Genomic DNA, 125,464 nt, shown 5'->3' on the forward strand with positions numbered 1-125,464 from the left:
TATGAGTTCTGTCTCTCTCTGTAGGCTGTAGGTTTCTTGAGGACAGCAATCCTACTGAAGTCCTAAATCAATGCATAGGTTTTGGGTCATTGATGATGATGACTGTAGTGGGCTGAATGTGGCTCCAAAGATACATTTGTCCTAATTACTAGGATGTGAGAATATTACATTACATAGCAAAGGATATATGTGATTAAAGATCTTGAGAAGAGAGGCTCATCCCAGAATATCCAGGTGGGCCCTAAATGCCTATTGTGTATTTCTTATTGTGTCCAGTTGGTTTGGAAACCATGATGTAATGTTTCCTTTATATAAATACAATAAATGTAAATAACCTCATATAATAGTAAAATAATTAGGAAGAAGTTCATTTTCAGTATTTTTATTCTTTTTAAAATAATTAATATAATTTAATTTTTATTCATTTGTAATTTATTGATTTTATAATTTGTATTCATATAATTTAATTTTTAATAGTTGCTGAGTTTAACAACTGGCTTATTAGTTTCTTAAAAATTTAACAAGATTCTCTCTCATGAGCTGATATAAGCTAATTCCAGCTCATTTAGATTCATGCATATAAAGAGCATTCAACAAAGCCTTGCATACACAAATGGCATGTATTAGCTAATTACTACTGCTACTACTATTAATTACTTTGACTGGTGAGCTCTACAAAGGCTGAAAGTAGACATATTCCCTTATTATCCTAGCACTAACACTGAGCTAGGGCCACCCTGTTTTGTGCCCAGGGAAGGTTAATTACTGTTTGAAGAGACTCAAATTTAAGGGCATGGTCACCCAAGAACAGCACAGATTTGGTAGCAAAGTGAAGGAAATGTTAGCTACTCCATCTCTATCAGAGTGCTTGATGTGTTCAGATCATTTTAAGAGCCAATTGTTAGGAATAAAGAGAGGGCCCAGAGAGGGGGACAGGCAAGGGGAATCTAGCTTAAGGTGCATCATTTTGGGGAATCTAGAGTAAGAACCATCAGCTTGTGAGAGGAAGTGTTGAAGGTTCGTCTCTTTATTCCTATCTGCTGTTCTTACTGGTATCTGTGCTCCCTATTGTCTTTAGTTGGTGACCTTTTGTTTTCTGATCACCACTTCCATCCCTGATTTAAAATTGAGTAATATTTAAGAAGCAACTGGAGATCAGGAATTGACAAAATCACCATGAAAGCATACCAAAGGCAACTGACTTTAAAAAAGTACTTGACAGGTAATTCACACATGGGCCCCCTAGATGTTGGATGTTACTTAAATGTCTCAAAAATAAAATCATTATAAGGATCCATTTATCCTTTTGTTTAATTCCATAAATTGTAAACTTATACCTAAGTTTGCAGAAATTGAGGTGTTTTCTAATGCTCCTATGTGTAAGTAAAGCTAGAATAAAAACAGATCAATTCATTTAGGGGTAAGATAAATAAATTATGTAAAAACAACTGATTTACTTTATACCAGAAATTCTTTATCTTATAAGTGACAAGTTTCACTCATCCTTGAATTAGCTTCAAAGAGACAGTGTAAATTCTGGAGAGAAAAAAAGAGTGCGTTAAAGACCCAACTTTAAGGACTTCAAACTACTTATCTAGGAGTGTGCTTCCCAAAGCATGCTGCATAGAATTTTATTTCTGGGAAATGCTTCAGGAATGAAATTTCCTAAATTATTCTTTTTAAAATTATTTATTTGTATTCATATAATTTAATTTTTAATAATTGCCGAGTTTAACAACTGGCTTATTAGTTTCCTAAAAATTAAACAAGATTCTCTCTCACGAGCTGATATAAATTAACTCCAGCTCACTTAAATTCATGCATATAAACAGCATTCAAATAAATTCAGGGTGAACAGTCTCTTTGATGAAGTAAGTTTGAGGGTGCTGCAGACCAGTCCCCTCTGACAGATGATGGCACACAGTCACACAGTAAAGGCTCTGAGGAGTGCTGCTGTAAAGACATCCCTCAACTTAGTATAATTCCTCATCTTCTAGACATATTTGACCCCAGAATCCTGTTTTCACCTAACTCCTATTAATATTCTGAGCAACCAGTGTTTCTAGGACACAATTTTGGAATCTTCACACTAGGGCTGTTACTGCTTCTAAGTGGTTTTGTGATCTTCAGCAAACCCTAGCCCTCAGTTTCTCTGTAGATTTGCTGAATCCTTTCACAGAGATGCTGTGAATCGAAATTTCCACAGAGAGTTTCTCTAAAAAGTTTCAAAAACTACTTTTGTGCTGGGCTAACATTCCTTAGCAGAAAGCCAATTTATGAGTTCTCCTATTACTCCATTCTGCAGAGACTCTCAATAAGGCACATCTGCGGAATGTTGACCTTGGCTTGACACACACTTAAAAGCGTTGGTGGACACTTTCACCCTGATGGTCTGTTTCAAAGGTCATTTTCTTTTTCTTCCTCTTTATCTTCTTCTTCTTTTTTTTTTTTTTTTTTTGAGATGTAGTCTTTCTGTCACCCATGCTGGAGTGCAATGGCACGATCTCAGCTCACTGCAACTTTTGCCTCCTGGGTTTAAGCGATTCTCCTGCCTCAGCCTCCTGAGTAGCTGGGGTTATAGGCACATGCCACCATGCCCAGCTAATTTTTGTACTTGTAGTAGAGACAGGGTTTCACCATGTTGGTCAGGTTGGTCTTGAACTCCTGACCTTGTGATCTGCCCACCTTGGCCTCCCAAAGTGCTGGGATTACAGACGTGAGCCACTGTGCCTGACCCTTCTTTTTCTTCTAAAGGCACAATTGCTGCAGTAATTTTCTGTAGTACATCCTTAGTTGCATCAATATGGGTTGTCGTGGCATAACCTGTGTTCACATCCTTATTTCAAGATTGGCTTAAATGTGGAGCCAGGTGACTGTAGCCTTAAGGCCCACCTCAGTTCATTACCCTGAAGCACCTCTTCAGCCTGGTTTTGGATTAGAAACGAGGTAGTACGGAATCCAAATAAACAAGCCAGGGCAGAATATTCAAGTGACAGAAAAGCAAAAACTTATTCTTTACAACTCCAGTAAAATACTTAGGTTTAGCTCATGTGACACAGCCAAGGATTCATTTTTCGACAAGGTGCCCAGTAGACTTGGTGCCATGGGTGACTTTGCTTCTGCAGGGGATGCCTTTGTTCTTTCCTCAAGCGTGTTATGTTTTAGGCTCAAATGCAAACTCTGAGCAAATGGTCATCTTCACAGAGTAAAAAAAAAAATCGCAGATTTGCTTTTTAATTTTGGGTGTTTTCTTGAAATGAGGCAAGACTAATTTAGGCCTTTGGGACATTTGTTTTGGGGGTTTTTGAAGACTGTCATATGGCTTCTCATTGAATTAAGCTTCCATGTTTGGGGATGAATTTATTTTTTGTCACAAGGCTTAAGATCCCAACTCAGCCAGGTTTCTGTGTGTTTCTTCTAATAAAGAGCAGAAACTATAAGTTGGAATATCCCCAAATTATCTTTTGGGTTAAAATAGCTTGTTCACAGAATTCTGAAAAATATCTTTCCCTTGTGAGCTATAAACTTAAAGCTACAAACTCCTTTCCTAAGCAGGAACTGATGTTCAAACAATTTGACTGGACTAAAACATAAAGCAAATAAATACTTGTCCCCCCACTTTGTCCTCTACTCTCTTCCCTAATTTTGTGTTTGCAATATTAGTTCAGAAGAAATTCGGTAAATGGTCACTGACATAACCAGTTTGTTGGCTAATAACTATTTCGTTCTCAAGGCCTGAGTTCTTACAGTCAGCTATGGGGCTGAAGCCAAGAGAAAGGCAAGGGAAGAGGCCAGTGCCTAAGGAGAGGAGGATGTTTTCTATTTTACCCAAACTTCTCATGCATGGACCTAAGAACTTGCTCCTGGGCAGGGCCAGCTTCATGGTGTGGGAACTGTGCAGTTGCACAGAGCTCTGCTTTGAGAAGGGCCTCATGTTTGTTGCATGCTCTGTTGTCACCATCTTGAAAATTTTAATACTTTTTGAACAAAGAGCTCTACATTTTCATTTTTACTCTGGGTCCCTCAAATTATGTAGCGTGTTCTTCTCCTGGGTTATAGGTGGCTTGGGCCCTCTGCTTTCTTCTCACTCTTCTCTCCCAGTCATGCCCCTGAGCCAGGCTCAGGACCATGCTCAGTGCTGGACTCGCCATTGTCATGTCCTCTGGAGCAGGAAGCTGAGTACTCACCTTACAGGGAGTCAACTTTTAGTAATCCTTCTGTGGATTTTGTGGATTATTTGTCATCTCAGTAGGTTTTTTTGTTTGTTTGTTTGTTTTTGGCCATCCCATGGACCTCTAGTTGGTTTGGACTTTCAAGAAAAGTCAGGTAATTTCAACAGTTGTGCAAGCTGAACATGAGGAGGGAGGCAAATACGTTGCCCAGGAAAAATCCCACAATGCCAAAGCTCAATGAAAATTACATTTCGTTTGTAATTTTATACTCATCAATGATAAACCAGTAAACAGGTACAAAACCAATTTACATTTAGAGTTTACATTAGAATTCTAAAAAATCTTACTGAGCACCTGAATACTTTGGTTTATGATGTCTGTTTCCTGTATATGGTTTCTATTTTTTATGTTGAACCATATGGAGGCTCATTTATTCAATGTGCTTATTAAATTTTTATATTTGCACTACTTGTATAAGCTAAGAATTACTGCCACAAAACTCCTTTCTTTATATAGTCATGTGTGTCTTTTTTTTCTTTTCTTTCTTCCTTTTTTATTGCCTTAGGAAATTCTTTCGAAATGGCAATATTTCTTCTTTACCCAATTTAAACATTGCTCACCTTGCCATATCCGCTTCTTCTCTGCTACCTTGGTAGAAATGCTCTTATGAAACTGTACTTTATAGTGAAGATTTGTGCCTTCTTGAAGAATATGAAAAGAAATAGTCCTCTCTGCTATTACTCTGTCCATAATACTGAGAGCATTGTGTATTACATGACACTCTGACTTCTTTATGAGAACCATAGAAGACATTTCTGTACTCTGAGATCTGGCTTAAGGGCTACGTTATCTGGGGCCATCACAAGCATATAAATCTAAAATTGTGCCAAAGAGAATAAAATGGCAGATACCAGAGACTGGGAAAGGTGGGTGAGGGGAGAGGGGGAGTGAAGAGAGGTTGGTTATGGGTACAAACGTACAGTTAGATAGAAGAAATAAATTCCAATGCTTGACAGCAGACTAGGGTGACTATACTTAGCAACAATATTACGTATATTTCAAAACAACTAGAAGAGAAGACTTGAAATGGTACCAACACATAAAAATAATAAATAATCCAATTACCCTGACTTGATCATTACACATTCTTTCCATGTAACAAACACTCACATGTGCCCCATAAATATGTAAATTTTGTGTCTATCTATCTATCACTCTATCTAGCGATCTAGCTAGCTATATCTCAATATAGCAATAAGAGCAGAAAGAATTTTAGGCCTGGAGACATATAGTCTGGAATAGTGGATGAGAAGCTGAACACTGTCAGCATTTTCTTTCTCACCTCTTTTTTCACGCAGTTCCTCTATAAATAAATTTGAAAGAAATATTTTAAAGATTATCAGCCTGAAGAGATGCCAAAAAAGTAGCATTCCCACAGACCTACACCTCTTGATCTAGCCCAAATAGAAGTACCTCATGTAGTCTAACTTCTCCTGGCAACTAGTTTGTTTTCATATTTATGGTCTTTGGGCCTCCTAACCAACCATGGTTTCCTCTTTGAGGAATGAGGTTAGGACAAAAGGTGCATATGAGCTTCTGCACACTTGTGAGAGATAAGTGTATGGTCCACCTCTCACAAGTGTGCAGGAACTCATGTATGCCTTTTATTCAATCCTCCTTCTTCCACCAATTTTATTGTCTACACTATTTCCTTTTGCCTCATTTTTCCTACTTACTTTATCTTGCCAATGGTATACATCTGCCTTACCTCCTTACGACTTTAACTTTTAAATTCTTGTTTAGAGGTGTTTTGTGCAGATACTATCCTCCTTTTCCTCCTTCATCTTCTTCTTCCTTCCCATCCACCTTCTGTTGTATGGTAACTTTACAACAGAAACAACGATTTCATGTCCCATAAAGTCACAATTATTGGCCTTTCTATTTGTATTTTTTCTATTCCCTTTAACATTTCTGGCTTTTATAATGCATATATTAGTACAGTTTCCATGTTAATAAATAGTGGTCGTATATAGGACTATGTGCTCAAAAATGTCTAATGAAATGTGCAATTCAAATGGTTCAGAGATGACCAACCAAGATTATTGCAGTTGGTCCCTTTGTTTCAGACTAACTTCCCTACCACTCTATTATTCATCTGTTAGTTAATACAACTAAAGTGCTTAGAACAAAGTAAGTACTATATACCTTAGCTATGATTATTATCCTATTGCCAAACTTGACTTTCTGCCACCATCCTAATCTTCATTATCACAGATTGGGATTTTTACTTACTTAATAGTTTTAGATAAATGAGTTGTTCCCATAGTGGGATCCCAATGTTGGTTCCCTGGCTCCTGGCCTGCTTTGCCAAGTCTATGTGATCACAGGCTGACAGGCCAGGTTCTCCCAGTTAGAAGAGAGGATGCTGTGGTCCTATACTGCATCAAAAGATGCATTCCCTCAGCCAAAGCCTTTCCCTTGATCCCTTCCAGTCATCAAGTCACCTCTCTACATCACACAACTGATCATGCCACACCCTACTGGAAGAAAATCTGTAGACATTAGACTATCTATGAAATTAAGTCCACATTCCCTTGGGAGAATCAGAATAACATATGCTGGAAAGCTGCTCTCTAGGATTTGTGGAGCTTTGTGTTCTATTGTGTCTGCTGAGAAAAAGGAAGGAGGGAGAGCAGCATAGTGTTACGCTTTGGAGTCAGACGTCACAGATTCAAACCCCGTCCCTGTCACGTGAGATCTTACCATCTCCAAGCCTCAGTTTCTGATCTGTAAAATGGCATAATGATACCTGCCTCATAGAATTGTAAGATAACCCATGTACTATACTTCGGAACTGATAGGGCTGTTTGTTTGTTTGTTTTTTGCTAGGCTCCCTCAAATCATGGTACCAATAGGTTTTTAATACAGGGTAGCACTTTTCATTTGTAACATTCTGACCCTTGAGAAAGTCTTCCACTAAAGGGATATTTAACACATTCTACTTAGTGAGAATGTGAGATATTCTTGAAAGAAATAACAAGCTGAGACCTGACATAAATAGTGTTGCAGGTGGTGACAACAGAGAGCAGTATGGCATGGTTGGAGTAGTCAGAGAACTGGGAGGGAGGGCTGACACTGAAGAGCTAAGGCAGGGGCAGACAATGGAATAGCTTTGTTTTTTTATGATACTGGAAATATTAACTACCACTAAATTGCAACCAACTTTATTTTCATAAGATAGCATGTGCAAAGATCACCTCCATACAACACTCAGAAAACTAAAGCAGCACCTTTATTTTATACGTACAAACAGTATAAAATGTTTATTAGGTAAGAGTTGTGTTTTGTTTACAATATATTATATTGCTTCAAGCCAATGCAAAAAGTTCATACATTATATTCCCTATTTCATTGTGTTTAGAATATATTATACTGTTTAAATGCCACTACCACAGTGTAATTTTTTTTTAATACTGAATCTCTGGAATAATGGTAAGGTCAAAGTATATTGTATTGAGAGTTTAAAAATTAAGAGCAATTTCTAAAAGTGTGACAAATATCTAAATATCTGACAATAAAATCTGAAATGCTGTAACTTCAGCATTATTAACTGCTCCATCCAAATTCTTGTGACTTACGCATTTTTGCCCAATTTAACCTTTCTAATGTTCCCCTGCCCCCAGACACCATAAATGCATTGTAATTTTGAAAATATCTGCCAACTATGCACTGAAAATTTTAACCTGATCAATTGACATAATATAAAATCTGTCCCAAAGCACTGAAACAAGAAAATCTATACCATCATGCTACAGACGTACTTAGAAAACTTAAAAGGAAGAGTAAATATCAGCTCAGTGATTTATAATGAAGCTAATAAAATTCAGGCCAGTATTCTTAAGTGTAATGAACATTATTTGAACATTCAACACATGAAAGGTTAACAAAGGCTATGAACTTGGTGTAACTTAAAACGTTTCAGATGTGGGAGTTCACCAGATGTAATTGGATTCAGGTGGATCCCGCCGCTCCTCGGCCTTTTTAAGTGAAGGCGTGTGCTGCCTGAGCTGGGCGCCTGCTGGCCTCAGGGCATGTATGAGGCTGGCTCCGTACCCTGCAAAATTATTCACAGCTTAAAAAGAAAGAAACTACAAATCGGGCTCTTCAGATTCATTATTAACTATTCAAATGAAGTCCATTTTTGCCTTTTCAATCCAGAATGAAAAACTGCAATGACCACAAAAAGCTACCTGAATGAAGAGATCTCTGTTAAGAGCAACCCATTTTACTAACTCCATGAAACCAGGTTTCCATTGGATTTCTCATTCCCTATGTATTCTGGCCATGCAGAAACTCTTGATGCAAAATCTGGGTGAATGTGACTGAATGGAAGCATAGTCTCCATCCAAGGGCTGGTAAGGATCTAGCATTGAAATTCTGAATGCAGCTGCGGATTTGGTCGTTGATCCTTTTCACTGCACTGCAAACCTAACCTAGCTGATACTGATCCAGTTCAATATGACAACCCTACTCTTCATAAAGATCACATGATTGGGTGTGGCTATTGCACTTATAGGACAGGAATTCTATAAAAATTAAGGACTTCCATTATATGTGTTAGGGAAAAGGTTAAGATTTGAACTGACTCTTCCTTATCAATGGAGATTTGTGTTTTGGTCAAGGTGGACATCCATCTGTTTCCAGATGGGTTGTAAATGGAATGTGCTAAGTTACACAACTTCAGACCTCCCTTCTTCCTACTTAGGGTGATGCTCAGGGGCAGTGACTCATTTCTCATTTCCTAAAACTGATCCAAGGCAGCAAATTACATTGTAAAAGTCTGCCTCCATCTTCTTGTGTGTCAGAGTTAAATTCAGCATTTATTTCTTCCTTGTGTTTTTAAATGCAAACATGCCATTAAGCAGCTACTGAGAACAGAATACTTTGTTCCTGAATGTGTTCCTTTGAATTGTCAGTATGTAGTTTAGTAGCTCGTGGAGTGGTCAAAACTTGAGCCAGCAATGAGCTGGAGTAAATCTCCACCATGCTGCTTGGCCTGTGACCCATGAAGCCCAAACCTTCCTGTTGGCGAGGGTGAGCCTATGCGGGGACGTCTGTCTCCAGTATCCTCCTCCCCACCATCATGCCTCGGTCCCTGGACCTCCCAACGTGTCATCCCACTGGGAGTATGTTCTTAGCAGAACTCTATGCCTCAGAGCTTCCTTGTCACCTCCCTCTAGTCAAAATAAACCCCCTTCTTTCAGCTCAATTATTTTAGTTAATGTACAAAATGGCTGGGTGACCTCTCCTGGAAAACACATTTGCATTTGAATCAAGCACCAGATCATCTTCTTGGCACGCAATGCTTGGATTTGAAGGAGGCACACTGATGGCAGAAGCTTTCAGCAGCATAATCTCCAAGTGGGGGTGCTATCTGGGGGCTGGCAGACCTGTTAGGAGGGATCATCTACCACATGAGGGCCCCTAACTTGCCTTCCCTTTGGAAGAATGGCTGGGTGCATCAGAAGTAACAGTGTCCTTGTGCTCCCCTCTTCATCACTTGTGGGTATCACTGGGATCTGGATGTGAGTCTTAGAAGACCTTTGTAACTAAGTCCTTGGATGTGTGGTCTGGACTAGGCTTGAGGATTTTTGAAAGTTATTTTGATTCTGAGACAAGCCTCAGGGTTTGTCTCCAGTTGAGGGTGGCATAAGGGCTTCAGTTTACTCTTTTCCAAAATGGCACTAGAAATATTGAGTCTCCTATAGGTCTTTTAGTCCAAAGAAGATCTCCTTATCAGTATGTCCTAGCAGGGATACCATTCAACCATTCCCACTGTGTGAGAAGCGATTTTCCAGAGGAGCTGCACTGCTTATTAAACTGTGTCCACCTGAAGGCAATTTAATCAACCATCCAGTTAATTCAGTGGGTAAAAAAGCATCAAATCAGTGGCTTAGTGTAGTGATATGGTTTGGCTGTGTCCCCACCCAAATCTCATCTTGAATTGTAATCCCCATAATCCCCGTGTGTCAAGGGAGACACCAGGTGGAGGTAATTGAATCATGGGGCTGGTTCCCCTATGCTGTTCTGATAGTGAGTGAGTTCTCACGAGATCTGACAGTTTTATAAGTGTTCGGCAAGCTTCTTCTATGGTCATTCTCTCTCCTTCCACCTTATGAAGAAGGTACCTGCCTCCCTTTGCCTTCTGCCACGATTGTAAGTTTCGTGAGGCCTCCCTAGCCATATGGAAGTGTGAGTCAAACCTTTTTCCTTTATACATTACTCAGTCTCCAGAAGTTGTTTATAGCAGTGTGAGAACAGACTAATACATATAACCTAGACCAGATACCAACCTAGCTTAAAGTAAACACATGTATAACTACATATACACTTATTATAGATACATTAAACTAATACAATATGAACATTGTAAAATATAAGCAAAACTTAGAAATTAGAAAGACTACCATAAGTATATTAAATGTATATTTATATATAAATATAAATCAAATTTAAAATATAAAAAATATTTAAAAAGTAGTATATTCTTTTAGCACCCCAATGGATAATTTCCACACTCACTGGGTTGCATGTACCAACCTTTGGAGACTATTGATCTAGGAAAACATCTGATATGTGAGTGATTTGTTCAATTTGTATCCATTACTTTGGAGACATAATATGGTAGACACAACCTGGAATTTTGTGAATTTGCTTTTTTTTTTTTTTTTTTTTTAGAGACAGGGTCTTGCTATGTTGCCCAGGCTGATCTCAAACTCCTGGATTCAAGAAATCCTCTTGCCTCAGCCTCCCAAGTAGCTTGGACTACAGGCATGTGCCACCACTCCCAGCTTGGAATCATGTTTTTGAAGAGTATGGTGTGTGACTAAAGTCTTCCTTTTTTCAAACTAAAGTCGACAGTGGGCCCATGCTTAGGAGACTGAGTTCTAGCTGCCAGAAATGCTGAAACTGTGTTGTTTTGTTAATTTGCTAATTGACTGTCCCGCCCACTCCACAAGGCAGGGCCTTTTCTGGTGTGTCCCCAGTGCTTGGATTCATGCTTAGCACAGGAGAGACTACAATCAATACTGAATGAATTTAGCAAGTTTCATTGTGTGTCTAAAATAGTCCAGCTGTTTATCTACATAGCTAGCTCATTTTTGGTAGTAAATTTTGAAAAAATGCAACTCCATTATAACATCTCTCCCATAGACAGCTTTATAAACCTTTTCTTTCCCTCAAAAGAACTCATTTACTTACTATTACCAATACGATTTAAGTATTTTAAGAAGCAAAATGCTTCATGTTTTATAATGATACTTGACAAATCATGAATTATAAAATCAGAGGTAAGGAGATACTGATTCTACATTTGATTTAAAATCTTAATTTCATGTGTCATTTCTTTCATAGTTAACATACTGTATTACCCCAAATCAACCTGTATTACTAATTTAGCCTAGAAAATATTTGTGATATTTTACAGATGTGATCTTTTACAAAGATGCATTACTCTTTACACACTAAAGCTTAGACTCTAAAGTTTAAAGAGGTGGAGAAGTGTGGGGGAGAAGAGGCAGAGAAAAAGCTGCTTTTAATGAAATGGAAAGCAAGACTGAGTTATAGGTTGACTGTTAGCCTTTGAAGCCAAGAAACAGAAGTGAAAAGGCTGGCTCTTCTTCTGGTCTCCCACTCACTTTTATTTTTATTTTTTTTCCTTGTTTACAACTTTTTATTTCTCCCACTCACTTTTATTGCAGTGTCTTCCATGCCAACCTTCTTGACATTGGCATTTGTTGGGTTCATGGCAGGTTCCATGTGCACCACAGCCAGGCTCGCAGACAGCTAGAATCAAAGGAAATAAAAAGAGTATTTCCTGAGCTTTCCTTTTTCAACAGAATTACATAGTTGCTTTCCTTGCAATTCTTTAGAATGTGTTAGTTTTGGCTTCATCCTCTAATTTTTTTTTCCTAAGTCAGTCTCCAGTCATAAGTTGGTTTTGGACTTTTTGTAAAGTCCTGCAAATGATCTTTAAGCATGATATTTTTCATTCGCAAATGACATTCAGTAGGATTTTGAAACTGCTGGAGCATGGAAGTTTATTTTCCTTAAGAAAACACCTGGCTGGGCATGGTGGCTCATGCCTGTAATCCCAACACTTTGGGAGGCTGAGGCAGGTGGATCACGAGGTCAGGAGTTCAAGACCAGCCTGGCCAAGGTGGTGAAACCCCATCTGTACTAAAAAAAATACGAAGATTGGCCGGATGCGGTGGCAGGCACCTATAGTCCCAGCTACTCGGGAGGCTGAGGCAGGAGAATCGCTTAAACCTGGGGGGCGGAGGTTTCAGTGGGCCTAGATCGTGCCACTGCACTCCAGCCTGGGCGACAGAGTGAGACTCCGTCTCAAAAAACAAAACAAAACAAAACCAAACCAAGAAACCATCTTGTAGTTAAAACATTCAGTTGCATGTGTGAGTATCCATTTTTTTGCATGCACAGATTTCATACCATGCCTCTCGTCTACATAAGGAAGCATATATGTCAGTGAAGAAAGGTTAACTGTGATGCCCAGGCAACATGCACTAGGCACAGAAGTATGTAGCGAGAGACTCCTGCTAGTTTAACGACCCAGTAGCCCAGATTGGCAATGTGTATGGGGTACTTACGCTTTGAACAGAGGTCTCCCTGGTAACCTTTGGAACACTTACATTTGCTTTTACCAATGCATTTACCTCCGTTTCGACAGGGTTGTGGGCATTTGCCTGAAAAAGAGAAGAATGCAGCTAAACAAGGAACCTGGTGCTTCGTTCAGAGGTAATTACATTTTTCAAAGGAATTACAAGGCTTTGAGAGGATAAATGCTTTTAAATGGCAATTTTAATTTATTTCAGATCTACTCTGGCTTTTATTTTGTTTGAGTTTTGTTTTTGGAACAGACAGGATAATATTTTTAACTTATGCTTTTGGATTATAAATGTGTTGCCAAAATGCTGCATTTATATTCTTTTTTTTTTTTTTTTTTTTTTAAAGTAAAGACGGGTTTCATTCTGTTGGCCAGGCTAGTCTTGATCTCCGGACCTCAAGTGATCCGCCCGCCTTGGCCTCTCAAAGTGCTGGGATTACAAGTATGAGCCACCACACCCAGCCCAATTACTTTTTAATAAACAGAATAATCTTTTAACTGACTCACAAATACTTGCTAAGATATACTTTACTAAAAGTTATGACGTAAATAACCCTTTAAATAATCTTTTCACTGGGTATTGATTTTTGTGTTTTGGTTCTTTTTGAGATGGAATCTTGCTATTTTGCCCAGGCTGAAGTGCAGTGGCAGGATCTCGGCTCACTGCATCCTCCACCTCCCAGGTTCAAGTGATTCTCCTGCCTCATCCTCCAGGGTTGCTGGGAATACAGACATGTGCCACCATGCCCAGCTAATTTTTGTATTTTTAGTAGACACAGGGTTTCACCTTCTTGGCCAAGCTGGTCTCGAACTCCTGACCTCAAGTGATCCTCCCACCTCAACCTCCCAAAATGCTGGGATTACAGGCATGAGCCACTGTGCCTGGCCAAGTTTTGATTTTTGAATGTCACTTTTTCTGAAAGTAAGTCTGTACCTGTACCTGATGACAGTCTTAGCCTAGGATTCCCCAGAAAGCAGGACCTGCATGCAGCTAGTTTATTTGGGGAAGTGATTGTAGGAAACAGGAATGGGGGAATGGGAGGGTGAGATAGAAGGAAGGAAAGGCAACACAAAAGTGTGTTTGTGGGTGGAAAGCAGGAGTATGGGGCTGCTAAGTCGAGGTGCAGTGGCAATGGCTGGCGTGCAAGGCTGGCCAAGAGGCTGTGATATGTGACACAAAAGGTGCCCAATATCACAACAATGCATTTTCCTGGAATGCCCTAGGTCCATAATGATACTTCATAATTTCTTTTATCTCTTTGCCCAGCGAGTATTACGAATGCTTTTCACAGATCTTTGAATCACAGAATTTTAGAGCTGGAGTAAGGCCCTAGGTGTAAAAATCATGTAATAAATTTCTCACTTCTTTCTCCAGACGCTATTTATTATCCCTCTGCAATCTAGAATTTGCTATCCTAAGTCCTAGTTTTTGAAGAAGTGGAAGATAAGGTACTTTTTACCTAGAGCTGAAACCACATCCTATGCCTGGCATAAGATGTTTTGAAGACAGCGAGTAGCCCGTAGATTTTGGTAGTGGAGGAGTTTGGATTGCTTTTGTTGTTCTTTTTCTTTTCTTTTTATTCACTTTAGCAGAACACTCATTACAAAGGCTTCTAGGTACATAAGGAGAAGTAATGAAAATTTATCCTAAACCAACCCGCCTTTCACTCTCTAAGCCCTTCTTTTTATTGCCGAAGAAAGCTGTGAAAGAAGTCAACCCCCATATATTTTACTGACAAGTACTATTCTTGACAAACAAGAAGTAAATTCTTTATGAAAATCATTCTACTGAAAACACTTTATCTTTTTATTTACCTAAAAGGACTTTCTTCATATATAAGTAGACCAAAGCAGTATTTAGTCATTGTGGAGACAATATAGACATAACAATATTGGGATGTTAGGGTCTCTCACAAACCTGGAATGCCGTTAGACATTGAGGTTTTTCTGCATAGAGGTGTTCCAGAAACAGGTATTAAAACAAACTTAATAACAGAATATCAGCTCTTCATTGATCAAAAGAGGGTCCTTTTTTTTTGCCAGGTTTGAATACAAGAATACCATTTACTGTTTAGTTAAGATCTCAACTCTCACCCAAAAGAAGGAATATCTAACTCCAAATTTCCATCTGCATCAAATAAATACCTGACCCCAACATATACACAAAATTGGGTCATATCACAGTACTCTGCAATGCACCAGGTTTTTTCAAGTGAGCAAGGTATAGGATGATAATTATATGGCAGAAAAGAGAGAGTACTCATATGTGAACTACTTGGTGAGCCCGAATTTTCTCCTCCTCTATGAGGGGTGAAGTTGGTAACTGGGATAATGCAGAAAATGACTGGTGGAGATAATCCTTTCATCGACTTCACAAAGTTTTTTGTTTTCATGGCAACAGGGAAGTGAGGACCCTTAGATTCACCGCAGTCAGGAAGGAGGACGTTCTCTCCTGGCTATTACACAACAGAAATGTGACTGCAGGAGACGTTAGACATTCGAAAGCTATTACTAGTTTAAAGACTATAGGAGCCAAAATTCATGAAGATCTGATAGTTTTAAAATTCATAATCCTGGAAATATCTTTAATATGAACTTCTTCTTCCTGAAAATAGTTTGCAACCAAATTCTACCCATTAAATAGTGGAAAACTGAGTCAGCTTGAGAGATGGCACATTTTTACTTAAAGAGACTAAGCCGTGGCTAGGCATGGTGGCTCTCGCCTGTAATCCCAGCACTTTGGAAGGCTGAGGCAAGCAGATCACTGGAGGCCAGGAGTTCAAGACCAGCCTGGCCAATATGGTGAAATCCTGTCTCTACTAAAAATGTAAAAAAATTAGCCAAGCGTGGTGGTGGGCACCTGTAATCTCAGCTACTCGGGAGGCGGTGGCAGAAGAATCGCTTGAACCTGGAAGGCAGAGGTTGCAGAGAGCCAAGATGGCGCCACTGCACTCCAGCCTGGGTGACAGAGCTAGACTCCATCTCAAAAAAAGAAAAAAAAAAAAAAATAGACTAAGCCCTGCCTAAAGACAAACAGATTTGACTAAGTTTCAGCTGGTGGCATTTTTACTATAACCAATGGATGAGTCCTTGTAAGAAGAATGAAATAAGAATACATTGACAAAATAAAGACATTACATTTCTTCTACCTATGCAATTGTAGGATAACTTAAATTATCAGTTTAATGAAGTGACAGTTTAATGAAGAAAACAGATAAAAGGGTTTTTAAGTGCCAACAATTGTCATCTCTGGGTTTTAGAATTATAGGTGATTTTTAATTGTTTTCTCCAATATTCTAAAATTTTTAAACAGAGAACATTTTATATTGAGAACTTTTATAAGAAGAACCCACTCGGTTATTTTTAAAATCCTTTTCTAATAATCCTTGCATTAGAAAAAATTATAAATAATTTGGGTAGTCTTTTTAACTGAAGGTTCATTAAAGATTCTTGGGAAATCCATGAGTCTTACATAACAAGATGAATGTACACAGCATCCATCCAGATACCTCTAACCATAGTTTTGTTAACCTACAAGCATATCTCACAATCAACTCGGAATAAAGTTTGAGATGGTATCATTCTTTTTTACTTTTTTTTTTTTTTTTTGAGATGGAGTTTTGCTCTTGTCTCCTAGGCTGGAGTGCAGTGGCTCAACCTTGGCTCACTGCAACCTGTGCCTCCAGGGTTCAAGCAATTCTTTTGCCTCCGCCTCCTGAGTAGCTAAGACTACGGGTGTCTGCCACCACGCCTGGCTAATTTTTGTGTTTTTAGTAGAGATGGGGGTTTGCCATGTTGGCCAGGCTGGTCTCTAACTCTGACCTCAGGTGATCCGCCTGCTTCAGCCTCTCAAAGTGCTGGGATTATAGGCGTGAGCCACTGCAGCCAGGTGAGATGGCATCATTCTTGATAGAGGTCAGGAGAAATGAAAATAAAGATGACATCGGAATATACATTTCATTTAAAAAAACAAAAAACAAACAGCCAGCAGTGAGTGCTGGTGAGGATGTGGAGAAACTGGAACCCTCATACGCTGCTGGTGGGAATGTAAAATGATGCAACTGCTTTGGAAAACAGTCTGGTAGTTCTCAAAAAAGTTGTTACCACGTGACCCAGCAATTCCACCCCCAGGTAAATATTCCAAAGAAATGGAAACGTCCACACAAACATCTCGCACACAGATTTTCATAGCTGTATTATTCGTAATATCCCCAAAGTGGAAACAACCCAAATGTCCAACAGCTGATAAATAAACAAAATGTGGTAAATCCATAAAATGTAATATTATTTGGCAATAGAAAGGAATAATGCAATGATACATGCTACACCATGGGTAACCACTGAAAACATTAGAATGAACCCAGGTAAAAGAAGCCACACAAGAAATGCCATATCTTATATGATTCCATTTATGTGAAATTAAGAATAAGCAAGTCTAGAGACAGAAAGTAGCTTAGTGGTTGCCAGGGTCTAGAGGGAAAGGGGAAGGGGAGGTGACTGCTAATAGGTACAGACTTTCTTTTGGGGATGATAACATGTTCTGGAATTTGATAGAGGCGATGGCTACACAATCTTGTGAATAACCCAAATGGTACATTTTAAAATGTTGAGTTTTAAGTGATTGTGACTTATATCTTAATTAAAAATAAGAATACATAATTCAACGATACTTTTTTGTTTCTGTACCTTTGGAGGCACTTTTCAACTCAAGAACCATTGCCATATTTTCCTGGTAATGTAGTTCCCGTGACAGAAACAGGAAACTTCGCAAAGGTTTTGGATAAAACTTGAAGTAGGGTCAATCAGGAGCTTTCAAAGACCCACATTTTTTGATGCAGTAAAACAAAAAACCAAGAATACAAAACATTGTCTCTGCCAACAGAAGATTCGTAAACCTAAGAACATGAAAGGGCATATTTACATGAAGGAAAATGAGCCTATGAACAAAGATTCATAACCATGAACCAAGTAAGTGTGCAGAGTCTGAACTAAGTACAGGGTAAAATTGAGGGGAGTTAGTTCAGAGATATCTTTATCCGGGAAGGGTAATTAATAAGAATAGAAACCACACCCAGACAATTAATTACATGTTCTATGGAAACTTTAGAGGTATTTCATTTGAACCCTATAAAAATGGTTACTTCATCCACTACTCATTAAAGTACAAAAACCCACAAATAAATTAGAGGTTGAAAGTTCAAACAGGAACTTAGTCTTATTCAACTTTCAATCTACAATACACTACTATATACACTACTGTATACACTGTTCGGCTGTACCAAACAGTGGTGTTTTACAGATACAGCTGGAAATGAAACACAGACCAAGTTTCCCTCAACCAACATATCAAGAAAGGCAGGGACACAGGACACTTAGTGGACAGGCTGACCTTCCTTTTGCTCTTTCTTGAGCATGTGCTTTGGTGCTATCTGTTCTTCTGGATTGTAAGGCAATCTAGGAGGGAGTTATTTCTGAGTTAAAGAGAGAGGCTACATGACTTGCTGAGAGCTACATGGCTGGTCAATGGCAGAGCCTGGACAAGCAGTTGGAATATTGATTCTGAAAACAATGATAAGCTACCACATTTCAACCCTTTTTTAACTTTTGTGTATTGAAGTATGACAAACATATAGTAAAGGCATAATGTGTACCAATATTAAGTTTACAGTTCAGATATTTTTATTTACATAAACAGATGTGTGGCACTTCACCAATCAAGATACTTAGCTTTCCATAAAGTTCCTTTTGCTCCAACTGTAATTCTCGTTTCTACTGTCATCCATTAGTTTCACCTATTCTTGAACTTCAAAAAGATGGGATCATGCAATAGGTAATTTTTTGTGTCTGGTTACTTTCACTTAGTATCTGTGTGGTTCATTCATGTTGCTGTTTGTGCTATTATTTCATTCTTTTTTTTATTGCTATGCGCCTCTTTTTTCTCCTTTTTCTTGAGTCTACCTTTTTCTCTTAGATGGGTTCTTAGGCTTAGTCTAGGATATCTGGCAGTGAGCGGCAGGGGAAACAGGTAGGTAGGTAAACAGATCCCAGCTGTCCCAGAGCTCTGATCTACATTTCCAGTCTGAAGCTATGGGTTCCACATAATGAGGAGGGGACAAAATGACTAACAGAAAACAATGCAACTGCTGAATAATCCAAACCCAGACATAACCGAGTCAGAGAGCATTTCTTCTGAGTCCTCTGAGGTGAGCTGTGTCACTCTTTGCCCCACCTTCAGCCAAAATGCATGGCAGCTGAATCTAGCAAAAAGAAACCACTGGCCTAAGACCTTAGACAAGTTATTCATTCTCTCTGGGCTTCCGACTCCTCCTTGATAAAATGAAGGGATTATATGGGGTTTCTAAGGTCCCCTCAAGTCAAAAGAAGGCAGAAAGTCAATACTCACTTATTTCACACTGCTCTCCCTCTAGTCCTGGAGGGCAAATACATTTTCCAGGGTAGAAACAGGTCCCTCCATTAAAGCAGGTGGTTGAGCAGTTTGCTGTTAGAATGAGTAACAGGGGTGTTGCATTAGACAGTAGGTTAAATCTAACACAAATTTCACTTAAAGTGAAGTGCTATTTTTTAGGCATCTGCTACTTGCCCATTTCCTGACTGAATAAAATAAGCTGCTTTACAAATAACAAAAGTTGTAACCAATTGCTTGCCTATGTGCAGACTCCAGAACATAATAGGAGACCACACACATCATATACTACCCACCAGTAGGAGTTTCCATCTCAGTGAATAAAGGCACAGTAAAAAAAGTTAGCTTTTTAATTTTCTTATACATAGCTATGCCCTTAAAAGGAGAAGAATGGTATAAACCTAAGGATTTTTTTTTTGTAAACATCAGTTTGGAGGATAAAGGAAGAGTAAAAAGGAAAAGACTTACTTTGGAATAGATAAAAGAGAAGTCATAAATATCAGGACCTGACAAATAAAAAAGCAACTTTCTTTCAGGACAAGATGAACAGATATTTATCTTAATGAGATTGTTTTTTAAAAAATATACTTTTATGACTTCTGGAGAAAAGAGTAACCATATTCAGAAAAAGACTGGGCCCGGGTGAGATCCCATAGGTAGGAGGAGTGTGGCCACACCAGGGACCAGAGGATGATGAAGTTGGCTGTATCATAGTGGGAGCCCAATAACCAGATTATCCAGGTAGTAATCACATTTCGTGATTCATCCTAAACCCTCTCTCACAGTGTCAGTTTCTGGAATTTCACTGCTCACTAGCACCTAAAATAGAGGCAGGATGGAGAAATGGAGAGAGGAGGAGAGGAAATATCTAAAAATAGACAAGTTGGCTCATTCTATAAAGGAAATTAAAATGAGAGCTTGGATTTTTAGCAATTCCAGTTATATGACCTATTTGTTCTTGTCCCATATAAAATTGGCCAAAATTGGCTATAGATGAACAAAAGCTAAAGTAAGCTTCCAGTAGGAAAATCAGAAAAGAAATCCAAAAGTTCTAAGTGTATGCTTTCTTTGTGGGGAAAAAAAAAGTCCACAAAGTAAAATGTTCTATGAGTATCATGCTTCTTAAATGATAAATTGTGTTTAAAATCACAAAGATCTCCCAGTTTAAGGAAGTGCTGTACTCACTTTGGCAAATTAAAACTCTTTTTTTTTTTTTATTTGTTTGTTTTTTAAAAGAGACAGGGTCTTGCTCTGTCTCCCAGGCTGGAGTGCAGTGGCACAATCATAGCTCACTGCAGCCTTAAACCCCTGGGCTTAAGGGATCTTCCCGCCAAAGCCTCCCAGATGGCTGGGAGTAAAGGTGTACACTACCATGCCTGGTTAAGTTTTGAATTTTTTTTATACAGATGGAGTCTTGCTACATTGTTCACACAGGTCACAAAAAAATCAAGCCTCTTAATGTGGAAGGGAGCTGTAGCATTTTGGTATAGGATTTAGGATTTAGGAGAACCAGCTCTTGGGGCCTCCTCTTTGCTGGAGGATTGCTAAGGCTGGACAGTTGTTTTTGTAAGTGTGTCCTGTCTCCTCACTTCCGTTTCTCTGGGATATAGAAGGGAATGATGAGATCAGTGCCCTGGAAAACTTTGGGATCAGTACCCACTTGGCCCATGCCCCATGGGTACTGCCCAATTACCGATGTGTAGAATGCAATGAACCTGGTAGCTTCATAGAAAGTTGTAGAATTTGGCAAAGTTGGTTACATAATTTGGCCACACTCTTAGTACTTGTATGCTATTGTATTGTCATGAGCAAGCTTCTCTACATTTCTGTTGTGCAATGATTCTTGATTAGAAAAACAAGCAGCTAGAGACACGAAGTATCTTTCTCTAGGGCTGAGGCCCCACTGGCCAATGCTTATCCTTAGGTCCTAAAGGCTGTGATGTCCCAAGGGCCAATGAAAGTTATTCTTTAATATTTGTTCAAATACATAGTGCTGATGTCTATTTCCATAGTAGTAATTAAATCATTTTTCAGAGCCTCCACATATTCCCTCCTGGAGAATAAAAGCATCTTTTTGTTGAGGTAGAAAAAGATTTTTTTTAATATTCCCAGATCTCCAGTGAGACCAAGTGGAATTTCAACAGACTTTATAAAAGAATAAAAAAATTACTGGAGTCTGATGAGTAGGAAAATCTTTCATTTGAAAGATAAAATATTATAAAATATAGTATGTACTGGAATATAGATAGATATATTACTTTAATAGTGACCATGTGGTGTTTGTGACACCACAGCACTAGAAAAACACTGCAATTGACACTCCATTATGCAAACCACACCAACAATGGCCATGCCTACATAAGAAGGTCTCACAAATGGTCTCTTATGAATACATGAGTTCTTCAACTAAATCTCTGGAGGATTTGCTTTATTTATTAATAGTTTTGAGGCAATAAGAGTTTCATTCTCCTCTAGAATGCCCAGTTTTAAAATAGCAGAGATACTGAATGCTAAATTTAGACAAAAAGATTCACAATAATGAATTTTACTCACTGGCTGTTAATTCTTATTAGAGTAATTAGTGCTTAATCTTTATGAAAACACATTTAAAAAATGATTTTTAATCCAATACTATAGTTTTAAAAGACCACTTTAAAAAAGGCAGAAATGCTTTCACATATTATCTCAATATAGTTATAATATATAGCTCAGGGGTGAGGGACAGGAGGGTCAATGGCTTAATTCCAAGTATAGAGATAGAAAAAGCATGGTCCACAGAGAGATCAAGTTGGCTGCCCAGGTTCAGAGTCACTCGTGGAAGAACCGAGGGCTGAATTAGGTAGCCTGGGCGGCGACATGGTACAGTGCAGGATATGAATTTGGGTCAACCTACTCAAGTTCCATAAACCTCACTTTGCTTATCTAGGAATGAGATGGATAATACTTTACATATCTCAAAATATGTTCAGAGTAAAATCACATAACCGTATGAAAGTACTTTGTACATCATAAAAGAGTAAACAACCAGAAGTTATTCTGACTCATACTGAAGGCTCTTTCCTTTAGCTTTCCTTTAAAAACAACAACAACAACAAAAAACTGCTCATGGCAATCTTACTTGGTACTGAGTGATCACTAAAGAGACACTTTTCAAGGATAAAATTTATTATTCTATCTTAACTCATATGTTTATTGACAAAAAATGCTCTATTCATACAATTAGCATTTTTAACACAAAGATAACTTTATTAAATATACAAATTTCACAGCATAGTCTTTATTTTTTTTCCACTTAAAAGATGTGAACTGGGCAAAATAAACAAGTCTCTTGTAAAGAGTATGAATCGTTCAGCAATTTTAGGGCCAAGTTTGAATCCATTTACTAAGAGTAAAATCTGGCTGTGCTGCTGCAATGTTAAGGAAGAATGCGATCTCCTGGGATGTGATTTGTGAGCAGAGTATTGAATCGGGAGTCAGTAAACTTCTAGGTTAGGCAGTGTAGAGCAGGTTGTTTAATTTTAGCCTTAGAAGCTCACCCACAAAACCAATTTAGGACATACTAAAATTCCATGTGGCACAGACCAGCTAATTGTTCACAAAAATTTGCACTCCTGTCACATAATATGAGATGTCAGTGGGAGACAGCTGTCCAGCCAGGGGCAACATTTCTTCTTCCTGAAACCAGGTAGGACCATGAGGCTAATTCATACCTATGGAATAGGTGTGGAAGTTTTGTGGGTAACTTCTGCGCCAGGGCTTTTAAATTTTTTAATTAATTAATTAATTTTTAGCAGTGCTTACTTCAATTCTTCTCTGCCTATTGGCTGGATCTAGAGAGTTCCAAAGCTCTAGGCAGGACCATAGATAGATGGTGCCTGGGCTCCTGAGTCACTGCATGGAGAAGAGCTGCCCTGCCCACTGACCAGGCAAAATGCACTGGAGCATTCTGTGAATGAAAATAAACTTTTGCTATTATGCTACACTAAAATTGGGATTTCAGTTACTATAGCAGCCATCTTTACCCTAAGCCATACACTCTCAGAGCTGTTATGAAGAGTGAGGATATATAAAGTAACTTATTCTAATCATTTTAAAAGTAAAAATAACTTTCTTCTTAAAAAGAAACTGTTACCTTTGTCACAGTTCACTCCATAGAATCCAGGTGGGCAGATGCAGAAACCAGGAGTCACACAAAGTCCACCATTCATACATCGTGGGGTACAAAGGGCTGATAGGAAGAGAGAACCCTGATTAAGGCCAAACGGTATTTTGGAGCAGGACCATTTTGAAATGTCAATAATACAACAGGTCTACATTTTCAAGCTTTGTGGTTGACTCTAAAATGATTACTCTTCAGAGATACAAGTTTGCTATATTACTATTATTTTTGTGGTATAAATTAGGCTATTTTTCAATTTCTCAGCCAATTTCTTAGAGATGACTTTTGGATTGGTTCCGTTTGAATACTTGAATAAATTTTCCCCAGAATCATTTTGACTAAGATGTGGTCTTCTTAAAACTGTTAAATATTTTCACTTTGCCCCATTTCCTTAATCTTCTAATTCCAACATAAATGCAAAGAAGAAAAATATGAAAATATTCTTCTTTCTTACTTATTTTAAAATTATTTTTTAACGATCTCTCACAGGATATTCTTATTTCTTGAAGATGAAAAATATTTTGCTTACTCTAGTCAGATAAGCTCTTGGTATTTAAACATCTTATGATTAATATTCATTTCCTTCCTTATATCTTTTTTCATACATTTTTTAAAATTAATTTCCCTGAAATTGATGTACTTATTACACAAATTCTTTTCGTCCACTTTTTTGCCTTATCATAACTTCATGACTCAGATATACTCTTAGTTGTGAATCAAGCTACTTTTATTTGGAACAATTTCAGATCAGTGGTGATACTAGCTTTTAAAACCCAACCTAAGAGGAGGAAAAAAAACCCTCAAAATTTTCATAAGATTATGCCAAAGTACAGTGGCTGTATTTGTGAAGCGGGACGAGTTGGGGGAGATGGCCAGGAATGGCCACAGAAAGTGAAGGCATTGTGCCAAAATTTTCTGCCCCGGTGACCAGGAAAATAATTTCAGGTGTTAAAAATCCACATGGGGCTCCTGCATGACATCCATGTTCATTAGGAAGGGAGCAAGGGAAATCGGCTCCATGTCTTACCTTTCTCACAGTGAGGTCCGTGGAACCCATCAGGACACTCGCAGATGCGTCTTTCATTACAAAAGCCTCCATTTCGGCACCCACCTGGGCACTCAGCTTCAGCAGAGAGAAACAAAGCTTATATGGACACCCTTGAAATCATGTTGGGTGAATCACAGCCAGCGTGAGACAGTAGTGTTCATTTCTGTTTTAGCCCACCAATTAATCATAATTGATCAAATACCAGTACTTCCAACTCATTCTCTTGATATCACTTGGATTTCACTAAATCTGCTGCAGAGTAAGATTTTGCCTCCCTTATTTCCAACAGTAGGGGGTTCTTGGAAGAAGGTAAGGCAAATTTTATTCTGCCTTCATCTCCTCCTATGGATCTACTGTACCTTGTTAAATTCACACTGCAATTGAATGAATGGTATTGCCTTTCCCCTTTCAGAGGGTAAGATGACTTATGGGTACATCTTTAGAGCACTGAAATGCTCCAGAGCTTAAATTCTGAGCTAGAAAAGCTTGTATGGGGATGTGAAAGGAGCTGGGCCTTTATAGTTAAATGGGCATCTGGGGTGTGGTGGGGAGGTACTGAGTGAGGCCTTGACCTGGTAGGGATCACTGGCATGAGGTGGCACTCTGTCCTCCGTGGATGTTCATTAGAGGTTATATTAGTGTTGCCTTTGGGACAAGTGGGAATGCTGGTAATGATGACCCACCTAGCCATGAGCAAACAGAGCAAGAAAGGGGGAAATTCATGACCATGGGTGAGATACACTGGGACTCCCAACGACTGTGTTGGAGAAGTGGAGAAGGAGGAAGAAAAGGTGTTTTGAAAAGGTTCCTATTCCTAATATTAAAAGTGGGGTCAAGGTCAGAGAAAGTCTATCTTAGTACTGTTGCTAAATCTTGTGCTTATCATCTCCTCCTTCCGTTGCTGTAGTTATAGAGCCATCATCCAAAAAACCATGTATGTATGTGTATGTATGTGTGTGTGTGTGTGTGTGTGTGTGTGTGTATAGATATAAATATTTGGCCCAAATCACACTTAAGCCCTTACAACATGTCTTCTCTTGAATCACCATCGGTGCTTACCTTGTTGACATGTTTTAAAGAAGATAGCATTTTGAGGTGTCTGGAGAATGGTGTTGCCTTCAGAATTCATAACAATCACATTCACTTCAAATGCTGCCACCCCATCCTGTTTTCCAAGACATGGGAAACCAACTTGAACAACTAAAAGAAAAAAAGAGAAAGTGTGGAGAAATAGTTAATCTAGTTGATTCTAGTTTTACAGAAATCTTGGGAAGAGAGTCAAAGGACAAAGCAAAAATGTTCACATGTTGTGGATTTCCTTGTATCTCCACTGGAGTAGGAACTGTATTTTGAGCATCTGGGCTCCACAGAAGTTGAGCATCATATCAGGTGAAGAAAGAGTGAATGACTCTAATTTTTACCTCATTAATATGGAATTGGGGCTATTCTGTTCATAGTCTGGACTTGTACTATCTTAAATATTTTCCCTGGAAATTAAAGATGGAAAGAAGAATCATGAAGTGGTTAATTATGTATACGTCAGTGTAGCATGGGAAGAACAAAAAGACAAACAAAAATTAATAAAAAGCGGTTGATTCGGGGAAGAAACTTTGTGGCATCTTCATCAGCCTCCATATAATCCAAAAAGGGCTAGAAATCAGCATTTCATAATCCCTTAAATAAAGCCTGATGAGCAATACCCCACTGGTTTATGTTTACTATGTGTATGTGAAAGTGACAAAATATCTTCTTTGAAAATATTTTACGACTCAGACTAGAGTTCAATCATTGGACTGAGTTAATGAAGTCAATATTTTCTCAGGCTGTTTGTTAATAAGAAGTGTCCATATCTCAGGCATCTAGAAGAGAGTTTGATGTGATGAAATAATCTCATGAATAGGGTTATATCTAATGCTTTATGTTCTTAAAGAGAAACTTCTCTTTCTTGTGAGTCTAATGATCACTCGGCCTGTGCAAGTGTTGACAATGAAGTCACAAAGCAGGGATTGGGAACTGAAGACATTGCTGTACAAAGAGGGAAGGAGGACACCCATTGTGGGATACCCACAAGTCACTGGGTGAAAATGGGGCAAATCAGATGTGATCATTTGCTGAGAAGCTGATTATGTATATTTCCAACACCCACTGGGTTATTATAACATATCCACTGGGTAAGACTGATGTAGCAGATCCACTAGACTCTTGTTCTTCCTTGTGAATATAAAGAAATATTGCTAATGGGTATACATGTGATTTTTTGCTTCATTTTATTTCTGCATGGCAGGTTATGGTTTCTGCCAAGCTTGTGCAAACTGTATCAAGCTAAGACAAATCTTTTCCTTTTAGAGTGTCTATAAACTTGCTCCCTAGGTTTATAGGAATAAATGAGCTGGAAACTGGACTGCCCTTTTCTGTAAACCATTGCACACAAGCTGGTCATACAATTTCTTAATGTGCTTTTGGCAACCCAAAACTCCTCTTACAGCTCTGGCATTGTCAGTGTTCATTGCTATGCCATACTCAAAATTACATGGACTCCCATTTCCAGCTCCCCTGAAACTTGAGATTTTAACATTGCAAATCATTATGATGAAAAGGAAACACATATATTTTAACAGAAATAAAAAGAAAAAACAAAAAAATTGTGTCTAAAGTTCTAAAGTAAAATTGTCCCTATTGAAAACCTTGGCTTAATGAAATCTCATATATAAAAATGCCAATTTACAAAGCATTTATGAATGGAGATTTCTATTTCAGAAAGAAGCAAAGGAATTGACAAGTAATTTCTTTAAATTTTTTGTACTTATACTTTGTTCATTATAAAACTTTACTCTTCTTATGACTCTTTTACATGGACAGGTAGGCCAATAATTGCTTTGAGGCATAAAAAGATGGAAAAACTTAAACGGATACTCAAAGATAGAACTTTTAGAATCTTCCTCACTGCACGCCATCAGCCAAAATTATTTTCCAGGTGTATCTTTTTTCTGAACCACATTCAGCCTCTCCTTTGCAGCCCACCTGATTCTTTTAAAAAGGCCCTTCAGTTTTATTTTGGCTTCCAGAATCTTGGTATGGAAGAGAAGATGCTTATCAGTAAACACATCTTCATTTCTGCTTGCCAGCATTATCAAATTTCAAAACATATCTTGGATGTTAAATATCAAAAACTGTCTTATTAAGTTTGTAGGAAATTTAGTTAAGAACAATTATTAGTTCTTCCACATCTTCAGATGTGCTGAAAGACCGTCTACAAATCCAGTTAAATTATGACTACGTGTTCACAAGCTCTGGTTGTCAGTTGTCAGGGGATGCTTCTAGAGGGCTTGGAGTGCTCACATAAAAGTGTGTGGTTTGCAGCCGGGTGCGGTGGCTCACTCCTGTAATCCCAGCACTTTGGGAGGCCGAGGCAGGCGCATCACTTGAGATCAGGAGTTGGAGACCAGCCTGGCCAACATGGTGAAACCCGTGTCTACTAAAAGTAAAAAAATTAGCCGGTGTGTTGGCATATATCCATAATCCCAGCTACTTGGGAGGCTGAGGCATGAGAATCACTTGAATTCAGGAGACAGAGGTTGCAGTGAGCCAAGATAGAGCCACTGCAGTCCAGCCTGGGCAACAGAGCAAGACTCCATCAAAAAAAAAGGAAAGAAAGAAAAGTGTGTGGTTTGCTAACATAATCTTTAAGTCAATTAAAGTAAGGACATGTTCACAGAGTTCCTAGGCCTGTGGTGATGCTAGAAGATACGGCTTTCCACCATTGCAGGGAACAAAAGTGAGGTTGCAAAATCTAATGATAGTTTTAAAATAGAAAAACTGCAAGCAATTTTGGCAGATAACTAAAGATGTAGTATCTTCATTTTCTTAGTAAACCAAAAGAAATGATATCCCTAAAAATTATTTTACTAAAGTTATATTCAATTACTGTTATAACTGATATGAAATATTTTCCTTCTTATATTTTTTAAAGACCTAATATACTCTAGGCTTGCAATTTTTGCTAATTTTATTTGTGCATAATAACTCTAGCCCTTAAATTCAGCTTCAAGTTAAAAGTGAACACATTAAAAATCCCATCAGCCCAGGTATATAAGTTTTACCTGCACATTTCTACCTCTTTGGAAATAGAAGGCATGTAAGCACAGTTATGACCTGAACCCTACTGCAGAATGATTTGTAAAGAACTAGGAAATAAAGTTTAGAAATTAGGAGGTACCTAGCTTATAATTTCAATGAATTATTATTTTTTTCACTGAGGACATCTTGAGCCAGATCAACAATTAATTTTTAATGTAAAAGGAGAATTACAGAAAGATGTGGTAAACCATACCATTACACTTGCCCACTCTTCAATTTTAAAACACAAAGTAAAAATTTTATTTCCTCTTGTGCAAACCCCACTTTTCTTCCTTTCTGTTTATATAAACTTTACCTATAAGACCATGTAGGTAATAATATTTATAATTAAACACCTTTTAAAAGTTTTCAAAGAATTTTGCTTTAAAAAACCAAAATCTGACTTTAGTTAGCTGCATCTCCAGTAATTGCCTTTTGTCAACCCTGTGCTCTGCGCAAACTATTTCTCTCAGTTCCCCAAATGTGTGGTGCATGTCCACAATTTCCTTACTGCACACCCAGGTGCTTGGAATGTTCTTTCTTGTGTTTTCTGTCCTACTGTCCTCCCACTCAACTTTCAAGGCCAAAATTAAATAGTGCTTGCTTTCTTTAGCCTTTCCTAACACCCTTTGCCTATATAATTACATTTATATATTTTGCAAACACCTATATATATTATTTCATTGTGGTGTAATGATTTAATTATGGTTTGCATCCTTTGCTAAGAATGAGAATTCTTAAAGGCAAGAACTATATCTTGTTTTTGTAATCTCAGCATCTAGCATATTGTCTGTCACAAACTAGGTACCAACAGATGTGATGTATGTTATGGTAGACACAACCATATACCTTGTGTGCACAGGCACACACTTGCACTTCCACACATGCACATACCTGCACATATACACAGAGACAGAAATTCACCATAGATGGTGGGAGATGTAGAGAATAAAATACTAGCAACATGCACTCAGAGATGCACCAAGAAAAAGAGACATCAAAGGCAGAAAAAGGAGAGACTCTTTGCTTCTGAGGAATAACAGGAATGTGAAAGTCATGTATTTTTGCAACAATAGGCATATGAGTAAAGAGCCACTGTTCCCAAACGCTAGATGAAGTTAGGCCGGATATGAATTCCAGTGCAGAACAGGATGTATAATCTAAACGAGGTGAATTAAAACAACTCAGAAAAACTAAAGCAGATTGAATATAACTCACAGCATTGAAGTACAGACTGATATGCAATTGATTGCACATCAACTAACTCTTCTACAGAAGAAAGCAGCAAATTTGTTCTGATTGCACACTGCTCCCACACACAGATGGGCATGGTGCTCAGATAGCCTCAGCCTCCAGTCAGTTGAGTCTCTGTCCTTATAACAAGGCAAGAGATGAGAAAGGCAGGCAAGAGCCCATCCTCCACACCACATGATCGTGAACCGCTACATCACTAGAAATATCCAACATAAATATTCATCAGTCCTTCAAGCTGCCCTGCCAGCCATTCATTCTCTTACCAAATACTTAGCACAAACTCTGGGCTTCACATTCTGCTAAGAACTGAGGTCACCTATAAGAAGATGGTCTCTCCAGCATGAGCACCCATTTAACAGTGTAGACATTGGATTCCTAAAAGTCCTAGTTGAGAAACACCACTGCTCTGTTGGTTTCATGGTCAGAAAAAGAGAGTGTTCAAAGAGGCAAAGTCTTGGCTTCATGAAACTGTTTTTTGTTATACAACTCAGTAATTTTACTGAACCACCCTGAAGTTTGTATTTCCTGTTTTTGTTCTCTTCTGATGCCAGAAGGCAGGCACTTCATAACTGTTAAAGATCAAGAGTTTTCTTTTTTCATGCAATGTTTAGGCATATAGGAGTCTGTAGGATAAAAGAACAGTTTAGCAGCTTGGGGGTATAAAATAGCCTTGTAGAATAATGAATGCTACCTGGATGCTTAAGAGCAAAGACACACTGATTTGGTTACTTTTTAATAATGCAAGGTACCTTCACTTCTACTGGAGGGACTGAGCTAATGAGGCTAATGAGTAACTGCCCTGCAATAGTCTAAGGTTCCCATAAACTTCTTGCACCTGCATTTCTACAAACAAATCCTACATCTGCTTCTAAAAGACTGTGTGTGGGGTGGGGTGAGGGAGTTGTATATGCAAAGGATGTGTGTGTGTGCAAGTCTGTGTGCACACATGGGCATAAGTGTACCTATCACCTGGTTCCCAAAGAAGGCTTGTTGTTTTTAGTTTCAGGTTGACCAAAGTGTCACCCACTTTTTCCTCTACATTTATTATTTATAAAGAACCTAAATTATTAGAAAATGATGTTCTATCTAAACATGATCTATTAAAATATCCTCACATCATATGTTCAAAATCTTATGTGTCAATTTCCTAAGAAGTAGAATTTCAGTAAGATTTTTTTTTTTTTGAACTAGACACAAAAAGTGAAAAAAGCACTTAGGATACAAGCATTAAATTAGAAATTCAAAGACGCAAGATTTACCAGAAGCTGAGCAGGTAGGTATAACTGGTAATTAATTAATGTATTTTTAATGGACTATGATGAGCTTATATTCCTTTATTAATCAGAAAAAAAGAAAAATATAAAATAGAAATTGAGAGATGTTATGTACTTATTTTATTCTGACTGCTTCCAAAACAAAACAAAACAAAAAGAGCAAAAAATATGATCAAGAAGAATTTTATAGAAAATTATCTTTAGCCAGGTGCTGGCTCATGCCTGTAATCCCAACACTTCGGGAGGCCGAGGCAGGCAGATCACTTGAGGTCAGGAGTTTGAGACCTGCCTGGTCAACATGGTGAAACTGCATCTCTACTAAAAATACAAAAATCAGCCACGCATGGTGGCATGCTCCTGTAATCCCAGCTACTCAGGAGGCTGAGGCGAAGAATCACTTTAACTCAGGAGGTGGAGGTTGCAGTGAGCTGAGACCCGCACCACTGCACTCAAGCCTGGGTGACAGAGGGACACTCTGTCTCAAAAAAAAAAAAAAAAAAAAGAAAAGAAAAAGAAAATTATTTTCAACTAAAAAGAAACATTATGTGACATGGCATGAGATTGCGTGATGACCATATTCCAAGAATTTGGTGGCTGGAGTGTCTTTCTCTTCTCCACAAGGTAATAAAGCCCTACCAATGCCATCTGAGTGGAATCAGCGTATCCACATCTCTGGAATAGATGCTCACGTCCTGGGGGCTACACATCTCAGGTGAATAAATCTTCACCCAGAACCCAAACACATCTAAGTCAGAAACAGATCCTCTAGGGGGGCTGTTGGTCACACCTGCAGCACTGTGATGATCAAAGAGAAACTGAAGTTATACTCCTCCTGTCTACACCCACGATGACACTTAGGTCGGGAAATAAGAGAAACTCTGTGTTTATTTAGTCTCCCACTCTTATGGCACTGGAATGCAACAAGGCAGATCCACTGGAAGTGGTAGATAACCGTAATCTGAAAATGCCCTTCGTAAAAGTATCTGATCTCCTGATTACTTTAGAGACTTAAATTATCTCCGAAGGGGATTTTTATTTGACATCTGACAAAATTTATTTTCATGTTCCTCTAGAAGAATAAGACTAAATTTTTTTAAAAAGAGAGTATGCCATCGATGATTTTAAAACACTATAAAGCTACCACTATCACAATAGTAAAATAAAGAGTAATCTCTAAACACACCCTATGTGTAGAAAAACTTAATGTGAAATAAACAGCATATCTTGAATCAATTCAACTCTCATGTAAAAAAGTTAATGATTCAAAAATAATTCAGGTTAGAGCCTTATTTCATAATATTCCAAAAATAAATTTTTATAAAATGCTAGATGCATATGAAAGTTATAACTTAACTGCTCTCTGGAATAGGAATTAGTATCAAAACACAAATGCAGTGGAAAAAATTGCAAAGGAAAAGATAGGTTTGACCACATAGGATTTTAAAGCCTCTGCATATTCTCCCCCAAAATAAAATAAAATATAAATGTTAAATTGAAAAAAATGCAATAAGTGGTAAATATACCTAATATACAACAAGCTTTGCAGATCAGTAGGAAGAACACTATTATCTCAATATAAAAATGAGCATGGTACACATTTTTCGTGGTCTAATAGATACAAGAAAATATTTTCTACCTTAATAGGAATAAAAAATACCAAAAGAAGACTGTGATGAATGACTTTTTACTTTTTCTTTCTTTTATCTTTTTTGAGACTGACTTTTTTCTTTTTTGCTCTGTTGCCTTGGCTGGAGTGCAGTGGTGCAATCATAGCTCACTGCAGCCTCCACCTCCCCAGCTCAAACAACCCTCCTGCCTCAGCCTCCTGAGCATCTGGGACTATGGGCATGTGCGATCACACCTGGCTAATTTTTTTTATTTTTTGTAGAGACAGTCTCGCTATGTTGCCCAGGCCGGTCTTGAACTCCTGGGCACAAGGAATCCTCCCCCCTCAGCCCCCCAAAATGTTGGGATTATAGGTGTGAGTCACCACACCTGGCCTGACTTTTCACTATTTGAGCCACTAAAGTAGTTAATGTGATTAATAACCTATGTTGATGGGATTACAGTAAGCCAAGCATTCTCCCTATTGCTTAACCAGGGTAAAAATGGGTATGATAACCTTTACAGAAAGTAATTTGGCATTTTGGCAATTTGTTTTAAGAATCTTTAAAAAGCTCATAGTTCCTATCATTTGACACAATAATTCAACTTTTAGGAATCGATTTTAACAAAATAATGAGATAAGCACCAAGATTTTGGTATGCACATTAATCCAACAATTACTTTCTGAATACCTGTTCTGTGCTGGGCCCTGGGGTGGAGCCACAGTGAACAAAAAAACAGGGCTCCTATGTGCGTGGAAGTTACCATTCATTAGTTTAAAAAAATGTTGTGATATTGCTATATTCAAACTCTAAAAACAACATCATTAACAAATAAGGGAATGTGTATGCAAATTATGGTATATCCATAAAATAGAATATTGTAAGAGCATTAAAAACAACTTTTGAAAAAATCCATCATGACATAGGAAATGGTTATGTTAAGAGGTTAAAAGCAAAAAATAAATCATGATGCAAAACCAAATATATATTATCGCAAATATGTAAAAATTCAGAGAAAAAAGATGAGAAGGAAATACATTAGGATGTTAAGTGATCTCTGTATATTTCTAAAAGTCAGAAATCCCGGGCTCTAGTCTCGACCCTACTGCTTATTACTATCCTAATATTTGACTTTGGGCAAGTCAGTCAAATCTCCTAAGTCTTAATTTTTTAATTTAGAAAATAGAGCTGCAATTCTGGATTTGACTCACTCCCAGCATTCAGATTAGATAATGCAAGAGTGAGTCTGTTGTAAGCTGAAAAGCTTGAAACAAATATCACATACTATTATTTTCTTAGCAAAGAAGGATGATGAAACGTTGAACCCCTTTCTCTCACTTTTCCATGTCTCTTCTCTCCTTCAAATTCTAATTTAATACAATGCTAACTTTTGGGGAATTTTCTTGACTTATCCCATTTGCCCCCCAATCACTTACTTTGTATCCTTGCCACATTTTTGTGTATCTCATTAATCCATACATTGGTCAAATATATCTCACCAGATGTGTTTCTTTCTCTTTTTTTTTCTTTAAAAAGTCTTGAATCATTTATGAACTTAGTGTGGGCTGGGCTGGGGCTATTCTGAATCTTTAGAAAATTAAATAACCATCATTTCTTCACTCCCATCTTAATCCTTTGCCCAAAGAGTAACAATTGAACTGTCCTAAAATCAACAGATCTCTTCAGGAAAACATTTCATAACCTCTCTGATGTAGGACATTTGCATCTTAAATATTCTCATCATCATTACATTTTAAGTGTAAACCTTTCCTCAGGCAAAGACCACCCACCTGATGCCTTGTGAGGCACTGTTCCCAGCAGAGGGACATTGACGGTTGGATCTGCCATGATGCCTTTATCCAGGGAGCGCAAGGACAGGAATTCGTAGAAGTATTCTGCCTACAACCAAAGGCACTGACAATTAGCAACATGGAAACCACAGAGAGGGAGAAGGCACCACCGAATTCATCGTCCATCTGATGGGGCAGAGATCATTTTCATTACAGGAACTCTGGAGCACACAGCATCCAAGATACTGGGTAGGCACAACTCACCCTTCTGTGTTAGACTCTGGAGAGAAGTGATCCCTAAAAACATTAAAAACAGCCACGATAGTTAATCTGTTTTTGTTTGTTTGTTTTTTGAGACAGAGTCTTGCTCTGTTGCCCAGGCTGGAGTGCAGTGGTGCAATAGCTCACTGCAACCTCTGCCTCCCAGGTTCAAGCGATTCTCCTGCCTCAGCCTCCTGAGTAGCTGGGATTACAGGCATGCACCACCACGCCCTGCTAATTTTTGTATTTTTAGTAGAGACAGGGTTTCACCATGTTGCCAGGGTCTGTCTTGAACTTCTGACCTCAAGTCATCTGCCTGCCTTGGCCTCCCAAAGTGCTGGGATTACAGGCTTTAGCTACTATGCCCACCCAGTAATCTTTTAACTTAAATGATATTAATTGCTGTCTTTTTAAAAGATTGAGAAAAAAAAATTCTCTTAGGGAAATAGGTGATGTCAAACCAGTCATTGACTGGAATCCATCTCAGCTATTTTAGTCATTCTTTAATACTCCTAATTCTAAATTCTGAAGTGAGTCTTTTGATCAGAATTTGGAGAGTTGTAATGAAGTCCCAAATTCCATGATCTTGCTGTTAACATTTATTTTTTACTCTCCTTCCCTTTGAAAGGTTTATATTTAATGCCTCAATTTAATTGTAGAGAGAAAAGCCAAAAGATGCAAAAACCACCATCACAATAAGACAAGCCATAAACCTTTGCATTGTAAACATTTTCATTTACCCACTAAGTCTAGTTGAGAAAATGATTCCTGCTACTCAAATGGCCATGAATACTGAAAGTAATGATGCATAATCTCACTATAGAGCTTTAATGCTTAATGGATTCCCAACTGGATTATTAAAAGGGTTTGTGAAGGCCAAGCACGGTGGCTTACACCTGTAATCCCAGCACTTTGGGAGGCTGAGGCGGGTGGATCCCTTGAGGTCAGGAGTTCGAGACCAGCCTGGCCAACATGGTGAAACCCCGTCTCTACTAAAAATACAAATCTTAGCTGGGCATGGTGGTGGGTGCCTGTAGTCCCACCTACTTGGGAGGCTGAGGCAGGAGAATTGCTTGAACCCAGGAGGTGGAGGCTGCAGTGAGCCAAGATAGCACCATTGCACTCCAGCCTGGGCAACAGAGCAAGACTCCATCTCAAAAAAAAAAAAAAAAAAAAAAAAAAAAAGTGAAAGAGAGGCATTACTAGAGATGCTATAGACATTTAAGCAAGAAAAGGGAATATTGCCATCAACGTTACACCAATAAATTCAATGACTTTGATAAAATGAACTCCTTGAGAAACACAAATGAACAAATCTGACAAGAAATAGAAAGTTTGAATAGCCTTATGTCTGTTAAGGAAATTATATTCAAAATTGTAAAACCCTCCTCCAAAAAAAATTCCAGGGTCAAATGGCTTCCCTGGTGAATTCTCACAAACATTAAGGAAGAAATAATGCCAACATTACAGAAATTTATAAGCATTGGAGATTGTTATTATTATCATCAATACTGTTTTCAAAAGTCTCCTCCCTCAGTTATCAGCTTCTAGCTTGAACCTGGGAGGCAGAGGTTGTCATGAGCTGAGAACATGCCACTGCACTCCAGCCTGGGTGACAGAGTGAGACTCTGTCTCAAAAAAAAAAAAAAGCGGGAGGAGAGTTGTGATGATAACAATATGTTCTTGCTTAGAAATAAAGAACAATCAATAAATAGCACCAGTGCTAACATGAGAGTTAGGCAAGTTGAGTGGTTCTGCAGTTACCTGTAGAGACATCCAGAATTACATTAATTTAATGTAATGAATTAAATTAATTAATTAATTAATTTTTTGCATTCTATCCATTCAGTTCCACACCCAGAACTACATTAATTCAAGGTAATTAATTAAAGATATTAATTAATTTTTGCATTCTATCCATTAATTAATTAAATTACGTTAACATGGGCTAGAAGGAGGTTAAAAAAGAATATGACCCTACAAGCAATATAAAATTTATTTTACAACATGAAAGATATTAAGAGATACATGGTAGACATTCAAACAATTTGCTGCTTTAACTCACAGTATCACATGCAGCAGGCATTAAGGACTTCACATGAGGATAATAATGCCAAGGGGTAGTCTCAGATGCTGTGGGAACTTGTCTATACTTGAAATTAATTGAGAAACACTTCCTGGTTTCACTAAGCCAAAAGGAGAACCTTCATGGACCAAATTCCCACTGCATCCCCTCCGGTGAGTTGTGCTCAAGGTTCCAAAAGACCACTGTGAACAGTTCCCTGGGTGGGTAACAACATTGTTTAAATTAATTTATAAAATTGATTCACTAGGATGGCCCTGAGGATAAACGGTCATAAGGCAGGTAATTCTTACCCTGTTTAAGGGAAGGCAGAGGTTTATAAGAAGTCTGATGAAAGGAGTGTTGTCAGGAAAGGTAATTCAATTTGGAATGAATTCCTTTGAAAGAGAGAACAGTATTTCTGTCCCTGCAGGAAAACCAATGACTATTAAAAGTGGATTTGTTTTCATGAATCCAGGTGTTTTAAATGACTTCTAACCACCTGCACTTCCCTCTACATTTTACTAGATAATATATATCATTTAACATATTGTTCTGAAACGTATTTTATTTGGCACTATGAAAGGATTTAGTGATAGATGCCCTTATAATGAATAACATTTGAATTATGTCTATTACTAAGTAAGTAACAACAATCACACAATAAACTTGGGTGTAAGGCACCCTATGTGCCAAAATATTCTAAAGACTTTATTAACAGTACATATAATGATGGAAAAGAACTGAATGGATAGAATGCAAAAACTTTGAAATTAAAAGGTCAAATACCATATAAGTTATCATTTGCTACCCCATAATTATATCTTTGAGCTTTGTCACATTATAAATTAAATATACCTTTCTATGTGTGATATATTTAAAAATTACATTTGTAAAACTACAATAATTTTAACAAATACAATTTAATTTAAAAAATAAACTTTTAGTTAATAAGAAAATCTAGACACCAAGATTAAAACAATGATTGTGTAGAATTGATGGTGATTTTTTTCCTTTTCTCTCTTTTTCAGATTTTCTATATGTGAATTTATATCTTTTCTTGAAATAAGTGCATTTATTTTTTTTTAAAAAAAGCATTAATCATGTACCCTCCTTTCAGTTCTGTGGCTGATGATTCTTTTTCCATAATTCTCTGATCATAGATAAAATATTCTTCTTGAACATCTATTTAATGTGGCTGTGTTTATACAACATTTTTATTTAAATCTCTTGCATGTCTCCTTGAAGTCCAGCAATTCGCATAAAATAGCTTCTGAACGTCTGTTACAAAAAGTTTTGATGATGTTCAAAGAATATGGAACTGAAAAAATTCCATTCGGAGGCCAGAAACATAACTTCACAGAGCCTTCAGGTATGACCACAGAAGGTAGGCTGAGAAGCATGGAATCTGTTATACTTAGCATCAGAGAGTTGATGATGAGCAGTGGCACGACTGCTCCACATGATGCAGCTAGGCTTAATAGATTTCTCTGGACACCCAATACTCTGATCTAATCAATAACACACTTTACACAAAAGTGTCTCTTTTATTTCTTTGAGAATCAGTAAACGTTTGTCTTATTCTAATAAGACTGTATCATAAGGCAGGAACTGGTTTCTTTCTTGGATCTTATCAGCAAAAGGCAGTTACCAGAGTAAATCGTTTTCTTTCTTGCTGAAGATGATAACTAACGGTAAATGAATCTCTGAAACGTAATTTCCTGGATACTTGGTATATTTCTTTTAAAAAGATTTTGTCTGTGGTTTTCATTGCCTCTTTAAAAATTCTAACTTCACACTGGGAAGTTTTAAGATAAAAAAACAAAAAAAGAAAAGAAGCAAAAAGAAAAATTTTAACTTGAAAATCATTTAGAAATTAACTAACCTTTTATCTCTGATGTTGACACTAACTTCTTTCAAAGTTTTACTTTGCCATTGTAAAGAAATCTAAAACCATCAATACTGTAAAAATATTTCTACAAATATAGTATTATGAACTACAGAGTAAATATATCCTTCATTTAACCTAAGGGCTTAAATTAAAAGCCACAGGAAATGACTGATGAACAATATATTTATGCCATACTCTAACTTCTAGACAGGACTTTCTGTTTTTACTTTATTTATAATAAATATTCTTAGACCCAACTCTCTCCATTGGAAAAACTTATTCGAGAGCAAATAAAATCTAAATTCTATGCCAAAGAGAACAGATAACTAGCTTTAAAGTTTGAGAACAATTTCCACAAATTGTAGATTTATTATTTAGATAAAAGGAACTCAGAGCATAAACAGTAATAGAGAAATGGTATACTGGAGAGCCTAAAACCTCTATTAGGAAAAAGTACATTTTGTTCTATTTAATGACACTAGAGGAAACTCAGGTAAAGGCAAACAGAGTAATTATTTGGGAAACACATGAAAAGGTTGCTTTGTATTCAAACAAAGAATGGGTCTATTCAGGAGAATAATTCACTGGCCTGGTTTGCCATGCAGTAAATTTTCTTTTCATGGAGAAGCATAAAAGACACCCAAATATTATCAAGAGAGGAGTGCTGGAGGTCATTTAACTTGCTTCCAATGGACTTGGCTGAATATTAGGATTGTTCCTTCCAGATGAGATGAAGACATCATTTAAACAGCAAAATGGGACAACTCATAAGGCCTTTGTTCTGACACTCCTTTTGGGGTAGACATAGAGAAAGGAAGCAGAGAATTGCATTAACCATTGAGTGGAATGAAGAGAATCCAGTATTTCTCTTCTACCTTTGAAGTTCTATGTTTATGGTGTGTACTTAATCTAATAAGCACAATAATTGCAGGAACTTCTGAGTTAAGAATCAAAGATCTTTCACAAAACCAAGGACTTCAAACCTCTTTTAACCCATATATCATGATGCTGACCTAAGTGCTCATGGAAGAACATTAAAACAATAAAGTTATCATCTTTGTTCTAAAGAAGGTTTCAGGCATTTATAGATACAAAACACACAAAAGCCATAAGGTTTGAAAATTTTCATATAATTTTTGTTGAATGTTTGTTATACTGCAGTTACTGTTTATTTAATTGTCACAACAGCCTATTATTGTTACAGCATACAAGTGAATTCAGATTCGCAGATTCACTGTGAATTCAGATAGCAGATTCACTGGGTATGAGAGGTACTAAAGACATATAAAATAGATCCTACGCTGTATGTGAAGGGCCAGAAAAAATCTAAAATAAGCAAGAAAGGAAAATAGTTCAATGTTAAAGACCCAAACAAAACGAATAAGCATGCCCAATGATTAAAATAATCTGAATATCTAGAGCAAAAATTGCCAGATCTCACATTCTTCCTCAGAATTCTTCTTGTTACCTCTGCAAAATTTCATCCTTCAAACTCAAAGCTCATTATCGTTAGACTCTGTGACACTCTTCTGATTCTCATATCACTTCTTGATTTTCCTGTGTTTCCTCATTAACTCTCCTCTCAGCTCATAATCATATGAAATCACTAAGACTCTTTTTATATTGTCATGAAACTCAGGTATTTTCATAGATTGAACCATTTCCCTGTAGACAGCGGTGCTCAACATGAACCATTCACATCCTTCTTCCAAAGCGCAGACTCTTCTTGCCGTCTGCCTCATGCCCATGCTCATGTTCATGGAGCCTGGTTCATTATCTTCCAAAATCAGCTTCCCCACTTGATTTCTCTTTTCTTTTCTTTTCTTTCCTTTCCTCTTTTCCCTATCCCTTTTCCTTTTCCTTTTCCTTTCCTTTCCTTTCCTCTCCTCTTTTCTCTTTTCTTTTCTTTTTTTTGCACCTCACTCTTGCCCAGGCTGGGATGCAGTAGCACGATCATGGCTCACTGTAGCCTCAACCTCCTGGGCTGAAGCCATCCTCCCATCTCACCCCTCCAAGTAGCTGGAATTACAGGCATGATCCACTGTGCCTAGACCCACTTAATTTCTTTTTAGCTGCCAACAGTCTTGTTATTGTTTCAACTAACAAAGATACTGAATCTCAGGGTTATTGCTGTTTCTTACCTCTATCTCATGTCCCCGCAGAAAGACACCAAAATCTTATCCTTTCTTCTTTTATATCTTATGATTCTGTACCTTCCTTTCAACCCCACCACTTCCACCTGAATCCAGCATTTATTTCCTCATATTGGCATTTTTATAACATTCTTTGAAATATTCTTTTTGCCTTTCTCTTTAAAAGTGGCCAATACATCAAATTAAACCACCACTTTTGCCATGTTACAATCCTTTCCTGTCCCTGCTTATGGCTGGGATAAGGCCTTCAGCCTGTTAGGTGTCTCCACAGCCTGGTTCCTTTATCTTTTTATCTCTCACTACTCCCCAACAGGCATCATCTTCTGGAGCTCACTGGCCCGAGGTGATACCATAGCCATGCCTATATTCCAGTGATTTAACCTCTACTGACCTTCAATAGGACTTAAACCAGCTTGGCCCTTAAACATCTACCACTATGTATTATTATTTAACTTTTCATATGTTTATATCTTGTATTCTTATCTAAATGTTGGATTCCTTGTGGCTAAGAATGGGACTACATATTTTTTCCAATGGTCTACTGGAGACTCACTCAGCATTGTGCACAGCAAGGCATTTGAAAAATATTTGCTGAATAAGTGAATGAATGACCTACTGAGAAGCATCCAGAAGTGTAAACCCGGTGCGTTCCAGAACACATTGTTGTGGTAAAACGGCATTAGCCTCTGATTCTAGTGACAGGCAGCAGCTTTTCTGTTTGGCAATTGCTAAGTTACTTTTATGGGCTAAAAACTTCTCTCTTACTTTTCTGTGTGGTCAGTCATTGCAGCCCACAATTGAGAATACAGAACACTTTTGAAAAAAAGAACAATCAAACACTGACATTTGTTATCTACCCGATCTGTGTGTAGTTTATAATTGTTTTATGCTTGTTCTGGCACAAACCTTTGGCAATGAGGCTCCCAGAAAGAATGTAAAGAGATAATGTAAATGAGGTCCTGTTCTGACACAAGACTTTGCCCGAGGCTCTTCTGGTTTATATTTCCCTCTTGGGTTTCCAGTCACTTTGCCTTCTACAAATTACAGGATGTAATTGTGCTATCACTGGGAAACTGTGAAATACAGATTGAGTATCCCTTATCCAAAATGCTTGGGACCAGAAGTGTTTTGGATTTTAGATTTTTTTCAAATTTTGGAATATTTGAATATATATAATAAGATATTTTGGGGATGGGATGCAAGTCTAAACACAAAATTCATCCATGTTTCATATACACCTTATAGGCTGAAGGTAGTTGTATATAATATTTTAAATAATTTTGTGATTAGTCACATGAAGTCAGGTGTGGAATTTTCCACTTGTGGTGTCATGTTGGCCATTAAAAGTTTCAGATTTTGGAGCATTTCAGATTTTGGATTAGGAATGCTCAACCTATATCAACAATGACTATTTTTCCCTGCCTCCTTTTGAAACTAGCTCTTAGAAGAACTTGTTTCAAAAGGAAAAGGGAAAGCACCTTCTCATGTAGAGTAGCTATTTATTTTACTGATCATGGCTTAAACAGGCAATGGAAGAAACATTGCCTGAAGAGAAAATCTCAATTAGCCAACTTCTTCTGTTCTAGTCATTGTTTTTATACACACTAGACTAGACCACAGCCAGTGGGCTGGACTGAGGGAGTGAGGTTATTGGAATATAATGGTGATATTAAAACTTGAAGTTCAAATAAACACATCCAGGACTATGAGAGTTTTGTAAACTAAAACTGGCAGGAGATCACAGTTTGGCTTCACATGAATCTGAAATTTCTAAGACATTTTCCATTTTTTCCTCCTAGGGTTTGGAATCACCACTGTTCATGCAAACCAGAAACAGACCTGGCTATCTGACAAATCATTGGCTAGTCACTCTCTTTCAAGATGTCTAAAGATAGAGAAGCAACAGCGGGCTATATTGCTATTTTGTATTAAATAAAACCGACAGTGAAGGTTTTTTATTTTATTTTTTGAGGAAGGGGTGACAGAAAAGTAGAAAAGCAAAGCATTGGGAAATGGAAAACACTTTGTTCAGCTCATCTAAAAATTGAAAAAAATAAGGTATTGGTATACATATAAAGTAGTCTTTAAACCAAATTTAGCCCTGTTCAGCACACTGCTTTCACTGGTTTGCCAAAATTTATAATGGAAAGGGTGGTGTAGGCAGCAGTGGGGCTTCTGAAAACTTCTGTTCCCCTTGAGCTTCCAGGACAAGTGCCTCCTCCTCACAGTAAGCCTGCTCCAACTCAAGCAGTACCAAAGTCCTGGGTCGATGCCAACCTAAAAATTGGGTATGGGGAGGAAGGAAGCATTAGGCAACTATGGTGAGGTAAGATAAAGGACTGAGGAAAGAAAATGTCATTACAAGTGGTGTGGTTGACACTGTGGGGACCAGGGTCAGTCTAAACAGGAGGTGTGGAAAAAGAAACAGCGTGGAGAAACTTGAGAGCACAATGACACATTTCTGTTAGATGCTAAGGCAAGATGATGATTCCAGAGCACGGAGGTGCCCAGAAGCAGCAGTGTGTGTTCAGGTACTTGGGAGAAGAAGGGAGAGGGAGACAGTTCTGGAAAGGGAAAAGGAATCTCTTTCCTAGTTTTTCTTTTTTTTTTTTTTTTTTAATCTCATCTCAAGGATTACATTTGAGTATTTCTTTTCTTAAAGCTTCAGAAGCAGTCATTGAGTATTCATCTGTATGAAGGGAAATGATAATTGTACTAAGAACTATTTCTTTACTAATAATTTTTTTTAAACCTGAGCAATTGGCTGGGCATGATGGCTCACACCTGTAATCCCAGCACTTTGGGAGGCCGAGGCAGTGGATCATGAGGTCAGGAGTTCGAGACCAGCTTGCCCAACATAGTGAAACCCCATCTCTACTAAAACTAATAATGAAAAAAAAATAGCTGGGCATGGTGGTGCACACCTGTAATCCCAGCTACTCTGGAGGCTGAGGCAGGAGAACTGCTTAAACCTGGGAGGCAGAGGTTGCTGTGAGCCAAGATCGTGCCACTGCACTCCAGCCTGGGTGACAGAGTGAGAGTCCATCTCGGGGGAAAAAATAAAACAAAACAAAAAAAATCCTGAGCAATTACCCTCACACCTTATGCAGTACATTTGTTCTTCATCAATATCTCATTCCCTTGTTCTCTCCTTCATACATTTCACATGGTGGTATATTTCAGCAAATCAAAATTTTTAAGACAGAATGATATTTACAAAGTGTACATAAAAACTTGAGTAGCACATATTAGTAACTCAAAGAGGCAAAATTAATGTTCCATTTCTTTCACAGTTCTTTAAAATGCATAGTTACCTCCAGGGGTGTATATTTATTTCATTCTATTAATAAAAAGTAAATGTCAAAATTTTAAACTTGAAATATAAGAAGATATATTCAGTGATGACTTCCAAAATATTTTAAATTAGATCATATTTTTCTTAGTTTAGCTCTAGGTAGTTTTCTTAAATTCTTTAGTATTTTTTCATTGAATCCACATGGACAGTATTAACTTATTTTTTGATTAAAAAAAAAGGAGGAAAGAAAACACAGACTTTCCCCCTTAGCTTAATGTTTTGAAAAAATGCATTAGATACTTTTTTAAAGGTTATGAGAAGTGCCTTAATTTGACATTTTTGTTCAAGTAATTGCAATTGCATATTTCAGAATACTATATTACAAGGTATCTTCTAATGAGCAGTTTGTTCCGTTCCTACCTAAGAGTCAAACAGGAAAAAAAAAAAAAAAAAAAAAAGTCTGTAACCTCTTGGTTACAGATTTTCAAAGTCCAAAACTACTCTTACCAAGGAAGATTTTAAGAACAGTCATGTATTCGATAAGTTTTATTTTACACTTTAGAAAAAGTCATTGCCTAGAAGATATAACATACTTGGCTCTTTTAATTTTTTTCTAAGCTCTTCTAGTCATTTGCTATTTAAAAGTTGTTACTCATACGTGCATTATTCATTCTGTTTAAGAAAAAGAGAAACTAAGGCAGAATTGAAAATTTCCTGAGGAGCACTGATGATGACAAGCCATAATCTGAGGACTAACTAAATCTATATGGCCAACTTCAATTGTCCTCCCAATCCCCAAGAAATTCTTGTAAACATCATTAGTCTCTCCCTTCTTGTACACACGACAGTTTCATAGTTTCCCCCAGGTATGGTGTCCCATTCCTGCTATCTTCTCTCAACTGATGTCAATATCCACAAAGAAAACAGAGATTACTATATACGAATCCTTTCAACATCCCCCCCATCTGTCTACAAATAGTCTAATATCCAATCCTGGTTCCTTTCCATATCCTCTGAGACTGGCCCCATCATTTATGCCATCTGTGCACATGTAAGTATACTAATGTGATGAAAAGATTAAAAACTCTGTCTCTACCATCATTATCATGCTTTTAAAAGAGTCTATAACCATGGCCTCAGTTTTCTTGCCCATCAGTCTTTACTACAGGATGGTTTTTGCCCCAGTCACTATTAAAATTTCTCATAAAAGGTTACTGATGATTTCCAAGTTGCTAAGTCCAATGAGCCCTTTCCCATCTCTATCTCTATTATCTTCTATGAAATTTTTTAATGACAATTAACTTCTCCTTCTCTTCTTTTTTGATGTATACATAGCAACTCTCTCTGAGTTTTCCTTCTCCAATCACTTTCTCTAGTCATCTTCACATGCTCTTCTCTCTATAATTGCACCTCAAAAAAAAAAAAAAAAGAGTTCTGAATGTGGGTCTATGTATCCTTAGAGAACGCATAGCTTCGATGTTCATATGCATATGAATATTTTTCTGGGGGGGAGCAGATTCTAGCTTTCATCACATTCTCAAAAGAATCTATGACTCAAAAAAGTTAAGAACCATTGTCTTAAATGTTGATGTTCCCAGGAAACAACTACTAGTCTGCTCTTCTGGCTTATGCTCTCTTTTTGGGGATATCTTATCTATTTCTATGACTTCAAATTACACCTACATTTCATTAGCCTCCAAGATTTTTATCTCCAGTTTTCACCCTTCTCCTAATCTCTAGATTCATATTGACAACTGTCTACCAGATATCTCCCTTTGGACTTAACATTGGAAAGATAATGGACAAACTCATTATCTTCCCAATGAGGCTGTTCATTTGTATTCCTTAAGAAAGCATAATATACTTATTACCGAAGACATAAACTTGGCAGTTTTTCTTAGACTCCAAACTTCTTTCTTACCAACTACCTCCACAAATTCTCATTGATTTCTCAGCTTGATTCCCATCTTTTCCTTCCTAATATTACGACCAAAATTCAGACATTTCTCCCTCATGCTCCTAACCTACCTCCCTGGTAACTCATGCCCTACAGATTTATTCCCTCAATCGGCACCATCATCCAATTTTTCTTCTTAAATGCCAACTGGAATATATCACTGCTTCTACTTAACACCCTTAATGGTTTCTATTACAATGAAGACTTTGGCTAGCTACAACTTTCTCTCTAGCTCTGCCCACCAGCCTCTTCTCCCACATCCTGCCTCACAGGTCTTTGATCTGGCCATAGCAAGCTTCAAGTTAACTGAGCCACCAGCCTCTGTCACGAATCTTATTTCATACTCTATGCCTGGAGTATCCACTCCCTGCACTTGCCCACCAAGCAAACTTTGACTTACCTCTCCAAGCTTGGATGAAATGTCATCTCTTCGGTAAAACTGCCCTTGCTACAGATGCTTCTTTCCTGTCCCCTTTTCCTCATCTTTATACTATTGTACTTACAGTAAAAATCTATTTTCTTGTCTCTTCCCCCGGCCCCTACCCCAGTTAAATTCTCCTCATTGGAAGGGATTTTTTCTCTTCTTATTTGAATCCTCAGTGACTAATCTATTTTTTGTGGCTGAAAAACTGTTTCTAAAAAATGAATGCAAACTTTGAGTTAAGTTAGTATAGTCTAAAAAAATAGGTAAGTCACCTTTTACCACGTCCATTCAAGGCACGAAATTTCTGACTTTCAATGAAACAGAAGCTCAAGTATACTTGCAAAGCCTTGGCTGAGAGAGGTAGACATTTGGGTCCCAGTCAACAGTCAGCGGGAAATGGGAAAAGGGGCCAACAAGGGAGACTAAGCTGGTCCAGAGCTGGCTGTTGAAGGGAGAGAGCCAACAGTCCAAATAACAATGGCCACGAGGCTGGGGAGAATGTGGGTGAAATCTGGACTAGAGTGAGACCAGCTTGGCTTGAATTCTAACTCTACTATTTACTAGCTGGCCTTGGGTACAGGCTTAGCCTTACATTCATTCAACACATATGTATGGAGTGTGCCAGGCATAAGGCATTGTGTGTGCCTGAGATGCCAAGCTGAGTCAAAACAGACCTAGTATTTGTCCTTAGGGAGCTTGCAGGCTGGAAGGGAGCTGATCAATAATCAAGTAAGTAAAAAATTAAGACTGTGATAAAGGGCTTCAGAGAAGTACATGGGGTTCTTTGAGAATGTGTACTTTGGCTTAACATGGGGGTCAGGAACAGCTTGCTTGAGAAAGGATGGCAGAACTGAGATCTGCTCAGTGAGCAGAGGTTAAACAGGTGAAGGAGGGGCAGCTTTTTAAGCAGAGGAAAGATCAGTTGCGTAAGCTGTGGGAGGACTCTGGCAAGCTTGAGGAACCCAAGGAAGCCAGTGTCTACTTTGCAGTGCTGTTGTGAGGATCAAATAATGCATGTAAAGTAGGTGCAAATGTTGGCACATTGTAAGCATTCAACAAATGCTAGTTACTATACACAGGATCAATATAAAGTCCTTTATTGGTCCAGTGTAGTAGCAGGAGTCCCTTGACAGTAGCAGTACCCATAGAAGAAAAGCAGCTTGGAGATTCCTGGGTGATGGGAGCTGGAGGGGTGTGATCAAGGGAGGGTCTCTGTAATGCATTGTGGGTATAGGGAGTAAGGTTCAGAATGAAAGCAGGGGCTGTGAAAATAGTCCAAAACAACCTTCCTTTTCTAGTTCAAGTTAGCACATATAGGCAAAATTGGAATTATCTTATTTAACTTTAAAATAAATTAGAAATGTCTTATCAAACTATTAATTTGCAGGAAATTTAAAGGATAGAGGAATAAGTTAAACTACACCACAAAGATGTAATCAGTAAAATCCAGACTATGGAAAACTCTATAGGGCAAAAACCTAGTTTCTTTCATAAAAATTTGAAGGAATGAAAAAAAGAAAGACATAGAGAGGAAATCTCCATGTATTTTCCAGTATTATGCAAGACAAGTGTTTTATATATTATATATATATTCCATATATAATATATATTATACATTATATATATTATTCCCAGTATTATACAAGGAAATCTCCATGTATTTCCCAGTATTATACAAGGCGAAACTACAGAAGAAGTCTTATTCCCTATCTTTGAGAATCTCTGATAATAATACTATTTGCCTGAACTTAGCTAATAAGAGTATCTGCTTCTGTTTAAATTAAATTCAATATTGTATCCTATATAACCAATTTCCTGTATTACAGTTTGAATAAAAAGAAATCACAGACTAGGTAAAATGGTATTGTGATTAAATTCTACTGTGTTTATATTTCCAAAAGCAAGTTTGATTTTCATAGCTCTTGCCTTTTACCCTAGGAATCCATTTCAACCAATAGCTCTGATCAAAGGTTTAAAAGTAAATTAATTCTAATTAATTAAGAACAAAATCTTTCCCAAATTGAGATACACACAAAAGAGCAAATCATTATGTCTGGCTGATCTTTCTGTGTTCATGCCTTCTTTCATTCATTCACCCAGTAAATATTTACTGAGTAGTTTCCATGTGCCAGGTTCTGTAGTAGGCACTAGGGATGCAGCAGTCAGCAAAAGAAGTAAAAACTCTTGGCCCTCATGGAGCCTACTTCTGATGTGATAAAGAAGAGGAGACACATAATTTTTAAATAAATATTTAAATGAACATATAATATATCAAGTAATGACAGGCACTATGTGGAAGACTTCAGTGGAGAAAGATGGTAGAGAATAAAATGTGGAACATATATACCATGGAATACTATGCAGCCATAAAAAAGAATGAGTTCATGTCCTTTGCAGCGACATGGATGAAGTTGGAAACCATCATTCTTAGCAAACTAACACAGGAACAGGAAACCAAACATCACATGTTCTCACTTATAAGTGGGAGCTGAACAAGAACACATGGACATAGGGAGGGGAACATCACACACTGGGGCTTGTCGGAGGGTGGGGGGCTAGGGGAAGGATAGCATTAGAGAATCCTAATGTAGATGATGGGTTGACGGGTGCAGCAAACCACCATGGCATGTGTATACCTATGTAACAAACCTGCAAGTTCTGCACATATATATATATATGTTATATATATATGTTATATATGATATATATGTTATATATGATATATATGTTATATATGTTATATATGTTATGTATGATATATGTTATATATATGTTATGTATGATATATGTTATATATGTTATATATGATATATATGTTATATATGTTATATATGTTATATATGATATATATGTTATATATGTTATATATGATATATATGTTATATATGATATATGTTATATATGTTATATATGTTATATATATGTTATATATAACATATATATACATGCATGGTAGGGGATTGCTGTTTCTGAGAGGACAGACTCGGAAGACTGTTGGGCTGGGATGTTTTACTAGAGACTGGAATAAAGTGAGAGAGCAAGCTATGCAGATATCTGGGGGAAGAGCAGAGGGAATGCTTAGTGCCAAGTCTTTCGGGTGGCAGTGTACCTGGCACATTCATAAAAATAGCGAAGAGGCCAGTGTTGCTGTATCAGAGTGGATGGGTACTATGGTTATGAGCATGCAGCTCAAGGGGAAACAATGCCTTAACCCAAGCAAAGCTGTCTGGAGATCCCAGAGGAGGAACCCGAGAAAGCGCCCATAATAACAAGATCAGTTTTAAACATCCCCTGGGGCCAGAGGAAACTCTGTAGGTGACATCAACTCCTGTCTGCCTCTTACCTCTGATCTCTCTTGTCCATGACACCTCTCCTGGAGGAGCTAGACCCTACTGAGAAGGGTCAACCATGTTGCAATCAACCAAGCTGCAGCTAAGGGAAAGGAGAATCCTAACTTTAAATAAAGGTCATAATTTTAACTACCACACAGAAGAGGAGATTTTAATTACTGGCACGAGAATAATCTTAGCACTAAAGTAATCAGAGGACATTTTATTATGTCAGGCTGACTACAGAAATCTCAGGATCTGCCTGAGCATCCATCCAAAGACCTAGAGAGAAAGTAGCCTAGTGGTAGGTTTGCAGGAGCCGCTGTGAGAAAGAGTAAAGATCGCTCTGTGTGATTACACATGATGGCATTTTGCTTCTTTGGTGCAATAATTTATGTAAGGATGTTAAGAGTAAAAGAGTGGCAGCAGATCTGCCATTTGTAATGTTAGCCAAACTCACAGTCTGTTTTTTTGTTTGTTTGTTTTTTGCCTGCTTAACACATGCCAGAATATTAGGACACACCTGAGCCCTCCTTCATTACTTTTTACTTATATTAAGTTACACCTTAGCTTTTTAATTTCTAAGAATTATTTTCTGCAAATTTTGAGTACTTGTAATTCCTGTTCCTAGATGTATACCTATTTAATGGTAATCACTCCCTTCTGAAAGCACAGCAAATGACAATATGTTACAGTCAAAATAAATGGTTATAAAACAAATGAGAGCAGACACTATAGTTAGTCAAGCTGATTCATTAAAAAAATACATACACACACACAGACACATTAAACTTGAATCAACTGTCATCTTTTAGTGATGACTGTTGATCTGATGTGATGAGAGAAAGTTCCCGCACGTGGATAGGTGGTTCGGCTCCTGGATGGTCTGGAACATCGTTAACTCATACAGACTGATTCTGGCCCCGGTTCAAACTTCTAAGCCTTTGTTCTTGAGGCTCAGAGGATGGCTTTGAAGTTCAGGATAAAGCTCTTCTAACACACCATTACCAAAGAATAACCTTTTGATTATGATCTCATGAAAGTATAATCAATAACTTACATAAGTTAAAACCATGGCAAACAGTGACGGTTCTGTAATTGGACCTTTATGAATTCCATATGTTACAATCTTGGCATTCGCTAACAGTCCTGCATAATACACATATCTCTTCCCCAAACATAGCCGCTGAACTTTCTTAAAAGGCTATGAAACTTTTCACAGCTACTGTCAGACTTGAACTCTTCAAACCCCTAAGCGTGGGTGTAGTACCTAAAGGGCAGGATTTTTGGAAAGCCTGAAAGGACAAATATTTCTCCCAGATCCAATAAGCACTCATTTGCGGAAAGCAATTTAATCAAAGACAGTAACTTTTTACTTAATTGCATGGCTTGTGTGCTTTGAAAAATATATCAGGGGGAAAAAAGACTTTTCCGACAAATCATTGTTAAAATATAAGTGAAAATATATTCATTTAGAAAGACAAGCTCTCGTGTGAAGATCTCAAATGCCTGGGAAGCCATTATGTCATTAACCACATTATCTAGGGTTTATATTTGTTTTCTCTTTCTCATTAAATGAAATTGCATTATTAGCAAATTAGAAATGTGGGTGTTTAGTGTAGCTTGATTGCCTTCACTTTGGGAGGAAGGGAAGTAAGCATGAAAAAAACAAAACCAACAGAATTTTCTGATATATCTAAGGGGGCAACAAAGAAGTCTGAATTGAAGGAGCACTTAATGACAGAATAAAAGATATCCAAGGAAAGATTAGTCCCATCTTTTTGTACTAAACGTGAGATCTTTAAAGAGAGATGAGTATATAAAGCCAAATGCAGTAAATAGAGGGCACACATCAAAGGAGTTATTTTTGTGTCTTGGCTTCTTCTTTCCCAATAACTATTACTAACTTCCCTCCCACTCCCCACTCCATCGTCACCTTAGTCAGTTTTGTTACCTGTTATCATGGATTCTCCTCCTCCTCCTCCTCCTCCTCCTTCTTCTTTTTTATTTTTTGACAAGGTCTCTCTCTGTCACCTGGGCTAAAGTGCAGTGGTGAAATTTGACTCACTGCAGCCTCCATCTCCTGGGCTCAAGCCATCCTCCCACCTCAACCTCTGCAGTAGCTGGGACTACATGTGCATGCCACCACATCAGACTAATTTTTGTATTTATTTATGTATTTATGTATTTATTTATTTATTTATTTATTGTAGAGGCAGGGTCTTACTATGTTGCCCAAGCTGGTCTTGAACTCCTGGGCTCAAGCAATCCTCCTGCCTCGGGCCCCCCAAAGTACCAGGATTACAGGTGTGAGACACTAGTGCCGAGCTTGAATTTTTCTTTATTTTGGAACATATTTGAAAGTTGCCAAAGCCACTTCTGAGCAAATTTGTATGTCTCTAGATTCTCTAGTTCAAAATAGCACTCTCAAGCAATCCTTGTAGCTCTACTGCTACTACAGAGAACTTTTCCTCTTGTAAATATGTTAGTATCTTTCAAATTAGAAACACTCGCAATACATTCATTGTACTCATTTGCATTAAAAATATGATATTTGGCCCCATATCTCCTCTATTTGATTATAATTCCTAGAGGCAGAGATGATAACTATTTATCAGTCTATTTTCAATAGTCTGGTTTATTTTGTAAAGGTAATTTCAAATGTCTTGCACACAAAAAAAGGATGATCAAAGAAGACCAGTAACACCAAAGGGGAGAGAGATCAGGTTTTTGAATATCTTCAGTTTGACTATCTTTAAAGAAAATATCAGTGAGCTTGTTAGGGCCCCAGTTGTAATAGAAGAAAATAGGTTTCATAAAGAAGAAAAGAAAAGAAAAGAAACAGATCGTGCTCACTTTGGCAGCACATATACTAAAATTGAAATGACACAGAGAAGGTTAGCATGGCCCCTGTGCAAGGATGACATGCAAATTCATGAAGCATCCATATTTTTCAAAACTTAATTCAAGATGGATTACATACTTAAATGTAAAACCCAAAACCATAAAAACCCTAGAAGAAAACCTAAGCAATACCATTCAGGATATAGGTATGGGCAAAGACTTCATGACTAAAACACCAAAAGCAATTTCAACAAAAGCCAAAATTGACAAGTGGGATCTAAATAAACTAAAGAGCTTCTGCACAGCAAAAGAATCTATCATCAGAATGAACAAGCGACCTACAGATTGGGAGAAAATTTTTGCAATCTACCTATCTGACAAAGGTCCAATATCCAGAATCTACAAGGAACTTAAACAAATTTACAAGAAACAAACAACCCCATCAAAAAGTGGGCAAAGGATATGAACAGACTCTTCTCAAAAGAAGACATTTATTTGGCCAATAAATATATAAAAATAAGCTCATTATCACTGGTCATTAGAGAAATGCAAACCAAAACCACAATGAGATACCATCTCATGCCAGTTAGAATGGCAATCATTAAAAAGTCTAGAAACAACAGATGCTGGCGAGGATGTGGAGAAATAGGAATGCTTTTACACTGTTGGTGGGAGTGTAAATTAGTTCAACCATTGTGGAAAGACAGTGTGGCAATTTCTCAAGGATCTAGAACCAGAAATACCATTTGACCCAGCAATCCCATTACTGGGTATATACCCAAAGTATAATAAATCATTCTATTATAAAGACACATGCACACATATGTTTATTGCAGCACTATGTACAATAGCAAAGACTTGTAACCAACTTAAATGCCCATCAGTGATAGACTGGATAAAGAAAATGTGGCACATGTACACCATAGAATGCTATGCAGCCATAAAAAAGAATGAGATCATGTCCTTTGCAGGGACATGGATGAAGCTGGAAGACATCATTCTTAGCAAACTAACACAGGAACAGAAACTCAAACACCGCATGTTCTCATTCATAAGTGGGAGTTGAAGAATGAGAACACATGGACATACGGAGGGGAACAACACACACTGGGGCCTGTCAGGGGTGGAGGGCAAGGGGAGGGAGAACATTAGGAGACACCTAATACACGTGGGGCTTAAAACCTAGATGAGAGGTTGACAGGTGCAGCAAACCACCATGGCACATGTATACCTATGTAAGAAACCTGCACATTCTGCACATGTATCCCGGAACTTAAAAAAAAAGAAAAAAGAAACAGATCAATAGAAAAAAATTCGATGTATCCAAATCAGCAAGGCTGATGTAATGTGATACATGATTTGTGTGGATGTATGGAAACTAAGAGCTCTGAAAACTGGGCCTCTTTTATTCACCTTAAAAAAAAAAAAAAAGAACAGCTGTGAGAATTACACACCAGTCAGTATCAATATTTGTTTTCATGGCTTTATTAATAGCTAGATGAACAACCTAGACATCAACATAGAGTCACAAGATGCAAGCCGTGCCATATTAAATTGATGTCTTTGCTCAAAAGAGAGGACAAGAAACAAGAGATATCTACCTCCATTTCAAAATTGATATTGATTCCTTCCTACATGGCATAGTTATAAAATGGGAAATCTAGCCTCTACCATTCTAGGGGATGGCTAAACTATAGATTTAAGAGCCACACCCAAAGCAGAAACCTATGTCAGCCTGGTGGACACACTGGGTGGTATTTTATTCAGGTTAGTCTCAGAAACCAATCTATTAGATATTCTTGTTAGTGACTTTGACAAACACAAATATGAAGATGCTCAAGTTGCCCACTTCTTTTTCCTACTTTTCTCACTCCCAGGTCTTATCATTTATTCATACTAGTCTATGTTTCTTTTCCTGATCCCTCCAAAATCACTTTGTTTCAAAAAATCAAGTCTTTCCTCAACATTTATTTCTAAATTATCTGCTGACCAGAGAGTAAATCTTTCCACAGAACTCTTTCTGTTGCCATTTTTATAATCACCTTAGCATTGTCTTTTATGTATTTGTGTCTTTGGTGTCTTCCCTTAATTTTCTTTGATTGTATCATATCACTTTGTGTGATATGATTAGAGGAAATTAAAATTCAAAATGTTCTATTATCATAGAGGAAAAACATGTTTACTAAACGGAAGAAGTGAGGAACAGAGGAATTGTAATTCTAGGATTGGCAGATTCTGGTGAAAAAGAACTCATCTCCAAGAATGAGCCAAAGTTATAAAACAAATTAAGAGAAGGACAATAGCACATCAGGGTTAGTACATGTTGTGCTAGCATAATGTCTTTCCTGCTCCATAGGCAGTGGATAAAATAAGTCAATTTATGAACACAGACTTTTAGAAATAGGTTAACATAGGGTCAGGCCAATTTTTCAAAGTCATGTAAAAATAGCACTATTTTTAAACATATATATTATCTGACTGTTAAACACTTTTCAACTCTGTTTGAAAAATCTGTATCTGTAGTTCCTTTTGATGCTCTTGGAATGTCCATAATAAGGAATCTCAGAGAGCTTTGTAAACAGGCCAGTCTTCACAAAGCCCTTCTAAGGGAAAATAGCAGATCACAACACATACCACTTTAGAGCTGGAAAAATTCTAAGAGATCGTATGGGGAAGTGGAGGGCTAGGCAGGTTAAGTTACATTTCCAAAGCCCCCCAGTCAGGACTGGCTCAGCATGCTTTCCATGATATCATATGGTTGCCACACCAACCACTTTCGTTTTGCTATTGTTCAATACCTGTTATGTCCTGGGCATTGTGCTGGGCAAAATGGATCATGGCCAGAACTGAGTCACCAAGTAGTGCTTGCAACTAGCCCACTCAGCTACTGCCTCAAAATTGAACATTAAAGTCTGTGTGTGTGTGTGTGTGTGTGTGTGTGTGTGTGTGTGTGTATACTGGACAACACAAAAACAGATCAATGGCCTTCCCCATACTCCATTCCATAGAAAAACTGTAGGCAACTTTTTCTTTCCACATTTTATGGGACTGTGATATGGTGATGTTGTGTCCTAAGACTGAAGCACAGTGAAAAACCCTGCCCTGGTTGTCAGAAAACAGTGCCCTTTAGCCAGCTCTATTGCTAACTCCTTCTTGGAAGTCAGTCATCATTTCTAGTCCTTAGTTTCCTCATCTGAAAAATAAGGTGGTTCAACTAATCTTTAAGATTCCCTCCCTTCTAAGAGTTCAGAATTCTAAGGAAGCCCTTAGCAATTTCTTCCAAGATTTAACATAGAGTCCTGAGCATTTGGGAAGAGGATATAGCTCATTCTGCATACATACCTAGGTAGAGAATTTATGAGCTCAATATAGACTTAGGTCTTAAAGTCCCAACATAATTGTTCTGTGCTCTTAGTGACCTAAGGTCTAATAAGCAATCTTCTCAGAAACACATGCAAACCTAGAAATTTGATGCACAAATCTCTTTGGAGATATATCTTTGCCTTTATCAATTCCTGATGTTTTCAAAATGTATAGAAATCTTTTGATAGCCAATTTATGAGATTACTTAGAGTGAGCCAATGGGAATGATTGAGAATGATTTCCCTCCATCAGACCTGCCCATTTCCCTCCTGTTTGCCGCATGTTCACTGCAGCAGATTTTGCTCAAATAAGCCATGTGATGCTCCTGCCTTTGAAGTGGCTACAGAAGATGCTCTGCATGAGAGAGGCCAGCAGTCTATAAACAATAATTTGTGTATGCCTACCAGGCTCCCCTTCTCCCCAACCCGCCACCTTGAACTGTTTTATTCCACAGAGAGCAAATTTAGCAGAAGTTAACAGACACTTCAAAGCCTGAAACAGTCTTTACTCAGATATCAAGACTGCTAGTTCAAGTGAAGCCAGCTCTTTGGCTGCCTGGGTACTTTCTCCAAAGACTCTCCTATATCTACTCTTTCCTCTTCTTCTTCTTGGATATACAGCTCTGGGAGCGCTGATTAGCAAGTTTATTTGCCTTTTCTTTTACAAGCACCCATAAGAATGTATTTGTTAGCTCAGTTTCCTCATTTTTATACAATGTAGCATACACATTCTTTCTCTTAAAAAGTGCTATTTTCCAGCCAGTAATGACAATAACTCTTTAAGTTTTGACGTTGATCTACTTGTTAATCCCACTCTACTTGTCCTTAAGAAAATTGAGGAAATAATACCTCTGAGCATTAGGAGAATATATTATTTAATATTAAAAACATTTTTAAAAGCATTTATACAAAAATAAATGTCCCAAACTCTGTTATTTTAAAATATTTATGAATAAATGCATGTGCACATGTATATGAAGCATACAAAGAAACTCATAAAAATATTTTACTCATTCATTTAAAAGTAGTAGAAAATATGCTTCCTTATTATGTTCAAAAGGAATTATTTGGTTTATTTTTTAGGAATTACCTACTAGTTTTGTATTTGTAGGTTAGAAGTATAATTTATAATGTAGTATCTATCTGATGGGTCCCGTGTTCACAATTATAGTCATCCCCATGCAAAGCCTCTAAACTTGAGGGATCTTAACAGCCCTGATGAAAAGGGAGATCACTCACCTACCACTTACTGATCCCCCACTGCCCCCTACAGTATAAAATTCCCACTGAGAAAAACTTGTCCTAACTGAACAAAAATGTAGGCACAAATCAACAATTATCAATACTACTTGGAAAGCTTCATTTGGAGGATTTTTTAAAAACAACAAAAGCATACTAAAAAAGAGATTCTTGAATAATTCTGTTGGAAGTATGGAGTAGTCATTACGAGCCATTCAGCAATAATGTATGTGCCAAGAGCCCATAGAATAATTGGCAATTTGACTCAGAAATTCCACTTCTGGAACTCAGTCTTATGGCAGTAATCCTAACACAGAAAAAGTTTTATGCATCAAGTTGTTCTTCAGTGTTACTTGTAATAGTAAATATATATATATGTTATGTATATATATATGTTATATATATGTTTTTTATATATATGTTATATATATATATATGAAATTTAAATAGAATGTTTAAATAAACCACAGAATAGGGGCAGGCGTGGTGGCTCACACCTGTAATCCCAGCGCTTTGGGAGGCTGAGGTAGAAGGATCACTTGAGCCCAGGAGTTCAAGACTAGCCTGGGCAACATAGTGAGATCCCATCTCTACAAAAAAGAAATAATAAAATACCACAAAATATTGTGTAGCCACTTAAAAAAAACCATGTTTACAGAGTATGTAATAACATGGGAAACTACCCTACTGCCCTTAAGCAAAAAACAAACAAAAAAGGACACAAATATTCTTAGGTGAGTTAACTATATGTGAAAGCTCTTTTCCCATTCTTCTTTCTCCTTTTTGGTATTTTCCAAATATTTTTAAGGGTGTGCTAATTTATGGTGGAAAAATGTAATGAACTTAAAACTCAGTCAGGATTCATAAAAAGACATGGTTACATCCAGGAAATTAAGTACTGCAAACTTTAATGAAGTCCAGTTTATGTTCTTGGTGAGTAAAAGGTTTTGCAAGTTATAATTACTACGAAGACAACTAGCAATATAAAAACCTCAATTTGTAACAGAGGGACTAAATCTCAGAGTCAGTTTCTCAGTTGTTTGTAAAGAGCCAAGCCAGGAATAAATGTCATGAATATCTAGAAAGAAGCTACCATTTGAGGAGGTCTTACAGGATAAATATTAGTAATATAGCTGTTCTGTCTACCAGTCTCAGAGTATAACTCCTAAAGTCTGTTTATTAGTCAAATTGAAGACACTGAAATCAAGCTAATAGAGAAACCAGACAAAAACTGCCTAAAATGAATTTAAGAAATTTTATTAACATTAAAATGGCAAACAGTATTTTGAAAAGTTAATTCTGCTCAAAATTTGCTTTACTTTTGTTACAAGTAATTGTATTGTTTGTGCTATTTTTCTTACTGTGATTTAAATTCAAATGCAAAACTAAGAACAATGCAGAAATGATAGTGACCGATCATAAATCACAGACATTTTAGAACTGAAGATAAAAAACCCCTATAATTTACCAATAAGGACAAAAATGAAATACTTGTCTGAGGGCTCACATAGCTGGTGTGGGAGCTGGGCTGGGAGACAGGTCTCCTGAGGTCAGCTCAGTGTGATACTCTGAGTTCACTTGTAGTGGCATTTGGGCATCTTGCCAGCATATCCCCCAGCTTGGGATCAGGCGGACCAGCTTTCTTTGGCCTAATGACTTTCACCTAGCACTAACAGCTCATTAATACAAAGGGAAGAAAAGACCCTACTTTTTCATTGTCTACTATGTGTCAAGAATTTTGTACATATTATGCAACTGCATTTTGCTGCCATTGTAAAAAGTAATTTAATTATTTCCTTTTAGTACTTTAAGAAACTGAGGCCCTCAAGAGTTTAGTTGATCAAGATTTAACCTGTGCTGCCTTTTGCTTCTCTTTGATAGTAACTTCTCTCACTGGTGGGCGGGTAAGACAGAATACATGGTATATACTGGTCAAGGTTCTCCAGAGAAACAGAACCAATAGGAGTTATATACAGAGATTTCTTATAAGGAAATTGGCTGACATGATTATGGAGGCTGACAAGTCTCATGATCTTCAGCTGGCAAGCTGGAGTCCCAGGAAAGCCCATCGTGTAGTTCCAGTCTGATGGCCCTTAAAAGCCAGTGTTTCAGCTGGAAGGCAGTCAAGCAGAGGAGTTCTCTCTCCCCATAGGAGGGGCAGCCTTTTTGTTCTACTCAGGCCTTCAACTGATTGTTGGAGGCCCACCCACATTAGGGAGGGCAATCTACTTTATTCAATCTATGGATTCAAATGTTAACCTCATCCAGAAACAGAAACTCCCTCAAAGACACACACAGAATAATGTATGTGACCAAATTGTCTGGGCACCCCAAGGCCCAGTCAAGTTGACACATAAAATTAACATCACACATGATGTTTTTGCCAGTATGTTCAGTTTAGGGCCTTGGACTAGGCAGGCAAGGTCCCCAGGGTGTGAATTTATGGAGGCACTCATTCCTAGGCTCATACAAGCATCCTGAGTGCCTTGCTTGCTGCGCCCTAGTCCTGGCCCTCTGTCCCACCCGAAAGGGTAGTTTCAATCACATCTCTTAGCTTGCAGTGTTTTATATTGGGTGGACAACTATCTATAACCAAGTAAATACCATTCTAGAAAAGCCTTGGATATACAGAGTTTCTGAAAGAATGGATGGCAAAAAAATCTAAAATATTGAGTACAAAAATAGATGATGGGTAAGTATTTCTATGCTTACTATGTAATGAAATGGAAATCCACTTATATTTTCCACTCAAAATGTTTCCTTATAATTCAAATAGTACTTATTGACTGGGCCCATATATTTTTTTATTGAAAGGCAAAAGCATTTCTATAAATCACGAACACACAAATCTTTTGTGCATTATAGAAAAATGCACAACTATTAAAGTTCAGGTTTGAATTATTTTACTTTTGGCTAAAGGCCACTTACTGTAAATTATCAGTTATTCCTCATATTTAGTTATCTAAAGTTTCACTAATGCATGATTTTTCCTTAGTTTTTGGGAGGACTGAATGAAGTTAATGGGATAAAATAAATGAAAGCATGTTTTAAATGATTAAGTACATGAAAGTCATCATTACTGTTAGCAGAATAATAGAACAACGTCTTACTTCAATTCAGGAGAGCTGTACCAATTTACACTTTGCCTCTCAGTTTATGAGTGAATGCTTCCTCAAACTCTAGACAATATAGGACATGCAATAAACTCTAAACTCAAGCCTGCAGATAACTGAGAAACTAGATAAATGTTCAAACTTTGGGAATCAAAAATATTCCACCAGTCTGGAGCCAAGTGGATTTTGCTCTATTTGGCTTCTGAACTGGATCTTGAATATGATGATTTGATATATATAGGACTCTACAAATGAAACTGCGTTTTTAAAAATTGATTTGAGTGGACAGGTAGGCCTACCTTTGTATAATATGGAGGTAAAATAATATACATATATGTACATGTACCTTGGCATTTGACTGCTAGAGTTCAAACCCAGGCTCTGCAGGTGACTAAGGTGTGACCTTGGGCAAGTTACTTAATTTCCTTGTGCCTCTAACTTCTCATGTGTTTAATGGAAATAAAAATAGTGGCTTCAAGCCTGGGTGATTTGGTGACACCCTGTCTCTACAAAAAAAATTTTTAAAGCCAGGCACGGTGGTGCATACCTCTGGTCCCAGCTACCTGGGAGGCTGAGGTGGGAGGATTGCTTGAGCTCAGGAGGTTGGGGCTGCAGTGAGTCATGTTCATGCCACTGTAATCCAGCCTGGGCAACACAGCAAGACTCCACCCCACCGCCAAAAAAATGAGTGCCTTTAGCTCATAGAATTGATACCAGTAATAAATGAGATAATCCATGTAAATTACCTCAGAAGAGTGGCTGGCAGAAAGTAAATGCCCTGTATAACGCCAGTTCTTATTATTAGGTTAAATCACATAAAATTCAAGCATTTTGACCTATTAAAAAAGACAATTTCAAGCAAGTGTAACCAATATTTACTAAAGCCACTCTAATTTTAACTTCCCCTAAAAGTATAAACTCTTCTTGGTCAAAGTCTTTATTTAAACTCACCCTCCACAGCACACAGCAGGATACCCTTCATATGCATGCAACAGAATGTCTAAATAATAAAGATGAAGATTCAGAAATATCCTGATTTCAAAGAGCTCAAATTGCAATTCATCATGGATTCTGCAGTCAGACTACCTGAGTGTACATCTTGGCTCTACTACCTACTAGCTGTGTGACCTCACACAAGTTATTTAACCTTTTTGTGATCCAGTTGCCACTTTTGTAAAATGAGAATATCAGTAGTGCTTATCTCATAGGGTTGTGAGAATTAAATTAGATAATGATGAAAAATAATAAGCACAATGACTGGCACATGAGCAATACTTAATAAGCATTAGATATTTTCCTCTATTTTCTTCTTCTACTCCTCCTCCTTCCACCCCACCACCCCTTCTTCTTGTTTAGTTCATAACACAAGGTTTACAGGCCAAAATATGATTTTAACATTCTGTAAGTAAGTAAATTTCTAATTCTAGCAATCAACTCTTTTCTCATTAGAGCATAAAGAGCAAAAGACCAGTAAAGTCTATCTGTGACAATTTTATACTTTTAATAAGTATTTAGGAGTCAGGGCTTAAGAAATGCAAAGCTGAATATATGAAGTAGCTGAAGAAATTGGGAGTGTTTATCATAAAGAAAAGATGATTTAAAGGGGATGGGAGCTGGTTTAAAATGCCTATGGTCTGATTTCAAGTAAGAAAGGGGTTAAAACATACTCCAGTGGCTCCAGAGGACAAGGAGAGAACCAAGACCAGGAATTACTGATGTGACCAGGATAATAGGAGTAGAGCTCCATTTGGGATTTTAGGTTCAGCTGTGTCTCTGGTGGTCTGTGGCACCTACTGGCATGCATGAGATGCCAGGGACCAACTAATGAGGAGTTTGTTTATGCAGCTGCCTAGGAAATAAGGGGGAAGGAAGTTAGAGGTACACATTTGTACTGAAAGATTCTAAGGCCTGGCCCTAAGGACCAGGCCTGATTTCTACGGGGACATGGGCTAAAGGAACTTAACACTGGTGTACTTCACTGGGCTAAGGGTATTAAGCCATGCTGCCTGTCTTAGTCTGTTTTGTGTTGCTGTAACAGAATAGGCTGGGTAATTTTAAAAGAGTTTATTTAGCTCTTGATTCTGGTAGCTGGAAAGTCCAAGAGCATGGCACTAGCATCTGCTTGGCTTCTGGTGAAGGCCTTGTGTTGTGTCACAATATGGCGGAGAAGCAGAAAGCAAGTGGGTGTTTGCAGAGTAAGGGAAATGAGGGATTTTGTGGGGGCTTGGACTAGTGCACCAGGGTGTAGCTGAGAAGGCTTGACCCACTTTCTAAGAACCCACTTTCATGGAAACTAATCCAGTCTCACGAGAGCAAGCACTCACCCACTACTGTGAGGGTGGTACCAATAGATTCATGAAGGATCTACCCCCATGACCCAAACACCTCCCACTGGGCCCCACCTCCCAACACCACCACACTGGCAATTAAACTTCAAGATGAGTTTTTGCAGGGACAAACCACACCTAAACCATTGCTTTAGGTACCAAGTGACAAAGTTCAATGCCAAATGAGGAAAGGGGTAGACTCCTCTCCATTCTGCACAGGACACCAAGCTGTTCTGAGGCCATAAGTCCTGTAGAGAATACAGGCCAGCTTGACCCTTGAGTCTTTACAGATTAAGAAGCATGGACAGATTGCACTCAGATCTGAGAAGCAGACTTCTCACCAGTGGCACCATGGGTCAGGATATCTCCATTCAGGATGGCATATGTGGAACTCTTCCAAGGACTCACAGAATTAGCTGGTCTTTGCAAGGGAAAAAGTATGAGTAAATGAAACAGAATCCCTACATGAGCAGTAGAGGGGACAGGTTGGCACTTCAGAGTATAAATGCAAGGTAGGAATCTCCAAATGTAAGCCCACAGACTGGTAGAGTCCAGGGATATTCAAGTTATACTGGCAAGACAGATTTGGACTCATTATAAAAACAACTTTCTATGATTAACAGAATCATATATATATATGATCATATATATATGGTCATATAAATATATATATATGATCACATAAATATATATATATTTATTTTTGAGATAGAGTTTCACTCTTGTTACCCAGGCTGGAGTGCAGTGATGTGCCTCGGCCCCCCAGTTTCAAATGATTCTCCTGCCTCAGCCTCCCGAGTAGCTGGGATTACAGGTGCTCGCCACCACGCCTGGCTAATTTTTGTATTTTTAGTAGAGGTGGGGTTTCACCATGTTGTCCAGGCTGGTCTTGAACTCTTGACCTCAGGTGATCCACCTGCCTTGGCCTCCCAAAGTGTTCGGATTACAGGCATGAGCCACTGTGCCCATCCCAAAAATATTTTTTAAACCCCAACTTAATGAGCTCCCTGCCACTGGGCATGTTCAACCAGAGGCTGAGAGACTACAATTCACTGATACTTTGGAGAAAGATTCAGCTCACTGAGTTGGATGAGCTCCGGAATCTCTTCCAACTCTGCTCTTCTATGTCTTCTAAAGATACAGCCAGAGAAGGCAAAGAAGAAATTGGATGAACATGGAGAGATAACTCAAAACTTGACTTCTGCCTAAATTTGAGCAATTACTTAAGAAGAATGTGTAATCGGTGTGTAATGAATCATTCACATTTTTAATGAGGATAAGTTCTAACTTTTGATGAGTTTTAATTGTATCAGTGGCAAAGAATTTGGGAAACTTTATTTTCCAACCTACTGAATATAGTAATGGGCTATTGAAATGAGTGACATAAAGATCACACAGAGAGCACCTGCAGGCTTAAAAAAAAATGTTGAGATGAAAAATTCCATAAAGAAGTAACTTTTACATTGCCATCTGCTGGTTACTGCTATAAGTGACAGCAATATAAATACAACCTCAATCCTAATTGAGTTCTAACTGCAAATAAAAATATTGATTGCTTCAACGTGCTTCAAATATGCAGGAATCAGAGTAATTTTACATGTCTATTGGGATCCATCTGGTTATTGTCTAAAGCAGGAGATGTCCTGGCCTGGCACAGTGGCTCATGCCTGTAATCCCAGCACTTTGGGAGGCCAAGGTGGACTAATCACTGAGGTCAGGAGTTCAAGACCAGTGTGGCCAACATGGTGAAACCCTGTCTCTACTAAAAATACAAAAATTAGCTGGGCATGATAGCTCCTATAACCCCAGCTACTCAGGAGGCTGAGGTGAGAGAATCACTTGAACCCAGGAGATGGAGGTTCCAGTGAGTTGAGATCATGCCATTGCACCCCAGCTTGGGCAACAGAGCAAGACTCCATCTAAAAAATTAAAAATTAAAAATTTTAAAAAAGTGATTTCCTACCTGGACTTGGCTTCAGATGTGAATCCTCCCAGTGGTGCATCCATTATCGATACTGAAATAGCCCTTGGAAACAAGGTATCCTAATAAGCCCTAAAATATATGTTTATTTAGGCCTGTCTTCAGCTCCCACAAACAAGTTTCCTCAAGAGTTGTTCTAGATGTTTCATTTGGAAGAGTTGACTTGCTCTGTCACCTGGTGGTATAGTGACATTTGTCATATTCATCTCCAAAGAATTAATGGCAAGTGGAAGGCAGACTATATTAGGCCCAATTATCTCAAGTACATAAAAGCCATGAAGTTAAGCAGAGCAAAAGTTGTTCCACTTGTTAGTATCTTAGTGTGACAGTCTCAGAGTATGCTCTGAAGAACACCAGGAACCCTATGCGGATAATTCACTCCTCCCCCAGCCGAGTTAATGCTCCTTTCTCAGTACTTTCATAGCACCTTCTTCATACTGCAATTATAATATGTTTAATATTGTATTGTTATATGGGTTATATCTGTTTCCACATTAGACTGTGATCCCCTTGAGAACAAGCATCATATCCAATTTACATTAGTCTTGTTCATGTTCAACCTAAGCTTTGGTGTTAGACAGGACCTGAATAAATATTTACTGAGTGGAGGTCAAAAGAACGAAGGGCGATAGGGCGGATGAGAAGGAGAAGGAGGATTCACTCTTCAAAATCAATGTTTCCATACTCCACTTCATGTCTTAGCTTCAGAGTCAAATTTTCTTCAATTGTCTACCAGACTTTGCCATCTGAATGTTCAGTAGAAAATGTGTATCCAGGAATTTCCAAATGGATCCCTGTGTGTTTGCAGCCCAAACTGTTCTGCCCTTGCTCTAGTTATTGATTTCTTAGTTATGACATCATTATCCATGCAACAATCTCAAAGTCATCTCTATTTCCTCATTTCCATTAACACCCATGCTCAAGAAGTCCTATCGATTACACCTCTCCTCCCTCTCCACTGCCTGCCTTGGTTCAGGTGCTCCCCAGCTTTCATGGTATCTCAAATAATTTCCTAATTGGCTCCTTGTCGTTAGTCAAGCATCCCATCATCTACCTCCATCTGTCACCAAAGTTACCACTCATAGACAGAACTGTTGAATATCCCTGGACTCTACCAGTCAATAGGCTTACATTTAGACAGTCCCACTTTACATTTATACTCTGAAGTACTAACTTGTCCCTTCTATTGCTCCTGTAGTAACTCTGTTTCATTTACTCCTACTTTTTCCCTTGCAAAGACCAGCTAATTCTGTGAATTCAGATACAACATTATTATCTACTTTTAAGCATTCAATGGCTCTGATTATCTATAAGACAAAGTCAACTGTGGCATACCTAATTGTCATAATCTTTCCCAAACTTATTTCTTAGACCCATATTCCTCAGTTCTGTTCCATAAAACCTAACTGTTCTAAATAAGTTGTCATTTTCCAACTACACCAATGATTCTCAGTTATATGTATTTCCCTATCGGTTATTCATTATACTTAAAGTGCCCACCTCAGCCCCACCCTCCTTGGCCACTCTGCCTACTAAACATCTTTCATGACTCAGGTCTGCTGTTACCTCCTTGGTGATGTCTTCTCCAGCAGATAAGTAATTGCAAATTTACCTGATCAGTAGCAAAATCCTCTAGCTTTATACTCTCATAGCATCTTTCTTAGGGCATTATGGCCTATATGAAGTCTCTCTACAAATTAGGTGGAAGTGCCCCCTCTGGACAGAGGTAGCTCTGTATCCAAACTTGAGAAGTGAGGTATGGGCTGGATTTCAGCTCCCACTTGCCCCTTTGGTTGGGTTCCCATATACATACATAATACCACAGTTATTATGATTGCTTTATTGATGCCACAGTCTTCTCCCCAGCTGGTGACTTCCTGAAGCCAGTTATATCAGTTAAAGCTTGTATTCTTAGGACCAAGGACATACTAAGCACTGACAAACGTTCTCTGAATTGTTATTTTTTGGAATGAGAAGATATTCCAAAAGTTGTCAGAGCAGATCTGAGGAAAGTCTCTGAAGTATATAAATATGTGCATAAGTGTTCTTACCTATGTGATCTTGGGCGAGTAACTTAATTTCTTTCTTCTCTTGTTTCCTCGTCTACAAATTGGGGATGATAAGAAATACCTGTCTCAGGGTTACTATGAAGATTAACTGAAGATTCACTGTAAAGCACTTAGAAGAGTGCCTGGCCCAGAGTATATACCATGTAACTAATGACAGTAATAGGATACACAAAGGGTATTCGGAGGTGAATCTTTTTAAATTTGGCAACAAACAATACAATTTTGGAGAAGAGAATCTTTATGCTTTGATTTCTGAAAATCTGGAGACAGATCTTGCATTTGTATAAAGATATTACCATTAATGTTAAATGACTAAAGATGTTTTACTTCAGGGATAGAATCATAATATTTTAGAATTTGAAAGTTTAGAGCTAATCTAAACTGCTTTTCTTATACATAAAAGTGTTGGGGCCTAAATGGGTTCAGTGACTTTTCCACAGTGTTTCTCCATCTGGCCCTGACCACATGTCCAGCCTCATGTCGTCATCCCTCCCCTGCCCCCTGCTCCCTTCCCCGGGCCCCCAATATTCTCCTTTCCACACACCAAGCCCCAGCCTCATTAACATTTCCCAGAATGCACTTTCACAACTCTGTTGACCCTGCCTGTGATAGCCTTTCTCCCTGTGCCTTCCTCCCATCTCAGCTCATTAAACAGCTTCACGAACATCCTTTGAGCTCCAGTTCCACTGTTACGTGTCTCCTCGGTGAAGCCTTCCTCTACTCCCCCGGCCCAAATTAGCTGCATCCCCCTCTGTGCTCCTAGAGCTCTGTGTTCATACATCTGTTTTGCACTTATCAGAGCAAGGGCTGGATTCTAGCTGCCCAGGTTTAAATCCCAGCTCTGACACTTACTAGTTGTGTGACCCTGGTCGTCTGTGCCTCCGTTGCCTTATCTGTCCAATGGGAATCATAATGAGACCTACCTCAATTATTCATTCATTCAACAGATAATTATCAGCTGCCTACTATGTGCCAGGAGCTGTTCTGGGACCTGGAGAAATATGGTGAACAGGACCAAGTCCTTGCTCTCATGAGCTTACATTGAATGGAAAAGTTAATCAATTAAAACCTATTATAATCAAGTATTACCATTATTCTAAGAGCCATGAAGAAATATTCAGCAGAGTAGGAGACTCAGAGTGATGGAAAGAATGGTGGCTGTTTTATTAGAGAGGGGAGTCAGTGGAAGCCTCTCAGAGGAGTGACATTTAATCAGAGACATGGGGGAAGCCAGGGAGCAAGCCCTGCAGAAATCTGAAGGGAGTGCATTCTAGGCAGATGAAACTTCATGTGCAAAGGCCCTGAGGCAGGAAAGGTGAGCCTGGGGTCAGGGGATAGGATAGCTAACAGGGCTACTGCCAAGTCAGTGAAGCAGAGCAGAGGAAATGAGGCACTCCTTGTTCCTGGCACCAAGATTTTCTGATTTTTATCTTCTAAATATTTCTCTAACCTCCTCTTCACCCCGATGTCCTCTCAATCCCAGATTTCTCTCCTTGCAGTTGAGCTACCCTCAAAACTACCCTCCACCCTGTGACAAGATAATCTAAACATGTGTCTCCAACCCCATTTTCCACTCCTTTCTACTTTTTCATTATCTGACCTGCCACTGCCTATAGACTAAAGTCCCAGATGCCTTCACATGATGGACAAAGCCCTCTAGAAGATAGCCCTGGTTACCTCACCACTTCCTACGTTGTACTACACACTCCAACCACACCAAAGTACCAGTTCCCCCAGAAAACTATATTTCTGGTCTCTATGCCTTGCCTCAAGCTGTTTCCTTTCCCTAAAAACCATTCCTTCTTCCGCGTTTTTGCTTGGCTAACTCAATAGTGAGACTCAGCTCTGGAGTTACTTCTCCTCTGTGCCCACATCATCACCTGGGAATACTTCAGTACTTCCACAACATCACTTTCCAGGAATTGTTAAGAGGATATGTTTATATATGTCTCTCCAGTTAGCTTCTAATTTTCTCAAGAGAAGATAACTGGTTCTTAATCATGTTTTACCACCAAGGCATGATTTGTGTTCTGGCCCAGGGCAGCTAAGCAAACTACATTCATCTCCTTTCTTATGCTGCCAGCTTAGGAACTTACCCTCCTGCCACTGTCCCTTTGTCCCAGGCCTACAACACACAGCTACCCTGTGAGATTTTATTCAGATGAATGGGTTTCAAAAGATGCCTAACAATTTCCAAGATTATTTTATCACATTCATCCAGAAAATCCAAAAAGGAGATAAAATGTACAGCTCAGAAGGACAGACATCCATATGTTTAGCTGAGAAAAACAGGGAAGGACAGTAATTGCCCTGTGACTTTAGAGTTTGTGCTAATAGTAAGTTTTAAAAGGAAATCAAATATATGAAGATGCAGGCTTATTTTAAATAAATCCATTTCCAGTGTTCAGCCTCTTATTTTGTAAACTTAAGGATCACTTGCCAACTTTAATTTCCATACTTCTCTTTTACTTTTCCTGGTACTTAAAAAGGTAGTGTAGAAGTTGAGAATAGATGCTAAGTCAATTCTTTTTCCAATTAATGTATTATTTTCCTTATTTAAGCTCCCTTTTATGTTATGTTCAAAGTTCTAGACTCCATTAAAAAATGAAATTATTTTTAGTTCTATGCACTCACAAAAAGAATTTTTATAGTTCCCTGCTCTAATCACACACACACACACACACACACACACACACACACACACACACATACACACATACACACCCCATCCTGGAGCTGAGACTAATCATTGCAACTCTTTTGAAAGTTTATTAAGAAAGAAGAGCCAAATGAGGGTTATGGAAAAACTGTTGCCGAACCAACACATACTCAACGATTTACTCAATACAAATTTGCAAGATGTTGAGTCCACTCTCTCCATAGCCAAGAAGAGAGAAACTTCCCTGAGTTGTTTCTATCTTCTACTTCTTTTCCCCGAGACTCTGTCTCCATTATTTGGCCCTGACCTCCCTTCACTGGGCTTCCATTACTTCTCAGATGAGATACAAAGCCCCTTATGATCACCTAGAATATGTTTTCCCCTCTAAGACCTCCAAGCATTAGGACATCCTGAGCTCTCGCCTGGGAAGGCATTTTCCTCCCTTGCTGATGGGACTCATTCTTTGGGATTAATTCAAATATCACCTGCTCAGTGAGCTCAGTGAAGTAGCCCTGGCTCCCTTCCTTCCCCAGGCAGGAAGAAGAGTGGCTTCCTTTGGCCACCCAGCCAATCCTGTACTTCCTAACCTCATTTGGATGAGTGAGATTAATATTTGTTTTCTAGAGTACAAGCTCCCAGAGGGCAGGTACTGGGTTTATTTCTCTTTGTATGCTCTGCACCTGGCTCTGTATTTGTTGATTGAGTGCTTGAGTTGGAGAGAAAGGCTGCACGGGAGAACAACTTGCCATCCACCAAGGTTCTATAGGAATGTAAGCAAGTTACTCACATGTAACTTTACTGAATTGGCTAAATTACTGCAGTAAAAGAAGCCCTGAACTGATAAGGTCTCTTCCAGAGGTCCGGCAACAGGATAAGGGACATTTTTGCTGAACTCAGTCCTCAAAGTTTTTCCCTAACCACACCCATCTTACTCATCAGGGACAGTTAAGTTAAATCAGTTTGATCCAAAACAAAATGCTTTATTGGATATCATACCTTTCTGCTTCACCACACAATTTCAAAGATTTTATTTGTGCAAGTAATTTAGAATCAGAAATAAATAGGGAGGGTGCCAGCGGAGGGTTTGTTTACGTGCTTTTACACCACCGTGAAAGGAAGACATAGCAGAGTTTACATTTATGCCATGTAAATTGCCATAGAACCAGATGTGGCTTACAAGGTACCTTGTAACTCATCTCCTCTAAGCAATAAAGGCTTTTTTTTCCTTCTGGCAAAAAGTTTGAGAAACTTACTGCTGTTTTCTATCAGCAGATACAACAGATGGCTGGCACATGCCTGCTTTGCTAAATGAAATGCGCTCTGTGCAGAATTACTCTTTGATCCCTAGTGGCATGTCTACAACACCACAATGCAAAATACCACAGCATAGCAGAATCTAAATGTTAAAGGTTTAAAGCTGTGCTTTTGATATGAGTACCTCCTGAAAAAAATCACGCCCACAGTATGTAAACATATTCACATTCCCACTTTGAAACCATGGAACAGAGGTCAGAAAATGAGGCATTTCCTCCATTTGGTGACATAAAACCACCACTAAGGTATGACGGCAAACCCCAGGAGTGCAAAGGTATGAAACCACTTGGGTCATAACTACCAAAACAATCATAACTCTATTAGGAAAAAATGTAGGCAGTACACATTAAGGGATTTCCATAATAATAATAAGTGTTACCATAACTGCAGGGTTGGAAAGAAGTGTTTAAGGGTGTTTGGCAGTTCCTTTGAAGTTGGAGAGGGAATTCTTGAATTAAAATTTACCCTGTTTTTTTATTTTTTTTGGTTTACGTCAAGGGGAGAAAGAAAGGGAAAAAAAACCACACTTTTAATATAAGTCTCTAACTCCAGTCCAATGGGAAACTTGAGAGTGCAAACTGTAGCCAATTTAATGGGACCAGTGTTACATCATATCAAACACCATAATACAGAAACAGATCAGTAGGATGATTCTGTTTTTTATAAAATTAGCAATTATGTGAGTCCATTGGCAGAGAAATGGCCTGTTTCTGTTTTCCCTTTTTTCCAGTGGTACTTTTCTCACTTTAAAGCTGAATTTGGATGATACTGACTGGAATCATTCACAAAGACACCAGTATCCAGACAAAGTTCTTAAGCCTTTGTTATATTTGATTTTTAAATTATTATTTTTGTTACTTCTGATAGTTTTCAATAATTCAAGAAGTTTTTTAAAATTGGTAGGGAGCTAGGCTAGTGTCACTAACTCATTTGTAATAAACCTTACATGTTGGAAAATGTTTCACTTGATATGCTCTCTCTTAAGCATATCTAATATTTTCTATTTTCAGTGGTTATACATAAAAATGAAGAAACACATTCCTGCAGTTTAACTCAATAAAGTCAGTTATTGTACGGTATATACATGACCTCCCACATCCCCAGGGCAGCAGACAAAATTCTCCTGTTCTTTTCCTGTATCCACAGCAACACTTCAGTTTTGTTTTTAAACATGTGGAGATTCAGAAAAATGAAGGTACCCCACTGACTTTTAGTGGTTATAAGAATTCTGCACACTATACATGATGAAAAGCTCACTTTAAGATCTGGACCTGTTGGTACAGATGTCTAGAGCTTGCCTAGCAATCCAGGTGTTGGGTTTGAAATTAATATTGGTTGATTATTATCACCCAGAGAATTTCTATTCCATAGACACCAATTTCACCCCAACCCTTGCCATCCATCTTAGAAATCCAGGCCCTTGGTCACAAGGAGGTTGGAAAACCAGTACAGATGGCTCAGCATAAATCCTTTGTCATTGCTTACAAAAAAAAAAAAAGCAACATCAAAAGGGATGCTCTATTAACTAAGTACTAGATTCGTAGTACCTTAGCATATTTATGCAGGTGATAGAACACATTATAGTTATCAAGATCAAATCTATGCGACCTTTGTAAGTAAAGATCTATTTATATAATCTACATAAATAAAAACCTTTTGGCCTTACACCAAATTGGTTCATATGGAAATCAGCAGTGGTATCCTAATGTTCGATTCTGATTTGTCTAACAAAACTTCTCATTAAATTTTTACTTGAAAGCCATTGGGCTTAGAAAGGGTTATTTTCCAAATAAAATGTTTAATTAGTGCCTTATTTAGAAAACTAAAATTGTTGCTCATGGCCTCTGCCTGTCTCAAATTTAGAGAAAAAGAATAAAGCATGCCTCATTGAAAAATATCATCTATTGAAAAGTTTTATACAAGAATAAAGAGTATTTTCCCTTAATTACTAAAAATCCATTAAGGCTAAGCTTTTGCAGTAGAAATTCTTCTCTCATCCAAAAGCCTTGAGAGGAGGCATGTCAGAAAATGAGTATCAGAAGGTTAAATGGAGGCAAAGTTGTCCATGAAAAATGGGAATCGCAGGGAGAGGGAGAATTCAGGAAAAATGATTTCAGGCAAGAAAGATTTGGGGGGACCTCAAAAGAAATTGACGAGAATCTGATGGGCATTAATAAATTCTTTGGTCTCCATAGCTACAATGACCCATGAAAATCATTGGTGTTATCATTTTGTTGAGTGATAAGTAGTGTAAAAATGATACCAGATAATAAAGTATTTATAATACAAAACATCATACAATTTTAAACTCACACACCATTTATACACATTTGATGTAAAATAATTTTTTAAATTACAAATGAATTCATTGTAGAAAAACCAAAACATAATAGATGAAGATGTAACTGGTGTTTACATCTTGGAAGATCAGATGTTGATTTTTTCTATATCTGCCAACATATTTTGTAATGGAATCAAACAGAATATACCATATTATACACCAGGGGTCCCCAACCCTTGGGCCACATATCAGTACTGGTCCATGGCCTGTTAGGAACCAGGCCACACAGCAGGAGGTGAGCAGTGGGCGAGTGTTCCCCATCGCTTGCATTACTGCCTGAGCTCTGCCTCTGTTAGATCAGCAGCGGCATTAGGTTCCCATAGAACTGTAAACCCTGTTGTGAACTGCACATGTAAGGGATCTAGGTTATGCACCTTTTATGAGAATCTAATGCTTGATCATCTGTCACTGTCTCCCATCACCCTCAGATGGGACCATCTAGTTGCAGGAAAACAAGTTCAGGGCTCCCACTGATTCCACATTATGGTGAGTTGTATAATTATTTCATTATATATTACAATGTAATAATAATAGAAATAAAGTGCACTATCAATGTGATGCACTTGAATCATCCTGAAACCATCCCCCATCCCCAGTTCATAGAAAAATTGTCTTCCGCCAGGTGTGGTGGCTCATGCCTGTAATCCCAGCACTTTGGGAGGCTGAGGCGGGCGGATCACAAGGTCAGGAGTTCAAGACCAGCCTGGCCAACATGGTGAAACCCTGTCTCTACTAAAAATACAAAAATTAGCTGGGCGTGGTGGCATGTGCCTATAATCCCAGCTACTCAGGAGGCTGAGGCAGGAGAATCGCTTGAACCTGAGAGGCAGAGGTTGCAGTGAGCCACGATCACCCCACTACACTCCAGCCTGGGTGACAGAGCGAGACTCTGTCTCAAAAAAGAGAAAAATTGTCTTCCGTGAAACCAGACTCTGGTGCCAAAACGGTTGGGGACCACTTTTATAAACTACTTAATTTGTATGAGACTCTTCCCATGGCCCCAAATGGATGTCTAGAATATCCTTACAACTGCTTCATTTTATTCTTCTGCCACTATTGCTGGACCCTAAGTTGTATCTATTTTTTAATTTTTATAAACAGCATGATGAGGAACACTCTTGGACCTAAATTTTTATTTATATCCATGCTTATTTCCTTGGCATGAATCTCTGGATGTAAAATTGTCCAGTCAAAAAGTCTATATCCTGCCTTTTGCCATCAGAGTCTAACAGCCCTGCAAAATGGTTTACATGCACATCAGCAGCATATGATAATGCACTATTCTCCACATACTAAAACCACTTTTAAAAGATCTGACCAAGTTGATGTGGGGAAATGAATCTCACTGTAATTTTTATTTGCATTTGTTTGAAGTAGAACATGAGATGCATTTTAAGTGGCACCAAGAACACTTTGGGTTACTGTAGTGGTCCCCGACCTTTTGGGCACCAGGGACTGGTTTTGTGGAAGACATTTTTTCCACAGACCGGGAGGTAGAGGAATAATTTCTGGATGCTTCAAGCACATCATATTTATCATGCACTTTATTTCTTTTATTACTACATTGTAATATGTAATGAAATAAGCATACAACTCACCATCATGTAGAATCAGTGGGAGCCCTGAGCTTGTTTTCCTGCAACTAGACGGTCCCATCTGGAGGTGATGGGAGACAGCGACAGATCATCCGGCATTTGATTCTTATAAGGAGTGTGCAGCCTAGATCCCTCGCATGTGCAATTCACAATAGGGTTCACACTCCTATGAGAATCTTATGCTGCTGCCGATCTGACAGGAGGCAGAGCTTAGTCAGTAAGGAGAGCGATGGGGAGCATCTGTCAATGCAGACAAAGCTTCAGTCACTTGCCTGCCACTCACCTCCTGCTGAGCAGCCCAGTTCCCAACAGGCCATGGACCAGCACTGGTCTGTGGCCCAGAGGTTGGGGACCCTTCATTACTGGACTAATAATTTATTGGAAGTAAGTAACACATTACTGCTTCTATAAGGTCTTCAATTCTGAGGTTATTTTAATGTTGTCCACATGTTGCTAAAACACTTAAATATAAAATTTAAAACTTCATTAATGAGCTATGTGTTTTGTTTATGTATTGTTGAAATGCCTAAATATTTGACATCATTTGGATGAAATAATCAGATAATGAAATGAAATTTTCATTTTCCATGTAAATGTTTTGATGTGGTTTGGCTTTAGCCACAGATGCCTTTCAAAATACTAATTGGAATTAAAGTCATTTTTCCCATCTTCAGAATTTCCATGCATTTCAAAAATTATGGTGCTGGGATCACATAACTTTAGTGAGCAAAATTAGCCATACTTAAATAATATTAAAAATAAATAAAAAATAATATTTTAAAGCATCTTGCTGCTTGGTATTGTGTAGATTCTTCCCCCTCACCACCCTTTCCCCAGAAAGCAGATTTTATATAGTTAGTTGTGGTAACCTATTCAAAGCCGAATGAGTAGAGAGAGAAAGGTAGCTTAATTGAGGTGCTAACATTGTCCTGCATCATTAGATCATCCACATAGGTGAGCAACACTTAAGCAGGAGAAAAAAATATTACAAACTTCCTCTTCATGCCAGTTCCACTCTCCTTCCTAATCTCCTGCAGGACATATTCCTGAGATTGTATGACATGTCAGTCCAGTTTGTACTCACCAATATGCCAATATTTGCAAACATGCATTATACTATTAAGCAATAGGATAGGCAACATGGAATTTAAGCCTTTGCTTCAAATTCTATTCTTCAACAGACAAACATAAGTGAGAGAGAAAGAGAGAGAGGAGGGAGAGAGGGAGGAAAAGAGAGAAAGTGCGCACGAGAGAGCTATTGGCACTTTCTGCTTCTCCTACAGTTAACCAGTTACCAAACCCTTTCAGCTGAGGGGTGCAATTCAAGCTGCCTTTTAGTGATTCTTATAAACCCATAAAGGTATAGGTTAAAAAATGTCTTTTCAAAAATATAGAATTAATTGGCCATTTAGTTAATGACCATCTGATGAGCAGTCAACCACAAGTAAACAGATTCAGCTGAAAAGGAGATAATGAAAGGCCATTCATTGGTTTATTACTGATTTCACAATATTTCCAACTTAATTGTTTATAAAGTATCTATGAAGAGGGACTTGTAGGGAGAAAAGGAATAATCTCCCTGTAGAGCAATGGAAACCTTGATGAACCTATCTGCAAAATGGGGGTATTAACAATAGATAACTTTCCTGTTATAAACCTCAGTGAACCCAAAACCTCAATTTTTATTAACCACATAGCAATGGAAGTGTTGAAGGGTCTAGATTTGATCTATTTCAGAAGAAGAAGAAAAAGAACAGACTTGAAGGGAAAAAGACAGCTAAAATGGTCATGTCTATACCATAACAGATAATTAGAGGGAAACAAAGTAGTTTCTCAATTCAAAATAGTTATTTTTTATAAAGTGTTTTCTGTATCACATTCTTCTTGAAAATAATCATTTAAGGAACTTTAGAATAAAAGACCTCAGAATGTGGTTTTAATTATAATTATAATGATTTTTCATAGTAGACACATTTTACCAATTAATAAGCCCAATGATTTTCATAGTAGACACATTTTACCAACTAATAAGCTAAAGAATGTATTACTTACCATTTGTCCTCTAGAGTAAATTCTCCAATTGTACAAAAGAAATTAAATTTACATAAGCATTTTATTCTTTCTTTCTAAAATTAGAAGCCATAAAAATGTACAAAAGGTAACATATAAAAGATGCTAATGTGCTAAGGAATAAAAGGAACGCTTCTTCATAAAAAATAGATTGCAGTTTTCTTTTCCATATGAAAGCATTTAAAATGGTAACTTGAAAACATAGGCTGCAATATTTTATAACGTTCTTACATGACACCTTTTGGATCTAACTTCTATTAGAAATATGCAACATTCACGTTCCGGTGAATAACATTCAACATACTGACTTTTTAAAAGTGCACAATGTCAAAAATACTTACAGACTTTAAAATTTGTTGTAAAGTATAAAGAATGCCACAAGTCATTAGAAACTACTATGCAAAAAGAATCTTTTAAGTATGTTAAATTTTAATGTCAATGATCACAGAAACACAGTGATGTTGGTATTGGAGGTCTTTATATTTCCAGCAGCCTCAGGACACTGAGTCTTATCAAAACAATGGGCTTAGGCACATGGCTTGCTCTTTCCTTTTGAAAATCATTAATTTATATGGCAACTTGAAATAAATGGAAATTAATTCTTTATTTGCTTTGGCAATCAGATGAGAAATTTCTCTTAATAACTGTAAAATGTACCAGGCTACACACTATACAGTACTATTTCCACCTGCCATAAGGCAGTGGAAATATTAAAGGGTAATTTTCTCAGAACTTACCTGCCCTGCAGCTTGCCAGGTAAAATTCATGGAATGGATATTGACAGGAATAGCTGGCATTCTCTGTTGCGCTTTTCTGAAATCATGTGTAAAAGGTGCCATTTTCCCCTCTGAAACAATCAGGATATCTTCTTCAAATCCTGGTTTTTAAAATAATAAAACTATCAAACCAGGTAGACTTGAAATCATCTAAATCAGAAGTTTCAAGCAAAAAGAAAACCAAAGAATTAGTATGGGTCATTTCTGTTCACAAGGCATCTGCCTTCAGTACCATCAACGCTACTAAGATTAATTTCCTCTGTGGATGATGAGAATGATGCCAACAGACCCATACTTTCAGGGAAAAGGGATGGACATGGAGTTAACCGACGCAAACAAATGCTGGGTGCACCTAAAAACGCAGGGCTATAAAAATTAACAACAGCATGATCAGAACACTAGATCAGCTTTGGTTTCTTAAAAGAGAAGTTTATAAGCTTTCAGATGGAAAATATCTAATTAAAAGAGGGGGACCCTCTTTTATGGAAATTAAGTTTTAAAACACACGAAACGCAGGTATCCCTCTTTCTTGAAGAGTGGAGAGAGAAGGACACAGGCAGGGGAAAGCGCTGGACGCGGGGGCCTTACCTATGAGTACTCTTGCCTGGTGAGCATCGATCCATAGGTACAGGCTCTCCTCCTGCGGCTGCCCGGCCTCCGCCCGCAGTGCCAGCAGGCACAGGAGGATGCTCCAGAGCCAGAGCGCGGCGGCAGGGAAGGCACTCCTCCAGGCCATGCTGCTCAGGACCTCCTCGCTGCGGGGAAATCTCCTCGTGCCGCACCTACGCAACCTGGGGCCGTCAAATACTCTGCTGCGCTGCAGCTCCCTCAGCCAGGGCTGTTCCCTCTTAGACGGCTGGGCGCGTAGCCTCCCGGCCTGGGTGCCAAGGAGCCTGCGAGAGCAGGAGGAGGAGGGGGCAGGCAGGACGCGGGAGGAGGAGGGGGGACCAGCGGGCGCAAGCCGCGCAAGAAGATGGGGCGCGGGCGGGAGTGAGGGCGGCAGAGACGTAAGACTGGCAAAGCTGGCGAGGCCAGGAGTCAGCAGGGAAAATAGAGCCAGAATAGAAGAGCGGGAAGGGCTGGTGCGAGCGAGGTGCGAGCGACGAGTGGGGCCCGCGAGGCCCGGGCGGCCGCCACTTGGGGGCGCTGTTGGCCCCCCCGGGGGCGGGGCAGCGCGGGACCCCCGAGGCCGGGTTCACAGAGCGGTGCGCCCAGTGGAGCGCACGCGAAGTGGGCATGTAGGGCTGGCGACCCTGAGAAGTGCACTCAGAGACCCCTGGGACGTCACTCGCCACCTTCTCGGGCCAAGGGAGGCTTCGGGGGAGGGAAATGGGGAGAGCAGACAACGCTGGGCTTGACTGAGCGCTGATGATAGTGATGGTGATGGTGATGAGGATGATGACTCCCGTTCCTCCTCCGGCGCTCACTGAAGGCGCAAATTGCCCTTCGTCTCCCTTTCAGCCAGTAGGATTCCTCTCTCCGCCAACCCTATGCGCTCCGTTCTGCGATAGGCTGACACTTTGCGCGCTCCCAAGCAGTTAAAACTCGAGGCTCGACTGTCCGGTGGTGCCGATGGCAGGCGCTGGCCTTGGCTCGAGGCGCAGGGCGTTCAGCTGGTACTTGCCCGACACCCAGCATTTGGGGATGCCCGTCTGTCTCCCTGATAACCCGGCAGTGCCCGGAAGAGTGCCCTGGGCCCTGGATGATAGCTGTACCTGACCCTCCGGGGTAGGGCTCCTCTAACATCGTGGATATCTTCACGTTTGCTGACATTTTTTAAAAGTTGCTGAATTCGGCCGGGCGCGGTGGCTCACTCCTGTAATCCCTGCACTTTGGGAGGCCAAGGCGGGCGGATCACCTGAGGTCGGGAGTTCGAGACCAGCTTGGCCAACGTGGTGAAACCCCGTCTCTACTAAAAATGCAAAAATTAGCTGGGCGTGGTGGCGGGGGCCTGTAGTCCCAGCTACTCGGGAGGCTGAGGCAGGAGAATCGCTTGAACCAGAAGGCGGAGGTTGCATTAAGCCAAGATCGTGCCACTGCACTCCAGCCTGGGCGACAGAGTGAGACTCCGTCTCAGAAAATATATAAATAAATAAATAAAATAATTTTTTAAAAGTTGCCGAATTCACAGGTGCGTGGGGGCAAAAGCAAGGCTCTGGCCTCGTCTGTGAGAAACATGCTTGGCCGGCAGTGGGCTGCAGCATAACCTATCCACCTGGCCCAGCAGAAAGAACTGATTTTTGCCTCATGCCAGATTCCTTGGATGCGCAAAGAAAACGGAAGCAAAAGGGTTTTGTTTTGTTTTGTTTTTAATTAAAAAATTTGGACAGCCTTCGGACTCAGAAAAGGTTCATTTACTTGTCTTTGTTCTTTAGTACCCGATGCTGTGACAAATGCCTCAAGGATCAAATGTCTGGGGCTGGGCGTGGTGTTTCAATCAGTCCTTTGTAGAGTAGCAGATGCCTCAAGAGGGAAAAACAAACAGAAACAACAGAAGAGAAGGTGGACATGTGCAGGCATCAAGTTAAATCAGTGTTAGGTTCTGAGAACATAGATTTCCAATGAGGAAATATTTGCAGCTATACAACTAACCAATAGAAAAAAAAAAAAAAGGAAAAAGGGAATTAGACAAGAAGTCTATGACTGATTTGAACTTGCAGTGTCTTAATTTTTAAAGTACTTTTATTTTAAGTGCTTACTTAATCCTCACAACTCTTAAGTAGGTACTACTATTATTCTCATTTTACTGACGAGGAAAGAGGGCTCAAAAAGTCCAGTAAGTTGACTGTGGATATCCAGCTGGTAAATGAGAGTAAGGGTTCAAATCCCAGACACTCTGATTTCAAAGCCCATTATCTTAGTAACTTATACCTCATACTGATAAATAAATCATAATTAAGTCTATTTGCATCCAAAGCTTCACAGTCATTCTTCCTTTACAATAAAAATATTTACCTGTTTCCCAACATTGCGTTATTTTTTATTTCTGTGAATATTCATGTATATAATGTATGAACATTAGGCTACTTTTAAAACACTTTAATGTTGTAATGCCAATGTCACCCAGGTAAAGATAATAATTTCACAGCACAATAGGCATTTTCTTTGACTTGGAGCGTGTGGTTTTAATGTAACATTTTTTTCCTGGTTCTGCGCAAACCTCTAAGGCTCTTGGTGCAAGGACGCCCTCTACAGGTTTTCCTAATCAAATACTAATTGAGAAATATTCATAAAATTTATTTTTTGGTGCAAGAAAAAGAGGAATTAAATTCTCTCCTAACTCGGTTTCCTCTGAGTGAGGTTCTTCTGCAGCAGTTGAATTTGGTGTTGATAACAATGGTAATCTATCTTGCTATAAGGACATTTTTTTCCTTCCAGAATGGTTGTTTTCTGTTTACTTCTCTCCAGCAGAGGACACTTAGAAAAATTATATTTTATTAGAGATAGATAAAGAGAAATGCTATTTAAAAAATTTTTGATATAAACTCGTTTGGTTATTAAAGGGGACGAAGGAACACATGTTGTGTTATACAACGGCGATTTTTAAGAGTAGCAGCATGGATCTTTTTGTAGGGAGGTCTATCTCTAAGAGATGAATCAGGCTTGACTCTCCTTTCTGTTGTTAAGGAGCAGTTAATGTAGCTATTTCATTAAGAATTGATTTAAGTTTTTAAATTTCTTTAAACAAATGTGACAATATTTACTAGCATATGATAAAAATTTGGAAATAATGTGCTAGGCAAGTCAACTTCATTTCGTTTGAAAATTCTGCCATTTATTTTCCAGTTCATTATGCTTCCTTTCCTTGTGCGATTTCCTCCTCTTATCAATTATGTGTGCAGGCAGCTTCATTTATTTGTTCATTAACTCATTTGCTTATTCAACAAAGATTTATTAAACACTTATTATGTGTAAGACACTGACCTGGAAATTATAGTACAAATAAAACATGATCATAGCCTTCAAAGAGCAATAGAGCTACTAAAATAAGTAAGACAAGCACCTAAACAACCATAATACAAGGCAGAATGTGGTGATTGCTGATAAGGCAGAATGACTGGAAATTCATAGAAGAAACCTTATATCTAGAATTCTGTACATTTGTTTGTTCATTCATTCATTCAAAATATATTTACCCAGTGTCTGATGTTTGCCGTATATAAGCACAGGGGATAGAAAGGTAAGTAAAAAGACAGCTCTGCTGTCAAAGAACTCTCAGTCTAACAATGGAGTGTGTTGAGAATAAACAATAGAGAGGAATGAACACCATGGTGGGAAAATGCACACGGTATTTTGGGACTTGAGGAAAATCCTTCGAGGCAGACTGGGTTCTGGGAAGACTTTCTAGAGTAGAGCGTACTTGAGCAGTCTTGAAGGTCAAAGGGGAATTGAGCATGCAAGGGGGAAAGATAAGGAACACCCATGCATAGACAGTGGCAATAGTGAGAGCAAGAGACATGAGAAAGAATGGCACCATGCAGGATCTGCAGGTGCTGACCTGTAGTATGATGAGCCTGGAATGGGAGAGGGAGGGAGCAGCTGGGGATGAAGCCCAAAATGTAGGTAGGACCTGGTTATGGAAGATTGTGCTGAGAACAATTCCAAATAATTTGTTTAGAGACGCTGTTCTCAAAGAGGCGAGGCGTAACTCCCCACTCCTGAAGTGTGGGATGTGCAGGTGACTTCCTTTTATAGCGTGTAGTGTGGAAAGTGGGGAAAGTAATAAGCCTGACAAACACTACTTCAACTAGGTGATCGAGATCATCAACAGTGATGAGTCATGTGTAGTATGTGCCCTTGATATGATGTGATGAGAATGGTACCTTACCTCTGTGACCTTGCTCCTGAAAACCCATAACCCCAGTCTATCAGAAAAACCCAAGAAAAATATCAGAAAAACCCAGCTGAAGGACATTCTACAAAATTCCTGATCAGTATGCCTCAAAACTGTCAGTGATCAAACAAAAAAGGGAAGTCTGAGAAACTCGTAGCCAAGAGGAACCTAAAGACACATGACTACCAAATGTAATGTGCTATCCTGGACAGCATCCAGGAGTAGAAAAAGGACATTAGGTAAAGCTAAGGAAATGTAAGTCAACTACTAATAACACTGTATCAATATTGGCTCATTAATTGTGACAAATGTACCATTCTAATATAGGATGTTAATAACAGGCAAAATTGGGTGTGGGGGTATATGGAAACTCTCTGTACTATCTTTGCCATTTTTGCTGTAAATCTAAAACTGTTCTAAAATATAAAGCTTATTTTAAAAATTAAAGATCAAGACTTGAATATGTTTTAAAAATCTTAGCTGCTGACATTTGAAAAGCAGATTTTTTAATTAAAAATTTGATTTCTGGCTTCTCTTGAAAATGTAGAGATCTGACAATATTCCCTTCTTACAAAGAATCAGATGGTGTGAGTAGTGACTGCCCTTCAAACAGGACTAGCGTGCCCAGTCGTTACAGTTGCACTACTCTTCCATCCAGCATACTTTGCTCTTTTACTTGACCACCTAGGCTTCTGTAGGCTCCTGAGTTTGCCATGCATATCCTGGAGGAGACCTGGAGGGCAGGGAAGAAGAAGGTATCTGAGGGGGCTGAAGCCAGTGCTCATCTTGGAAGTGCGGTTGTGTGGGAACCAGGGCAAACACTGCTCTAGAGGTAGGTCTTGTCAGTGTCCAGCCATTCACTCACCCAGGCAAGTTGCCAGAACTATCTTGGTGACTGCAGGCATTGGGACTGAGACTGGGGCATATCAGCTGCACCCTAAGCTGTGTCTTGGAGAAGGAAGGGGCAGATACCCCTGTACTACACTGCTGTGGAGAGGGAGACACAAGATAGTAAATGAAAAGGGCAAGTTGGCGAGGATTATGCTTAAAAAACAAACTCTTTTCTTATACTACTATATATAATAGCTATATATAACTATGCTTAGATAGTAGATAGACTATAACTGTCTACCTTTTGTATAACGTCTGAAAGTTTATATAACAAAATATTTCTAGTGGTTACCTATGGGAAGTAGGAACACGGATAGGGAATGATTTTCCATTTATGCACAAATGTTTTCTGATTCATAATAAAATGAGCAGATGCTTTTGTAATTAAAAACCATTTTTAAGAACAGAAAAAGGTTGTTTTATGCCTGCTTCAGTCAGTTTCTCCTGAAGTAGGCAGCTGTCAACACCTAGGTTAGCACCTCTCACTATGCGGCTTGCACACTTTACCACTTAAGAACTGCACATCACAACACATGACAGCTCATTACTGAAGCACAGCACGGCTGGAGTATTCCTCATCATCCTACGTGACATTCTTGCCCTTTTTTCTTCACATGATGGCATTGCCAAGCAACCTAGCATATCTTGTCTTCCAAAAACCATATCTATTCTTTTCTGTTCATCCATGCTGTTTTATCCTTATGACATTTAATGAAGGTTTTTTTTTTATATGATAGGGAAGAAAGGGAAAACAATTTCATTGCCCAATAGTAGAGGAATGAGAAAGCAAATTAGAATATCTTCATAGGAAGAAGTATTATTGAACTATTAAAATTGATGTTCTGACAGATATTCAACCATGAATCTATCACCACAATAAAGATAATAGATATTACATATCACTCCCAAAAGTTTAACAAAATATACACTTTAAACATGTGCAGTTTATTGGATGTCCACTATATTTAATTAAACCTGTTTTAAAGAAATTTTAAAAAATAGTGTTTCATCAGGAAGAAAAAATGGTAAATTGGACTATATTAAGATTAAGAACCTCTTATCAAAAGACAGTATTGAGAGTGAAATGACAAGCCATAGAATGGGAGAAGATATGTGGATGTATGAGACTCTTATCCGGATCATATAAAGAATTTCTACAAATCTACAAGAGAAAAGAGAGTGCAGTAGAAAAACAGTCAAAGGCTTGAATAGGCACTTCGTTAAAGAACGTACCTAAATGCCAATTAACACATTAAAAATGGCAACTTCATTAGCCATCAGAGAAATGTGAATTAAAACTACAGTGAGAAACCTCTTCAGACCCATCAGAACAGTTAAAATGAAATAGAAAGAATATATGAGGTTAGTGAGGATATGAAGCAAACAAAACTTATATCCTCCTGGTAGGAATGTAAATTGGTACAACCATTTTGGAAAACTGAAAAGAAGTACTAAAGCTGAACCCAGCAATTATATTCTTAGGTATAAGCCCAACAAAAAAAGACATATGTGTCTACATATATATATATATGTATATATAGTCATCCAAAGTAATATATAAATATGTGTGTGTGTATATATATGTGTGTATATATATATATATATAGTCATCCAAAGACATGTTTATAAAGTCCCTGTTTATAATGGCACCAAAATGGAAACAACCCAAATACCTATTGACAGTGGAATGGATAAAGAAATTGTTACATATTTATAAATGGAATACTACGTAGCAATAGGAATAACAAATTGTATTAGTTTTTGCGATTAAAAGCAATGGTAAAAAGTCACAATTACTTTTGCCCCATCCTAATAATTACAACATTAATGACTCTTGAAAACATCATGTTGAGTTAAAAAAGCCAAAATGTACATACTTTGGCTTTAAATATGATTCCATATTTTAAAAATTCAAAAATATGAGAAACTAATCTGTGATATTAGAAATCAAGATAGTGATAACCTTTGAAGAGTGGTAATGATTGGAAAGGACATAAAATAGGCTTGAGTGGTACTAGTAGTTTTGTTTCTTTATTTGAATCTTGGCTACATGAAAATGTTTCTTTTGGGAAAATTCAGTAAGTTGTCCACCTATGATTGACATACTTTTCTATATGCATGTTATATTTTAATAAAACATTTATTAAAATTAGAAAAAATCAAGAATGGGCTAGAAGAAAACATGGGCGAATGTACTTGTAAGTTTAGAATTGGGAAGGCCTTTCTAAGGAAGACAAAAACTATTTTTCAAAGATATATAAATTTGGCCAGGTTCAGTGGCTCATGCCTGTAATCCCAGCACTTCAGGAGGCTGAAGTGGGAGGATTGCTTGAGCTCAGGAGTTTGGGACCAGCCTGGGCAACATAGCGAGACCCCCGTCTCCACAAAAGTTTTAAAAATGGCCAGGTGTGGTGGCATGGGCCTGTAGTTCTAGCTCTTGGGAGGCTGAGGTGGGAGGATCTCTTGAGCCCAGGAATTTAAGGCTGTAGTGAGCTATGATCACTTGCCTGCACTCCAGCCTGGGCAACACAGCAAGACTATGTCTCAAAAAAAAAAAAAAAAAAAAAAAAGATAAATAAATTTGACCTGAAAAAAGTTTTAAATAGCTATGTAGCAAAACCCACCATAAACAAAATACTAGGGAAAATATCTGCAAAAACATGACAAAGGGAAATTTTCCTAAATTTCTAAAATGTATGTACTAACTAGTAAGTATGCCATCCAGTAGAAAAATGGACAAGGATATAGATGAAATATAGATGATTAACAGAAACAGAAGGACAAAAAGTTACTTCATTCATAATGAAAGAGAAATGTTGTTTTGTTTTACAGATTGTCCAAATATAAAATATTGATAAATATAAAATTAAGCAAATTAAAAAGTAAATACACATAAATATTATCAAGAATATAGGAATCAGATAATCTAATACATTATTGGTGACAGTGTAAATTGATTCATCTTTTTTGGAGAACAATGTTCTATTTCTCAATATCCATAAAAATTCAACATCCATATATCCTTTGACTCAATAATTCCACTGCTAGGAATATGAATATACTTGAAATATACTGACTTCTTTCTAATCTAAGTTCTAGTCTTCTACCCATTCCTACATTCAGAAAGTTATCACAGACACAGACATCCTGGAACACAGACAGTTGAAGCACTAAAAAATTCCGTGGGTAACAGAAGTACTATATTAAGGGGCTTAATTCAGAATAAGCCTCAAATAATGAAATGAGACAATTTTGACATATTGCTTTGATGAGGCCATTTTGCCTGAAACAGGAGTGGGCACGCCATTTTCACCCAACCTTTTGACAGAGTTGTTCTGGTGTCAATAGGAACATGCCTGCCACTGCCACAAAGTAACCCTCATTTCTTCTTTCCCTGAGATTTTCTGTGTCTGATGAGGCTGAGGAATGGCAAAAAGCTGAGGGGCGGGGTGAAAACATGTAGTTCGTATATTATGTGGGAAAAAATATTGAAAATGTGATGGTCTATAAACATTCTAGAAAGAAATTTAGGTAAGCATTTGGCAATCTTTCTAAACAAAAATATTAAAGCCAGAAGCCACATAAAAGATAGTCTGTCATCTATCTTTGCCTTTTATGTGGTTTCTGTATATGTGCATATCTATATATCTATATCTATTTACCTAGATATAGTACATATCTATATAGATACCTCTATTTACATAGATACAGATATATAAATACAGGTATTGGTATAGGTATAGATATACTCAGTGATTCCAGCAGAAAAACGTTAAAGGATTAATTAAACAACATTAAATAATTAAATTAAAGAAACAACATTAAAGGATACATGATGTCCTCAGGGGAAAATGTTGGGTTAAAATCCCTAATATAACTTGCCAAATTTTTTAAAAAGAGATAAATCTGAAATAATTTTTTAAAAAAAGAGATGAATATTCCAATAGAAAAATGGGCAAAGCTCCAGGTAATTCACACATACACACACCACTCAAATAAATGAAAAACTATGGTCATTTAACCTTTTTAAAAGATGTTTAACTTCACTGGTAATCACAGAAATACAAATTAAAACAATGAGATATTCTTTTGTTACCTTTCCTAAAAGTGAAGATGAAAATAACACTCATTATTGAGAGTATGAATTGGTGCAATCTATCCAGAGAGCAAGAGGGCAACTTGTATCAATATTTTAGATGGGGGTATACTCTTTAACAAGAATTTTGTCTTCTGAGGATTTATGAAATAATTAGATATGCATAAAACATATGAACAAAAATGTTTTTGGAAAACTTTATAATATTAAAGAATTAGAAAAAATGCTCTCATGTAATATGTCCATGAAACAAACCTGCACATATACCTCCTGAATATAAATTTTTAAAAGAAAATTCTTATATTTAAAAATCTTCAATATATGGGCATTTGCTTTATTTTAAAATTAAGCTTCAAAAGTAATTAACAGTAAATTATTAGTAGATGAAAAATGGTTTAAACTTTATTGTATAATTTAGATAAGGTCTCATCTGTCTTTTGCACTGCTAAGAGATGAGTCTTTTGGTTACAGCTCTCTCGGTCCTGTGGGGACCTCAACGAGGAATGTTGTCTGACACTGGAAATAGGAGACTTGAGAATATTTTTGTAACAAATTTTGACAAAAGAATTTTTTTAAAAAAGCTTTATTTATGAGACATTATTATCATCAAGAAAGGAGAAATTTCTAGAGACTAGAACACAAAAGTAGCACTTCAAGATATTCCTTTCCTAGTGTGAACTTATCTGAGAAATTCAACTGGTAATCAGAAGATTGGCGAACATTAACCCAGGATGATCATCCAGCATGAGATTCCTAGACGGCAAAAGAGATACTTCATCTTGGCCAGTGGGTCTCAACTGTAGCCCACCAGGAAGCGTTTTAGAAAATTTTTGGTTGTTGAGACTGGAGAGTACTTTGGGCTCTTACAGGTATAAGCCAGGGATGGTAGATGTCCTGCTATGCTTGAGATAGGACCACACTGGAATTGTCCCAAGTCTACACATTTTTTGATTGCCTCAGTGGAGATTCATGTAGATGAAAAACCTATTCATGCATATCCGAACCCTAGAAACCTAACTGCATTTTGCATTAAAAAACACACTTTTTTTTTTTCTTTTTTTTGAGACAGAGTCTCCCTACGATGCCCAGGCTGGAGTGCGATAGTGCCATCTCACTGCAACCTCCGCCTCCTAAGTTCAAGAAATTCTCCTGCCTCAGCCGAGAAGCTGGGAGTACAGGCATATACACTACATTTTCCAGAACTACAACTCTTGTGGATAATAAGATTCTCTGAAAAGTAAGAAAGTAAAATTCTACTTGGTTTTGTTCTGATCCTTAACAGGAATTGTTCATATTTTATAAAAATCACATCATCACACCTCCATTTTTCTTTATATTTTCCTGTATTTTTTTAATGTGGCACAGCTTCTGATCTTGTTACTTCCCTTAAAATGAAAACTTTTTCATCAAAGAAGGTGTAAGCATTTCATTACTTCACTTGTGTTCAACCATTTTCATTGTGAATATGTGTTATTTTATTAATTGATTTTTTGCTTCTTTTATTTATGTTACAGTGGTGTACTGATTTTTTGAATTTATATTTGTCAAAATAGATAATATTATTTATGGATTCTATTTGAAGATTATAAATAGATAAGAGCAGAATATCTGTTATAAAAAGGCAGCTTTGGCTCATCCTGTAAAGTCTATATACTCTGTGATTCCATTTATGTGACATCCTAGAAAATCAACAGAATGGGGAAGACATCAATGGTTATCAGGGACTAAATGTTTGGGGGAGGGTTTGATTACATATGAGTAGCATGAAGGAATTTTTTTGGGGGGAGGTCAATGTTAACTGCTGTGAATCTTGACTATTGTGGTAATTACATGACTACTTGCAGTTGTCAAACATTATAGATATATACACCAATAAAAAAGTGAGTTTTACTGTATATAAATTTTAAAATAAATTTAAATAATTTTAAAAACTGGAGGACAAACAGAAATAAAATCCAGAAATAAAACAACCAAAATGGTGGCATTGAGTCTCATGTTAAAAACCACTAAACTATGCCTTTGAAACCCATGATGACATTCCTGCCTCCAGAAACAGTTCACATCTCTAGTGAATGAACTACTTATTCCCGTCAGGGCCAATTTCATTCTCCTGTGACTAGTGTCAGCTATGTGGAGAAAAAAAGTATTTTTTTATTGAATTCATAGTAATGAATGAACTATATTTCAACCAAAGCCATCAACGTATTGGCAGTTAGGATGAAAACTTAGGTTACTTAATTCTAGTGATCTTTTTATTATGCTATACTGCCTTACTAGTTTTGTGCTAAAGTGGAAGAATACTGTGAATTCTTAAGTTTTTCCATTCATTGCCAGCATTACCCCTCTAAAGTAAAATAAAATAAAATACCATTACTCACATTATAGTGCCACCTGAGTTTACTAAGAAAGTAGAAAAAAAAAAAAAAGAAAAAGCGATTTTCTTAATAACATTAGCATTCACATTCCTAGAAGAAAAGTGTACTGTAATGTCACTTCTATTGACAGAAAATACAAGTCTCTTGTGTTTTTATCAGGTGTTTACAATAGGTCAGTGTTTTGGCTAGGGTATTTAATGCTTTTTGCCATTTATGGTATATTCTGTAGCCTTCTAAAACTGCTTTGGGAAATTTTAACATGTAGAAATGTTTAGTTCACTTATTGCAGGCAATTAAAATAGTTAAGAGAGGAACATTAGCTAATAAAATGTCTTAATTTGGATAATATCCAAATAATAGGTGTCAAAATGATGAATTAATAGCTCTTTAAACTGGCTTGCCAAACAGCTATTCAACCAATTAAGCCACATGAGTAAGTAGCAAGAACATAACATTTAGATGACTATTAATTGGTAACTATGCTAAGAACCTGTAATTCAAATTCAGTATGTTTGGCTTTCTTAAAGAAGAACCAAATAAATATTGGTTTAACAAATTTGCTTCATAGCAATTGACACTAGAATTGAGTGTGAATTCAAATATTTTAGAAATAAACAAAATGTACCTTTATGGATTGTAAACTGAATTATGGATTTGAAGGCAGGATGAGAGTTCTTCATGCCCATGTTGCACATTGCAGTATCTGTGGCACACGGTCAGCCTTCAAGAGGTATCCCTACTTCAGCTACTCATGACTGAGTTTGCAATCATCCTGTCCACCATCAATTTAAAATTGGTAGTTTCCATGATTTATCTAGCAGGGGGGTGAGTGGGGTGGAAGTATAGATGAAATAAGACTGTCCATGAATACTCAATAAGATAAATATAAGCTGAAATTTCTCCTGCTAGTTATGATGGAATAACCGGTACTGGACTTGTCCTCGTATTGCAAACAACTAGAAAATTGGAGTATCTGAGGGGACCAGAAGTGGGGAGGCTGAGGCAACTGTAATTTGTAGAGCAAAGAACTTAGTAGAGCTGTGGAAGGAAGGAAGGAAGAAAGGAAGGAAGGAAGGAAAGAAGGAAGGAAGAAAAGAGAAGGAAAGAAAAAAGAAGAAAGAAAGAGAGAAAGAAAGGAAGGAATGGAGAAGAAAGAAAGGAAGGAAGCAAGGAAGGAGGGAAGAAGGAAGGGAAGAAGGAATAAAAGAAGAAAAGATAGAAAAATAAAGGAAGGAAGGGAGGAAGGAAGCAAGAAAAGAGAAAGGAAGTAAGAAAGGATGGGAGGAAGAGAGGTAAGAAGGAAGAGAGGGAGGGAGGAAGGAGGAGGGAAAAGAGGAGGGGAGGAAGGAAGATAGGAAGGAAAGAAGAAAAGAAAGAAGGAAAGAAAAAAGAGAAGAAGAGAGAAAGGAAGGAATGGAGAAGAAAGAAAGGAAAGGAGGAAGGAAGGGAAGAAGGAAGGAAGGGAAGAAGGAAAGAAAGAAGAAAAGATAGAAAAATAAAGGAAGGAAGTAAGAAAGGATGGGAGGAAGAGAGGTAAGGAAGAGAGGGAGGGAGGAAGGAAGGAAAAGAGGAGGAAAGGAAGGAAGGAAGATAGGGAGGAAGGAAGGAAGATAGGAAGGGAGGAAGGCAGGAAGGAAGGAAGAGAGGAAGGCTGGAAGGAAGGAAGAGAGGAAGGGTGGAAGGAAGTAAGAGGAAGGGAGGAAGGAAAGAAGGAAGGAAGAAAGAAAGGAAGGGAGGAGGAAGGGGGGGAAGGAAGGGAGAGAGAAAGGGAGGAAGGAAGGGAGGAAGGAAGGAAAGAAAAGAGCTCAAGAAGTCTGTGTAGCAGTCTTCTTGCATCTGTTTCTAAATACTAGGCTGAAAATTTATAAAGGGAAACTTCACAATGCTTTTTAAAGAACCACTGGGAAGCTATAAACTGAAAAATTCCCAGAGCACCCACAGAACTAGGAGACATTTGAGTTCCAACCAACCAAAGTGAAAAAAACCTTATTAAACACCTGGGGCACTTGGTAGAGACTCCAGAAGGATAATCCTTTAATGGTAGGGTTAAACTAGCTCTAGAGTAAAGGCTTCCCTAGACCCACCCTAACAAAGCTTTCTAAAAAGATTCAAAAGAATAAAGATAATCTGCAGGTAAACTAACTCCCTTCAAAACAAAATTCACTTTAAAGAAAAATTTTCCTTCTGGAGCCGCTGCTGCCAGCAACATGTCCAAGGTTAATTCAGAGGTGCATGGGGCCAGCTAGCCTGAGCTTTCTCACCTTCAAAGTCTATGCAGCTCCAAAAAAGGACTCACTTCCCAAAAATCCCATGAAGGCTGTTGAGTTTTCATTCTACTCAGTTCCCAAGGGCCAATATAAATATGTGGAGGAGTTAAGAACCCAGTTGGAAGAAAGCATCTCTGAGCTCCAACGTTATCGTGAGCCACATACAAGTTGGTGTCAGGAAACATACTCCCAGACTAAGCCCAAGATGCAAGTTTGGTTCAGTGGGGGTTAGACAGCTATGACTATCTCCAAAATGTATCCTCTGGGTTTTTTCCCAAGACTTGGTGCTATAATTTTGCTGGCCTTGATGGACTCCTTTTGGCTAGAGGTTCAAATATAAAGAAGCTCCACCCGGTTTCATGGCATTAGCTGCCTCTGTCTATCATCCACAACAAGCTATTGTGTTTGCCCAGGTCAGTAGGGAGAGATTATATTATTTGGGTTTACAGAGATACATAGTCATAGAAGATATATGGAAGGAGCACTTTCAAAAGCCAGGAAATGAGAATTCACCTATAAATAAGTAGAAAACGCCATGCTTTGCCCATTTTAATCAGTTATAGGTAAACATTGGAATCTCCTTACAATAAACCAGGGCTTCTACAGAAAAATGGCAGAGAAATCAGTATTGAATGTATTAAATTTGCATTCTTCTTCAGGAAAATCTGTACTAGGCCTCTGTTATCTTGGGTGATGCTGTCCTACAACCAAACTAATCTGAAATCCTTTCACCTAGAGATAATGTATAAGCCTTAGAACTCCTCATTCTCATATTGCTATTCATGTACATAATTAAAATACAAGTAAAAGAAAAGAAATTTTTAAATGCAGACATTTAAAGCCTAACATTTGTATACTAAAATCAGTATACAAAAAATTATTTGTAGGCATGTGAAGAAGCAGGAAAAAGTACAGGACAAATGAATCAATAGAAAAAGACCAAGAAATGACAGTAATAATGAAATTCACAGATAAGGACTTTCAAACACCTATTTAAAATATACTCAAAAATTTAAAGGAGGCCAGGCATGGTGGCTCACACCTGTAATCCCAGCACTTTGGGAGGCTGAGGCAGGCGGATCACCTGAAGTCAGGAGTTCAAGACCAGCCTGGTCAATATGGTGAAACCCCATCTCTACTAAAAATACAAAAATTATCTGGGCATGGCAGTGCACACCTATAATCCCAGCTACTTGGGAGGCTGAGACAGGAGAATCGCTTGAACCCGGGAGGCGGAGGTTGTAGTGAACCAAGATTGCACCACTGCACTCCAGCCTGGGTGACAGAGCAAGACTCCATCTCAAAAAAAGTAAAAAAAATTTAAAGGAAAATATGAATATAATGAGGACAGAGATGACACATATAAAAATAATACAATTGGAACTTCTATACTGAAAAATGCATTATCCAAAATGAAAAAATTAATTGAATGGGTTTAAGAGTAGTTTAGATACTATAGAAGAAAAGATCAATAAACCTGAAGGCATAGCATTAGAAATTATCCAAACTGAAGCATGTAGAGGGAAAAAAGTTTGTTAAAAAAAATAGAGCCTCAGCGATCTGTGGAACAATATTATGCAGACTTTCATATGTGTATTTGAATTTCTGGAAAAAGGGAGGGCAGGAAGGCAGAAAAAACATATTTGGAAAGATAATTTCTGAAATATCTCCAAATTAGATGGAAACTATAAACTCATAGATCCAAGAAGCTCAACAAATTGCAAGCAAGATAACTCCCCAAAAAACTATATTGAATTTCTGGAAAAAGGGAGGGCAGGAAGGCAGAAAAAACATATTTGGAAAGATAATTTCTGAAATATCTCCAAATTAGATGGAAACTATAAACTCATAGATCCAAGAAGCTCAACAAATTGCAAGCAAGATAACTCCCCAAAAAACTATACCAAAGCACATCTTAATCAAACTGCTAAAAACAAGTGATAAAAAGAGAAAAATCTTAAAAGCAGGCAGAGAATAAAAGACACATTACTTACAGGGAAATAAGCTTAAAAATATCTGCTAGAAAAAAATGAATTTTACAGTGCCAAAAGAAAAAAAAGTCAATCTAGAATTCTACATTCAATGATAATGTCCTTTGATAAATTAATATGAAATAAAAAATTTTCAAACAGACGTTGAAAAAAAATTGTCGCCAGAAGATCTTCATTTCAAGAAATACAAAAGGAAGTCTCAGGCTGAAGGAAAATTAAAACCAGAGAAATCAGAAGTGCTAAATATGTGGTTACATATAAAATAATATTTTCTCTTTTTAAAATTTCCTTGAAAAAGAATTGACTTTTTAAAGCAAAGATAATAACAATGTATTGTGAAATTCATAATAGATAAAAGTAAAGGCTATGACAACAACAGCACAAAGAATGAGAGGGTGGAAATAGAAATATCTATTGGAAGGTTATTATATGTGAAGTGGTACAATATTATTTGAAGGTGAATGTGTTAAGTTAAAGATGAAGATTATAAATTCTAGAAAAGGCCAGGTGTGGTGGCTCATACCTGTAGTCCCGTACTTTGGGAGGCCAAGGCAGGTGGATCGCCTGAAGTTAGGAGTTCAAGACCAGCCAGGCCAACATGGTGAAACCCTGTCTCTACTAAAAATACAAAAAATTAGCCGGTCACGGTGGCGAGTGCCTGTAATCCCAGCTACTCCAGAGGCTGAGGCAGGAGAATCGCTTGAACTCGGGAGGCAGAGGTTGCAGTGGGCTGAGATGATGCCATTGCACTCCAGGCTGGGCAACAGAGTGAAACGCCATTAAAAAAAAAAAATCCTAGATAAAGTACCAAAAATAAATAAATAAAGAAAGAAAGAAGTGTAGCCAATGAAGCTACTCTTAGAGGTTAAATGGAATACTAAAACGTAGTCAATTAATCTAAAACAAGGAAAAAAGGGACATAGAACAGATGTGGCAAACAGAAAACAAATAGCCAAATGGTAGATTTAAAGGTAACCATGTTATTAATTACAGGAACTATAAATGTCCAAACACCCCCATTTAAAAAGCAGAGATTGTCAGGATTTTTAAAAGGAAGACTCAGTGATGCTGCCTACAAAAAACAGTGTTTTAAATATGAAGACTCACATAGGTTAAAAGTAAAAGGATAGAACAAAACATATAACAAGAAAACACAATTTATGAGAAAACTGGAGTGGATTTCTTAATATCAGACAAAATCAATTTCAGGACTATAAATATTAGTGGAGAAATTGTTGAAGCTGAGTGACCGATAAAGGACAGTTCATGATACTATTCTATCTACTTTTGTTTATTGTTGAGATTTTTCATAATATAACAATAAAATTGAGAAGTGAGAAATGTGTTAAGACAAACAAGACTCTTGTCTGTGTGTGTGTTTGCACTGAATATACTCATCAGTTATTTTGGTTACCCATTTTGAGACAAAAATAGCTTTACTGTTTTTGCATTATCAGTCTTATAGAGACCAATCTTTTCTTCCTTTATTACTCTAATTTCTCTTATAATGATTATAATACACACATTTTTGAAATAATGATACCTAGGGGTATTAGGGAAGGTTAATAATTCTCCTGGTGAATATGGGTATTAAGTTCTGGAAAACAGTGGTGGATTTCAGTTTTATAGAGTTCCTAGAATTACTACTTATTGAAACACTGTTTGGAACTCATATTTTATAGCTATTTTTTCAAATAATACAGAACAGAAAAGAATGCTTTTTGTTATTAACAGAATTTTTTCTTTTTTCAAAAAAAAGAAAAGCAATTTGATAAAAAGGCATATAATTTACATGACAATAAAACACTTCACAAGTGCTATAAATAACATTTAGCCCAGTATTGAAGATTTTATCATTTAACTTCCTTTCTCTCTATTATTTATTCTTATAATAATTTCATACAGTTTATAACAGATAGATATTATTTTATTTTCAATCTCAGCAAGGTTTTGTAGATAAGCACCTAAGCTATTCTCATATTCAGAAGTCAGAAACAAAATATGTCTATATGTATTTTCTTTTCTAATTCACTAGGTATCACTCAAATTTCCATCAGAAACTGAAGGATAATATTAAACAGTATTTTACCAAATATACTGTCTTAGACACACAGCATTTTTCGTTATACAGTAATTTTAACATTGTATATTTTCATGAAAACATACAAAGCCCTTTCATATGGTAATTCATTAATATTTATTTGGCAAATATCATGTGCCAAGCACTTTCATGAACAGCAACATAGCTTTATTTGTTTTAATTTATTCCCTGATCTGTTTTGACAAGGATTTTTAAAGTGTTTTCAAAGATACATTGGATATAACTTGATTGCATACATTTTCCAGCCAGGGATCATCTTAATGTCTAAGTCAGAACACATCATTGCACACCTCTGCTCAAAACTTTCCAAGAGCTTCCTTTCCCTCCCAGGAAAGAGCCTGTCAGTTGCTTACATTGCTCATATTCATGGTTCTCGATCCTGGCTGCATAGTAGAATTACCTAGGGCCCTTTTAAAACTTACCAAAGTTTAGGTCCCATTTCAACCCAATGAAGTCAGGATTGGTTGCATCAAGTTGGGGGTTCTCCAGGTGGATTCAAATGTGCAGTCAGGGTTCAGAACCTCTACCCTGTACCCATCAAGCTTTACTCAACACATACAATCTTCCCCCATCCCTCCATCCCCCAAAACCTCTTCTCCTACAACTTTCCCCACAACCCATTTCTTTCTAGCCACATTGGCTCCTCAAGGATCTTCCAACATGCTGGGCATACTCCCAGATCAAGGCCTTGGCCTCAACTAATCCCTGTACCTACAATTCTCCCAATCACAAGTCTTGCTCCCTCACTTCTTTTAGGTCTTTGCTCAAATTCATCTTTGCATTGAGGGTTCCCTATCTCTGCTTTTTAAACCATACCCTCCTCCCACCATGCTCTGATACTCCCTAATCTCCCTTTCCTGTTTTATTTTGATTGGCAGCACTTGTAAGAGAAAGACGTTTACATTAAGGAAGTGCAAAAATAGACTTGAATATTAGACTTCCTTTTCCTAAAAGTTCTATATTGGTTCACCTTAATTAAAACTGGCTTTCTTTTCACACAGGCTCCAGGCTTCAGCCATGGTCATTTGCTTCTTGTTTCTTCTCTTCTCTCTCCCGTGTTCTCCCTCATTCCTAATTTGTTTATTTCTTCATTAAGTACAGTTTAGCCTTCTCTTTAGTTAAAATTTCTCCTTCCAATACATACTGTTAGGCACTACTTGCACTTACAACTCTTTGTTAAGATAATTTCCTAAATAAAAATAGCTCTCTTCCACTTTAAGAAGAACTATGTTGCCAACCTTAGAAATAATTTTTCTCTGTTAAAAAATGGTTACGCATAAAGGCTGGGTGCAGTGGATCATGCCTGCAATCCTCACACTTTGGGAGCCAACGTAGGAGGATCACTTGAGACTTTGGAGTTCAAAACCAGCCTGGATAATATAGCAAGACCCCATTGCTAAGAAACATCGCCTTTAAAAAAATTAGCCAGGCATAGTGGTGTGTGCCTGTAGTCCTAGCTACTCAGGAGGCTGAGGCAGGAAAATCACTTGAGCCCAGGAGTTCAAAGTTACAGTGCATGATTGTGCCACTGCACTCCAGCCTGGGTAAAAAAGCAAGACCCTGTTTCTATTTTTTTTAACTGTATACAAAGAAGAGAAAGAAAGAGGTTAAGTGACTTCCCCAAGGTAAAATATCTAGTAATTAGAATTCAAACCTAGATGGTCTGTGATACCTATATTTCTTAATTTGTTGATGATAAGAAAAAAAAAGCCCTGGGTTAGGTAAACATTGGTATTGCCATTTCACAGAAAAAGATACCAGCTCATCTTGTTCAGTTTTGTTTATCAATTAAAAAGACACTGATCTTTTCATTATATCACATTGTAACAGAAGCTGAAATACCTTATGTTGAGAAATTGTAAGTTTGGTTTATATAACAAACGTAACTGTAATGCTCTATTTTGAGGAACTATAAATTTAGGGAGATATATAATTATAGCCAACAATTATATAGCATTTGCCAGGTGACAGGCACTCTTCTAAGCATTCTACATGTGTTAAAGTATGTAACTCATATAACCTATATGACAACCCCATGAGGTGAGAATTATTATTATTATCATTATCCTCATTTTACAGTCACACAGCTAATAAATGGTAGAGCTGGGATTTTAAACCAGGTAGTTTGATTCCAGAGTATGTGCTCTTAGTCACTCTGTAATATGAAGAAATCACTCCTACTTTAAATTCTGACCCTGCCCACACAGTTGAGGATTTACTATATGCCAGGCTATTCTAAGTGCTTTACACATTGTATTAATCCATTTAATCTGCTATTACAAAATACCTGAGACTGGATAATTTATAAAGAGCAGGAATTTATTTCTCACAGTTCTGGAGGCTGGAAATTCTAAGGTCAAGGTGCCAGCAGATTTGGTGTCTGGTGAGGGCTGCTCCCTGCTTCCAAGTTGGTGCCTTGAACAGTCTTATGGTAGAGCACAAAAAGGACAAAAGGGAGCTAGCTAGTTCCCTCGGGCCCTTTCATAAGGGCACTAATCCATTCATGAAGGCAGAGCCATCAGGACCTAATCACCTCCTAAAAGCCCCACCACTTAATGCTATCACACTGGCATTCAGTTTCAACACATGAATTTTAAGGGGCATTCAGACATATATTGTGTCATTTAATTCTTACAAAGTCCTGGTGAGGTAGGCATTATCACCCGCATTTTACAAATACGGAAACTAAGGCTCACAGAGCTAAATTACTCATATATACTAATGGAGCAAATAGATGGTGAGCCAACACTTAAATCCATGTCTTACTATATTATATTCTCTTTTCAGAATACATAGTGCATCTAGAAACATACACATACAAATACATACAAAATACGTGGAATCCAAGTTCTCAGTGAACTTACAAGTTAAAAAAGAAACATGTGAACTTTTGATTTTGTTTTCAATTTTTAAAAATACAACAAAAATGATTGGAACCACGTTTTTCTCTTGACCTTAAGGGAAAGATGATGTCCTGTTTTTTGTATCTCAATACTAAGCACAGTGCTGGTGAATGAAAGCAAATATTCATTCCCATGAATAGGGATTTACTTCTTAAATTCTGAATTTTGGATATGATGGACTCCTAAAAATGAGGTTTGTGCTTTAAATGCGACAGATATTGGAAGTTATCATATAAGCAGAAGAGATACTGTAATATTTGGAAGATATTTAGCTTCACAAATAAATTAGCTGTAGACATTTGGCTAAATGAGATTTAGCCGAATAATATGTCTGAAATAAAATGGGCTATTGATATGGGGAATTTGGTTAAAGAAACTGCTTTTTGGGCTGTGGAGAAAATGATCATAGTCAACAAGAGAGTTCAAGATTGTGTGAGTGTTTTTAAAAAGAAAGGGGATGATAAAAGGGTTCTGAATACAGGGTGTTGTCAACCTGGAAAGAGTGCTTGGAAAATATCACCTGATGGAGAGTAAGAGTAGTGTTTCTCTGTGGGCTTCTACAGTGAACCATGCTGGGCAGGAGGCTAGGATGGGGTGGTAGGAGCTGTGGTCCCCAAATATGTCCACATCCTAATCTGAAACCTGTGGATATGTTACTTTATATGGCAAAAGGGTCTTTGCAGATGTGATTAAGTTAAGTATATTGATGGTGAGATTATCCTTGTGTGCCCAATATCATTACAAGGGTACTTGTAACTGGAAAATGGCAGCAGGAGAGTCAGAGTTAGAGAAGGAGATGTGACATCAGAAGCAGAGATTGAGGTGATGAGCTTTAAAGATAAAGGAAAGGATCACAACCCAGGGAATGCAGACAGCCTCTGGAAACTGGAAAGGGCAAGGAAACAGTTTCTCCTCTAGAGCCTCCAGATGGAATACAGTGCTGCCTACACTTTAATTGTGAGACCTATTTAATTTAATTGTGAGACCCATTTTGGACTTCTGAGTTCCAGAACCATAAGGCAATAAATGTGTTATTTTAAGACACCAATTGTATGGCAATTTGTTACAAGACCAATAGGAAACTAATACACAAGCCAAGTTATCAATCATCATCATGGTCAAAGAAGCAGTTTTTAAAGAGGACAAGACTGGGCAAGCAAAAGAATATATCACTAAGAATAAGATTAATAAGTGGTGCTAGGTAAAATTTCCATATGTACAAAATAAAAGATAAATGACATACTGTGAAAAACACCTGCAATAAATATGGCAGAAAAGAAATGCCATTATTATTGATAAAGAGCTTTTCCAAATTAAAAAAAAATAGCATCCCTATGGCAAAGTAAGCAAAGGACACCAATACATAATACCTAGGAAGACTGCAAATGGCAATAAGTATATGTTTAAAAAATAATCTCATTTCAAATGAAGAAATGCAAATTGAAACAAGACTGAGATACCATTTTTAATTTACAAAACTGGAGCAGGCTTTTAAAAAAATCATATTCAAAGTTAGCAAGAATTCCAATAGACTGGTAGTCTTAGCCACTGCTGATAAAAGTGTTTAGTCATGAGCTCTTTTTGAAAAATGATTTACTAATATTTATTAAAAGGTTTTAAAATGTTTACATTGTTTGATCCAATAATTCTGCATTTAGGGATTGGGCTGGTAATTCTTTTGCCTCATCCATGTCTCTATTCCACCTCTTCTTTGTCCTACTCTATGTATTGTATAGATTAGATTAGATTCATATGATTCCTTGCTCTCTAGCTTCTAGCAGGGCTTAGCCAATGAAAGCACTTAAAGGAGCTCAGAGGGAAGAAAGGAGATTTGGGAGTGTTTATTCCCCCCAACTGCTCCCTCTTTGTAGCCGTAGTTTTCTGAGTGGCATCATTCCTCTAAGCCAGTCCTTCTCAAACTTGAGTGCATCGGAATCATCTTGGGGCCTTTTTCCTAACTCAGTAGGATGGAGACAGGGCACAGGAATTTGCATTTTCAACAGGTTCCAGATATTTCTGATGCTGCTGATCACAACACTACATTTGGAGAAGCACAGCATTAAAGCCACAGTTCTCCTGGGACGGTCTCTATTCCTCAGCTGAGACTTTCTCTGTGTTCCAGTGACCCTATAGCCTCCGCTTTCTCCTTTAGATCTAGGTGCAGGTAAGGGCTTCTTTGACAATCCCTAAGCGTTTCACCATTCCTTGTTGATTCCCTTATGATCCTGTCCATACCTCTTGTAATCAGTCCCTTCATTTAATTCTCTTGAATTGAACACTTTGAACATGTGCCATTGTTTCCTGCTAAAACCTTGGCTGATGTAGAAATTTTTCCTGGGGAAATAATCAAAGATGAAGACACAGACTTATGTGTAAGGTTGTGTTTTTGCAGCATAATTTGCAATAGCAAAAACATTAGAAACAAGGCATATGTTCAACAACAGGGGAAACTTAGAATATTATACACTTATGAGTGACTAACTACATAACTATACTGACTAACCTGTGGAACACTCATGATGTTTAAATAAGAATAAGATATAAAACTATACTTAGAGAACATTCCCAATTTTGTAATTATGTGTGGATATGCTGGTATAAGGTTTAAATTGAGGTGAAATTGGAAAGAGAGTGTAGTTTATTGAAGGAGGATTTGCTTTGCTGGTGTATTTGTATTTTTCTGATTGAATATTTTGAACCAAAATTGTAATTCCTACTTAGATTTTTTTCTCGTTTATTTCCAATTGGTATCAGCATGAATACCACATTTTACATAAAATATAAATATGGTTAAATAGAAAAGAGTCAGAATTCGATTCTAGCAATGGAATTAATTCCTTATGTCACAACCATTTTCTATATGACCCCTTTTTAACACATGGATTCAGACAAGTGCAATCCACAAATATTTACTGAGAGCCTGTCCTAAAAAAATTGACACTCTAGAAGGAAACATAAAACACAAGGATGCAATGTGGAATAGTAGGAAAAACACAACTTGGAATGAAAACACCAGAGTTGGAGTCTGGGCTATGTCATAATCACAATTAAGCAGTTCATAAAATCTTTTGCAGAGGATATAGTAGAATGTAAATTATAAAGCTCAATTATGTAATCAAGGAATCATGAAAAGCTTTTTAATTAGAGTCTAAATGCTCTTTGGCATGCATAATAGCAAGTATGTGTTTACTAAGTCAGACTTAACATTAGTCTGTCCTTTTAATTCTTCTCCAATTCAGAACAGATATACACATTGTTCTCACTGCATAGGCATAATTACAAAATTTTGGAATATTGGTTACATTGAAAATGAATATTCAAAAACCAGAGCTGATGGTTAAAACAGAGATGGCATTATTCTTAGAGGGAAAAGTCAGAATACTCTGACTCTTAATTATGGTGAGTTTTCATAAAGAAGACTGGAAAGGCTGCTTAGGAATCTAGCTTATGAAAAGAAAATGTACAGTACAACATTGGTGTGAGCCAGAGATAAAATGATAAAGAAAAATTGTACAGCAGAAAGATGACACAATAGTGGACTAATGGCATCAAGCTGATATTGACTGAAGGGCTCAAATAAAATTTGAATGTAGGAGAAAATGGAACAGCAAATTGAGGGATATGAGCAATTAAAATGTGATGATAGTTCCAATTCTGATATTTTCTGTCTTGATTACGGCATCCTGATATTCTAATTATCCCATTCTTTCATGACCACCAAACCTACTATTTGTACAAATAACAAACTCCAATTCTTTACTTTTCTCTGTTCTTTCAGAATACCTACCTACCCACTGCAACCCATTTGCCTTCCTACCCAGTATGACCCTATGGCCAGCCTTGCCAGTAGTACACTTGTTTGAACATTGGCCTGGATTCTGTGGCATAGCCTGTTTGCCGGTCTTCAAGCAAGGAAATCTCTACTGAATATTTTCTTTTCTCATACTCAAAAGATGCCACGCCTGACTATAGAATCACAGAACTTTTGCCTAAAATGGTGATAAAGAACACAATAAAAATTCTCTTCTAAATTCCCACCGAACTAACCAGGAAAATATATGAAATGAGGGAAACTGTCTATGAACATAAGGTAAAATAAAAGATAGAGTCAGATTCTGTTAAGAAACAAAATTATCCTTCTTACCTACCTGTGAAGTAGGATTGAAATATGACAACCTTTCTTCCTGAACATTATTCAGTGCCACAGTGACCGTGACTCAGTAACTAAAGTTATCAAAGTTCTACTTATTCTTAGTTACCTAGGTCATTTATTATCACATAGAGAAGTAATAAGGTGGCATTTTCAGGTATCCAAGGACTCAGAAACCAGATTGTCTTCCCAGATAAATATCCTGAAGGCCTACTTGAGGACCCCAATATAGTAATCAAAATTTAGATTCAAGAAAAAAAAAGTGGTGGCCTAAATGAATTGGAGTGATCAACAAGATGAGTTAAATATATAGAGATAAATTGAATTTATACAAATGGTCTATAAATTTGAAATGAAGCTACTTGGAACATATTATTTATACTATTTAATACAAAGACAATTATGCAGTTTATGACTACATTTTAAAGGAAAGAGAAAAACAAAAACAAAACACAGGAGAGAAAGGAGGAACTTCACAAAGGGAGACAAAGCCCTGGGTGAAACGTTTTTCAAAAAAGGAAGTCAAGTTCTTACATTGCCCTTGATTCTAATAGTTAGACGCTAATGGCCTAAGAATGGTTTAGTGGAAACAGGATGCTTTATTTCTCAATTATTGCAGAGAAAAAGAGCAAATTAATAGTCCATACCTAAGAAGAGGAAAGAGATTAAAACTCAAGAAGTATAAAATAAGACATTTTATTTCTGTAACAATTAAAATGGTCATTTGCTGATTTTTCTGCCCTGCATCTCTGCATTTTTCTGGGAAAAGCACTCCATTCCCCCATCCCCACTGTAATCATAGACTCCAAATGGAGTCCAATGTGGTTTTTAGATGATCTTATTTCCCCAGTCTAGATAATCTAGAAGTGACCCTCTAACTTAAGCTGAGTCAATCATAGAACATCATCTTCCTCACCCACTCACCATCCGGCCCTATAAACTGATACAGCACAGAGGCATATAGACATCTGGCACAAACTGTGACCATCATGCTCCTTCTTCAGGGTTTGTTCAACTGGATCTGCGGGGAGGCATTTTTTTTCTCTAAGGAGATAAAGCCGAGAGATGTGTGACATGGTGTATGTGGAGAAAACTAATCAGAGAGAAGCAAAGAAGGGAGGCTGAGTAAGAGAATACTGGTGGTATTAAGTGTCTGGCTCAATGGGTCTCTAGCTGCACTCGTGTAGGAGCCAGTGAATTTCCATTTTGCCTAAGCTAATTTGAGATAAATGTCTACATCTTGCAACCACATACTACGCAAATGGAAGAATTATGATTGTAAATGTAAATGAGCTTAATTCTCTTAGTAAAAAGTCAAAGACTCAGATTAGAATGGAAAATGAAATCTAGTTATTTAAAGAAAGGCATCTAAAATAAAAGATTACAAAAAGATTAAAATAAAATGATTTGTAAATACAAACCAGACAGATATAGAAGACAAATATAATTCAAAGCTGAAAGCATTCAACAGAAAAATATTGTCCCTTGGTATGAATTAATAGCGTGCTACATAGAAAAGACATAGCAGGGCTGATGTAGCGGCTTAAGAATGTCTTCAGGGTACTTTTCTATTTCTGTTTTACCATCCTTGGCATGTGGCTCTCATTCTGGTTACAAGATGGATGCTTTAGCTTCAGACATCACTTCTGTGTTCCAGGCAGAAAAAAGCAGGGAGAAACAAAGCAGAAGGGATGGCATCTAAATTAAGAAAGCAAAACTTTCTAGGAATCACTGGCAGGCTTCTGTTTTACATCTCATTGTTAAGAAGTACATCATACAGCCACCCATAGTCGAAATGGAGGCCAAGAATTTATAAGCAGGGCACACTGACACCCCCAAATTATAATTGTTACCAAAAAAAGGAGAGAATGGAAACTGCAAAGGCAACTTGTAGTGGCTGGCACATCTGTCAAAGGTGACATAAATTATACACTCTTGCATCTTTTACAGTCCTCTGGTTTTTATGAGAAAGATTTTTCCCTAAACACTCCTCAGCCTGTTTGTACAGCTCCTGGCCTCAAACTTCCGCAGGGAAGATGGAGTGACTTTTCTGCTTAGTGAGTTTAGGGTAAGAAACAGGCATACACAGTTCAGTTGTCTCTTTTTTTCTCTTTACAGGGAATACATTTTAGTCTGCTGCATTATGACATCGGCATTTTACAGCACTGGGGTCGTTGTGAGGAGGACTTGGTTTTCCAGATGTGCCTGGGATGCTGGGGTGGGCGGGTAAGCACACCTTGTTCTGAGTCTCAGTTGCCATACACGTAAGCCACTTTCTTCAACCCGGCCTTTATCAATACTTAAAAGGATATTTAGAATTAGCTTGTCAAGTTCTTTTTTCTTTTTTAAGACGGAGTCTTGCTTAGTCACCCAGGCTGTAGTACAGTTGTGCGATCTCGGCTCACTGCAACCTCCGCCTCCCGGGTTCAAGCGATTCTCTCACCTCAGCCTCCCGAGTAGCTGGGATTCCAGGCGCCCACCACCACGCTCGGCTAATTTTTGTGTTTTAATAGAGATGGGGTTTCATCATGTTGGCCAGGCTGGTCTGGAACTCCTGACCTCAAGTGATCCACCTGCCTCGGCCTCCCAAAGTGCTGTGATTACAGGCATGAGCCACCGCACCCGGCCAGCTTGTCAAGTTCTATAAAGAAATGTTGGGATTTTGAGTGATTGCACTGGTATCCTAAGTTTAATTTTCTGAAGAATTGCCAAACTATTTTCAAAAACGACTCTACCATTTTCCATTTCCACAAGCAATATGTGTGTGTGTACATACACAATGTGTGCATATATATGTATATATATCATATATATATTCTCATCAGACATATAATTTGCAGATATTTTCTCTCATTCTGTGTTTTTTTTTTCACTTTCTTGATAGTATCCTTCAAAACACAAAGGTTTTAATTTTTATTAAGTCCAATTTATTTCTTTCTCTTGTTTATGTTTTTGATGTAATATATAAGGACATACTGTCTAAAGTCATGAAGATTTAAACTTTTGGTTTTGTACAGGAGTTTTATAGTTTTAGATCTTACATTTAGGTCTTTGATCCATTTGGAGTTAACTTTTTTTGTATATATTGTGAGACAGGAATTCAACTTCATTCTCTTGCATGTGGATATTCAGTCATCCAAACTCCATCCATTGAAGAGATTATTTTTTCCTCATAGAATGATTTTGGCACCCTGTCGAAAATTAATTGGCCATGCAAGTTTAGGTTTATTTCTGGGCTCATGATTCCACTGCATTGGCCTATGTGTCTATTCTTATGCCAGTACTACAGTCTTGATTACTGTAGCATTGTAGTGAGCTTTGAAATTGGGAAGTGTGAGTCCTCCACTTTTGGCTTTTTCAATAGTGTTTTAGCTATTCTGGGTCTCTTGCATTTCCATAGGGTTAGCCTGTCAATTTTTGCACAAAAGCCACTGGGATTTTCACAAAGATTGCAATGAATCTATAGAGCAATTTGGGCAGTGTTACCTATAATTTCAGCTTAAATTCCCTCTTTAATCAAGAGTTATTTAAAAATTTTGCCTATCCTTTTGTTGCATTTTTTATTACATGATTAGAAAATGTGACATTGTGAGTTCTGATGCATAGATTTTGTTGAAATCATCTTTGTTCTCCAATCCAAAATCCATTTATTTGATGTTCCATAGACATTTGAAAACAATACTCATCTATAATCATCTATGTGTTTGTGTCTATGTATGTTCACACTTTTAAATCATGTTATTTAAATCCTTGTTTATTTTTATTTACTTGCTATATAAGTTTATAAGAGGGTTTATTGATAGTTTCCACCATAATTGTGGATTTGTGATTATTTCTGTATTTCTAACAGTTAAAAAAAACATGTGATTTGAAACTCTGTTGTTAGACCATAAGGAATGCTAACTATTACATCTTCATGGTCACTTATTTGTTTTATTCTATTTTTTTTTTTGCAGTGATTAGAGGACAAAGTATATCCCCCCCAAATTTTTGATACATATTGAATTTCTATTTTAATAATCAATAGTTTAAGTGAATAAACATGCTCTAAAGAAGACATTACACTTTAGTGCTCTTTACATATCCCTTCTATAGCCCCCTCCTCAGTACTTCCCATCTTGAAATCATTTAGGCTTTTGTTTCTACAAAATTTATCTTTTACATTGCATATTAATAATGAGTTAGTCATAATGATAACTTCCAAAGTATTTATTGCAATAATTAATGCATTTAAACTGTTTGGTATGATGCCTGGTACATACTAATCACTCAGTAATGTTTGCAATGATGATGAAGAGTATCAATATTACTGTCATTCTGCATGGAGCCATTCTTCTCTCTCTACAAGGTCTCTTAGAGTGACCTTATCTTCAGCTTTTACTGTCACTGCTGCCTGGATGAAAAACCTACCTTGACTCTGCTCAGGAGCTCCCTTGTTTTATTTTCCATTTCCACTATAGATTACCACTTAGATGTTCTACCAGAACATCAAGCTCAACACATCCAAACTAGACTGTCTCCTAGCTTCCCAATTTCCATTCACAAAACAAACATTCTATCCTTTTACTCATCTGAAATGTTGGGGACATCTTTGCTGCCCCTTTCAACTTGCCCTCAGCATGACAGTTGAGCCCAGTGTCTATATCAAGCAGGTGCTCATTTAATGTTTGCCTTCTTCCCTCTCCTTTAATTTCAATATATTGCTAAGCCCTGCAAAAACTTATAAAAATGCCGCTTCTATTCATCTTCCCCATTATGGCTGCCTCCTCTCAACGTATTTTTTTAATCTAATATTGAGTAAGACTCCCAGATTTCCTCCTCATTTTTTGATTTCTTCTCCCTTCTACTATTTTTGCAGGTTAATCCACCTGAAACATAGTGTTAATCATACATTTGTTATATACCACCAAACTGGCTGTTGCTTTGAACATAAGTCCAAACCACTCAGGCCACCACTCCAGGCTTTTTACTGACATGGGTCTAAACTACATCACCCACTTCTTGCTTTATGGACAGTATGCATCAGTTAAAATGACACACTGCTGCTTTCCTGAAAACACCAAACACTTTCTTAATAGCGTGGTTTTATCCTTGATATTCCTTCTGCCCACAAAGCTTTCTTGAAGCATCTCTGCCTATCAAAATCCCACCCGTCCTTCCAGGACCTTCTTAAAAACCACTCTTGTCAAAAAGCTTCGATTCACATGCCACATATGATTTGCCTCTTCTATGAGTCACTGTAGAATTTTATGTGTCTCTTGTAGTGATGAAAATATTTTTTCTTTAAATTACAGATTTTCAGAATTTTTTATCTTAATCATTTACCCAATTATAAGATTTATAAAGGGCTTTACCCTACTTATACTTAAAATTTTTTTGTATACTTTAAATTTTTCCTAGTGTAGCATATTTCACAAATTAGCACTCAATAAATATTTGCCAAGTTTAACAGAGGCCGTATCATTTAAGGCAAAGCAAAGATAAATGATTGTCTCTCCAACACATGGTGTGGGAAAAACTAGATATCCATATGCAGAGGAATGAAATTGGACACTTATCTCATACTGTGTACAAAAATCAACTCAAAATGAATTAAATATTTAAACATAAGACCTGAAACTACACAACTGCTAAATAAAACATAGGGGAAAATATTCTTGATAATGATCTGGGCAATTATTTTTTGGATATGACACCAAAAACACAGGCAGCAAAAGCAACAATAGACAAGATTGCATCAAACAAAAAGCTTCTGCACTGCAAAAGAAACAATCAAAACAGTGAAAAGACAATCAATGGAATGGGAGAAAATATTTGCAAACCATATATCTGATAAAAGGCTAATATCTAAAATATAGAAGGAACTCAAAGAAAACTTAATAGCAAAAGCAACAAATAACCTGATTTTAAAATGGGCAAAAGACTTGAATAGACATTCCTCACAAGAAGACATAAAAATGGACACCATGTATATGAAAAAATACTCAACATCATTAATTACCAGAGAAATGCAAATCAAAACCACAATGAGATATCACCTTACCCCTGTTAGAGTGACTACTACCAGAAAGACAAAAGATATGTGTGGGCAAGAATATGGAGAAAAGGAAACCCTTGCATGCTGTTGGTGGAAACGTAAATTGGTACAACAATTATTGAAAACAGTATGGAGACATTTTTGCTGATATATATATATATATATCAGCAATATATATATATATATCAGATTACAGATATATATATATCACATAAACACAAAATGGGTGTATTATTTAGCCTTTAAAAAAAGGAAATTCTGCTATTTTAGAAAATGTGAATAAACCTGGAGGAGATTATGCTAAGTGAAATAAGCCAGGTACAGCATGACTAATAGTGCATGATCTCACTCATGTGAAATCTACAAAATCTGAACTCATAGAAGCAGAGAGTAGAGTGGTGGTTACCATGGGCTGGAAAATGGGAGAAATGGGGAGATGCCTGTCAAATGGTACAAAGGTTCAATTATGCAAGATGAATAAGTTCTGGAGACCTAATTCATAACAATGTGACTCCAGTTAACAGTACCACATTGTATAACTGAATTTTCTGAGGGTACATCTTATGTGTTCTCAATCCACAGAAAAAAAAAGAAAAGAAAATGGTAACTATGTGAGGTGATGGATATGTTAATTTGCTTGATTGTGGTAATCATTTCACTGTATATATCTCTCTCAAAACCTCAAGTTTTATATCCTAAATATATACAATTTTTACTTGTCAAGGATACCTCAATAAATCTTAAAAAGGGATGATTCTGAAAGCACAACCAAGGTCTCTGAAACAGACTATATAAAATACAGACTTGTTTAAGTAAAGAAAGGCTATTTCTATAAGTGAATCTTTGCTTGGAGAATGAACTAGCTAAATATGTCTCTGAATAACACAAGAGAAGCATACACCATTTTTATGGTGGTAGACCTGAAGGAAACATGTACTTTGCAAGAAAACCAGACCACAGAAACAGCTGTGGCATATGAATAGAAGTCTTTCTGAATATTTGATGAAGTGCCAGAGGTTGCCTGTTGCATACAGTTATTTAGAAATACTTGGCTATTGCATACAGTTACTTAGAAATGTTGCCTTTGGGGGGGGAAAAAAGAAACGTTGCCTTTGTTAATACAGACATAATAATAACAACTTTCAACTACCACACTGTACAGTCTGAGTAGATATAAGAAAATAATGGAATATAAATCTAGGAAAGCAGATTGCATCTTAATTTTAAAGTACTTTGGATACCGGTACACTTTCACTCTCTTTTCTCTCTCTGCATCAAGACTTTAGGAGCTATTTTTGGTATCTCCTTTATTTTGATCATCATAATCATTTACAGGTCCTTTAATAGTTTTTGCATCAGCATCATTTCCCTCCTTTCCATTACTTGTGCCATGTTAGTTCATTTGACCTCTTCCTACTCTAAGTAGGCTAGCTAAGTCGTTACCACTAGGGTCTCTTTCCAATCTATCCTACTCCCTGCTGTGTGGTTAATTTTCTGGAAGCACATCTCTATGATGGTGTTCACAGGATCAAAACCAAACAAACAAGAAACAACAACAACAAATTACAATGGATTGCTTACTAGATAAAATCCCAATACTGTAAGACTAGAGAGAGAGAGAGAGACAAAGAGAAAAAGACCCAAGAGGAGTTAGAAAGTTTACTCCCTTTACTCCTGTGGGTAGCTTGTTGTTCCTTGTTAGTCTAATATATCAGTTTCTCTTCCTTTGTTTCCTCCTTTAAAAGTTAGTACTTCAGGCAATTCACTGATATTTAGGTAATGTGTCCATTAGAGAACTCTTTTTGCATAGCAAATGGAAAAAATATCTAAAAGATTTATCATCTCCAGGGTTGTTACTCCTTTGGCCCTTCTATGATGTCACTGAACTTTAAAATAACCCTATTCAGTAGTAGATGCAAGTTATCAACATTCTTATTTTATACAGGTGATGAAATTGAGAGTTTAATTTACTTCTGCAACATCACAAAGCTAGTAGATGGGATAGTACTCAGGCCTTCTGAATTCTATTTAACTTTTCTTTCTACATTTAGTTATATTAGGAGAAATATTTAAATGATCTATCAAAATAACCTGGCCAGGCATGGTGGCTCACGCCTGTAAACCCAGCACTTTGGGAGGCTGAGCGGTTGTTACCAGTGTAGAAAAAAAGATATGGTTATATACTCCTGGGGGAAATATAAAATGGAATTGGTTTCATGATCAGAGGCACATATACCATGGAGTTTGGATGTTTACAGTTTAAATAAACTTTATTAGAACATCATTTATGTATAATAAGATACATACACTGAAGTGTACTATTAGGTGATTATTTTTCAAAAGTATATAAACACTACCCCAATTAAGATAAATTTCATCAACCCGAAGAATTCACTCACATCCCTTTACTGTCACTCTTTCTCCACCCTTCACCAAAGGCAAACATTCTGCCTTCTTTTGCTATGGATTAATTTTTTCTATTTCAAAATTTTATGTAAATAGAGTAATATAGTGTGTATTCTTTTGTTTTGAGCTTCTTTAACTAAATAATGCTTCTGAAATGTGTCCAGATTGGTATGTATCAGTACTTTATTACTTATAATTACTGAGTAGTTCAAATGTAGTTCCTCTAAAATTTATTTATATATGCACTTGTTGATATTTTTTCAATTTTTGCCTATTATGAATAAAGCTGCTATTAAAATGCATATGTAAGTCTTTGTGTGGACATATGGTTTCATTTGTCTTGGGCAAATACCCAGGAGTGGAATTGCTAGGTTTATAAGGTAAGTATATGTTTAGCTTTATAAGAAACTTCCAAAATGTTATCCAAAGTGGATGTACCATTTTACAATCCCACCAGTGATGGATGAAAGTACTGACTGCTCCACACTTGGCCAACACTTGATATCATCACTTCTTAAAATTTTAGACATTTTTGTAGGTGTGTAGTTTTATTGTGTTTCAATTTGCTTTATTCTAATAACTAGTGGTTGAGCATACTATCATGTGCTTATTGACCATTTGTATATCTTCTTGTGAGAAAAGTCTGTTCAAATACTATAAATTAAAATTTTTAATTTTTTGCCTTCCTATTATTTAGTTATGAGTGTAATATATTAGTTCTTTATCAGTTGTGTTACAAATATTTTCTCCATCTGTGGTTTGCCTTTTCATTTTATTAAAGACGGTTTTCCAAGAGCAGAACTTTTTAGCTTTACATGTAATTTAAAGAGCAGGCATCACCTGAAGCAAAAGAACAGAGGTGATGCCAATTTCAAAGAGCAGAAGTTTTTGGTTTTACATGCAAATTACATGCAACTTCTCACTTTTTCTTTAATGACCAAAGTTTTAAGGCCTCCCGCCTTAAGAAAATGTGAGCCTCAGCTTTAGCTTTCTACCTATCCATTATTCACTTGGGATGCTAGCAAATTGCACAATTGGGCTAGAATCCAGGAAAATCTTACCAAAGTCCAAGAATGTGACAGCTATTTTTGTTTATATTAATAGCTATATTTATTGGGTACACAATATGCAATGAGTAGTGTGCTAAATAGTGTACATAAAATATTTCACTTAATCTTTACAAAAAGCCTTACTAAAGAAACTGGGTGTGTTAGTCTCTTCTAGCACTGCTATAAAGAAATACCTGGCTGGGCACAGTGGCTCACCCCAACACTTTGGGAGGCCGAGGTGGATGGATCACCTGAAGTCAGGAGTTTGAGACCAACCTGACCAACATGGCCAAACCTTGTCTCTACTAAAAATACAAAAAAATTAGCCAGGCGTGGCTTCATGCACCCGTAGTCCCAGCTACTTGGGAGGCTGATTCAGGAGACTGCTTGAACCTGGGAGACACAGGTTGCAGTGAGCCGAGATCACATCACTGCACTCCAGCTTGGGCAACAGAGTAAGACTCCATCAAAAACAAAAACAAAAACAAACACAAACAAAAAAACCTGAGACTGGGTAATTTATAAAGAAAAGTGGTTTAATTGGCTCATGGTTCTGCTGTCTGTACAAGAAGCATGGTGGCTTCTGCTTTTGGGGAGGCCTCAGGAAACTCACAATCATGGTGGAAGATGAAAGCAAAGCTGGCACGTTTTACATAGCTGGAGCAGGAGCAAGAGAGTGAGGGGGGAGGCGCCACACACTTTAAAACGACCAAATCTCATGAGAACTCACTCACTAGAACAACGCCAAGGGGGATGGTGCTAAACCATTTATGAGAAATCCCCCTCATGATCTAATCACTTCCCACCAGGCCACACCTCCAACAATGTGGATTACATTTCCACGAGATTTGGGCGGGAACACAGATCCAAACCATATCACTGAGATTTAGAGTAAAAAAGTTATTATACTAAAAGCATACACATCATCAGTGGCAGAGGTAAAGTCTACCTGACTCCAAAGCCCTTTCAATCTTTGAAAATATGCAGTATCTAAGAAATCTTTTGCTGGGCACAGTGGCTCATGCCTATAATCCCAGCACTTTGGGAGGCCAAGGCAGGAGGATCACTTGAGCTTAGACTAACCTGGGTAGCATAGTGAGACCTCATCACTATAAGAGATTAAAAATAAAAATTAGCTATGTGTGGTGGTGAGCACCTCTGGTCCCAGTCACTTAAGAGGTTGAGATGGGAGGATTGCTTGAGGCCGGATCTTCTTTTCTTTTTTTTTCTTTCTCTTTTCATTCTTATTTTACAAATGACTCAGCATTTATTTTCACTTCCTTTGAGTGTGACTTTCTGTACTGAAGTAGATGGAAAGCAAAATAGTAAATTTCCCTGACTTCCTTGCCACCAGGGTTTCACATTTGGTTAGATTGCACCAATTCGATGCACCTACACACATTTTGAAAAGTGGTCCTAAACAGGAAGTCCCCTTACTTCTGCTTTTGACTATTTACTAATGGTAAACATGGTTATAGAAATGTGGGGGTTTTATGCAGTGTCTGATCTCCTGTTTCATAGCTATCAAGAGGAAGTTGCAGTGGCAGCGGCATCAGCTTCTTGAGCTCTGAATTGCAGCTACAGTGTTTTGTTTGTTTTGTTTCGTTTTGTTTTAACTTTAATAGCTCTATGGTAGGTTCTCGAATACCGACCTTCTCGCTTATGGCAGGGGAGGTAACTCCTCTGGGAGGTCAGTTTCATGGTGTTCAGGGAATCACTCCTGGAGCTCAGCTTATAACCCACCCTTTCAGCCCTTCCAGTGATTTTATAATGATCTAACACCCTGTATTAAATCTATTTTAAATACTTCAGATGGTTTCTCTTTCCAGCATTGAACCCTGCCTGATAAACATGGTAGGGACAGACATTCAACAATGGCCTCAGTAGCCAGTAATCAGCAGAGGCAGAGATAAAGTTAGTTTAGGGATAAGAAATTAAGTCTTTGGGGAGACAGGTGTGCCAGAGTCTCCATAGCAAGAAAAGAAAGCACTACCCTAGTTAGCAGGGAACCAGAACAACAGCTTCAGAACAGGCTGTGCTGCAACACAACCTGTGGGTTGAGTTGGCAAACATCGATCTTGGGATATGGCTCCCAGACTTCCATTTTGGTTATCCTTCTCTATATGAATTTTAGTTTCTGAGTGTCTTTAAAATGTGGCAACAAGATGGGAACATAGTACTTTTATTTTTTTGGTTGGAGGACAGGGTTTTGCTCTGTCACCCAGGCTAGAGTGCAGTGGTGCGATCATGGCTCACTACAACCTTGACTTCCTAGGCTCAATGCAATCCTCCCACTTCAGCCTCCCAAGTAGCTGGGCACAAAGTTTGTGTCACCACACCCAGCTAATTATTTTGTTAATTTTTAAAAATTGTTTGTAGAGACAGGGTTTCACCATGTTGCCTAGGCTGGTCTTGAACTCCTGGGCTCAAGCAATCCTCCTGCCTCAGCTTCCCAAAATGCACTTGGGATTACAAGTGTGAGCCACCCTGCCTGGCCTCAACTTTTGTATAAGCACAGTTTACTCCAAACATACCTCTATCACTGCAGTCTAGGATTGCATTAGCTTTTTTAGAAGCTGTGTCATAACATTGGATCACATTCTGTTTCTAGTTAATGAAAATTCCCGCATCTTCACTCAGCAACTGATGTTAATTCAAATCTACTTATCCTTGCACTTAGGCAGTTGGTGTTTTGAAATTATGGAAGGACTGACCAAAAAATTATCTCCTTTCATAGAATTCAATTATTTTTGTTCAAAGAAATTTGCATCAATGCCTTTAATTGCTCAGTTTTGTTACTATGGCAACATTGTTAGTTGTTACTATTTTTTCAACCATTACATTTTCTCATCAGCTTTTCCTTCCTATCTTCCAACTGGCATGTAACACAAAAGTTTGTTTTGTTGTTGCTGTTGTTCTTATTTTTTAGCCGAGGTTATCTTTCTTTGAGATGGAGTTTCACTCTTGTTGCCCAGGCTGGAGTGGAATGGTGCAATCTCTGCTCACTGCAACCTCTGCTTCCTGGGTTCAAGCGATTCTCCTGCCTCAGCCTCCCAAGTAGCTGGGATTACAGGCATGTGCCACCACGCCCGGCTAATTTTTTATTTTTGGTAGAGATGGGATTTCATCATGTTGGTCAGGCTGGTCTTGAACTCCTGACCTCAGGTGATCCACCCGCCTTGGCCTCCCAAAGTGCTGGGTTTACAGGCGTGAGCCACCATGCCTGGCCAGGTTATTTTGATAGATCATTTAAATATTTCTCCTAATATAACTAATTGTAGAAAGAAAAGTTAAATAGGATTCAGAAGGCCTGAGTACTATTCCATCTACTAGCTTTGTGATGTTGCAGAAGTAAATTAAACTCTATTTCTCAATTTCATCACCTGTATAAAATAAGAATGTTGATAACTTGCATCTACTATTGAATAGGGTTATTTTAAAGTTCAATGACATCATAGAAGTGCCAAAGGAGTATTGATATAAAACAAGAAAAATGACCAGAGACCCTAAATTGAGTTATAATCAGACTAGCTTCTCTTACTCTGCTACTTTTTTTCATTAAAGCATAGTTCCACAGTATAGAGAATTGGTCTGGAATTTAGGATACCTGGGTTCTAACTCCAATTTTCTCTCTAACTAGTTGAGTAATGTTGGACAAATAACATAACCTGATAGGTTTTATTTCCTTAACCTAAAAAATAATAGGATTTACCTACTTACTTTTAAAGATGCCTCTCAGCTCTCTGAATTTTTAAAAATCTGTCATGCTGGCCCACACTCAAGAATCACATAACTCTTATTTGCCCATTTAACTTTATCAAGGTACATCTCTAGTGGCATTCATGATTATTTTATTTATGATATAATATTTAGGCTGCATTTCAAATAGGAGCAGTGGCGCAGTCCCTATATGAGCAAAAGGCTTTTCAAGGAGTCCTAAAATACCAAAATGAAACCAACAAGGTTTAGTTCAAGTAATTCAAACAACCACTTGTGCTAAACTAGAAAGAATTTTTTCCTCACTGAATATAAGTTTTATAGCTCAGGTCACCACCTATGGTACTAAAGACTTTAATAACAATAATGCATCTGCTTGAATAAAAACAGCCTTTTAATATGAAATTTAAAAGATGCAGACAGCAATCAATTATTTTCTCTTTCCTTTAGAAAAAAAAGTACCACTTGAACTTTTATGCAAACAAATCTAAATGCTAAGAAAAGAACCTAAGTTAATATGAGCAATAGAAAAGAATGACAACTTGGGATATTAATTCCAGTTTTATGAAGCATATTTTTATTGAAAAGATGACATGATTAAATATTTGACAATTAAAATAAATATATTATTTATAACCCCACTATGGTAATGCGACTATTTTTAAAATTGTTTATTACTTCTTATAGGCATATATTTGAGTTCCTTAACTTTTTGAGAATACCACCCTTAGGTCTTTGTACAGAGAGTCCATTATCCATAGAGAGAGTATATGATTGAGGAGAGTCTTCTGGAACTTAGCTTAGCAGCTTCCAGATATCACTCTCTTGCTTTTCCTCCATCTCACTGCCATCTTGTTCTCAGTCTCCTCTGCAGGCTCTTTCTCATCTCTTCCATCTCTAAATGTTGGAGTACTTCTGGTATCAGTTATCAGACCTTTTCTTTTTTCTATCCTGCTAATTCACATGGCTTTAAATTTCATCTCTCTGCTGCTGACACACATTTATGACTTTAGCCCAGAGGTTCCCTCCTGAACTCCAAGCTCATGTATACATTTTTCCCAAATTCATTTTCTTAGAAGCCCCAAAAATCACATATTCAAATGAATCCCCCGAGTTCTCTAAAGACTTACTGTACTCCAGGCTGCTACATCTCAGTAAATAGCAACTTCATTCTTCTGGATGCTCAGCCCAAAAGCCTTGGAATCATTCTTGATTCCTTTCTCTCATATCCACAATCTAATTTGTAAGGAAGTCCTTTAAAATACATACAGAATCCCAATACTTCTCACTTCCTCTCACTACCATCCTGCTCCAAATCATAATCTTTTCAACTAGATTGTTGCAATAGCTTTCTAACTTGTCTCTTTGCTTTTTTCTTTCCTCTTCTAAAGTCTACCTTTGGAAACAACAGGTCTTAATATGTAAACTATATCACATTGCTCCAGTCCTCAACTCCCACCCCTCCTACAAAGGCTTGCCATCTTATTCAGAGTGAAACCCAAAGTCCTTATCATGGCTTAAAAGGCCCTACAAGATCTACACTTCACCTGCACCACTGATCTGATCTTATCTCCCATGGCTGGTGCCCCACTACCCATTCTATACCAGTGATATTGGCCTCCTTTCTGTTCTAAGAATAATCCCATCTTGCATATTCCCACTCTGGGGTTTTGCCCTTGCCATTCCCTTCTCCCTTAGATATCCACCTGGCTTACTCCCTCACTCTCTTCAGATGCCTGCTCAAATATCACCTGATCAGAAGGGTCTTCCTAATCACCCAAATAAAATAGCACCATTCACCTGAAGCCTTCACTCTCTATCCCATTTTACCTTCCTTCATTTTTCTCCTTACCACCTATCTCTGACATATTACATATTTTTTACTTAATGTCTATCTTCTTCAGCTAAAATGTAAGATCTAGGATGTCTATTTTGTTCATTGTTGTATCCCCATCACTAGAACAATGTTTGGCACAAAGTAAGTACTCAGTAGATATTTGTTGAACAAATGAATAAACGAACCAGATAGTCTTAACCAAATACTTAGACAAAATATACAGGGGCAGGTAAAAGTAAACATGCTATTCATTGATTTAATACAGTGAAAACAATTGAACTAGAGTTATATATGGCTGAATCTCACAAAATATTGAGCAACAATGTAAGTTGCAGAAGACTATATATGTAAAATGTGATATCAAAATGTTTTATATACATATTGTGTGTATGTGTGTGTGAGAGACAGAGAGAGACAGAGAGAGAGAGAGACTGAACGGAGGAAAGAGAGAGAGAGAGGAAAGAGATGATCCATATTAATGATAAATACCAAAATCATACTACAAAATGAACGGTTGTTAACTGAGGGGGTGGCAATGAGGACATAAAATGATATTACTCTTAATGTTTTGAATGTCAAAACAAAATAATTAGTTATATAGACCATACTGGAGACTTCTTAGGGGGTCACAATAAAATTCTCATTACACACCTTTGTTTTGCTTCAAAAACCTTCTGCACTACCAGGCATCTGGTCTGTACCTTTTTTTTTAAACTTATTTTGGGAAATTTCAAACATGTAAAAAAGTAGAAAGATTAGTACATTAAACCCCCACGTACTGGGATTTCTGCTTCCTGTCAAAATGGAATAAGAGGGACTGGATTTACTCCGTAGCCTGAAACAAGTTTCAAGACAATGGGCAACAAAGGACAGTGACCCCGAGAGAGGGGAAACAAACAAGGTGAGGCTAAGATTGCCCCAGTTTATTGTCAGGAGAGAAGTTCCAGGCTGTGTTCCAGAAAGGAGGAGCCCAATGACCATTGCCATTTATTGTAAACCTGTTCTTTAGGGCCATATGAACAATGAAAGGATACACAACACTCAGAAACGTTCCTCTTGTATGGATGGGCAGAAAATACTCTCATTTAGAGGCAAGCAGCAGAGGTCAGGAGCAGGTCTTAGCCATGGGCAATGGAAGAGGATGCTTTCTAGCCCATCAACAAAAACTAACATTGTTTTATCCCCTTTCTCCTTTCTCCTTTCTATCCCCTTTCTCCTTTAAGAAGGCTTAAGCTTCTGCGAAGAACAGATAAGAAACATCAAGGGATAAATAAACCAAAGTTTAAAAGTCTTATTAAACCAAAACCTGGTGATTCTTGATGCCTGTTTCATATGAAGTTCTCTCACAACAAATAAAATGACATTTAAAGAAAGGTTTCTGTTAATAAGAATGCATAATCATAAACGGAGGTGCTCAGACCTCTTTGTTTACACCACTGATCATATGATGTGGGACAGAAAAGCATTGGTATTAAAATGCTTTCTGCTGCTTAATGAAACCAAACCTCTAGAGCACCCTGGACCATGATCCTCTTTGCAGGTGTATTCCTTAAATTTCATGCTTAATTTGTAGACTCATATTTTTCTCTTATTTTTAGATAATCCTACAGGAGGCCTACTCCTAATGTATTTCTTTGTGTATAACTCAAAGTCTTCCTAATGTCATTTTGTGACATGTGGTATCTCTTTACTATTCATGCAACACATTTGTATAGAATACTGTGCATAAGACAATAAGCTAGGAGACAGGAGGGATGCAAATTTCAAAAAGGCATAGACCCTTATCTCAAGGAATGTAGAGTCTAAGGGGCAAAATAAAGCAAGTGTATGACTATAATAAAAAGTACAATAATAAGTACTATAAGACAGTGCTCTCAGAAAGTTTTGGATTTGGAAGGGATCTAAATGGTATAGTAGCTTTACTCATTTTAGACATGAAGAAACTGAAAGCCAAAAGATTAAATGACTCATTTCATGCAGTACATGGGACAGCAGGGTGGGTTTAGAAAGAACAGTGGACTTAGGGGTCAGATAACCTAGTGTGATTTTGAATTTCAGTCCTTGCTAGCTTTCACAAAGGACAAATGATAGAGCCTTCTATCCTGGTTAAAGATCAAATGAGACAATAAAAGAGTTTTATACAGAACTGGAAATAGAACCCAAACCTCCAAATTTTCAGACCCTTGTCCATCATGTATTAAACTGAAATGTTTTTCCCTGACTTTTAGTTAACAATTTAGGCAATTCACTCACTTGCATCGTTAGAGTAGAATATAATTATCAATCATCGCATACATATGTTGTTTACTTGAATCCTATGACAATTCCCCACCTGTCTGAGTTATATATAGAAAAATAAAACAGATGCTCTCACTACAAAACTTTCTTGGCTAATTCTTACAGTAACATAGGATAAAAATTTTATCCAACATTTCTCAATACCGTGTTGTATTTTCAGTTGTATTCTGGTTTCTTCCTTATAAGCAGTGTTAGTGTTGAGCAATTAAAAAGAAAAATAAACATCAGGAACTTTGTAGATCAAAACTAGTGAACACATCCTAGAGGCATTTTAAGAGAAGTGATAGCATCAGCCAGGCACGGTGGCTCACGCCTGTAATCCCAGCACTTTGGGAGGCTGGGGGGGGCAGATCACAAGGTCAGGAGATTGAGACCATCCTGGTTAACACAGTGAAAACCCGTCTCTACTAAGAATACAGAAAAATTAGCCGGGCGTGGTGGCAGGTGCCTGTAATCCCAGCTACTCTGGAGGCTGAGGCAGGAGAATGGCGTGAACCCGGGAGGCAGAGCTTGCAGTGAGCTGAGATCGTGCCACTGAACTCCAGCCTGGGCAACAGAGCAAAGTGATAACATCAATATAATATCGTGTTACTGCTTTGATCTGCTAAAATGGTAAGTGATATAATCAGTTTTATATTTTTGAGTTTTCTTTCCAGTTGTTGCATGTAGCAACAAAGCAAAGAAACAGGTTAATTGTAAAAGCCTTTGTCCTCTTCTTCACTCCATTACAGACACCTTCCTCTTTAGGGTGGGTGAGAAAAGAGGGAACTAAGTTTATTTTTACCACCATATAACTGTATGACTCAACTAAGGTATTCAAGATTGGTATGGTATAGTAGAAAGAACAAGGAATTTGGACTCAGAGGTCCTGGGTTTCAGTTTCTCATTTGTCTATCGAGACTTGAGTCAAGTAACTTTGCTAGCTATCAGTTTTTTCATCTGTAGAAGATGAAGACTAAGAAAACCTACCCATTGGGTTGTCAGATGAATTATATAAAATTATATAAATTAAATGATTTAAGGCAGCTAAAAAGATGCATATTAGGAAGATAAAGTAAACATTAAAAACATCTTAAAGATTTTTTGTTTTTGTTTTTCTTTTCTTTCTTTCTTTTTTTTCAGAGATAGCTCTTGCTCTCTCACTCAGGATGGAGTGTATTGGTGAAATCACAACTCCCCACAACCTTGAACTCCTGGGCTCAAGCGATCCTCCTGCTTCAGCCTCCCAAGTAGCTGGGACTCTGGTGCACACCACCATGCCTGGCTAATTTTTATTTTATTTAATTTTTTGTAGATATGGGGTCTTGCTACACTGTCCAGGCTGGTCTTGAACTCCTGAGCTCAAATGATTGGCCTCCCAAAGCGCTGGGATAACAGGCATCAGCCGCCATGCCTGACCAAAATAAAATAAAATAAAAATATTTTAAAATGAGGTACACAAAAATAAAGTTAAGAAATTTAGATGGACTCAGCAATAAGGTTAATGTATAAAATATAGGCTATGTAGCCCTATACACTTGCTCTGACTGGACGGCAAATTTGAGTATAAACTTCTTAGCTGTTATCTCAAAGGGAGAAGCATGGCAAGGCACCAAACAGTGTCCATCTGTTAAAAGGAAAACTTAAGACAAAATAAATTTGACAGAGTTTATTTAAGGAAAATAATGATTAATGAATTGGGAAGCATCAAAATCAAAGAGTTTATGGGCTCCACTCTAGCAGCCAAAGCAGGGAGGTGTTTGTTTGTTTGTTTGTTTTGCCACAACATGGAAACAAAGTAAAGAAATTACCTGATTGGCTACAGCTATGCGATGGCCTTATTTGGGTATGGTCTGATGGAAAGTCTCTAGTTATATATCCAATCAGCTGGTTGGCTGTTTGTGATCGGCAGAAGCTGGTGGGGTTTTTTTTTTTTTTTTTTTTTTTAAGTTAATTACAAGAACTGCTTCCACTTCAGTTTCAGTTTGCTTATATAAGAGCTCTAGGTGCAGAGACAACCTCAGGCTAATGGCCTCCTTCTTGTTTTTTTTTTTTTTTTTTTGAGACTCAGTCTTGCTCTGTCACCCAGGCTGGAGTGCAGTGGTGCGACCTTGGCTCATGCAACCTGGGTTCAAGCAATTCTCCTGCCTCAGCCCTCCGAGTAGCTGGGATTACAGGCAAGAGCCACCACACCCAGCTAATTTTTAGATTTTTAGTAGAGATGTGTTTCACCATGTTGGCTAGGCTGGTCTTGAACTCCTAACCCCAAGTGATTCCTCCTCGGCCTCCCAAAGTGCTTGGATTACAGGTGTGAGGCACCACATGGGCCTAATGGCTTCCTTATTTGCTTGAACATATCCATAAAGTTAAAAACAAATTAGTAGTTTTGTGATTCCTCAAAAAGTTCAACATAGAATTACCATATAATCTGCAATTCCATTTTGAAGTACATAACTAAAAAAAATGAAAACAGCTATTCAAACAGATACTTATACACCAATGTTCATAGCAGCATTATTCACAATAACCAAAGGTGGAAACAACCAAAATGTTCATCAATGGATGAATGGATAAATAAAATGAATAAATAAATAAATAAATAAATGTACATTCATGCAATGAAATACATTATTCAGCCATAAAAAGAAACGAAGTACTGATACATGCTGCAACATGTATGATCCTTGAAAACAAGTGAAAGAAGCCAGATACAAGAGGTCATGTAATGTATGATCCTATTTACATGAAATATCCAGACTAGTTAAGTCCCTAAAGACAAGAAGTATATTAGTAGTTGTCAGGGGCTGGGGAGAGAGGAGAATAGGAAGTGGCTGCTTAATGAGTTCCAGGTCTACTTTGTGGGTGATGAAAATGTTTTGGGACTAGATACAGTTGATGGTTCTGCAACATTATGAATGTACTAAATGCCACTAATTGTATACTGTAAATTGATTAATGTTGCCGGGTGTGGTGGCTCATGCCTATAATCCCAGCACTTGGTAAGGCCGAGGTGGGTGGATCACCTGAGGTCAGGAGTTTGAGACCAGCCTGGCCAACATGGCAAAACCCTGTATCTACTAAAAATACAAAAATTAGCCGGGCATGGTGGTGTGTACCTGTAGTCTCAGTCACTTAGGAGGCTGAGGCAGGAGAATTGCTTGAACCCGGGAAGCAGAGGTTGCAGTGAGCTGAAATAGCACCACTGCACTCCAGCCTGGGTGAGAGAGCAAGACTTTGTCTCAAAAATAAAATAAAATAAAACAATTAATGTGATGTTATATGACTGTCATTTCAGTGAAAATTAAAACAACAAATGAGTTGCTCTGGAAAAATACAACTATTTCTAATAATGAGACCAGAAAGGACATTCTTTAAGGAAATTAACTCTCAGCAATATCTTTATTTGAACAAAATGTTGCGTTCATACCATTCTTCAATATAAACTGATGTCAAGGCTAAAAGGGTGACATGGTGAAAGGTATTCTATTGGGAACAGAGTGGGTAGGGAAAGAGCGTAGGAGGAACAGCATGTTAGTAATGTGGCCCAAGCTACATTGGTCTCTCATAAGGAGGCTTAAGGCAGAAATAAAGTTAAAAACACCTCGAAGAAGAGTTGGACCAGAATCCATCAAAAATGTTTCCCTCAGATTTTTGTAAGTTATGGAGCAGGACTGAGTTTGAGATTGCACTCCCTGTCAAGTATCTGGGTATAGTCAAGAATAGAGCCTCATACTTTAAGTGTTAGCCAGTCTGGAAGCAGGAGCAAGATCCACTAGCAAATGAGAGAATGTTGGAAGTGAGCAGTGACAGTGTTGAGGCAGTGAAGGTTCTCCTGAAAAAGCGTTGGGTCTTCTCAAACACCAAACAAAGGGTAATTATAAACCCATATAGTTCCATGAAATAAATCATGCTCTCAATATCTTCAGAGAGGAAAGGTTTCTTGTAGATCAAACAAGGTCATGTATATGAAAGTTCTTTGAAAAGTATAAAGTAGTATATCAATCATAGTTGTCGTTATTATTAATATCTGATGATAATACCTAACTTGTAAACAAAATATTTGAACTACATTTTGACATACAGTGTTCATTCATCATTCTCAACAAATATTGATTGAATTGTCTGCCAGGCAGGGTAGGCAATATCATCCACATTTAAAAAAAAAATTTTTTTTTTTTTTTTTTTTTTTAGACCGAGCCTTGGTCCATCACGCAGGCTGGAGTGCAGTGACACGATCTTGGCTCACTGCAAACTCTGCCTCCCGGGTTCAAGCGATTCTCCTGCCTCAGCCTCCTGAGTAGCTGGGATTACAGGCATGCACCACCACACCTGGCTAATTTTTTTTTTGTAGTTTTTTTTTTTTTGAGGCGGAGTCTCGCTCTGTCGCCCAGGCTGGAGTGCAGTGGTGCTATCTCGGCTTACTGCAAACTCCGCCCCTCGGGTTCAAGCCATTCTCCTGCCTCAGCCTCCTGAGTAGCTGGGATTACAGGCATGCACCACCACACCTGGGTAATTTTTTTTTTAAGCGGAGTCTCCCTCTGTACCCCAGGCTGGAGTGCAGTGGTGCTATCTCGGCTCACTGCAAACTCCACCTCTCGGGTTCAAGCCATTCTCCTGCCTCAGCCTCTAGAGTAGCTGGGATTACAGGCGCCCGCCATCATGCCCGGCTAATTTTTGTATTTTTTTAGTAGAGATGGGGTTTCACCATGTTGCCCAGGTTGGTCTCAAACTCCTGACCTCAGGTGATCCGCCCGCCTCGGCTTCCCAAAGTGCTGGGATTACAGGCATGAGCCACCGCGCCCAGCCCATCTTCATTAACTCTTAATTGGAATTACGTAATGCCTTGAGGGACGTTTGACCATTTCCATTTTTGTCTATGGAGTAGCATTTTCTTTAATTGCTATTACATAGAGTTCTCAGGAGCCATGCTACTGAAATGGCTGC

General features: G+C 37.7%; 1 protein-coding gene, 1 non-coding gene and 1 pseudogene across 2 annotated transcripts; 2 read left to right on the forward strand and 1 right to left on the reverse strand.

Annotated features, from left to right (window-relative positions):
- Positions 1-7,425: 7,425 nt before the first annotated feature.
- On the reverse strand, positions 7,426-78,706 carry WIF1 (WNT inhibitory factor 1). The gene is made up of 10 exons (XM_054442091.2): positions 78,178-78,706; positions 77,551-77,690; positions 34,528-34,636; positions 25,546-25,686; positions 24,466-24,561; positions 23,412-23,507; positions 19,259-19,354; positions 12,839-12,934; positions 11,922-12,017; positions 7,426-8,286 (listed from the first exon to the last, which is right to left on the reverse strand). The coding sequence occupies exons 1-10, from the start codon at positions 78,323-78,325 to the stop codon at positions 8,165-8,167; spliced, it is 1,140 nt and encodes a 379-aa protein (XP_054298066.1). The 5' UTR covers positions 78,326-78,706; the 3' UTR covers positions 7,426-8,164.
- On the forward strand, positions 52,748-52,854 carry LOC129011141 (U6 spliceosomal RNA). The gene has a single exon (XR_008493253.1). It is a non-coding gene; the product is annotated as a U6 spliceosomal RNA (small nuclear RNA).
- Positions 78,707-90,450: 11,744 nt separating the features above from the next.
- LOC129010729 (MICOS complex subunit MIC26-like) lies at positions 90,451-92,579 on the forward strand (annotated as a pseudogene).
- The last annotated feature ends 32,885 nt before the right edge of the window (positions 92,580-125,464 follow it).

The sequence above is a fragment of the Pongo pygmaeus genome, chromosome 10 (assembly GCF_028885625.2).
Source record: "Pongo pygmaeus isolate AG05252 chromosome 10, NHGRI_mPonPyg2-v2.0_pri, whole genome shotgun sequence".
NCBI lineage: Eukaryota > Metazoa > Chordata > Mammalia > Primates > Hominidae > Pongo > Pongo pygmaeus.

Bases quoted from the DNA above. Each gene is read 5' to 3' on its own strand.
- WIF1 (XM_054442091.2), bottom strand. From the start codon at position 78,325: ATGGCCTGGAGGAGTGCCTTCCCTGCCGCCGCGCTCTGGCTCTGGAGC. The intron at 19,355-23,411 runs GTAACAGTTTCT...TCATTCTAACAG, and splicing joins TGGAGTGAACTGTGACAAAG to CAAACTGCTCAACCACCTGC. The intron at 8,287-11,921 runs GTGAGTGGGAGA...ATAATTTTGCAG, and splicing joins TGGAAGACACTGCAATAAAA to GGTACGGAGCCAGCCTCATA.